Source organism: Carassius auratus, chromosome 9 (genome assembly GCF_003368295.1).
Source record: "Carassius auratus strain Wakin chromosome 9, ASM336829v1, whole genome shotgun sequence".
In the NCBI taxonomy this organism is placed as follows: domain Eukaryota; kingdom Metazoa; phylum Chordata; class Actinopteri; order Cypriniformes; family Cyprinidae; genus Carassius; species Carassius auratus.
Window position 1 is genome coordinate 4,992,171 of NC_039251.1, and position 144,179 is coordinate 5,136,349.

A 144,179-nucleotide genomic window follows, 5' to 3' on the forward strand; every position below is an offset into this window, starting at 1 on the left:
ACAAAAATAAACGCCCTTTAGTGGAAATATGAATGAGGAAGTCAAATGTAAAGCACCTGAGCAACATCACTAACCTTATTTACACAGATTCACATAATCCACCGCCTTTCTAGCAGCTACACGAAAATCATGATAAAGGTTCCTATGAAACACTTTGATGTTCCGTAAAGAATCGATTCTGGATGTTTAAATTTTTATAGTTTAAATAGAGAAACATTAACTCTGAACATTTACTTTCACTTTTTATTCGAGACAACAAACAAAGATCGGTCACTCCTCTCACCAGCATTGCTTAAGGGAGTGTCCTTAAACTCCACACACTGTGGGAAAACCTTTGCGATCAAATAAAGTACACGTTTTAGCCTACAAAATTATTTGTAAATATTTAGAATTTGTATAAAAAAAATCATAAAAAGGGAACAGAGTAAAATCAAGCAGCAACCTCCCCATCTCTCTCGAAACCAACATGAAAGTGACTTAAAATGCAATTCATTGACTGGCTGCTAGAGACTCGCTCCAAAAGGGAGTCAGGCCCATAGACCTCCCATGTTAAAATTTACAACTTTAAAGGGGTCATATGAAGCAATTTGTAACTTGTAACTCTCTTTGGAGTGTTACAAGCTCTTGGTGCATAAAGAAGATCTGTAAAGTTGCAAAGACTAAAGTCTCAAATCCAAAGAGATATTCTTTATCAAAGTTAAGACTCTGCCACGCCCCCCTAAAATGGCTCGTTTAAACACTCCCCCACATCTCTACGTCACTATGTTGAAATAATTGTGTAATGCCACCCGAATGTTCACGTAAAGACAGAGTGTGTGGTTTCGTTAACACAGTTAGTGTTGAATCAGTCATGTCAGAGAGATGCTGTTTGTATCTAGGCGAAAGCGAAAACAATTTATTTGGCCTTCCGAAAGTAGATACATTTAAAGTGTACAACTTTAAAGGAGTCATATGAAGCAATTTATTTTTTTCCATTCTCTTTTGAGTGTTACAAGCTCTTGGTGCATAAAAAAGATCTGTAAAGTTAAGTGTATCTACTTTCGGAAGGCCAAATAAAGTGTTTTCGCTTTCGCCTAGATACACACAGCATCTCTCTGACATGACTGATTCAACACTAACTGTGTTACCGAAACCACACACTCTGTCTTTATGTGATTCTCATAGATTCTTTCTGGGGTTCAGGTCTGGTGAGTTTGCTGGCCAGTCAAGCACACCAACACCATGGTCATTTAACCAACTTTTGGTGCTTTTGGCAGTGTGGGCAGGTGCCAAATCCTGCTGGAAAATGAAATCAGCATCTTCAAAAAGCTGGTCAGCAGAAGGAAGCATGGAGTGCTCCAAGATTTCTTGGTAAACGGGTGCAGTGACTTTGGTTTTCAAAAAACACAATGGACCAATACCAGCACATGACATTGCACCCCAAATCAACACAGAATATGGAAACTTAACATTGGACTTCAAGCAACTTGGGCTATGAGCTTCTCCACTCTTCCTCCAGACTCTAGGACCTAATGAAATACAAAACTTAGTCTCATCTGAAAAGAGGACTTTGGGCCACTGGGCAACAGTCCAGTTCTTCTTCTCCTTAGTCCAGGTAAGATGCCTCCGATGTTGTCTGTGGTTTAGGAGTGGCTTAACAAGAGGAATACAACAACTGTAGCCAAATTCATTGACACATCTGTGTGTGGTGGCTCTTGATGCCTTGACCCCAGCCTCAGTCCATTCCTTGTGAAGTTCTCTAAAATTATTAAATCCAGTTTGCTTGACAATCCTCATAAGATTGCGGTTGGGGAAGTCGTGGCCTAATGGTTTGAGGGTTGGACTCCCAATCGAAAGGTTGTGAGTTCTAGTCTTGGGCCGGACGGAATTGTGGGTGGGGGGAGTGCATGAGCTCTCTCTCCACCTTCAATACCACGACTTGCCCTTGCCCTTGAGCAAGGCATCGAACCCCCAACTGCTCCCCGGGCGCCGCAGCATAAATGGCTGCCTACTGCTCTGGGTGTGTGCTCACAGTGTGTGTGTGTTCACTGCTCTGTGTGTGTGCATTTCGGATGGGTTAAATGCAGAGCACAAATTCTGAGTATGGGTCACCATACTTGGCTGAATGTCACTTAACTTTAACTTTTGTTCTCTTGGTTGATCGTGCAACTTTTTCTTCCACACCTTTTCCTTCCACTCAACTTTCTGTTAACATGCTTGGATACAGCACTCTGTGAACAGCCAGCTTCTTTGGCAATGAATGTTTGTGGCTTACCCTCCTTGTGAAGGGTGTCAATTGCCGCGTTTCCACTGAAATTACCCGGAACATTTGTACCAGGAACTTTTTTCCCAGGAACTTTTTTCCCCCCAGACCTGTTGCTTTCTGAGTTTCCACCGTGGTCTAAAGTACTGGGAAGATTAGGCAAATAGACTGGTGACTTAGGTCTGCGCGCATTTCTCAATACAAAGCTGATTTTGGACATGCATCCTCGGTAGTTCAGACTTTGTTAATTCGACTCAGGAGTGTGATGTCCGCGACAATGCAAGTCCGGTAAATCTGCAATCACCAGCGTACTTGATAACTTCAGTCAGCTGACCATGGCTACTGCAATGTTCCTCTCTGTATATTTGCAATAAAACGAAATAGGATATCAAATACCACTGACTCCTTTCGTTTTCATTTAAACATAATAACAGCTGCAGAAATTTACTTAGTTCAGGCAGGAATATGTGTATATATACAGCCATTACAATGAAAATAAATATTATATAAATTTGCCTTTTTTATTTTCATTTTAACATATAGATAAATCAAATACAGACCAAAGATAACCTGTTAGATTTACCCAAAACTAATGATATTTTATGTTTAACCACTAAAGAGACATCAGAGCCAGTGGCACATATCAGAAGGTCTAGCCGAGGTGAGGCTGCTTCTCGGTGGATACATGATCACTGAGCTCCCAATGATCACGTGGAGCTCACCGTCACAGAGATCGGCGAAACACATTTTTAACTAGGCGCTGTCTTTATAAATAAACAACAGATTTGAGTTTTAAACAACTACATTCTCGCATGAAATACTTTCAAAATTACATTTCATGACAAAATAACAGTAATATTTTGAAAATGATCCGAATAAATTGTGGTTGAACTCAACTAGTGATGGGAAGTTCGATTCTTTTCCGCGAACCGGTTCTTTCGGACGGTTCGATTCAATAAACCGGTTGAAAAAACGGGTTCATCGGTTCTTTCACGCTCGACGTAATGACGTCATTGGCGATGACGAAATGGCGTCACGTCTATCAAACATTCAAATATATAAAGTCAGTAATCATAACTTTAGTCAGTTAAAACCTCATAATCATGAAAAGTTTACATTTGAGTTTTGCAACAACAGCTAAATACAGTAACAGCAATAATGTGCATATGAGGATTTAAGTCTTGAAGATATAAAGTAAATAAATTAGGTGTCATCAGCGCCGAAACCATGATCCACTTACTAAACATAATCCATTGCGATGTATTTGTTATTAAATGAACTTACATTTCGCCAGATTGCCCTTCATCCAAGCCCTCGAAATACCCGCGCTCATAACATTACTAGTACAGAATCAGAATCAATCACCAAAAGAATCCCTTCGGTTCAGACATGCTGTGAGTCAGTTGGCTTCACGCTGAATCGCGCATGCGCAGTATCATCAGTTCATCGGTTCTCAATTCGGACGCGTCCGAAAGAAACGATTCTCGGTTGAGTGTACTGATGATCCGAAAACCAATGCAACCGGTTCTTGACTCGAGAACGAGAATCGCTCTAACCGGCATGTGCTGCAGTTCAGTGTCATCACCTGTTCTACTCGTGTTCATGTTCTGTTTACTACAAACTCAATTTGTGAATGTGTCATCATTAACTATAAATACAGTACAGATATCTCATAAATCATCCCTTATTCCTATTAAACATAAGAGTCTTTAGAGTCTTAATTATTGTCCAACTTCCCTGAAAACCCATTTGGCCTATACATTATATACAATATACAGATTGGAAACATCAATCTAAAAAAATAATAATAAAAAAATCAAAATAAAATATAGTTATTTTATCACACTTTCCTATGTTTAACAAAATACTTACAAAATTACACGCATGCGCAATATCATCAGTTCATCGGTTCTCAATTCGGACGCGTCCGACAGAAACGATTCTCGGTTGAGTGTACTGGTGATCCGAAAACTGAAGCAACCGGTTCTTGACTCGAGAACGAGAATCAGCTCATCGGTTCTCAAATCGGACGCGTCCGACAGAAACGATTCTCGGTTGAGTGTACTGGTGATCCGAAAACCGAAGCAACCGGTTCTTGACTCGAGAACGAGAACTGCTCCAGCAGTGGGCGTGTTCGTTCATTATCTGGCTCGGCTCAGTGTTCATCTTCAGTTCGGTCTTCACAGCATTTCATTCAGTGTACTGTTTGAGTAAATGGATTACCCCGGGATATTGGTTTATTCTGACTCAGAGGGAGTGTCAGTCACGTTAAAAAAGTTAACAGCTTAAGTAATTTGTGGATTTATGCTTATTGGAGACGTGAACCGTTTCAAACGATTCAGTTCGATTTGGTGAACTGGTTCAACCGGTTCACTAAGAAGAACCGGTTAAATTGAACGATTCGTTCACGAATCGGCCATCACTAAACTCCACCAGTGCTGCGTGAACTCAACCAATCAGGATGTTTAGCGCCCAAGTCCCGCCCCCGAAAGTTCCGGAACTCTGAAAAAGTACTACCTCGCCAGCAGGGACTTTCTGAGGGGCATTTTTATTCCCTGAACTTTATTTAGTTCCTGGTTCCTGCGGTGGAAACACACCAAGTACCAGGCCAAAGTCCCTAGTTCCTGGGTAAAGTTCCTGCGGTGGAAACGCGGCAAATGATTGTCTTATGGACAACTGTCAGATCAGCAGTCTTCCACATGATTGTGTAGCCTAGTGAACCAAACTGAGAGACCATTTTGAAGGCTCAGGAAACCTTTGCAGGTGTTTTGAGTTGATTAATTGATTGGCATGTCACCATATTCTAATTTGTTGAGATTGTGAATTGGTGGGTTTTTGTTAAATGTGAGCCAAAATCATCACAGTTAAAAGAACCAAAGACTTTACTACTTCAGTCTGTGTGCACTGAATGTTTTTAATACACGTGTATCACAATTTGAGCTGAACTACTGAAATACTTTTCCACGACATTCTAATTTATTGAGATGCACCTGTATACTTACTGCAAGTGGATTTTGCAGCATGTAAGCAGGACTGGACTGGGGTCCAAATTCGGCCCCAACAATATCCAGCCCACGAGTTCCCCCATGAATGTTCTGCTGGGTTATAGGGCCTTCAAGTGGAGTAAATAAATGAATAAATAAACCAGGACAGAAACAAATAATGATAGATATTACTGAAATTCAAAGCAAATGCATTTTTGTGAGAAATGCACTTGAAAGTAAAGCAATGATTTTGAGCTAGAATGTCCCCCAAAATTAAGCCTACTTCTAATGGATTCTGTCATCCTTTCCTCAACCTCAAGTGATTGCAAACCTGTATGACTTACTTTCTTCTGTGGAACACAAAAGACGATATTTTGTAGAATTTGACCAAACCATTTTGCTTATACCTTTGATTTCTTCTGCATGGACAAACATAAATTCATACAGGTTTGGAATGGCATGATATTGAGTAAATGGTTATTTAAATTTTTGGGGGAACTATCCCTTTAAAAAACAACTTTATAATAGACACTGATTTTTATATTTAATCAGGCTCCAACATAAATAACATGTTAATCCTATTAAAATCAATTAAAACTAAACATCTAAAGATAGAAGTTCTTGCTAATAATTAGTATGCTGTACCGTAACAGCCGCACTCATTTGAGAGCTATTAAGTAGGAAAATAGATCAATAGACGTAGCCTATAAAGTGATTAGTCTGATTAACATTACACACACACAGAGAGAGAGAGAGAGAGAGAGAGATGAATACTCAAATTGAAGAATTATGTTGTTTCAGGTTTCTAGATTCTATGTTTATCATTGTCATATACACTTTGCATTCTGCTCTTTTTGTGTATGTATGTATTTCACTAGTTCACGCTTACATATAATTAGCTGAGGTATGGTATGCGTATTTGGCGTGCTGTCCGGGGAAGGGCTCCGAGCTCGGGAATTGCCCGAAACTAGAGTACCCCCCCTTCCCCGTATATTGTAAAGTGAACTTGAAGTGAGGAGATGGGGTGGAGGAGGGATGCTGATAAACCGTCAATGGATAGAGGTAAGTCAGCGATATTTATACTGTGGGATTGATTACTTGATTGTGGTCCACCTGTGATGATTAGGCTAAGTATCTGACGCGCTCCTCCCGAATCTTCATTGATAATTACATTTCACTAGTTCACGCTTACATATAATTAGCTGAGGTATGGTATGCGTATTTGGCGTGCTGTCCGGGGAAGGGCTCCGAGCTCGGGAATTGCCCGAAACTAGAGTACCCCCCAAAAAGGCAAATGTACAAGAGGACAGCCGCCAGTTTAAAGAATGCCCCCCCATAAAAGCAGAGTACTGGCGGGGGCTGATTTGGTTTCTGAGAAGTCATCTCGTTGGCAGGCTGGAAGGGCCTACGTACTCCGGAGGGAGCGACATGGGAGTTGGGAGAGTAGGCCCTACCGGCTGCAGCTAGTGAACTACGTGGTTGTTGGCGCCCGGTCGGTAGGGCTCGGGCCGATGCTCAACTGGAGCTTTTTGGCGTTGGAACGGTGAGCCCTACCGGCCGATGAGGAGGAGCAGCGTGGTTGTGGTGCCCGACCGGGAGGACCCGAGTTGCCTCGACCGGAATAGGTCACGGTGTCGGCGTACGGGCCCTACTGGCTGATAGCCCCTGCTATTCAGTGGGTGAAGGGCCTAACGCTGACCGAGAGGGCCCATGAAGCCTCCGACAGGAGATTGAGACTCAGGATGACGGACGTCTGGGTCCTCTCGGTTTGGCAGATAAAAAGCTTTTGGGCTAGCCGACAAGGAGGACTCTGGCAACATCCGAAGGGAGATCCCGACTCACGGCATCGGATGGATGAGACTCGCTTGCGGCTGGCAAGCATAGGCCCGTCCGGGAGACTCTCGCCAGACGTCTGAAGGGAGCACACGCGACAGACGGGTAAGCCTCGGCGGACGGGGAGGGTTGGAAAGGAAAACCCGACTGGGAGGACTCTCGCAGCATCCGATGGGGCCTCTAACTCAGAACATCGAACGGGTAAGCCTCGCCAGACGGGGTTAAAAGATGTGAGAGTAGCTGAGGGTAGCTTTTTTTTTTTTTTTTTTTTTTTTTGCAGGATTTGGCGAGAGGACGAGACTCGTAGCGTCGGACGGTTAAGCCTCGCCTACCGTCAAATGGAAAGGTAAGTTGCGTGGCCGAGAGACTGTTACCGACGTCCGAAGGGAGCACACACATCGAACGGGTAAGCCTCGCCGACCGTAGAGTGGAAACGTAAAGCAAGTCTGTCCAGGAGGCTCTCGCCAGCGTCTGAAGGGAGCACACACATCGAACGGGTAAGCCTCGCTGACCATAGAAAAGGAAAAGGTAAGGTTGTCTAACCGGGAGGCTCTCGCCGGCGTCCGAAGGGAGCACACGCATCGAACGGGTAAGCCTCTCCGGATGGCGGACAGAAAAGGTAACGATAGGTGGCCAGGAGGCTCTTGCCAGCGTCCGGCGGGGACAAAACTGGGTGAGCCTCGCAGGCCGTAGGATGGAAAAGGTAAGTTTTTGTGGTCGTTAGGCTGTCGTCGGCGTTTTAAGGGAGTTTGCTACTCCCGGCAAGAGACGGGTTAGCCTTGGCGACCATAGGAAGGAAGGAGAGTTTATTGTGTGTTTGGTACTTGCAGCATTTGAACAGCTTGCTTGTAGGTTTGTAACCTAAACCACGCGGTAAGGTCGTGGTTGGCTGGCCAGGAGGCTGTCGCCAGCGTCCGATGGGAGCACTCGCATCGGACGGGTAAGCCTCACTGGCCGAGGGTGGAAAAGGTCAGGTTGTCTAGCCGGGAGGCTCGGACCGACGTCCGATAGGAGCTTAGCTCCGGGAATCGAACGGGTAAACCTCTCTGGCTGAAAGACGGAAAAGGTTGTCCGGCCGGGAGGCTCTTACCTTCGTCCGACAGGAGCTTAGCTCCCGGATAGAACGGTTAAGCCTCGCTGGCCAAAGGACGGAAAAGGTAAGGTTGTCTAGCCGGGAAGCTCTCACCTACATTCAATGGGAGCCCTGACTCCATGCATTGGATGGGTAAACCTCTCCGTACGTAAGACAGAATGGCAAAGCAGGTAGCCGGGGGCTTTCACCTACGTCCGAAGGGAGTGTGAGCTCCTGGCAACGAACGGGTAAGCCTTGCTGGCCGCAGAATGGAAAAGGTGAGGTTGTCTGGCCGGGAGGCTCTCGTCAGCATCCGATGGGAGCTCAAGCTCTTGGCATCGAAGAGAGAAGCCTTGCCGGCCATAGGATTGAAAAAGGTAAGGTTATCTGGTCGGGAGGCTATGGCCAGCATCCGGTGTCTTTTCATTTATTAATTTATTTATTTTCTATATTTATTTTTATTTATTATATTTATTAAAATTTGCGACACCAGATGGGTAGTCTCTCCAGCCATCGGAGGGAAAATTTAGATTGTTTTATCTGTGAAGAGCCCGTTAGTGTTTGGCGAAACGTAACTTGCGGTATTGGATGGGTACATCTTGCCATCGGAGGGAAAATTTGTTTGGGCTGCAATGTACTCATTGGTGTTCGATAGGTAAATGTCTTTTTATTTTTATTTTTTTTTAATTTTTTTTTGGTTAATCGGCCTATTTTAATCGGGTAAGCTTCGCTGGTGGTCGGATGGAAAGTCCAAGATTGCTTAAGTGGGAAAGCATCTGGCAGGATTTTAATACTTGCGATGTCAAACGAGAAAGCTTTGCTGATAGTTGAATGGAGAAGGCAAAGGTTGGTTCAACCGGGAGCCCTCTTGCAGGGCCTGGCAGGGAGTTCGATACTAAAGATGATTTATTTGTCTACGAGGGTAGACGCTGTGAGGCTTACTTGAATAATTGTTTAGCAAATCCAATGAGCTGCTTCCGATAATGAGTCAGAAAAAATCTTGGTGCAGTCATAGTATCCGAAATTAAGCTTGCAAAAATAAATTGGATTTCCTGTGCCAGTGTACCCCAAATAGGTGCCATGTATCGGCGATGTGGTCATTGTCAGCACGTGAGATCGATGGTACATATCGACGATGTAATCGTGCATGGGTGGAGTAAGAGAAAGATTCTTTATACTGTCTGAGCTTACTATTTACCATTTTGACCATGCAGGTGCATGAAAAGAGCCTATGGAATCACCAATAGTCAAAAAATCTACTTTCGGACGTACTGATACGCTGGTATTAAGTATAAATACTATATTTAAATACTGCTAGTTCATGTAGTCGGCACTACGGTCATCTCGCTTGTACAGTGAATTTTTTTTTTTTTTTTTTTTTTTTAAACCTACGGGCTCACATCATCCTTTGAGAGCACGGGCGAGCGGGAAATGCAGTGCTGAGATGGGATAACGGAGCGGTTTGATAGCCGATTTAAGGTAGGCCACCTAATGATTATTATAAAAAAACGTTGGTTGGAAAATGGGCCTAATATCGTCTTGGCTATTGTCGATACATGATGCTATCACCGCAACCTCGGATGCATGGCATGCCTTTAGGCGGAGGTGATGTGTGGTTTTTTTTTTTTTTTTTTTTTTTTTATATATATATTTAGGTGTAGGAAAGGCTCCTGCGGGAGCAGACGCTGCTACGGCAGTGTGGAGGTATAGGAAAGGCTCCTGCGGGAGCAGACACTGCGCGGCAGTGAGGAGGTGTAGGAAGGCTCCTGCGGGAGCAGACACTGCGTGGCAGTGAGGAGGTGTAGGAAGGCTCCTGCGGGAGCAGACACTGCGCGGCAGTGAGGAGGTATAGGAAAGGCTCCTGCGGGAGCAGACACTGCGCGGCAGTGAGGAGGTGTAGGAAGGCTCCTGCGGGAGCAGACACTGCGCGGCAGTGAGGAGGTGTAGGAAGGCTCCTGCGGGAGCAGACACTGCGCGGCAGTGAGGAGGTGTAGGAAGGCTCCTGCGAGAGCAGACACTGCGCGGCAGTGAGGAGGTATAGGAAAGGCTCCTGCGGGAGCAGACACTGCTGTGGCAGTGGGGAGAATGGGAAAGGCTCCTGCGGGAGCAGATACTGTTGCGGCAGTGGGGAGATACAGGAAGGCTCCTGCGGGAGCAGACACTGCAGCGGCAGTGGGGAGATACAGGAAGGCTCCTGCGGGAGCAGACACTGCAGCGGCAGTGGGGAGATAAAGGAAAGGCTCCTGCGGGAGCAGACACTGCAGTGGCGGTGGGGAGGTACAGGAAAGGCTCCTGCGGGAGCAGACACCGCTGCGGCAGTGAGGAGGTACATAAAAGGCTACTTGCTTCGGCTGCTGTAGATGTTGGCTGTGGGAAGAGTAAAAAGTGTTAGTAATATTTGATGGGGCAAGCTAAAAATGGATGGGTAGCCTACTGTGTTACCAGCTTAGCAATTTGTCGCCTGATTTGACAATTCCTCAGGCCTTGTCCACCTTATTATGTTCCTGTTGGAAAAGCATCTTTCCTCTCATTTGGCCTCCGGGCTCTTTAGACGGACTCCCGAGCGGATACGTTTGGAACGCTGTTTTCACGTTGTATTATGGACTGTGGAAACAGAGGCCTTTGGAAACGATTGAGCATGTTTTTTAGTCTTGTAAGGCGTTGTACCGAAAGACATGATTATAGCAGTAACGTTAACCCCTTACCAGACGGGGGTGTTTTTTTTGGCATGGAGGCAGAAATTATATACCCAAAATAAAGATGTTTCTGTTCATGATTCTTTCTGACTAGATCCATGATCAACATTTGTCCACGAGCTAACACTTTGACGTTTACCGTTCAGGAATAGGAATAGTTTTCCTGACATGATGGAAAATTAATCACTGGAATTATGTTTTAGCGAAATATTGGTCAAATATAAAAGCCAAAGGCTTTGGTCTTCAATTGATGCGCGGTTTATCCAGATCAAGTAAGAGAGTGATGTTTAACGTGCTGTGAAAATGAAACGTAGACTGGGGCCATTGGCGATGCTTGCAGCAAATGGGTTAACAGCAGTTATGTGCTATTCGCTTCCAAGTGGTTTCTAAAGAGATTTACTTTCCGGTTTTTTCGGATTACGGTCCTTAAAAGGCGATGGTAATTTAACTCACGCTTGCTATCCTGCATCTAAACACAAGGGCAGATGCGTTTTAGATTAATTTTGAGTGATCACGCCAGTGAATGGTAAAATAGGTCCCTAAATGATTTGGTCCTACCAGAAGACTTGCATGGAAATTAAAATTTTAAATTAAATTAAGCATTTAGCAGGCACTTTTATCCAGAGACTTTTTTTTTTTTTTTTTTTTTTTTTTTTTTTTTTAAACTTATGTCTGTATCATTTCGGCGAGGTTTAAACGTGCGCGGTAAGGCGAATGTAACAATAATAATAATAATAATAATAATAATAATAATGCATTTTATTTGTAGAAACAAACGCCAAAAGCAATACAACCATTCATTAAAGACAGACAGTCTTGGATAAATGTGACTTAATCAACTTTTTAAAATCGCCCAACATAGGTGCATATCTGACGTGTAGAAGAAGTACATTCCATAGCTTAGGGGCTTTATATGAAAAGGCTCTTTCCTCCATGGTCTTTAGCTCAAATTATGGCTGGTGAAGTGAAAGAGAGAGCGAAGAGAGCGTGATGGAATATAAGGACTGATGAGTTCACAAAGATACTCAGGTGCAGTCCCATGAAGTGCCTAGTATGTTAAGATAGAAATTTTAAAATCAATTCTCACGTTTACGGGAAGCCCGTGTAATTGTGAAAGAACCGGTGTAATGTGTTCGCGAGGAGAAGTACAAGCGTGCGGCAGAATACTGAAGCTTGCTCATTTAGCTGGAAGGCCTGAGAACGAGGCATTACAATAATCTAACCTAATGCCTTTGGCTTCGTGGTTAAAAAGTGGCATCATCATCCGACGGAACGGTGTATCTGTAGTCCAAATCTATGCGGGATCAACACCCCGGATCAGCGGGTGGCGGTAATGCACCTTTACGTTGGTTTGCCAAAACCGCCATAAAACGCTACTAGAAGAAGACGGAACTACGTCAAGACCATAGACAGTAAAAGAAAGGGACACAGCGACCCCATTGGAACTCAATTGAGACAAATGAAGCCCAGTTTTAGCGTTTTTTAGCACTTCCGTTTCTGACGCGCAGACTCAAACGAAGCTTGACGACGTCAGCAACCTGTCTGCCAGATGTAAATCTTCTAAGTGGCTGTGCGTGCAAACTGCCATCGTTAATCTTGCAGAGACGGCGAGCTTAAGCGGGGAGTTCTTTGGCGTGAGTGAGCAGGAGTAAGTATTCTGATTAATTATTTTGTATAGTATTTTAAAATGTAACGCCAGTACGCCATATTAAGTTAATTGCCTGCGAGCTTCTCCACCTGTCTGTACGGTAATGCGACAGAAAGCCGAGAGGTTATGACGCAATCGTTAGCCTATTTTTTACAAAAACTGTTTATACGGGGCCATAATGTAACATAGAAGGTATTGGAGCCCTTTATACATTGTCGTGTATCTTTAGAAATAAATAATGGACAAACAGAGTCTTTAAACGCCTCAGATGTAAAGTTATTCGCTGTCAAAGTGACGCCAAAATGAATGGGAGTCAATGGTAATGCTAACGCAAGTGAAGTTCTGCTAAAAGATGGCAGCCCCCACCCGACTTCAACTTCCGGTCGAGTTCCTTGCCCCTTGGTCAAGACGTAGTTTAACAAAACTTTAGCCGCAAAACTGCTTTTAGATGCAACACTTTGAATGCAAACTGCCGTAAAGATCCAATGAAGAAAAAGAAGAACCTGTTTTTTAGTGTCTTCGCCTGGAAATGTATTAGTCTGCGCCGCTAGAGGAAGCGGCCTCAAACTGCCACTCGGCCGGAACGCCGTGGTGAAAGACTGAGCCGTGGTTGGATTCTTTCTGCTGCAATCCAGCGCTCGACGAGAGCTCGGTCTCGGGCGGCACGATCGTATATCGAGCAAGACGAGCTCGGAGTTGCACGGTCTATTGGCCACGATGTGTGGCTTGGCGAGGATAGCAGCTGTCGCGATGACGCTTAATGCTGCTCGACGGCCGTGTTTGGCTGGGTAGAAATGATCTCGGGTCCGGCAAAAGCAGCAGGTCTTATAAATCCCCTGTTTAGCGCTCTTCGTTGGTACGAAAATTGGGTCTGTGATAAGGTGACTGACGAAGCGAACCAGCATGCTGATAAACCGTCAATGGATAGAGGTAAGTCAGCGATATTTATACTGTGGGATTGATTACTTGATTGTGGTCCACCTGTGATGATTAGGCTAAGTATCTGACGCGCTCCTCCCGAATCTTCATTGATAATTACATGTAATAGATATGTATATCTATTTCAAGTTTTTTAGTTCATACAATAATACATTTATTTTAAATAATTTTATTTGCTTTATGCACTTGTTTTCATTGTTTCAGAGTTAATATACTCAAAAGTTGTCACTAAACTTCCTTTCTGAAACAGTTCTCTGCAATGTACTAAATATTTAGGCCTACCTTTAAACAGTGAATGTGTTAAACACTGCACATGGACTTCTGGGAACACTTTGAACTAATTGGTTACATTGTTTTTATTTAACCAGCTCATTGCCTGAAGAGATATAATAAAATGAATCAGACTTCAAGAAAGCTCTACAAAGCATCAGAAGTGTCACTAACTCCTCTCGATCACTGGAGGTCAGTGTTTGTGTGTCTAATACACTGCAGCCTCTAAAACACCAACACCAGAGATTCAGACTGAGAGCATGTTCATTTACTGTAAAGAAACAGCTTGTTTTCTGACAAAACACTAAATAGCCCAAAGTAACTTTAATTTGCTGACAGTAAACACCAAAGTTTGTAGAAATTATAGAGTACAAAAATAACAAACAAGACATTATTATATATATTATATTTTATGTCTTTTTATGTCTGTGTCTTTTCAGGATAACCATTTAAAAAACAAGATATTTCAGCTGAAGTTTAATGACAATTTAATGACATAAGAGAAACAGTTGAGATATTAGTGTTTTGTTGTTGTTGTTGTTGTTTTATGATGTGAACATTTTAGTTTGTATTCTATATCCAGCATATGTAAAGCAAATTAAACCATCATTATCAAAGCATAAGTTAATCATGCAGGTTTTGGTAATTAATAGTTTATATAGTAGGATCAATAGTCATAAAATTCAGAATAAATAATAATACCAACTCCAGCACTGGCTTACTTCAGACAAGGAAGCAAGATGCCTCCTATGTTCCTGAAGACGAAATATGTTCTGGATGAAGCCTATCAGATTTCCTGGAGAGAGACTACTGGAATATTGCTATATTGAATTATCTGCAGGAGTCTGAGAAGGTGGCTAATAACATGGGCTTCTTCTTGACCTGGTGAAGCAGTTAATGTCACGCCAGTGAAACGCTGAGATGTTTGTCCAGTGTAGAGGGTGTGCTGAAGCTCAGCTGGTGATCCTGGAGCAACTCCATCACGGCTTTATCTAATTCCAGTAACTATCAAAACAGTTAGTTAAATGAGCTGGGTTTTTTTTTTTTTTTTTCTGAGCTACAACGGTGGAAATGTTTAAGAGTTGTTTTTGCAGTCAAGATGTTAAGGTTTATATCTCTGCACAAATTACTCAACTTTCTTGTCAAATGTGGCCATTTTGAATAGAAAATATAATTTAATTTTATTTAATTAATGGGATTAATGTTGTTCATAATTGAATGCAATGAAACAGGAATTGAGACTTTTTTATTTTAGTGTAGTACGTTTTACAAAAATATATATTTTAGTTAAATTTATTTGACATTTAATTCAATGTTCTACTTGCCGATTTATTGTATAGCCCTGATGTTTGTAAAGTTTACTAGCGATTTCTGGATAAAAAAAATCTAATAAAAATTCTGTCACGTTAGACCACCTTTATTTATATAGCACTTTTAACAATATAGATTGTAACAAAGAAACTGAACAGCATTAAAAAGGAAAATAGTGTGTCAAAAAAGCAAAGGAAAAAAAATAAAAAAAAAATAAGGCAAAATCTGTACATTACTAAATATTCTAGTTATTTTACCACTTTTCTTTATTCTGTTAAAAGCCTCTTTGGGTCTCCATCATTTTGGGATCATCACAGTTTTATTTTGACTTACAGATGTACAGAAGTTTTATTTTACTACACCATCGATTAAAACATGTTGTTCTTGTATCTAAGAAAATACATTGTGACAACTAGCTCTTCTCTATGTCTTGTTTCAAAGAGTAAATTATAATTATAAGCCCAACTTAAACACAGAAGATGAAATGCTCTGCCCATGTCACAAAAAGCACAGAACATTAACAGGACGATTAAGCTCAGAGATGGTTAGGCAGGTTATGGATCACACCTTTCAGATCGATTACATCTTTCCTCAACATCTTTATGCTAAATTCCGGTTTGTTCTACTCGAAAGGTCTAAACCAAACTTTAACTCAAATTGTAATTTTTCAATTGACTCTTTAGCTACTGTGGCGAGTGCTCTAGAAGTGCTCTTGATTGTCACATCCAGTTATTTAAATGGCCTTCTCGAGGCCAGGAGCTGGAATGGAACAATATCCTTTGGCTTTGCTTCCCTGGCTCCAGTGCTTCTCATTTATTTTTATGCGGAGCCGGGACAGAGCTTTGGCACCTTTCCACCGTGAAGGTAGTCCAGAGGAGCCCGACTCCTGAAGCCATGCGATGAATTAGTCCATTACAGTTCAATAAAAGTGCACAATTGCTTCTTTCTGCTCCACTTGGCTGCGATAGCACTCGGAGGGCCGGTGACGGGGGGTAAGTGAGACAATATAGTGAAATCATGAAATGCCTTACTTCCAATTACAGCACAAGAACTTTATTATAACCACAGGTATGTGTCCACATCTGTCCTTTAGTTCCTGAAGGGAAACTGTAAATGTCTTCACTCCTTTCGTCACACTTTAGTCCAGAAACTGCAAACAGCGTTCTGTGCAAGTTAAACATTTTCAGCAAAATGAGTCATTCATATAATACTTATTTTTGTCTGTTTTTACCATTGTCACATTTTTATTGTTTAATTCAGCTCATGTTTATTTGTATAGCACTTTCACAAAACATGGAGCTTTACAGAAAATGTAATTTCTAATATATTTAGCTTATCAGTGGTGACTGTCAGTTAATGTAGCTACATATGGCAGAAATGTACAGAAAAATCAATTAAACACGTAATCAAACAGATGATGAACACTATTAAAAGCAATTATTATATGATGCAATCAAACTTATAACAAATTTAGGTAGTTCTGTATGTTGTGTCAGGATTGGCATCATCTGAGGTCCTCTGAGGGGTCAGCATCATATCTTCTCAGGTGTTCTGGATCCAGACTTTATATTGTGTAAATCCTAGTTACATCCCATGGCGAAACAGAGAAACAAATACAGACATCATTAGCGTATCTGCTGTTCCATGCAAGCTAAAGAATAATAATGTGCATTTGATCAGATAAAACTGTAGTGCAAGATTATGAGGTGCATTATTTAAATGCTTGGTGAGAGAGATGCATTTTAATTTAATCTAGATTTAAACAGAGAGAGTGTAATTTGTAACTGATAAGGAACTTAATAGGTAGCCAGTGCAGAGACTGTAAAATTGGGGTAATATGATCATATTTTCTTGACCTGGTAAGGACTCTAGCTGCTGCATTCTGGACTACCTGTAGCTTGTTTATTGAAGAAGCAGGACAACCACCTAGAAGTGCATTACAATAGTCCAGTCTAGAGGTCATGAATGCATGAACTAGCTTTTCTGCATCAGAAACAGATAACATGTTTCGTAGCTTGGCAATGTTTCTAAGATGGAAGAATGCAGTTTTTGAAAAGCAGCAGTGATGGCGTGAATGGAAAGCTGGCAGTTTTAGTTTCTATTAAAGTTGTGGTGAGGTATGTCTGCTGGTTAAGATGATGTTCTGATAGCAGCTGCTGAGTTCAGTCCTCCTCAAGGTCAAGAATGAGGAGCTTTATACATCGACAGGACAGCTATAGCGGTTCTGGGCCAGAGCCAAACTGATAATGGAGCGACTGGCTACAGCACAGAACAAAACAAACTGAGCTCAGTGTGATTCTGACATCAGGCGATACAGTTCACAACATTTATCATCCTTTTGATGATATCCAGCATCCAGTACTCAACTGGGCTATTTTGAGACACCATGCATATGAACTAAAATGTGCATTTAATATACTATCTCTGTATTAAAAAAAGTATTTAGTTACCACTTGTAGTGCGCATGAATCCATCTTTCATACACTTTAAAATATACTCAGCATACATCGAAAATAGACTTACGAATTATTTAAAATATAAGAATAATATATAATAAGTATATAAAATGTATTTGTAATTCATTTCAGATTTAACTATGTTAACTCACTGTCCACTATCAGCGCTGACCTTCACTACATGTTAATAGTGTCTTTAAATGGTACAGTCAAGTACACTATTAGTATGTCATTATTAGCACTTTTTCACATTATAAAATATAGCACTTTAAGTACTTCATGCAAAAAATATAATTACTGTTAAATTGTGAATTTTATTAGACATTTAATCTGCATGTTTCCAGCAATAAGGTTTAACACAATCTAAAATTATACATATTGTGTATGTTTTGTGTAGTATACTTTATTTCAATGCACTAAAAATCCATTTAAGTATTAGTGGTGTGTAGTATACTTTTTCAAGTGCACTTGAGTAGACTACTACTTAAGCAGAGATATACTTTTAATTAATATATTTATGGTGCATAAATATTACCATTTTATTTAGCACAAAAATAAGAATGTTCTTAATATGTACTTGTATTTAAGTGTTTATTTATTTATTTATTTTATGTTTTATTTATGTCATTGTAATTATGTATCTGCACTGAAATGGCTTAAATGTCAGTCAGAGGGAAATTAATCATTGCCATTTTATCTACTTAAAAGTTAAACCCACTTTGAATGGGTTTTTATTTTAAAATTTTCCATTTAAAATTTAGTTGTTTTAGTCTTTTTTTTTCATCAGTTTTTTTTTTCTTTTTACGTGTGCTATATAGCTTTTATAAACATTTATTTTTAATTATTGTAATAATTAAAATTGAGCAAAATTAAAATGTGAAACATTGCATTAGAAACTAACTTTAATTTACTAAATTTTTACAAATATTTTATGCAATTTAACATTATTTTATTTCAAGCAACAAATGTATTTGTCATGGTTTTTATTTTTGTTAATTATAATAACCCTGATTTGCAACAATATAGCAATGCGCATGAATAAACATCAATTGTTACCTTAAGAGACATTTTAATAAGACATTTTAATATATTACAAATGGCAACAGCAACGTTTAAACCAGAGACATATAGATGTGTTTTGTGTTTACCGTTCCAGATGAATTTGAGGGATTTTGCAGCTGAATCAGTTCACCAGAGTGACCAGAGGCTGAACAAACAGATGGAGGAGAAGGAGCCAAGCAAGATCCTGATTTATCTCAGTCTATGAGCAGTTTGGTGAAGCTTACATGGACGTCTGTGACTCCTGGGTTTATGAACTTGGAGGTGAGAGCCGTGTGAGCTCAGCTGGATGGAGAAACACTGTATTGATGAGAACATATTTTATGAAAACAAATAGCTTATCACTTTCTAAAGTACTCATGTTTTGTGTTGACAAAACAAAATCACAAGTGTGTACTTTTAAAAAGAGAACATCATGTCACCATTATTTCTCAATAATATTATTTCTCAATCGTGTTATGCACTCAAAAACAACAGTTTTTCCATCTTCAGATTCTACATCTCAGAGCTAAAAGGTCAAGGTTCGTCTGGTTAGTACGACCTGGTTATGCGCTGCTGGTAGATTTTATAACTAAACCATTTTAATTCCAGAAAGCATCATACTGATTCTGTTAAACAATAAAGCTGTTCCAGTGACAAGCTCTTTCTGAGAAGATTTATAATGAAGCGGTTCAGAAAGAAACGATTCACTTACTCAGTCCTCCTCATTCCTGATAGCTTAATAAAGAGCATATTTAATGCACAGCTTATTAGCAGTATTTTAAACACACATAAGTCAAAAAAACAACAATATTGTAAATCATGCAAAAACATTTTTATAATAAACAAAAGCTTAATCCAGCATGTTTTCACATGAAAACACTACTTAGGTATTTTCTACCTCAAAAATGCATGTTTAATTCAATGTGTTATTTTCTTTGTAAGTACTTGCAACCTGCAAAAAAATTTTTTTTACTATGTATATTTTTTTATATATAATTTCTAAAATCTGCAAAAAAAATGGCCAAAACATTTTGGTAGAGAATATATTTAAATATATTTTGATGTAAATTTTGGTAAATATATAAATATTTTTGGCCATTTTTTTTATACGTTGAACAATCATCTATCTATCTATCAGGGAAAAAGCTTTGTGAGTTGAAGAAATATTGCTGTGATTATTACAGTATATATCTCACAGCACACTGGTTCGGTGTAGAAACCTAGAAATTGCAAGTAAATTTCACAGACAATTACAAATAAATGGCAATTAACACATTTAATTACTCATGAAATGTTGAAGTAGAAAAACGTTCTTCTAAATTGTAGCGTTTGCATATTTCTAATTTGAATTTCTTTTTTCCACTGAATGAATATACTTTTACAGTAAGAAAACCATTCTCAGTGGTCATTTCCATGTTTATTTGATTTAAACCCAAATTAGAAGATTATGAGTAACTGGCATAAAACATGAGCGCTTTATAATATTTCAGGTAAAAACGACATGTATCTGCAATCCTGTAATTGATCACATAATTATAAAGTTCAGCCAAGTGTGTGTTTGATTTCCTCACATTTCTTCACAGTGCTGTAAGTATTTCATTATTAATGTGAGAGATGTTTCTTATGAAAGCCTCATGGAAGCAATTACTGCATGACAACAAAAGAAATGACCTTGTTTTGTTCGGCTGTTGTCATGCGCTAAAAGCTCGTCCGAGACTCGTTTGGTCATTTTGATTTGAACAAGCTGCCATTCTCTCATGACTGACCTGAACACACAACGGAAAACACGTGTGTGTGTGTGTGTGTGTGTGTGTGTGTGTGTGTGTGTGTGTGTTTGTGTGTGTTATATTATTCTGATATTATGAGCAGAACATAGTCTGATCTCTCTAAAGGACAAAAATGCTTTGTTTCTCAGGATCTTCTGAGGACCTTGATTTCTTCAGCTCTCAATCTCTGTGTTATATGTGCGGATCATTTACATCTCATCTCACTGACACACATTACTGGAGATATAGAGCACTGACTCACATTCAGATCAGTTTATATCAATATCTGATCTGTTATAAACATCTCACTGATTTACATTACAAACAGCAGAATTTCATCATATAAATATTATCTGCAGCACATTCATGTTTTTGCTCAGTTTGAGTGATTCTCACTAGATCAGACTATATGAGCCATAAAAGCTTAAAGGGATAGTTCACCCAAAAATGAGTATTTGATGTTTATCTTTTTACCCCCAGGGCATACAAGATCCACAAACAGAGGTTTCTATCTCAAACCGTTGCAGTCTGTCAGTGTTATAATGTCAGTGGATGGAAATCGAGGCTTTGAGAGTAAAAAAAGCACACAAACAAAACCAAATTAAACTCTGCAGCTCGAGACGATACATTGATGTGTAAAGACACAAAACGATCGGTCTTAAACTGAACAGATATTTTCTCTTTGATGAACCAACACAGATTGGTCGACAGGTAATGGCCTGAATCATCTGTAAACAGGAGCAGAAAAATCATAAACACATAAAGATAGTGTTTAGTCACAAATGTGTGTCTCTCACAGTTAGATCCATGTTTTTCTCCTTAGCTGAGTAACTTTCCTTCCCTTTACCAGAAGAACAACACTTCGTCACCTTCAGCTGACGTTAAAACACAACATGATAATGAGTGAAAAACATTAGCTGACAGTGAATCTGGAGCTCTCTAATGAATCTCATTCATGATCACAGCCTTCACATATTCATGATCGCTGCCCTGCGCCTGAATACAAGAAGAAGAAGAAGAAGAAAGAGCTTTATTGCCAAGTATGCTTACTCATACAAGGAATTTGTTTTAGTGACATAAACTTCCAGTACACAGAGACAACAACACACAGAAAAAAAAAAATAAATAAAAAAAGAGATTTACAAATTGACAAATAAATAAGTGTATAAACAATTGTGCTGTAAATGATAATGGAATAGGATTGAGTGAGATGCAGGAATGTTCTAGGATGGAGGGTTAACAAATAAATATAAGGATATTGCACGTTTATAAGCATAAGTAGGGAACATTTAACAATACATACAACTGCAGAAAATCACAACGGACAGCTCTTTCTGTCTCAATAGGTACCCTCAAATATGAAATATATAAATAAATAATATTTTTGTCTCAACTGTTTTAAAAAAAGATTAAATTCTTTGTCAACTGTTTCACTCAAACAGCAAAAAAATAAAAATAAAATTATATATATATAACAAAAAAATGGATTAAATAAAATAATTGATGAAATCATTGCCTGAAATGTTTCTCTTAAACAGTGAAAAATTATTATTATTAATATTATTAATTTATTTAATTATTTTGCCGTGTACTCATTCTGGATCTTCAGTTTAGAGAGAATCTCATTATCAGGAGACCTGACACTCGATCTGCGGCGTGACCTTGTTCTGCTCAGAGGTCGACCGAACGCTGCTAAAATCACTGCTCTGAACTAAATCTGAATCAGAGTTTCCATTAATAACAGAGGAAGTCTCCACTGACCGGCCCATCTGACCCCGAAACTCACTCAGAGCTTCATCTCTACTGTTTCATGAGCGGCAGAATCAATCAGTACATGACACGAGAGTCACTCGAATCATCAGAGAGACTCGGATTCACTGAAGATCAGCTAATTACAGAGAGAACACAGAACAGATGAACGTCTGTCTTTCAGTCAGTTCACACAGCATGTTTCATCCTAAACCATACTGTTATTTTAGATTGTTTTGTTTTATTGCTGTATTGTTTTTTATTTTAGAATTTTATTTTTAATTTTACACCATATACTATATTTTATAATTTTATTTCATTTTAGAATTTCAGGGTCATCAGCACATTTAATTTGACACCACAAAAATTTTGTTTAGTTTAGAATTCAAGGTTATCAGCATATTAAATGTTGCGCTGTAATATTTTATCTTATTAATGATTTTTTATTTATATTATTTTAGAATTCAAGGTTTGTCAGAATATTTGATCTTATTTTTATTTTATTTTTAATTTTTATTTATTTTTTGAGCATATGTAATTTTACAACATATACTAATTTTATTTATTTTAGAATTTCAGGGTCAGAAGCATTTTTAATTTTCATGTACTGATTTATTTTGTTGCTTATTCTGTTTTCTAAACATTTAAATATTTCTAAGATAAAAGCAATAAACTGATTAAAAATTTTTTTATTTCATAAAATCTGATCATTTTTATTCATCTGTCGCGTGCAGTTCTTTTTGACGGCTCATCATCAGTCACATGACCTCTTCTCCTCTTACGGTCACATGACCTCTGATCTTCCATTGGTCACATGACCTCTGAACGCTGCAGGTGTCTCTCATGTGTTTCTGTCCTTCACAGCACTTAAAGAAATGCGTCTCTGTTGAGAAATCTCAAGGTTTCTCCTTCATTCCTGCAGACAGCGTGCAGCGGCTCGGCTGTTAGTGCATCCAGATGTGCAGCTCGTCAGCCCATCATTTCTGCTCGTTTATCCCAAACAAATGGCTTGCACATGGGCTAGCATTCAAACACTTGACACGGCGTTTCAACGTGAAGCAGAGCAGATGTCTGATTGATTTATGGCCATTCCTCTGTGATGAGCACAGAGCAGACATCAGACGATCACTTACTAACCAGCCAAACCCTCACAGAGACGAATGATGAGCTCACATTCACACCGTCTTCTTTAAACCTGATCTCTGTGCTGCTACCTGACAGATTCATCAGTGGAATGAGATCAGAAGATCATCAGTACACACACACGCACAAAAACAAAAAAACACACAATTACTAAAACTTAAATGAAAATTTAAGCTATTAATTAAAACTTTTTTAAAAATCATGAAAAATACATAGAAATAAAAAAAAATATGTAAAACACAATACAATTATTAAAACTGTACCCATAAAATTAATACAAATTTGATAAAAATGAAAACTCAAAAAATGTCAGTAAAACATACAAACACTATTTACAGAAATGATGAAAATAACAAAATTAGTAAAACTTTAACTAAATTTATAGCAAAAAAAAACTAATTTATACTATTAATTAAATATTTAATAAAAATCATAGAAAAATAGATTAATATAGAAAAATATAGAAATTAAAATGGCAAAAAAACATAACAAATTCACTAAAAGTTGACCTAAAATTAAAATGAATATTGTAAAGAATAAAACCTAATTTAAACTGTTAATAAAAACTCAAATGACAATTCATAAGACCTGTATAGAAAATATAAGAAAAAATGCCCGCCCCTAAAAAAAAAAAAAAAAAAACTTTACCTAAAATTAAAATACTAAATGACCAAATAACTAGTTCAAATTATTAATAAAAACTGAAATAAAGAATTAAATATGAAATAGCAAAAAATGAAAAATGAAAAAATAATGAAAAAATATATGAAAAATTTCACATAATTAAAACTATTAATAGAAAAAAATATGACACTATATTTAGAAATTATAAAAGTAATGGCAAAAAAACTGAGAAATTGCTTCAAATTTACTTATAATTATGATGAACATTATAAAAATAAAAATGAATTAAAACTAATAAAAAGTAAATTACAAAGTCATTAGAAACACTGAGTTTAGAAATTGTGAATAAAATGTAAAAAAAAAGGGGGGGGGGGAGGGGTGCAAAAAACAGAATTTCATGATAAAATCACATGTAACTAGACTCCATCCTGTGAAAGCCTGTTTCCTCCAGAGGATAAAAAAATATACTCTGCGTGTCTCAGAGTTCAAGATGAGTCATGAATATTTGCTGCATATTTGTGAAAGTGATTTAAAGTGTAGAGATGAGCTCAGCGCTGAAGATGCGGATTAAACGTTGCTCTCATTTCATGGCATCTTTAACTCATAACTGACCTGCACCAGTCACGCTTTCTCTGATTGTATCCTGAATTAATATATTTCCTCCATATAAACAAGAAACCGAAGCACTGAACTCTCGTATAAACGTTTCCCATGAGGCCTTGCGGCTGGCAGGCCGCTCCACGGGACCTGTTCGGGGTTTTTGTGAAGTTCAGTGGATCTTACAGATGTTAAAATCATTACAGCGTCCACAGCTGTTGTAAATGTCAAAGCGTGACGTGTGATCGGGACAGAAATCCACATAAACATGAGCGTCCAGTCCCTGAGCTTCATCTGAGTCAACACTTGAGGGTGATTTAAACACTCCTGATCGGGACGTTTCATTGTGCTCTCAGTAATTAGTGAGTGATTATCTGTCTCACTAGTGCTCATGATGGTGATTCGAACAGACCCAAACCCTAAGAGCTATGATTCATGCATCAATGATTCTTCAATGGAGTAAAACTCCTGAATAAGTGGAGGAACCAGGTTAGGATTATTACAATTAACTAAAAACAAAAGTAAAATAATAATTAAAAAAAATACATTATTACATTTCCATTTAGTTTAACTTGATAAGTTAAGTTAATGTGTATAAAATTAAAAGTATATGTATAAAAAAGATAATTATTAAAATAAAAAATAATTAAAAGTTTAGATAAAAACAAAATAACTTTATACAGTATATAAAAATGGCAATACAAACACAAAAAATACTAAATTTCAATGATTCTACAAATAAATGCAAACTATTAATAAAAAACTGGAAATAAAAATCCTAAGCACTATAAAATAATTACTAAAATACTAAAACCTCGCCTAAAATTAAAATGAATTCAAACTACTATTAAAAATCGTATATATATATATATTTTTTTTTTTTTAATCAATATATTAAACTATATATTTAAAAAAAACTACTGTTTATATATGAAATGAAAGTCATAAGAACTACATCTGATGAACAATAAATAAAAAAATTATTTACAAATAATTAATAAATAAAGAAACTATTATATATATATATATATATATAATGATACAAAAAGAGCACTGAACTAGACTAAGCTGTTGAACAATAAATGTGTTAGAAAGACAAAAGTAAAATCATGAATTTAGTTGTAAAGCTGATTAACTTGAGTTGATTAAAATCAATCATAAGCAGCAGGAGCTGTGGAGCAACAGCTTGTTTTTAAATCATAAAGCTTCCCATAAATGAAGAAAATAACAATGTGTTAAGAAAATGGCCAAATCTCTAAATGTTCACAAAAATAATTTCGTTTTACGAGCACTTCCGAGTCTGGTTCCAGGAAAACTTTTTATTAGATTTTTCCCCATGTCAGTTTTCCTCCAGAAACTCATTTAATATTTCACAAAGCGTAGTGATATCAGCAGTCACTGGCAGCAGCAGAAACCCGTTCGTCTCTTAAAGCTCTTGGAGCAGATCATCTGGACTGAGGGATCCCTTCCAGGACTCTTTACAAGTTCAGCGGGAAACATAAAAACCTACGCTTTACTGCACAATCTCCATCAGCGAGATTATGATTAACATTCGGACGATAATAACCAACCTCCTTCTGTCCAGAGAAGACAATAATCGATCACCTGGAGCACAAATCTGTCCAGAAAACACAGAAAAGCAGAGCGAAGCTGGAAAGAGTTGCTGTGAATCAGTTCCCTGTGGATCTGCTTTGAATGACAACATTAAATACGCTCTAAAGTTCAGATCCTGGACATCTGACTGTGTCTCACACTTATAAAACACCTCATAATTAAACAAATCAATCCGGTTTATCAAATTACAGTCTTTATTTTTCACTCTTTGACTTGCAAACCATTTATGATTGCATGCAGTCATTTATTTGACTGATTTGATTGTTTGAAGTGTTTCATAATGTGAAGCTGTTTTTACACTGACTTCATTTATTTAATATTAGTTTTCTGCAAATTGCCATTTGACATTTTATGTGCTTTACTTTACTTTTTTAGCATTTAATAATCAATTTGTAATTTAAATGCAGGTGAAAAATTATTTCACACTTTTTGCTTTATATGACACTTGATACGAAAATTACACAATGAAATGGAATTATAACATAATTATACAAATAAATTTAATTATAAAAAGATTACATAAAATATGGAGTCAATAATTTGACCATTTTAAGTCTTTTTAAACTTATGTGAAGCTGCATTTATACTAATTTCATTCAATGTTAGAAATCTTAAATTTATTATATATTTTTTATACATTTATATCCATATAAAATGTAAATAATATTTAATGTAATGTTTAAATATTTGTTTTATTTAATATAACATTTTTAGCATTTAATTTTAATTTATATTTAAAAGCACAAACATTAATAATGTCCCTTTTTTATTTAATATGAAAATGACATAAAAAAATGGCATTATAAAATTACTTTAATATAATAAAAATAAAATTGGTCCTAAGCATAGTCATTAGAAAATTTTCTCACACTATTTTCATTAGTTTACTATTAGTAATCTTAAAATTTGTATTGCATATATTTAAATTCACACAAATAAATAATTTCATATCAATATCAAAATGATAATAAAATAAATAAATAAATAAATGGCATCCAAACATATGGCATTCATGTTAAAAAAATAAATACATTAAAAACATGATGATTTGAGTCTTTTAGTGCTTGAGTCATTTTAAACTCGATTGTTTCATAATTCATAAATTAATTTACTATGACTGATGCCAAAACTGTCAATTCCATGCATTATTTACATTTTAGTATGTTATGAGATATATTATTTCAACTACATTGCATAACATTTCATACATGCAAAATGCACAAAATTAAATGAATAAAAATAGATCAAATTAATTAATTGGAAATTACATAAAATAAAAATATTATTTTCAAAGCAAAATAAATGTCATGACAGAAAAAAATCATTTACTAGTGCAAACTGCTATCCCACAACAACAACAACAAAAAACACACTTAAAAAGCATTGATTTAATTTATATCTTCTTTATATCTGTTTGTTAAGATCCTTCTATTATCTATTGAAACACATAATAAAATTTAAAATATTAGTAAGTTTATGTACTTTCTATTGGGAGGTTGCTCTCCCGAACTCAACTCCGAATCATTTCAACTTGAAAATTATATTGAAATATTATTATTATTAAAAAGAAATTTCATGACACTACCGAAACAGTGTGTTCTAGTCCATTGGCTGAAACTGATTTGAACTAAACCCATAATATTCCTGATGTGTCACTGTCTATGTGTCACGTATCGGTTTCTATTTAGTTCTTGTCTGTCCTTATTTGGTTAATTTCCTGTTTTCATTAGTCATCATGGTGCATTCAGTTCACCTGTGTGGTGTTAATCATCTCGTTTGCATGAGAAGTGTTTAATAACATACAGTATATATCAAAAATCTAGATGTAAGCAAGATCTTAATAGGTCAATATAACCCTTCTTATTAAATTGTTATTAAGGGTTTAGGTAGTGACAAATTTGGGGAGAGGACAAATATTCCAAAACCTTCTGAAAATACAACATGAGAATTTACTGCACAATTACTAGATATGTGACTCTATATTATATTATACTTTAAATATTGCATACATACAAATCTTTTGGAAAAATGATTTTTTTTTCAAGACTTTTTCAAGACTATTTCTTCTGTAGAATGACCCATATACACTCAAAGCCTCTATAGAAAAATCTAAGTGTAAAAGGAATGATGAATGAAAGCCCATGTTAGCTCTTTTGAGCTCTGCGTTGTGTTTAGATATGAGACTGAGCGTCTGTCATGAACGCTGCGGTGAGGGACTGATTACAGACGTGAGTGTGAGTGTTTCCATCCATTCCTCTGCTTTATGTGTGTCTCTATTACACTAGGAAGGGCATTTATCATGTTTAGAGGAGCTGTGTATCAGATCTCAGACAAACGTGCAGTGCTCAATACATCATACAGCAAACGGCCACAGCAGCTCTGGACAATATCAGCCTCATTCACACAATCCCACAGAGCAAGAGAGAGGAACATTAGAGGAGAACATCAGTGCACTGACCGTCTCTGAGCAGAAACCAGTCCTGCTTTAAACCTTCAGAATCAGTGCTGACCTCTTCTGATTGGTTCACACGCTCCTGTCAATCAAACCAGCAGCCAGTGATTGAAGCTTCTGTATCCAAGACACGCCCACAGCGGTCAACTCTCCTGTGGGACATCCATTAAAATCATGAATAATATAAATGATTTGAGTATTTCTGCTATACAAAAAGTTTACAGTAAATAATGGAACAAGTTTTTTATTCTTTCTTTTTTAAATTTTAAATAAAATTAATGATAAAAATACTTAATGTTCTATATAATATATCAAATGTATTTTTGCTGTGCAGAATGTTTACTGAAAATAAGAGAAATAAATATTTTATTCATTACTTTTCTGATGTTTAAAATTAAATTAATAATTAAAATAAAACATTTTTTTGTTTGTTTTTAGTATTTTTTCTAGACAAAACATTTACAGAAAATGACATTAAAATATTGTTTTACTCCATTTTTCAACATTTTAAATGATTTGAATTAATAAATAAATGCATTTTTGCTTATATGGAACATTTAATGAAAATAAGAGAATATTTCATAAAATATGAATGATTTCATAAATTCATATTTCTTGTTTGATTTTCTCATATTGGAGTTAAAGGTTTTTCCAGAAGGAATTTGGATTTCTCTTTTTATTACTTTAAATTACAAAACACTTTCACCACACATGTACATTTATGTATTTAGCAGACACTTTTATCCAAAGCAACTTAAAGTGCATTTAGGCTATACATTTTTTTTAACCTAACATGTTCCCTGGAGATCAAACAATCTTTTGTGCTGCTAATGCAATGCTCTTCCACTGAGCCACAGGAACTGGATCTGGGGTGAGGACCACACAGAGAACAAACTCATTTTCAACATGTGTTTAGGAGTTAAATGTTCCTCAAGTGAATGATATATGAACAAATCCTAAACAGGGGTCCTATTATACTCTTTATCAAAGTCTTGATTTTGTTTTGGGGGTGCACTAGGACGGGCTCTCATCAAAAAAAAAGAGGTGCAGGCACATTGTTCGTGTGTTGCTATTTTGAGGAACTGAAATAGACTGGGCCATAGACCAACTCAAAACTGGACTAAAGTCTGATGCAATATTTATATTTAATATTCGTTATTTGAAGAGCATGTTAGTAATATGCACCTAAAGGCGGGTAGAGAATGCACGTACAGTTTGCTTATTACACAGGGACACACAGCAGCACACAAACATTTTTAAAAATGAAAAATTACATTCTGCCATTCGTTAATAGCGAACCAGCCTTGGCAAGAGCACAACTGGCTTTAAAGGGGATGGGAGATGAGACTCTGATTGGTTTATTGCAAATTACACCCAAAAAACACCCATTTCACATTAAGAGAATAGGGACTACCCATTTAGACCATGTGTGTGAGTGCGCTGACTGTTTTCCCGTCATTAAACTTGCAAAAGTGGATTTGGACACGCCCTGAGTTCACCTTATATCGTTAAAATATGCCCTCAGTGTAAATATTGCATCAAAATCAAATCAGTTTGAGCACAGATGTTAAGTTTGTCTAAGTTCATCTGCCTTGGGAAGTGTCTCTGACACAGTGATAACACTTGATGTCTTCTCTAGTGCAGCTCAACCAGGTCTCGTCCCATTCGTTGGGATTTGTGATGTCACAAATCCCGGAAAATATCTGTTGTAGTCCAAATGAGTCGTTCATTGTAGTTTTTGTAAAGTGATTTCTGTTAAAGAAAATATTTCCTTTTGAATTGGACTATGAGCTTTGTAATTATTTTTTATGCTCAAACAACATTACGGATTGAAAAAAGTGAAAAAGCATAATAGGACCCCTTTAAAAGCCTTCAGAATATAGATATAAATAAAACTGTAAGGTTTAGTGTATGTAAGAAAAAAACCCTCTTTAAAGATATGGATTGAATTCATGTGCAGATGCAAATAGATCAAATAAACTCTTAAATGCATATTTTGCATGCTTTTTTAACCATTTTGAACATCTTAGATAAGTTATGGGAGCAAAACACCTCAAAATTGTTCAGTGCACAAAAAAACGTAGAAGTCAAAACTCACATGAAGTCTGCGCAGCAGCTATTTGTGGATCTGGATATGAACCCTTCATATTCTTCATGACTGTAATGACAACAGAAATGTGAGCAGTGACTTCAGTGGTTTCTGATGCTGAACAGAGTTTCAGAGTTTCTTACATCAGACGTGTTTACATGAGTCTGAAATTACTCTGCAGTACAGCAATGAATCAACATGAAATATTAAACCTCAGCATCAGGAACATGGTTAAAATGACACGCCATTTGTAAAACAGGCCATTCGTTTTCTATTTATACCTACAAATGTTTGGAGTAATTACAGTTTTTGAGAAAGATGTCTCTTCAGGCTGTTTTTACTTTTTTAAAAATTGTGAAACATTATTACAGTTTAAAACAGCTGTTTTCTGTGTGAATCTGTGTTAAAGTGTAATTTATTTCTGTGATGCTCCGCTGTATTTTCAGCATCATTCCTCCAGTCTTCAGTGTCACATCATGAAAATAAAATGAAAATAATGAAAATATGATGATTTACTGCTCAAGAAACATTTCTGATTATTATCAGTGATGAACACAGTTCTGCTGCTCAATATTTCTGTGGAAACTGTGATAGATTTTATTTTTCAGGATTCACAGATGAACAGAAAGTTTAAAAGAACAGCATTGATTTGAAATTCAACAATTTTGAACTAGTGTCCTGGATTAATAATAGTATCTATTTAGCTTTGATGCTTGTTTCTTGAATGATTTCTGAAGGATCATGTGACACATTTAAATAAGCCTCATGTTTAATATCTTGTTAATAATAAATGTTATTGTTATGTTATTTTCTCAGACTGCCTGAAATCACGTTTCAGTCCCAGATCACTTCATTCACAAATGTCAAAGGGTTATGAATTTTACTCGTTATGTACATAAATATTTTAAGCAGCTGGTGATGTTTGTGGCTCGCTGCTAGAAATCATCTTTGTTTTCTAACCATATGTATGTACACATAACAGTCTTATTATTGTAACCTGTGTAAAGACAGCCTGGTAATACCAAACTACTTCACTTTGCTTTATAGACAGAACAAAACCCAGTGTTTGCATCAGTGTTTGGAAATGAAGTTGTGAATCATGAGTGTTTCGGGGAGGATTGTGATTGGCTGCAGTTTCTCCAGCTACAATAACTGATGTGAGTTTCTGAAAGAGCTTAAAACAACAAACTCCATCCGTTCTCAAAGTCTCTGAGAACAAACGCTGTCTGTTTTATTTGAGCTTGTTTCTCCGACACATGTTAAGACTCTCGCAGGTGATGAATTATCATTCTTTCATTTTATAATCGGTGTTATTTTATAATCAGTAGAGTTTCTGAATTGCACAACACCAGATCTTTTGTGTTTTTCCACTAACAACAGAGAAGGAGAGATGAGGGTCTGGAGCGGAGAGCAAAGCTGACATCTGTGTGGATTGTAAGAGCTGCCAAACATCTGACGCTGGCAATGAAGAAACATCAGAAAGCACAGATCTTCATTTCCAACACAAGATGAGGAGAAGGGAGAGACAGACCCAGATACCTGAACGTGACAATATATCGTTCTGACAAAAAGACTTTTACTGTCAGAAAGACACACCTGATTCAGAGCAAGTCCAGGTCTTTAGGATCACCAGAATCCAGATCAGACCCACTGAAATCAGCTTGAGTCTCCATCAGACCTCTGACAGCAACAGGAAAACAAATACAGGAACAAATAAAACTGGAAAACATTCATGGACAAAGGAAAAATAAATAATGTAATTAGTACATGTATAAATGAAGACATAAATACAGAAATATATAGAAAGGAAAGGAAGCAAATCATATAAAGTAATACAAATTAAGCAATAAAAAAAGTAAGTATTTAAATACAAGAAAATATAAAAATAAATAAAGGATTAAGCGAATATGTAAAATAAATGGATAAATGCATAAGTACTTAAAAAGGTATTCATTAATATATAAAGGAATAAAAGCAAACCAAGAGAAAAAGGAAAGAAATAAATTAATACACAAAAAAGTAATAAATACTTAATAATTAAATATACAATTAATAGAATACATAAATGAGTAAATAAATAAAAAATATATATACATGCACATATTGTAAACATGTATATAAACAAATAAACAAACTAATAAATTAATGAATATATTAATAAATCAGGAAGGAAGGAATGAATACACAATATTTATAGGAACAAATATATAAAAATTAATTCAATTAATTAAATGAATATATAAATAAAGGAGTAAATTAATGGATGGATAGGGAAATGAAGGAAGGAAAGAATGAAACATTTATTAATAAACAAATGGATGGATGGATGAATAAATATTATATAAATAAATGAATGAATTAATGTATAAAACCAAATAAATAAATATATTAATAATGGAATATATACATAAATATATAACTACATTAAAATAAATCACTAAAATAATTAAAATACTATATATAAATAAATGAATAAAATAATGAATGAATGATGGAATAAACACATAAATGTATAAATACATAAAACAAATAAATATTTTAATGAATAAATTAAATATAGAAATAGAGGGATAAATAAAATAATTAATAAGAAATAAACAGGCCTTGTATTTTCTGCTGACTAGTTGTGAACTGAAAGAGTTTGATTTGTGTTCCTCTGACCCATCTCATTTTATTAAGCTTTACACAGTTCAGTTAGTTTTACACAACTCAGCAGATTTGTGTTTATATGGTCGATTCATGTCAAGAAAACTCATTTTTAACCTGTGAAACGGACCGTCCTCATCTTAATGAAGATGTATTAAATGAGTTCAGATCCGGATGCTTTTGACCATGATTCATCTAGAGCCGGATCAAACTCTGGAAATAATGCATGTGAAGAAAATGAACTCATGAACAGACCTAATAGAGAACATGGATGTGTTATTAATATGAAATCATCCTCAGAGAGAAAGACTGGATCTGTGTGCGTCTGACAGGACTTGGCTCTTATGGGAGTCTCCTGCAGGCTCTTACATGCATGAATATTTCAGAGAGGAAGAGGAACTTCCTTTAAACATCAATTAAGCTGCCGTCTCCTCAATTACCGGATTCAGATCCGAGATGTCTGACGTACAGCCATGTTTGGCCCTGGGCATGTGAAATTAATATTCCAGCCATGTGCACTCATGAGGGAAACGTTGTTAATAACATTAGACACGGATATGAAACTCAGTAGCATGAGAGTAAAGGTCATGCTCCGCGGCTCGCACATTTACAGCCATTAACTACTGCAAACTCATTCATATTCACATTAGAGCAACGGGAAACAGTTTGTGTAAAAACACCAGTGTTACGAGTAATCACAGCAACTGAAACTAAAAGAAATTGCTAGTCAAATTCATTTTAAAAATGACAAATAAAGAGCAAGTAACATTTAATTAAACAATTTTTGAAGGGGAGAGACTGAAATAGTTTTATAACAAAATCTTTAAGTTTTAATTTTGAATTATTTTTTATAGTGTACTACTATCTTGATTGTTTTATTCTTTCTAATTGTAATTCAGTGGTTTTTTTGTTTGTCTGTTTTTTTGCACTAATTAATTATTTTGTATTTTCTAGTGTAGTAACTTAATTTGAAATTATGTTTTTAAAGTGGACTAACTTAGTTTTATTTTTATTTTAGTTTACTAACTAAATTTTTATTTAATTGTTTATTTTAACTTAATTTTGTTTCTACAGTCTAGTAACCTAATTTTAATTTAATGTTTTTTTTTGTTGTTGTTGTTTTTGTTTTTTACAGTGTACTGTAAAACTGCGTATAGTGTGTTTTGTTTTATTTTCACTTTTAAAGTGTACTAACTTAATTTTGAATGTACGAACTTAATTTAATTAGTGTATTAACCAATTTAAATTTGTCTGTTGGAAAAATACTTTTGTTTTTCTTTTCTTTTCTTTTTTCCCACAAAATGAATGTACTTCAGGCATGTTTGTTTAATTGACTGGTATGAAGTAGGCTGTTGTTAGTTAACACGACACACTGGTGACCAGCTGCTGGTTTCTGCTGAATCTGATGAAAAGCGTGTGTTTTTTCTCCGTTTGTTAAAGCATGTGTCACATTATCCTGCAGTTACAGTTAAACTCAGCGGAGGCTGATAAATGACGCTAACGATCACTTCAGTCACTTTCACAACACAAGCAGCCTCTGCTGAAGACTAGTAATCACATGGAATAGAAATTATAAGAAAGATGGGAGTCGTGCTTTCATTTGCACCAGTGACCTTTCACATTACACACCGTGAGCTGTCTGTACTGACAGGACTTTCAGGCCTTATATAAATAAATAAAATAAATGTATGCATTTAGCAGATGCTTTTATCCAAAGTGACTTACAGTGCATTCAGGCTAACAGTTTTTACCTGACATGTGTTCCCTGGGAATCGAACCAACAACCTTGTGCTGCTAACGCAATGCTCTAAACTTGAGCCACAGGAACATATAAGGGATATTAATGCAATGCATTTTTCATGTGTTTTCATGTGCTAGCTAAATAATCATGAATGAATAAATAAATAAATTTAAAAAGTAGTGATAATACTGATAATTGAATAATAAAAAATATATAAACAAATAAAATAATACGTAAATTAATATTGAAATAAAATAATGAAATAATTAAAAGAAAGAAGAAATTCACACACACACACACACACACACACACGCACACACACATGCACACATAGATTATTCACTCAAGCTCAGGTCGTTCCATATGTATTTCTTAGGTAAATAAAAACACAAGTTAGGCATGCTTCTTCTGTTTTCATCATTGTATAAATCAACATCTGTTTTCACTGAATGGAAAAGAACACAAAGCATAATCATGTTAATTATTATGAGTACACTGCAGTTTTGTAATCTGCTGCTTTAAATGTGTGAGCTCTTTAAACAGATGCTTTCTTACTGACTGTAAGTGCTTTCATTTCATTCATCAACTGGAAAAGAAAAATCTATTTTAGTTGCAATCTGGAATTCTTGAGAAAATAATATTGAACTGGAATATGTTCAGATGAAAACAACTCTGAATTGCAATACACTGTATGAATTCAGAATTGTGTTACCTAGATTTACAAAATATAAACTCAGACTTTCGCAATGTGAGCTAATTTGTGAGAAGAAAAAAGTCAGAACTGCCAGATATAAACTCAGAATTCAGATTTTTTTCTAAAGTCAGAATTACAAGATATAAACTAAAAATTGATACAAATTAAGAATTGCAATATATAAACTGAGAATTTAAAAGAAAAGAACTTAGAATTGCAAGAAAGAAGTTGGAATTGAGAGATAAAAACATTATTGCATGGGGAAAAAACTCTGAGCTGAGAATTTGTGAGAGAAACATCAGATTTCTGAAATGTAAATTGCATTTTCAATTGCAAGATATAAACTTTAAATTATGAGAAAAACTGGCAGAACTGTGAAAAAAACTGAAAATTACCTTTTTTTATTTCGTGGCAGAAACAGACATCTAGTAAATGATGAAGAATGTTACTTTTAGGGTGTACTGTCCCTTTAAGACGAGTATGTTGCTGTGGCTCAGCCTCACTGAAGGATCTGAAGGATCTGACATGTTCTCCAGCTCTGGTGCTGTGTGGGGGGTCCTCCACCAGTCTGAGACCATCCAGCATCTGTGACACGTTAGCACAGAGTAATTCAGAAATGACATTATCATGTTCAGCTGTGAAAGAAAGCATCCCGTCTCATCATATCTCATCATATCTGTGTGAACGCAGCACATCTGAAATCTAATCTTCAGAGTGAAGAGCGACTGGAGGTCAAACCACACCATCACTTCAGCAGCAGGGTCCCCGACACAAACAGAGCACAGCGAGAACATCAGCCGCGTTCATGACACAGTCTATGGTTAGAAAAACTTCATCTGGTTGGAATGTGACTCGTCTGATCAGGATTTGAACCAAGTCATGGTCAAGTTTTCTTGCATGAAAAAGGAAAACGTCATTTTGTTCAGAGTTTCCAATGTCATGCATTAAATGCATTGTAAAAAACATGATGCTTATTTCTATATTCTCAGTGATAGTTTTCATATCATAGATCAACTCATTATCAAACTTGTCAAACCCTTAAATAAAATAGATAAAATAAGTGCGAAAATAATAAAATAAGAATAGAATAATAAAATGAAAATAATACAAAATAACTCAAAATAATAATAATAATCAGTATATATATTTCTCTCCTTTATATCTCCTATATATCTCTCCTTTTGTATTTCATGGAAGAAAGGGAATTGAGAAGAGTTGGGAACGGCGTGAGGATGAGGAAATGATGACAGAACGTTTTCTGGGTGACCTGTCTCTTCCTCAGACCTTCTGAGTCTCTTCACACTTACGTCTGGATCAACGAGCCGCTGCGTTATTTGACGTTTAATTGTTTGTGCATCACAGAGCAGAGAGAGAGCTGGAGAACAGTCATTCCTGTAAGATCCTTAACATCTGAACTCAGAAACATCCAGCTGTGTGTGTTCTGTAGTAAATAAATAGTACTATAAAAGACTTGAACAGACATTTAGAAGTACAGAGACATTTCAACTTTAGGTTTTAAGCATCTTTTTGTAATATTACTGATATATTACCAAACATGTGAATGGTTTCAAGCACCTAACAGCACAAAACATTCATAAAGTCATCAAATCCACTAATACTTACTGGTGTTTGAGCTCCGGTCATGATGTCACTTCCTGTGGGATGATGTCATCCAGGAAATGGCTCTTATTGGTTGAAGTGCTTCTGAAAAACCGGATGCAAAGCGGTATGTCAATAATCATTTACAACAATATTCACAATAAAACATGTTGTGTTTAAAGCATTTCAGTCTGAGAGAGAAAGAAACATGAATATCCAGTCAAACTGAAGAAGACAAATGATTACACTTATGTTCAATTCACTGCCATATTTTAATTAAACAAGATCATATGATGAACATCTTCAGAAATAGTACGTTTAGTGCAATGAATTTCTATATTGCACAGTTTGACTGGAAGCAGTTGTTTTAGTTTTTATTTCTGTTTTCTTTTTAATAAAAAAGTTAAAAGTTAATAAATAAAATATTAAAAAAGGACAATAAAATAATAAAAAGTAAATAAAAATTAAATAAAAAAGAACAATAAAATATCAAATATAATTAAATTAAATAAAAGTTTAAATAAAAAATAGAATAATACATACAATAAATAATTAAATTAAATTATCATTCAGTTGTAGTGTTGTTGATATAATAGCCCTGGGAAACAAGACCTTTGACCTCTTATTTTGCTATACTACAATATTTCCAATTTGAATATATTTCCAAGAAGAAAATGTACTCAACTCATTAAAATAGAAATAAAGCAGTGTTATTTTAATATTTTTGAAATGCTATTATAGTTTTTGCTAATATTTTGAATTAGATTTCATTTTTATATTTTCTGCTTTTATGTTAATTTAGTTAACGTTTTGTGCTTGACATTGTTTTGGTTTATTTTTACTTATTTTAACAAATAAAGTAAAACTAAATTAAAATAATTAATAAAATATTTTATTTTACTTTAAGTAAGGAAAATGCTTTGTCATGGTAATAAGTTTTAGTTAACTATAACAACCCTGAATAAAAGGACTCTAACAAATATGATTTCCTTGTATTTTGTCCTATGTATTTAAGACACATGATGGATGTGATAATGTAGAGTATAACAGGAACATCTCATCTCATGTGAACAGTGAAGACTCTGCTCTCGTACATTATAACACACGCTGATAAACACACTGTTGTTTTCTCTTCTGCAGTCTGCTGTAAACCAGCTTTGACAAATTCTGTCCATTATGATCTGCACATGTCCAAACATTCAGCAGGCCATGAGCCCTGCACTCGTCTGCTAATCATTAAACTATGACTGGCATTTTTATATGAGAGCGGCTGGGATCTGCGGTTCATCTTGGCCTGAATATGACGGAGCGGAGCGAATGGGGAAACAGAGCTGCTCTTGATGTTGCGTCATCTTTGTTCTGAGATGTCAAGCGTTTCACTGAAACATTCACAGGGAAGTATTAGTTCATAAACCAACATGCACTGCCTGGAAATAATCTGACCTGCTAATTAAAACATCTGAAACCCACATCTCCAGCCCTACATTCTTCTGATTAAATAGTTCACAGTTGATGTGAAACACGCACCTGTGATTAGACTTAGACCAGACAAACTCCCGACTCAAACTCAGAAATTAGCTATTATAAAATGGCAAAACTAATTACGTCCAAATGGATCCAAGCACTTCAAACGTTTCCAGATTCTCAGATCTTGATGCAAAATTAATAACTACTACATAAATTAACCTATATTATATTGCAAAATTATCTCTATTATCTCTATTATAGCAACAACAAAAAATTATTATTATATTATTATTATTATTATTATTATATTATTATTATTATTATTATTATTATTATTATTATTATTATTATTTTTATTTATTTTTTATGATTCCCCTCATCCCCTGAGGAAACAACAACTATTTTGAAGGGCTTTTATATACAGTAGTCAACAGGCAACCTTAATAATTAATCCTTTTATTAGTTTGTGGATTTGCTTGAGCTAGAAAGAACAACTGAACATAAATAAAATGTGCAAAAGGATTTTGAAAAAATACCCTTAGAAAGAGCTACTGCATTACTGCATTCAAACTTCCAAACTGACTCAAATGATTCGCGAACCAGCTCCGAACTCCCGAACTGATTCAAATAATTTGAGATCCCCAAACTGATTCGCGAACCCGCTTTGAACTCCCAAACTGACTCAAATGATTCACGAAACCTGCTACAAACTCCCGAACTGATTCAGATGATTCGCGTTCCCCAAACTGACTCAAATGATTCGCGAATCCACTTTGAATTCTCGAATTGATTCAAATGATCCGCGTAGCCGCTCCGAACTCCCGAATTGATTCAAATGATTTGCGATCCCCAAACATACTCAATGATTCGCGAACCCGATCCGAACTCCCAAACTGACTCAAATGATTCGCGAACCCACTCCGAACTCTCGAATTGATTCAAATGATTCGCGAAGCAGCTCCGAACTCCTGAACTGATTCAAATGATTTGTGATCCCCAAACTGACTCAAATGATTCGCGAACCCGCTACGAACTCCCAAACTGACTCAAATGATTCGCGAACCCGCTCCGAACTCTCGAATTGATTCAAATGATCCGCGAAGCAGCTCCGAACACCCGAACTGATTCAAGTGATTTGCGATCCCCAAACTGACTCAAATGATTCGCGAACCCGCTACGAACTCCGAAACTGACACAAATGATTTGCGAACCCGCTCCGAACTCTCGAATTGATTCAAATGATCCGCGAAGCAGCTCCGAACTCCCGAACTGACTCAAATGATTCGCGATCACGATCCGAACTCCCAAACTGGTTCAAATGATTCACACTCCATACTCCGAACTAGGAAGAATTAGGAACTTAAGGGTGCTCTGAAAAGTGGCACTGAAGGCAAAGGATTAAAACCTCTATTAAAACAGATGTCCAAATGAACGTACCTGTACGCTAAAAGCACATTCTGGGCGCACGGAGAGGTGGTGGTACCCTCAAGAGCTATATTTGGAAGTGGCGTATACTGAGTAATGGTGCCTACCGGCCCACTTAAAGCACTGACACACACATACCTATAAATATATAGTTTAAATTACACTATATTATATTATGATATAAATTAAATCATATATTTATACAATATAAAATACACGTTATTGTATAAATATGATTTTATATATATATATATATATATATATATATATATATATATATATGTACACACATGTTTTATTATATAAAGAATGTTAGCCTAAATGCACTGTAAGTCACTTTGGATAAAAGCATCTGCTAAATGCATAAATATAGTATTTAATTTAAAATTGATTATGTATTTTTTTATTAATTTATATGCACAATTATTGTGGCCAAAAAAATCACGATAATGATATATCACGATATATCTAAAAATATTGAAAAAAGAGAAAATAAATAATGCTATCAGTCATAACCAAAATCGTGTGATTTCAGTAAACTAAATATCTGTGGGTTTTTACCTAAACCTGGATCAGTTTTATAAAGTTGTAGACATGTTTAATGAGACATTTGTGTAACCTAATCCTAAAAGGAAGAATAATAATTAATATTCTTTAATTGGTTTCTTATTTCAGAATGAGGCAGAAAGTATTTGACAGTATTCTATTCAGTGATTCAGGCTATGTTGATTAGAATTGCATTAAAACATACATTATCCTTATGAAAAATATCTGAGATGGCTTAAAATAGAAAGATACAATACACCATTAAATTCTGTTTAGATTAAAAGAGCAGCATTTTCTTTAGCAACTGGTGAGTAGAGAGTAGTTAGCTGGCAGATATTTATACTTCAGCACTGTAGAACATTATAAAACAGTATGCAATTACATATTATAGATTTTATAACGTGTGGTTCATTCAGAAGACTTCACATGCTGAAACATTCAGAGATTTCAAAGAGGCGCAGGTCAGGAGCGTTTCTCCAGCTTGTCTTATTTAAGCAGTTCTCCGTCTAATTCAAGGAACGGATGGAGAAAAGCCTCCATGACAGAGTTGATTAGATCTGAGCGGCTCCTGGTAGCAGAAGCAGGACTCGGGCTCCCCTCGGAGGGAAGACGACCTTTGACCCGCGCTGAAGAGCGTCCAGATCCGTGATTGCAACTCGATACGCACCATTGTTCCTAACATCTCTACTTCCATTTGGACGTAACGCACCTGAAGATCATAACCCAGAAATCACGCAATGCGCTGCAACACAATCATGTTCTTCCGCAGCGTATTTATCTTGTTTTCCAGAACAAATATTTAAACGTTGTTAAATTAAGACACGTTCATTAAAATCACATGAGTTATTAAGTCTTATTAAGTTAAGTTATCTTAAAAAAAATAAGTCGGTTTTTGCAAGAAACAATATACAGTATGCCAAAACCTTTTTTTTTTTTTTCTTCTTTTTTTAATTCTTGTTTTGACACCATTTGTCTGGTTTTAAGCAAATCTCACTTACTCTTGATATAAACGAACAAGTGATAAATGGATTGGGTTTTTACGAATGTTTAGATATTTGTACTGGAAAACAATACAAAAATTCAGTTTAATATATATATATATATATATATATATATATATATATATATATATATATATATATATATATATATACAGTTATTTTTGCAATAACTGGATCCTTAGCCCTTACTTTTATTGTATGGACAACAGAAACTTGGATATTCTGCCAAAGACAATAATACAAAAAAATAATACTTGATACAACATGAAGGTAAATAAATCATGAATAATTTGTAACTTTTCTTTAAAATACGACCCTTATTAACATTCTCAATTTCCCCTTAAAAGCAGATTTTAGAGCAGATGACCTCTAATAAGCGTGAAAAGTTTACATATCCGCACTATTTCTAAATAAATAGAGTGGAGATTCAGATGATGGCGTCTCAGGGGACGCTCTTCAAACACAAGCAGCCCTTCTTGACCTCTGACCTTTGCCCTGGAGGGTTCATCAAATATAAGCTGTTTTGATTTGCCACTAATGACCCCAAAGAGCCGGAGTCACCATCTACAAGAGCCTTTCTAGGAATGTGTAGAATGACAGAGTAAGAAAACACATCACGCAGAAAGAACAAAGTGCTTATTAAAGCAATAAACCACTCGAGGCTGTGATTCATCCACATTATGAGTGTGAAACTGTCTTTACCGCGGTAAAATCACTGTAACTGAAGGCCTCGAGGAAAAAAAAGTTTAAAACAGTATAGAAAACCAATGTTCAATACAATTAAATTTAGGTTATAGAATTGTTTCTGTCATAGAATTAAAAAGATAATTGCAACTTTTTATCTCACAATTCAGGCTATTTTCCCCCATAACAACTGTGAGTACATATTTCATTTTTTTTTTTTTTTTTTTTTGCCGCAGAATAAAACAATGAAAATGGTAATTGTGACATTTTAACTCACAATTGTGACATTTTTTTTATCACAATTGTTTTGTTTCTCTCACAGGTTACATCTCACAATTTTGTCTTTTTATCTTTTACTCAGAAGTCTGAGTTTAAATATTGAAATAATTTGTTTGTTTTTTGTTTGTTTTGTTGCTGTTTCTTCCACAGAATAAAAAATAACTGCAACTTTTATCTCACAATTGTGACTTTTTTTCTTATCACAATTTTGAAATTGCAAGAAAAGGGTTATATAAATTAAGTTATTATAAACTCGGAGTTGTGAAGAAATTTTTTTTTAAGATTTTTTATATTAAATGGTGGAAATAAGCCAGATGTCTACTTAAAATTTTAAGATATAAACTAACATTTCCAAGAATAAAAGTCAGAATTGTGAAATAGATTGTAATTACCTTTTTTATTGTAAAAAAAAAAAGAAAAAGAAAAAGGCCAATGTAAACATAATTATGAGGGAAAAAAAAGATTTGTGGGATGATTATTATTTTAGTTTATTTTTTTAATTCTGTGGCAGAAATAAGCTTCCATATTTGGTAATATTAATAATAATAATAATAATAATAATAAAATTTCTGGACACTGGATATTTCACAGCTACAGGTCACTACATTAAATCCCAGAATATGATGAAATATGTCAGTTAGCAGATTACAAAATAAAATAAAAAACGAATGCCTTTAAATGCATTTGTGAAATATGTGTGGTTCTCTGCTGAGAGTCCTGGTTAATCTCTGAGCGACTCTCACTGTCAGCGAGGCTGATTTGTTTCACAAACCCTTCATGCTCTGACTAACAGCTCAGTGGAGTCTGTCTCCGGCTTGGGTGCTGCCAGGAAGGTATTTTTCAGGAGTAAATAATTAGGGATCATTCATAACTTGATGGGGACGCATCAGGGAGAAGTGTCAGTGACAGATGTGTGGATGACATTATGAGTGATGCTGCTAAAGTCATTAGAAGACTTTCAGCACTGACTCAGAGACTGTATATCTTTCATAGTTCTCAAACCATACTTCAGAGAATATGGCCAAACACACACACACACACACAGCGCTGAGAGGAACTCTGTCATTAGTCAGTGTATCTGTGTGTGTGTGTGTGTGTGTGTGGCTTTACTCAAACACCTGCAGTCCCACAGCAGTTTAAGATGAATGCACAACATATGAACAAGAAAAACTGAGTCATTCATGTTGGGATGATCATTCTTTTCATTTGTTTTCATAGAGTCAGTTGCTGATATTCTTATTTACTTTCACACTGCTGATTCACCTGTTTGTTTTAAGGCAAAATATATATTTATTTCTTTATTTATTTTGCACCGTCCACTGGTTAAGTTTGAGGTTTTGTGTGAACCCTTGGTATTTCTAACTGACTCGATCCTAATGATCTGAGTGCTCTGTTAGGTTTATATTCAGTGAGCATATCTGAAATATATTTGGGTCCTAGGTCATTTAGTTACTTATATACGAGTAAAAGTACTTTAAAATCAATCCTAAATGTAACTGGAAGCCAGTGTAAGGACCTGAGGACTGGTGTGATATGCTCAGATTTTCTGGCAGCAGCGTTCTGGATGAGCTGCAGCTGTCTAATGGTCTTTTTGGGAAGGCCGGTGAGGAGCCCATTACAATAGTCCACCCTGCTGGTGATAAAGGTATGAACAAGTTTCTCCAAGTCTTGACTGGAAACAAAACATCTAATTCTTGCAATGTTTTTTAAATGATAGTATGCTGATTTAGTTACTGCTTTGACATGACTACTGAAACTAAGGTCTGTCTCCAGAATCACACCAAGATTCCTGACTTGATTTTTAGTTGTTTGACCCCTAGAGTCAAGGTATGCATTCACCTTGAACACTTCATCTTTGTTTCCAAATGCAATGACTTCAGTTTTTTCCTTGTTTAACTGAAGAAAGTTCTGGCACATCGAACTATTAATTTCATAAATGCATTGGCAGAGGGAGTCAATGGAGCTGTAGTCATTTGGAGACAAGGCTAGGTAAATCTGGGTATCATCAGCATAGCTGTGATAGGCAATTTGGTTCTTTCGCATTATTTGACTTAGTGGGAGCATATACAGGCTAAACAAGAGCGGTGTTAGAATCGAGCCTTGTGGGACTCCGCATGTCATGGACATCCACTTAGACTTATGCTCTCCTAGACTGACATAATAGCCTCTCCCTTCTAAGTATGACCTGAACCATACGAGTACCATCCCAGAAAGCCCGACCCAGTTTTCCAGTCTCTCTAGTAGTATGTTATGATCAACAGTGTCAAACGCAGCACTGAGATCTAGCAATACCAGCACTTACAAGTACGAAAATGTACAGATTTGCTCTCGTCCACATTCTGAAGATATTTACTAAGGGGTTTGTTCATATTTAATTTGCCTGGTTTTATTGTTGCCCTTTATTTGCGTCTGTAGATTTCAATTGCTATGCATTTTTTCTCAAAATCAGTTTGTTTCTCCACTTCTGCAGAACCTAGATACACCAGATTTTACAGGTTCATTCTTCTCTGTCTTCTGAAGGTTTTTACTTAGGGTTCTGTTCATATTCCATTCACACTGATTTATATAAGATTTTAGTCCTAAAAACATGGTGCAAATTGATTAATTACTGGCTATTGACAATATTTTCTGATTTATGCAGTGATAAAAAGAGTAATCCAATATCCCTCAGTAAAAACCTTTAACTCTAATAAGTTATGCATCACCAAACACTAATTTGCACATTTAAACAGAAAACGTATACAGAAAACTAAAAAAATATTGCAATTTTAAATGTAGTCAGCTGGGAAAGTCTGACGATATCTATGACATGTTTTACTCTAATCACTTGTCTTGTGTTAATTGGTGTTGGTGTATCTACCTCCACATCAGTGCTTGAGCTCTGAAACGCAGTGGGCTTCTTGCATGGCACATGTGCTCTCTGTTCTTCATTACACAGAGACGAAACATCCTAGCGGCTTGGCAGAATCAGTCTTTCATGTGCGTTAGTCGAGTTTCCCTCTGTAGAGTCTAACCAGAAACACCCCAGAGCCCTGAGCAAGGTCACGGGGTCTCCTGCCAGAACCAGATATCTAATAAAAGAGAAAAGGGACAAGATGGAAAACGGTCCGATTTGGCAACAGACTTCTACACATGCCACAGAAGAGTCATTCTTGGTTTCCCAAAGAACCTTTCTGTGAACAGTTAAAAAAAATGTTTAGTAAGTGTGACTAACATTTTAATAGTCAGAAGAAACTTTTTTTCTGATATAAAGAACATTTTGTTCAATGAGAAGTTTTGATGGATGATAAGATCATTGTTCCGCCTGACGAACGTCAACCGATCATTTACTGTTTGACTTTTGAAGAAGTTCCAATATAGAAAATGAAAACATTTTAAGTTGGTTTATATGGTTCCAAATTATTAAAAAGGGATGCAGAAGTACTGAAATGATTGGGTCACAAACAAAACAAGACAAAAGAAAACTAAATTCTAAATTCAAAACACTAAATATTTAAATATTCCCAAATAAATAAAGCAGAACAAAACATGCAACAAAACCTTTATTTTTAAGATTGTAGGCACATCAACACCCATGTAAACATTTCAAAGGTTAAACTTGATTTAGATGGTTTAAAATGATTAAAAAGGAACATTGTAAAATCAAGAAGTATTGGGAAGATGGGATCAAAAACAAGAGACCAAAATTCAAATGAGCCAATTTAAAGTGCATGTGTGAACATTCAAATTGTAAATATTTGTTTGAAAATATCAGAAAGGGACACTGTGGGATGCATAAAGTATTTGAAGGATAGAATAAAAAACACAACAACATGAAAGCACAAACAAAACAAAACAAAAACTCAGAAATAAATCAAATAGAACAAAATATCAAAACAAAACCACCATCAAAATGCAAAACACTACAAATGTAAATAAAACAAACTAAAACCAAACTGAAACACAGATTAATAATCTTTATGTAAGCAAGAATTAACCAGCACAGCACAGAATATAAATAAACATGTCTGGAGATGAAAAGTGCAGTGAAGGTTGCATGAGAGCAGCTGAGTACTGCGTTAATCTCCAGAACCACTTCAGAGGAGAAAAACGAGACACGTGAGACACTGTCAGTCCTCAAAACCTCCAAGATCAAAAAACACAAGAGGAATCTCAACCGGTGCATCACAACATGCTTGCATTTAAATTAGAATCCACAGAACACTGTTGATTGTCACTGTCCTTTGTTGCTTTTTAGACATTTCGAAGGTTTCAGACGAGCAGCATGGCATTTGTTGGAAAGCAGCACTGAATAGAAGGTTCTGGTTTAGACTCTGAGAGAAAGAAACCAGAGCTGAGCTCAAGAGGATTAACTCACATCGACAGTCAGGAACTAATCAATTGTGACATAATAGACCTGTACATAAACATAGTGAAAGAACATCACTGATGGATGAAGAGAGCAGGGACAGAGGGTCACTGGATAATGGACTGAAATAACTGGACTTCAGGCTTGTTTCTAATGTAAAAAGAGCTGCCAGCATTTACAGAAAGGAAAAACACAACACTGGTGTTCAAGACTCCCACAGCCTTCAGACTGTCACAATGAAGCACTGCCTTGTAAAGCACTGCCTGAAAACACTGCATTGGAAAGCTTTGAAACCTCTGCGAATTATTTATTTTCAAACTAGTGATGGGGCTTTAGAAGCACTGCTTCGTGTAGCTTTTAATATATTAATCTTTAAGTTTTTAAAAGCAGTTTTCATGCATGCTTTGGCCTGAGTCTTGGTTTGCATTTACACAGCGTCCTACAAGCCATGGAGCTCTCACGTGAAAAATACATCTGAACTGATCATCTCTTCCTCTTTACTAGTTATAGCATGAAATAAACATGAATGAGCATCAGAAGTATGTTGTTTCAACTACGAAAATTCAATACACACCATTTTTCAAGTTTAAGTCCACCCTCTTTTCTGATTCGTGGACAAAATATCAGATTCGGCTATAATTGGTCAGATCGCCTGTCAATCAAACCCTGTGAAAGATCAATTGATTCAAAGCTTTGAAAACGTTAGTTGCTCAAGTCACATTTCCAAACTAGTAACATAGAGTACATCAGACAAGATTTCATGTATATTTTTGTTATGTCATAACAGTTTTGAAATGTCTGTTTTGTACATTGGTAAACATATTTATTGACATTTGTATAGTAAGGTTTGGGCTTATTATTACCAGTTATCACCAGTGAACACTTATCAACAATAAATCATTATGTCAAGCATTTGGTTCAAATGATTCAAAGCTTTGAAAAGATTTGTTTCTCTTATCGCTACTTGAATCTTGACAAGGAAGTAAATCAAACTTACCTGAATAATAACATCCAATGAAGTGTCTCACTCAGAGAAGTTAATATTTCAATAATTTCTCAACATGTTCATGTTTTATAATGGGTTAACAGTCAAATTACATGCAAGTATTTCATATACTTTTGAAATGATGTTGATTGATTGCTTTTATAGTGTTCAACAGAACAATTTTCTTTCTTTCTCACAGATGTGAGGTTCATCACCGCAGATGTTTTCCATAAACACAGGACTACAGATGAAGGAGTAGAGGGATTACTTTATTATTTAAAAGTATGTACAGGTTCTATCCAGGAAATAACGGAACATATGACTATATGTACAATTCACTTTTTTACATTATGTCTTTACAAGAAGTTGTCTTTAAAAAACAATGCCTTTCTAATACATGGGGAAACACAAAAACACACACGCACACACACACATACGAATGAAGCGTTGCAATACACACATAAATAAATATCAACATCAACATTCACTGACTGCCACAACAATTATCTCTACAGCCAAGAACATAAACAGTTTAACCTTTTCACTTCATCATAAAACGCGTATGTAGTCATTAATAAACAAAACACTCTGTTAATCTTTAATGAAATATTGCTAACATATTAATAAGATGCAACAATTGGACGGATCGTTTACGACCAATCAAAGGAAGAGTTCAACCAAAAATGAAATTATTTAATCACACTCATGTTGTTTAGAGTTATGAGCTAAGCATTTCCCAAAAGCATCATAAGACTTAGTTGATCGTCAAAAAACATTGGCACCAATGATTTCTGCAATCTAGTTAGGCTTATGATGCTTTTGGGAAATGCTAAATGGAAAAGAGCCGCATTAAGATTCTTCACAAATAAACAGCACATGATTTTGCGATGACATGAAAGCGAGCAAATAATGACTGAATAAGTGAAGGTTTGACATGCATCATCGGCTCAGCCTTTGCTCTGTTAATGCTGAATGTTCTTTGATATCAAACTGATACACTGTAGTTTCTCCACAATCTCCCATTCTTCCATTAAAATGTACCTAGATTTCATATACGGTTGAGGTCAACAGTTTACATTCCCCATTCAGAATCTGCTAAATGTTAGTTATTTTACCAAAATGCATGTCATTGTTTATTTAGTACTGCCTTGAATACGATATCTCACATAAAAGATGTTTACATATAGTCCACTGAAGAGACAAAAAAAGACCCGTTCAAAAGTTTTCACCCCCTTGATTCTTAATACTGAGTCCCTTGTTTAATCTGAACTGTTAAACTGTCTGCTGTTCTTCAGAAAAACCCTATGAACCCTTTCCATCAATGACTGTATGATCTTAAGAGGAAAAACCATGCATTAAGAGCTGGGGGGTGAAAACTTTTTGAATTTAAAGATCAAGATTCAACAATTATTTTCTGTGGAGGACTACATGTAAACAGTGTTAATTTCGTTGACTAAATATTTTCGTCATTATTTTCGTCACGAATATATTTTTGCGGACGAAAACGAAACGAAAACTAAAAAAGAAGGCACTGATGGAGACTAAAACTATGACTAAATTGATTTACATTATCGTCAACGAATAAAGGACGAGACGAAAATAGACTGTGACAAAAATCAAATCAGCAGACGGGAGAGATGCGAGGAATGAACAAAAGAACCGGCAAAACAGAACAGACTGCATGAGAGAAGAGAACCAATCAGAGCCTGACTTATTGAGACGTGAAGCGAAGGTTTTCAGTTTTTAAATGAGCTCCCGGGAAGTCGGCATTCGAAGAGGTGATGTCTAAAAGAGCGACAAAATGTCCACAGCTCACTTCACGTTTGACGATGAACAAAACAAAACGAAGTGTAAAGCACGCGGAGCGCTCATTCGTGGCAAGAACACCACCAATTTGAAAAGACATTTACAGACGAGCCACCCGGACATTTTCTCAAATGTAATTTCACAACGATGTTCTTTTGTTTATTGAGCTAAGCAAAACTGGAAAACCGCAGTGCATAGATGTTGTAGCATTAAATATTACGAACTGAAAAGTACTGTAAAATAGCCCCTTCTTCAAATTAGATGAGAGCACAATACTAATACGTAATATCATGATAAATACATTTGATTAATACTAATGTTTAGTATATTTTATAATGTTCTACTTGTTGACAATATCACAAATATTTCTATATTAGTCATGTGAAACATGAATGTTCACATCCTATCATTATACATACAAATCTAGCAATATTGTAGTATTTAAAACATACAATATTGCTAGACAAATGAATACCTTATAAAATCTTGTTACTTTTTTTATCCACCTAGCTGCCAACTTATTAAATATTTACTTTAAATGTATGCACTTATTGTTCAGCTCAGCTGTAAGCTTTAAGGTCCTGGACCTAACTTTATTTTTCTTTTATTGATGGTCAATTGGCAGCTAGTTATTGTTTACATTATCATGACAGTGTTTGTTGCTGCATAAAAGCTTTTGAATCGAAATAAAGACACAGTTGTGTTGAAATAAAGTTGAATTTGTGTTTTATATATTTTGGTTAAGTTTTTTTCCTATACCAGCTGTAAAAAATTGTCTAGTAAATCTGTTATTGATTTTAGTCTTATTTTAGTCGACTAAAATACCAAGCAATTTTAGTCGACTAAAATACCAAGCAATTTTAGTCGACTAAAATAAGACTAAAATTAAAACAAATCAGATGACTAAAACTCGACTAAAACTAAAAAGAATTATAGTCAAAAGACTAAGACTAAAACTAAATTAAAATTTCGTGTCAAAATTAACACTGCATGTAAACATCTTTTATGTGAAATATCTTATTCAGGGCAGTAATAAATAAACAATAACATGCGTTTTGTATGATCCCTCTAATTTTGGTAAAGCAATTAACATTTTGCAGATTCTGAAAGTGGGGTGTAAACTTATGACTGTAGTATGACTAAATTGCCAAGATTTACTTCAGCCGTTGACATTAACTTTCTGAAATGGTGTAAATTCACACATAAAACACTGCTGTTGCTCGAGAGTTCCAGGTTGTTGCAATGAAACCCGCAGAGCGTGAGTAGAGAACGAGGGTGAGGCGTTGAATATCTGTGGTTTCGCGTCTGTCGAAAGCTGCGATTAGCTGCACGCTGTGTTGCGTCTTCTGATCATTTCAGTGTTTCTCAGCTGAAGACTTCTGATGCTGCTGCTGATGATGATGATGAAGAAGATGAGCTTCTGTAAAGAACAATAACAAATGTAAACATCACTGTGAAGAATCCATACGAAACGTGTTATTTTATTGAGAAATAAAACAGCATAGAGCGCCCTCTCTTGGCTGTAGATGGTAATGTTTTCTCTTGGTTCATTTCTTTTGGTTCATGTCAAATTAATTTTGATAAATAATTCACACCTGACTATAAGTCACAGGACCAGCCAAACTATGAAAAAAAGTGCAACTTATAGTCCGGAAAATACGGTAATAAAAATAGGTGGTTTGGTTTAAAATGTTTAAAATGTTATAAAAGACACAGTTATAAAAAAAAATTCATAACAATGGAATAGAAAAAACATTTTGCCAAAGCAAATAAAAAATAAAAAAACAGTTCCAATTATTTTCTTAGTGTGAAGGAAATTGTAATGGTCAGAATGGGTTTTAAAGGTTCTTCATAGAACCAAACGCCAATGAAGAAGCTTTATTTTTAAGAGCATAAGAAAGTCAACAACTGGTCTTTTCTGATTTTCTGGTCAAAATAACCAGTTCCACAGGAGAAAAACTGTGTTCCACTCATGGTTTCACGTCATCACTTTAAAGGGATACTCGACCCCAAAATGAATATGTTGTCATTAATCACTTAGTTCATCTTCGGAACACAATTTAAGATATTTGGGATGAAAACCGGGAGGCTTGTGACTGTCAATGAAAATACACTGTCCAGAAGTCCAGAAAAGTATGAAAAGCATCATCAGAATAGTCCATCTGCCATCAGTGCTTCAACCGTAACGTTATGAAGAAACAACAATACTTTTTGTACACGGATAAAACAAAAATAAGGACTTTATTCAACAATTTGTCTCCTCTCTGTCTCTACACATCACTGTAGCAACATTTTGGAGAATATCCACCCTATTCTGACAATGCTTTCCTGGACCTTTACAGTGTTAATTACTATGGGACAGTCTCAAGCCTCCTGGCTTTCATCCGAAATATCTTAAATAATGTTCAGAAGACGAACAAAGCTTTCACGGGTTTGGAACAACATGGGGGTAAATGATTAATGACAACATTTTCATTTTGGGATGGAGTATCCCTTTAATCTCCAGAATCGTGTTTTCTTACTTTGCTGTAGCGGCGTCTGGAAGATCTTCTTTGTCACAGGTCCTTCTCCCGCCGAGGTTATCACCTGAACCTCTAACCTGTAGAAAGTGGCCGGCCGGAGGTTGTGCACCACCAGAAAGTTACGATCCTGAAAAACAAAGCACAATACACACAGCTTTTAGACCGAATCGTCATCAGATCCTTCATAATACAGCCACTTTTCATGCAACAGAAATGATTTATATATGAAATGACTATGTTGTAATTTCTGTATAATCCACTGGATTTTCTCCTTTGAGATCATTCAGATCAGATTATTCCTGATTATGCTTTTCCAACATGTTTTGGCATGAAGCGACGTCCAGCGCCTTGGTGTTTGTCATGAGCTCATTGGAAATCCTTCAGATTTCCTCGTTATGAAGAATGAAATCATCCATAAACATCACATATTCCACATCATTCACACACGAGTCCAATCTGATAATGATGGCGTGCCTCGAACCGGCCTTCACAAAAGATCTGAGGAATCATGCGGATGAGAGCTGGATGCGATTGGATTTGATGTATTTCAATCTGATTGAGTCGATTAAAGCTGAACTGTTTGTTCTTGCAGGAGAGCAGCCAGTGTTATTGATGGAGACGGCGCTGATGTCAGATGAAGAACGAGCTCAAAACGCCTCTCAATCACTCCGAACATACTAATAACTACCATATGAACACTAATAAATCATTTACTTCCACATAAACCTCCCCATTAGGATCGGCTGATGTAGCTGGAAATGATATCTCAATATTTTTCACATATATATCGACTGTAATATTTAAAGCTTAAATATGAAATGCTTTTAAATTATTATAACTGTATTATATATTAAATGTTATGTTCTTATTGTTTCATATATAATGTCATTTATATACATATTCATTCCATTTAAATATAAATAATTGTAACAATATAAATAATTATTATTACATATTAACGTCAATTATTTTTTAAATTAATGTATATTATAATATATTAATTAATTAATATAAATAATATGAATTGTATAAATATATAAGTGATAATAAAATGTATTGATTTTTTTTATTTAATATATAATATACTATATATATTCAGATTATTGAGAAATTCCATTTAAATATTTTATTGATATAACTGTAATACCATGTAAATTATTGTATATATATAAAAATAAACAAATATTATACTATATTAATGAATAAATATATATAAATAATTCTATATAAATTATAGGTTTCTATGTTGTATTTTAATTTATGTAGTATATAGATTTTTATTGTAATTTTTTATATGAATTAATATAAATAATTACATATAATATTTATATGTATATTTTTTTATTATATAGTAGTTACATATATATATTAAGTTATGATAAAATGCATAAATAAAATATATATTTTTTTATTTCTGTGTATATATATATATATATATATATATATATATATATATATACAGAAATAAAAAAAATCTTATTTTATTTATGCATTTTATCATTACTTAATATCATGTTAAGTTATATTTTTATTGGCAACCAAACCATACTAAAACATTGTGAAGATTTGATATCTCTCTCAACATGACTTCATCCAGAAAGCATGCAGATGGTGACTGAAGGAGCAGTCTCTGTGCCTCATGCAGCGCTCCATTCATCAGCCAGCGCTGGCGTTATGCACACAAGATGATTGTGTATCATATTTTACACTCTTGGACTGGAATATGTTACTGAGTTTCCATGAGAGGTGCTCCACTGAGAAAGCGTGGCCAAGAGCACGTAATGTAAGTGTAATTTATGCAGCTTTCATGAGAGAAGAGCGTGTGTGGAGACGACTCACAGGTGGCAGGATCTGAGACTGGGAGATGATGCTGTTGGGAAGACTGTTGGGGCGGCTCGCGCTGGAGACCTCCGCCCATGTGACCTGGAAGCCCGTGACGGGGCGAAGCGGCTGCGCTCGTGACACGCTCCAGAAGAAACGAGCCGTCACATTACCGTCGCCGAAGCTGAAGGACGCCGTCAGATTCTCAGGCTTCACTAAAACCTTCGGCGGCGCTGAGAGAAAAACATCAGATATATATCAGGAGAGCACACAAACTACACACTAACACTTCAGGAGCCCATCAGACTGAAGGAATGAGGTGTCATGTCATTTTAATAAATATACTGCATAATGACAAAAACATATAAATATTATGAAAAATACGGGAACTAATCACTGAATTAAATGGTTTCATTTTAAGCACTTATTACCAGGGTTGTTATTGATAACTGAGACTAAACACATTTTGAAAACTTTTGCAGGCTTGAAATAAAATATAAACAACTTAGTTTGCTTCAGTCAGCTGCCATAGCAACATTTCCCAATTTCATTTGATTTAAGTTGAGTGTACTTAAAACAACTAGATTCAAGTTTAAATAAAAACGAAAAATAGGTATATTAACAAAAAACTAAAAAACTAACAATGGTGAAAATATGCAACAAAATTAATTATTTTTTTCTTATTATTAAAAGGGAAATTAAATATATAAAAAAGTTCATTAAAAAAATTTTAATGAAGAAAAAACATAATAATAATTAGATTTTAAAAGGTGAAAACAAAAACTTTAAACTAATGGAATTAGTCTATTAATCTTATCAGAAATTATCTAATTAATTTACATTTTTATATAAAAACCCATCAGTCATATTATCAATAAATATTTTAGTTAGTTGCTAATGCAACATTTCTAAGTTTAGTTGAAATACTAAAACTACTAAATCTAAAACTGAAATAAAAATTAACATTAAACAAAAAACATTAAAAATATATTTAAAAAAATATTACAAAAACACACACACACAAAAAAATGCAATAAACTATTAGACATTTTTTTTAAAATCTAATGAAAAACAACAAAATTATTAAATCACCAATTAAAATAAAATGAAATAATTTATAAAATACAAAACAGATTTTTGGGTGTACAGCAATAAAGTGCTATATAAATTCATCATTTATTCATTATAATACAGTAACAAAAATAAAAATAAAAAAACTTATTTATTTCCCTCACTTTAATCCTTCAAATGTCATATTCCAAGCTGAATGAAGGCAGATCCTAAAGAGTGATGAGTGTGTGTGTGCTCACGTGTGTCTCCGGGACAGGCGATGGGTTTGGTGCTCTTGCTCTGGAGAGTCGCGCAGGACGGGGTCAGGAAGCTGACGCTCTCGTCTTTAGAGCGACGTTTAGCGCTGAGCGTGTGAACGGTGACCCTGTACTTACAGGAGAACAGCAGACCGGGGAGATTGATGAAGTTCTCCTGCAAAAGAGAAACACGTTCATCAGAGTGACCTCTGGAAGAAGACAAGTACGACTGTACTCTTCTGAAGAAAACAGTGTTTGTTCATGCAAACGTCTCATGTATGATGCTAACGTGTTCTAGTTAGCAATCACATCAAAACACAGCAACTTCTAATAATATGGAAGGTGGATAGGGCCAAAATTCTTCATATAAAATGTGACTGTGTTTGTGTACATTAATGTGAAAACACACACAGCAGCCAATCAAAACTCTGTATTTGAGACCATATTTGCATAAGTGACATGATATGCACACTGGTATGATCGTATGCAAACATCATATGTTATATGAAGGATGATGCATCAGTACATAGTGTGTGATGTCAGTCTTGTGTCATCATTTGTAATGTTCTTTGTAGTGGTTTAGCTTTAAAAAAATATGAATTTACTTTGTGACATTAATTTACTCTTGCATAACAGATATAAGTGAAAGCCCCAACACTCATCACTGACATTTAACAAGCAAACAATGACCCCTCTATCTCAGGAGAAGGTAAAAATGTAGTTTTTCAGTCATGGATCAGAAAGCGAATGCGTGTTTCCTAGCAGCTAGCAGCTAGCGGTTAGCGCGCGGCTCGGGGCCGCAGGTTAAGGCTCCGCTGGGGCCGCTCTGGGGGCTTGATGAATTCACTCCCGCTTCCTGGAAATGTGATTTTAATGCCTGTGTTTTCTTAGGCACTGGAGCACATTCTGAGCACATCATCTGAAACAACACACGCTAATCAGCTGCAGTAATGAAGAGAAATGAACACTAGCACACAAACCTGAGTCAGAGATTTCTGCGGCGCTCCGCTTCGGTTGTGACTGCAGTACTCCGGCGTCCACTGAACGTGATAGCGGTTCACTGCCGCATCTGCACCACAAACACCAACACTACTTTAACATCTTTTACTGTACAACAACTATTTTACAGTAGATTACTTTCAACTTTTGATCCCAAATTACAAGACAAAAACTGTAGTCAGTAGCGCACCAATACATTACACAGTTTAGGTAACATATTTAGACTACTTTATGATTACTTTTAGATTACTTTTGACATAACTTATTTTTCATATTGTTTTAAACAGTTTCATTTTGTATGATATTGATATAAAATACTATATATATATATATATATATATATATATATATATATATATATATATATATATATAAAGGGTTAAGATATTTGTAAAATTTTATTAAAAAAAAATATATATATATATATATATATATATATATATATATATAATAAGAAATAATTTTCTTGTTAGTGCTATAAAAATCTCAAGATATTCTGTCATCGTGCATCTCACTATTTTATCCATTATTATTATTTTTTTTTCTAAATAACACCACTTCATAAATTAGAAAATTAATGAAATATCAAATAAAATCAATCCAAAATTTTGGAATGTTCAAAATTATTTTTCATATATATATATATATACAAAGCGTATGCTAAAAAATGATTCAATGTATATATATATATATATGAATTATTCTTATTTTTCTAAATTAGACTAGAGATTACAATACATTAAATTATAAATAATAATAATAATTTATCTATAAATAATAAATATAATGTAGTTTTTAGATATTGTTATCATCCTGCACCTCGTTTTATCAACGAATAATTTCCTAAATTAGACTAAATATAATTGCTTACAATACAAAAAGTTCAAGATATTTGTCTATTTGTCATCCTGCTTCTTACTTTTTTATCAACTAGTCATTTTTCTAAATTAGACGAAATTAAATATATGGAAAATGTGCATGAAAAAAGTGCATTCAAATCATTTCAACATTCGAGCTGCATGAAATTTTAATTTCTGTCTGAATTATTCCTCTGGCTCTATCCCGTGTTTATTATCATGAAGTACCTGTGCGTCTCTTGGAAAAATACATTAAAGTGAACGGTTTCCTCCTGCGCTGAGATTACAGAACAGTAGAGGCTCGCTGCGCTAATCAGCAGTGTTTATGCAACGCCTCCCGTTTATTATTCATCAAACTGAGCCGTTTGGATGTCAAACGATACATTTCAGATTAATAATAGAGTATGCTCCGGCCCTTCAGAGGGACTCGACTGCGGTCGGCCAGATAAAAGAGCCTTTGAAGGAGAAGACCTGAAACATTTCTGGAAGCAGAAAAAAGGAATCGCTGCTGGAGATGAAGAAAACTACAGAGTAAAATAAACAAGAATGCTGAAAAATGCTCCTGTGCATGCTGTATTCAGAGCAAACATCCACTGAGTTACTCAACATTTTCTAGTTGTGATATAAAACTAAAGACATTTTTGTTATCCTGCATCTTAACATTTTATCTAATAATTTTCTAGACTAAATTAAAAGTAAGAAAAACAAAGAACTTACATTTAATTTTGTAGTAAAAAAAAAAAAAAAGTTTCATCAACTAGTAATTAAAAAATGTGGTTTTTTTTCTAAAAAAATACATACAAATATTATAATAAATACTTTTCTTGTTAGTGCTATAAAAATCTGAAGATATTCTGTCACCATGCATCTCACTATTTTATCCATATTTTTTCCTAAATAACACCATATGAGAAAATTAACAAAATATTAAATAAAATCATCCAAAAAAAATTGGAATGTTATAAATAATTTTTCTCCCTGCATCTCACTGCTTTATCAACTAGTCATCTTTCTAAATTAAACTAAATTAATAAAAATGCAAAATTAAATGAATTAATAATACATTAAGTTATTCTAATTTTGTGCTTCAATATTTCAAGTTTTTTTTTCTAGTCAAGATAGTTTGCACTATGAAATGTTCAAGATATTCGTGATTGTGCATCTTGCTGTTTTATCAGCTAGTTTTTTTTTTTCAAAATTAGACTTAATTACATTTTAAAGATACATTTAATAAAGCAATTAAAATACATATTTTTTTAATTTGTTCAATAAAATGTATTTTTTGTCATCCTGCATCTTGCTGATCATAAAGTATTTTTTAAAAACCAATTACAAATTTGAAATAAATACAATTATTGTAGTTCAATTATTCTAAAAATGTTGTCATGTCCTGGCTGTAACTAATTAATCAACCAGTTTCTAAAAAAAAATTAAAAAAAGAAATCCACCAACAAGCTGATTAATATCTCTAGCTGGGATATCTTGAGTGTGAGTGTGTGATTTCTGGCTGAAGCAGAAGTGAAAGTGCTGAGCAGGATCTGAGTCACATGAACAGCTCAGACTGTGACAGAGAATCACTATCAGCAGCTCCAGACTCATTTAAAGGCTCAATTTTCTTCTTGTTTTCTCTAAGATTGAATGAAATTACAGAATTTTAAGAAAAACACAACCAACAATTTGGTGTTTTTTACTGTGTACTCAAAAAGAAACTCCTAAAGTTTGGATATTTTTCTTTTGAAAGTTGTATCTGGGTGTTATACACTTCCAAATAAAATATTGTTTACATATACCAATCCCCAAGCAAGTTATACACAAAATGAGTGCGTAATATTCAGAGTGCAACAGAACTAAGCATCAACAATCGTTTCTGTTTGGCTCAGAGGAACGAAATGCATTGGTTTCTTCTGACGAATCAGTGTTGTCAGAATGTGATGATGTAATCACGTACACTACGGTACCTCTGAATATCCAAATGAGAAAATATAGGTTATCTCCGAAACGAGGAGAATCTCATTTTAACATTTTAAATCATTCAGATTCGGTCTTTGAGGGTTAAAGGCTGTTAACTAATGAAGGTATTGAACTTACACTGATATACATCTACAGTATGTATTATAAAAATCAGAAAATAATCAGTCAGCATAATTACTCTGAAACTAAAAGTGATTCTGAAAGACTGAGTTGCTCAGTCACTCACTCAGAGTTGCTCTGTCCACTGAGTGAGTGACTGACATGTTTGGACTGATTTCACAGAAAAGAATGAATCACAGGAAGTGTGTGTGTGTGTGTGTGTGTGTGTGGTACCTCCTCTCTTCTTCCAGTAGATGCGGACCTGTAGCTGTGTGTCCTGGTAATACGGTGTGCCGACCTCCAGAGCTCCAGCGGCTCTCTTCATCGACACCAAACCCAGATCAGTGTCCAGTCTCCTCGGCTTAGATACAGCCTCTGAACACACACACACACACACACACATCAGAAACGCCCAGAGACACAACGCTGGGTCACACTCCTAGTGTTTAGTCCAGTTCTAAATGATGTGTTCCCGCCTCAGTTTTTTTCAAAAGTCTCTTCCACTCAACCAAGGCTGCATTTATTTGATCAAAAATACTGTAAAATTGTGAAATATTATTATAGCTTTAAATATATATTTAAGTATAGCTTTCACACAGAAGATAGTTATTTTACATTATAAAAATATTCCATTTTTATCACATAAATGCCTTTATGAGCAGAATAAAAATATTTAAAAATCATGTTTTCAAACTTCCAAGCAAGTACTGTACACTGAAACACTATTCACTCAGAATGCACTAGTGATTTCCTCAGTAATTAGAAAGTAACAGTGGATGGAGTCTGTTGTAAGAGAGGCGGGCCGCACTTGTCTGGTTGTGCAGGTGTGTGCTGAACTGGACGGAGGCTTTGCTGCTCTTCAGTCGGATCTGACCCCAGTAAGAGACGGCCTGGACCTGCACGCTGTAGCTGCTGTTGACCTGAAGACCGTCCAGATCCACCCAGCTTCTGGCCTGAAACCACAGAAGAGACCAGACACTAGACTACATCACTACATCACTGTCTCACACTCAACAGATCGCTCTCCTTCTGTGCAAATACCAGTTTATTCCCAAAGATCATGTGCATTTAATACATGGGAATTTACTGCTATGAATTTGATTTATTACATTACATATACATACATTCAGAAAATTGTGAATTTGTTGTGATCTCATTAGATTGCTTTGGTTTTCTCGGTCTGAGTCTGCTGTGAGAGGCTGGTGATGTGCTGCTGGTTCTGGACTCAGACTGACCGCTGAACTCAAACAAACACGGGCCGTATATGAGGAACACATGTGGACACGACGAGTGCTTCTCAGCTGATCATTCGTCCCGCAGCGTGAGCTGGGTTAGTTTGGGCATTCCTGCAGCAGCGGGTCACTAACCGAACCCTGAGGAGCTGCGTGTCAACAGAGCGATCGAGTGTCGGCGTTATGAACACAGTCACTGCGGGGTTTGCATCGGTCTACAGGAGCTTCAGGAGCAGCAGCACTTCAGCATGTCATCAGATCTGGAGCCCACCGCCGGCCTTCGACACATCACACCCAAACATGCTGCTTTTCATTTCTTTACATTTCATACTTTAGTGAAACTTGGTGACTTTCTTGACACTTGCTATATGAACTCGCTAAATTGTGGACATGATTAGAAAAGGTCTGAAAAACACTTGTGGTCTCTGCGGTTAAAATAACCACCATTAATAAGAAATGTGAAAATGCACAGCCATTTTTGGAGCAAACAATCATCAAATCAGCCATAATAAAGTAGTGTTTGATAACTTCTAAATATATGTGCAAATGCAAAACTTAATAAAAGTAAGTATGTCCGAAAATGCTCTTATAAATGTGACACTGGACGTCTTAGGTCTCTGGGGTATATTTGTAGCAATAGACAACAATACATAGTATGGGTCAAAATTATACATTTTTCTTTTATGCCAAAAATCATTAGGATATTAAGTAAAGATCATGTTCCATAATTTTCAACCGTAAATATATCAAAACTTAATTTTTGATTAGTAATATGCATTGCTAAGAACTTCATTTGAACAACTTTAAAGATGATTTTCTCAAAATTCAGATTTTGTTTTATATATATATTTATATATATTATGTATAATATATGCATGTATTTAATGTAAAGTAGCCCCTAGATATAAATAACATATACAAAAATGATTTAAATTGCACACTAGTGTGATACTTGGTAGCTATAAATGAAATTAATTGGAAATATAACATTTACAAAAAAATAAAATAAAATGAATACTAAAAATATTGTTATATTATTTCAATGAATGTAGTGTGAGATGTAACTATTATATACACAGTGGCTAAAAATTTTAATTAATTAATAACAACTTGTAGTATTTTTTTTTATATCTTTTGCAGCATTTGCCATGTAGCCACTAGATATAAATATTAAATTTGGTTCCAGGAACAGTAAAGGGTTAATCGTTGACGTCTGAGTGCTCGTGTGAATGCATGATCTTGTAAATAAACTCTAATGAAAGAACCTAATGAAAGGTCTGCAGTGTGATGATGTTTCTCTCAGTGTTTGGTGGAAGCAGCTCTCACCCCGTCGCTGGTCTTCCTCCTCTTCCTCCGGGACGGGGCGAGAGATTTCCCCGGGATGGTCCAGCTCCAGTAGATCTTGTAGTGATGGACGGGGAGGTCAGGCTCTGTGAGGAGAGTCCAGCTGATCCGGGCCGTCAGCAGACCGTCAGGTCCCTCTGTGATGTTAGACACACTCAGTCCAGACGGAGCTGGAGGAGGAGACGGGTCTGAACACAGAGAACAACACACGAGTCTGACACAGCTGATCTCTAGATTCACATTCATTAAACAGAAAACAGTGGTCAGATATTCATTCAAATGTACAGAAATATAAAGTAACACAGGTTTACAAAAACCTTTTTATGTCAACAAACATAGAATACAACAATAATAATGATAGTCAAACCCAGAAGTGCACTCTTACAATATTTATGTCAACAATAACAACAGTGTCGTGGACAAATGCGGAAGTAGCTTCGCAACAAACTTCAACTAGAAAGAGATGCCGATCTCTTGTGTTTTACTCGACAGGTGAGTTGTTTTGATTCGTATCTTTACAGAAAACGTATGCTATTATAACGATCAACAAGATTAGTATTATGGGGCATACACGCCAAACGTGGGGACCCACGGGAGGATGTGTCTGATCCATAGTCTGATCGCGTCTTTGCATTGACTTTGTACATAATCTACTCGCGCAAATCTTTGAACTTGCGTTAAATCCATGATTTATCGTTCCATCTGATTGATGCCATCAGCGGTTGGGTAGAAGACAACAAATCCCATCATTCCAGCTCCTCCTTAGCGTCATCAAACCACGCGATTGTTATTGTTTTGGTAGTGCACTCTAGTGGCAGCTCCTACAACCTGTACCTTTAATTATATAATATTAAATAACAGAGTATTATTTATATTCTATAGTATTAGCTTTCATATTACATTTATATTTTCAGTTATAATTTTTATTAATAATTTTCTATTATTTTAGTAATTTTCAAAGCTATCGTTGTTAACTTAAATTAGAAGCATAAATAATATTTTTGTTGCACGGAAAGTAAAATAAAATAAACCTTTATAATTTATTTCATTTCAGCTAGTTGCCAAAGCAACATTTCTTATTTTCATTTAGATTAAATATGCACTGAAATAACTCAAACTAAAATAAAAATTTAAAGGAAAAATAGAAACTATATAAACATACAGATATTTATAAAAAGGCAAAAAAAAAATCGACAACAATTTTACTAAAACTATAAAATATATAAAATCAAATACATAATATATACAGAAATTATAAAAATATATTAATATAATATACTATAATATTATAAAAATACTATAATATCTCAATGATACTAAGTGCTTTAGTTATTTTATTAGCTTTTGTTTTAATTAAATGAATTAAATTTAGTTTAAATTTAATTAGCTTTATTTGTTATTTCAGTTTTTGTTTGGGTAATATGTATAATTAAAAAAATGTATGTTTAAGTTTTTTTATCTAATAATTCTATTTTATTTATCTATTTCAGCTTAATTTCAATTAACAATAATGATGTGTAGTTATTTTAATGGACAAAAACAACAACACTACACAAGAATTGAAACAATTTAACAGTGATTAAATTGTTAAATTGTATAATTAAAATAATTAAAAATAGTTAAAAACAATTGTTTTAATTATTATTTTTTTTATTATTATATATTTTTCTCTTTGTGATAATGAAATTTTTTGACTATTTTATATTTTATTTTATTTAAATTTTACAGGTTTTTTTCAGTACATTTGAAGCAGTCACCTGCTGGATCAGGCTCAGTATAAACTAAAGTTACAAATAAATAAAAACACATGATGTAGTGAGTTTTCTTGCGATCCCTGAGCACATGTGAATGTGACGGTGGCGCTGTCCACATCTAAGGGAAATGATGTCATCTGTGTAGAGGAAGTGGAGTTAAGAAAATGGGACTTTAATGGGAAAATGGGCCAATCTAGAGGCAGTCGGTTCCTGTTATTGAGGCCCGTCTGAAGACCAGATGCTCACGCAGGACATAAATAATCAAAGAAATTCTCTGCAAATCAGGTGATCTGACCAAATGTGATATGAATAACTGCACTGACATACTCATTAATTCTATAGAGCTTGCTGACTGAATAAAAACGAGCAAATACATCATAAAAGATCACTAACTATAGACGTTACACAGCTGCTCGTATGAGTTTAAGTCATAATTACGGTCCTGAAGTGATTTTGGTTGGAATAAACAAGACTGGATTTTGATCCTGTGAATAAGCAGCCTCTCATGACAGTCCAAATAACAAGAAATTACACTGACATATGAGAAATAAAGCCACAATTAGTGGGCGGAAAGTCACAAAACTGCAATTTACAAACAAAACATTTACAAGAATGAACTTAAGATGTATTATACACGGCACAAGAGAGGAGAGAACTAATCTTGAGTTCATCTTTAATGCTATTTAGTGTTTAAATTTTTCCACTTTTCCATTACTTTGTAGACTGTGTTATAGATTATGAAACAAACAAAAAAAACTATTTACATTTAACTGCTTTTTTATGCATGCATTAAAGCGGTGACATTTCTATACATTTCTACATTTTGCAGCACCACTTCAAAGCCAACATGACCATGGCCAATTGTTCAACGCACCAAATGGTGCACCCAATTCGTTCCAAACGTGGATTAAGAAATGAAATACTGCTGTGGGTTGCTCAGAGATGAACAGTTATGCTTTGTCGTTATATTTTGTTGGCAAAATTGAGCAAAACAGTCAACATTGTGTCTAAAATATCAAAATATTAACTTCTTACTAAACTGTATAAGAGGAGTTTCACATTTGCACTCATGTGATATTGAACATGTATATATAGTAGTATTTTATATGAGATAGATTGTCTGGTCTCTGATATTTAGCAGCTGGTGCTGAGACTCGTTTCATGACACATATAAAGCTGATGTAAACATATTTTCCTGGAACAGCACAGATAGCAGATATCAGAGAAACGAGTGTGATGAGAAAGCACATCTGTTTCTGTAACACAACTGAACTCCCAGCATGTGGGAGAACTTTGCAGAAAATAGTCTACAGCACATTTAACAAGTTAAAATTAGATATAAAAAGAAAACAATGTGAGTCAGTTTAGATATAGACTTTTCTTTGACCCAGATGAAGGTTTCATTTCTCTTAGGCATATCTAGTTTTCGTTAAAGACGTAGGCGTAGGTTCACCCCAAAACAGAAATTCTTTCATTATTTACTCAACCTCAAGTCGTTCCAACCCTTTCTTTCTTTCTTCTGTTGAACACAAAACAAGATATTTTTTATGAATGTGGATATCCAAACTATGGCAGTCAATGGCTACCAGCTAATCGATTATGATTAATCTAATGATTATTAGAATGATTCATTGACTAATCATCCGTAGACTTTGATTATTCAGCTTTTACAATTAGTTAAAATATTAAGTTATACATGTTATAACAAATAAATAAAAGCTTTTGAAAATAATTTTATGTAATTACAATAAATGTATACAAATAAATATAATGAGTTGCATGTTGCTAGCATGATTTTAACACGAATAGCATGTTGCTAGCATGTTTTAGCATGAATAATATATTGCTAGCGTGATTAGCATGTTGTTGGGATGTTTTAGCTTTATTAGCACCTTGCTAACATGTTGTCCTATGATAGTCTTTAAGCTTTGCCGGTTTAAACCATCTGTAAGTCTTACAGTACAAAAGTTTTGATACCCTCAATGAAAGTCTATGGGACTTTTCGTAAATTTGAGCTTGCGTTTAAGGAAAACCGTTAGTCTGATCAGTCAGAAAATACATAGCAACCCGAGTCAGACCAGTCTGAAGGTCTGTGCCATATTTGGTGTCTGTAGCGTGAAAACTCTGGGAGGAGGTACAGTCCAAAATTAGTCTCAGAAGAAGAAGCATCTTAAATGGCAGGGATGCACGATATTATCATACCTAATGGTCTGGTAAGGCTTTTTATTTGCATAGGGGGCGCTGTTGGCCCACGTGTATCACTTAGAAAGTTGTGTTCTGAAATAAAGCCGTATCAATGTCATAAAATCATGAGTATGTTTTGATGTAAAGATCAGAAACTATAGATTACATGAATAAAAAAAAAAATCACGACCATGACACACAAACACATTTATACAGTACAGACCAAAAGTTTGGACACACCTTCTCGTTCAAAGAGTTTTCTTTATTTTCGTGACTATGAAAATTGTAGAGTCACACTAAAGGCATCAAAACTATGAATTAACACATGTGGAATTATATACGTTACAAAAAAGTGTGAAACAACTGAAAATGTCATATTGTAGGTTCTTCAACGTAGCCACCTTTTGCTTTGAAAAACAAGTGGCCATCATTACTTTAAGAAATGAAGGTCAGTCAGTCCGAAAACTTGGGAAAACTTTGAAAGTGTCCCCAAGTGTAGTCACAAAAACCATCAAGCACTACAAAGAAACTGGCTCACATGCGGACCGCCCCAGGAAAGAAGACCAAGAGTCACCTCTGCTGCGGAGGATAAGTTCATCCGAGTCACCAGCCTCAGAAATCACAGGTTAACATCAGCTCAGATTAGAGACCAGGTCAATGGCACACAGAGTTCTAGCAGCAGACACATCTCTAGAACAACTGCTAAGAGGAGACTGTGTGAATCAGGCCTTCATGGTAGAATATCTGCTAGGAAACCACTGCTAAAGAAAGGCAACAAGCAGAAGAGACTTGTTTGGGCTAAAGAACACAAGGAATGGACATTAGACCAGTGGAAATCTGTGCTTGGTCTGATGAGTCCAAATTTGAGATCTTTGGTTCCAACCACCGTGTCTTTGTGCGACGCAGAAAAGGTGAATGGATGGACCCTACATGCCTGGTTCCCACCGTGAAGCATGGAGGAGGAGGTGTGATGGTGTGGGGGTGCTTTGCTGGTGACACTGTAGGGATTTATTCAAAATTGAAGGCATACTGAACCAACATGGCTACCACAGCATCTTGCAGCGGCATGCTATTCCATCCGGTTTGCGTTTAGTTGGACCATTTATTAATTTTTCAACAGGACAATGACCCCAAACACACCTCCAGGCTGTGTAAGGGCTATTTGACCAAGAAGGAGAGTGATGGGGTGCTGCGCCAGATGACCTGGCCTCCACAGTCACCGGACCTGAACCCAATCCAGATGGTTTAGGGGTGAGCTGGACCTCAGACAGAAGGCAAAAGGGCCAACAAGTGCTAAACATCTCTCGGGGAACTCCTTCAAGACTGTTGAAGACCATTTCAGGTGACTACCTCTTGAAGCTCATCAAGAGAATGCCAAGAGTGTGCAAAGCAGTAATCAAAGCAAAAGGTGGCTACTTTGAAGAACCTAGAATATTACATTTTCAGTTGTTTCACACTTTTTTGTTATGTATATAATTCCACATATAATTAATTCACATGTGTTAATTCATAGTTTTGATGCCTTCAGTGTGAATCTACAATTTTCATAGTCATGAAAATAAAGAAAGATCTTTGAATGAGAAGGTGTGTCCAAACTTTTGGTCTGTACTGTATGTATATATATATTTAAAAAAAAATCGGATTTTTTAAGATTTAAGATGTGTTTCTAATTTCCACACAGGAGAGACTTGGTGTTGTTTTCAAACAAAATAAAATATATCGTTATCGGCTATCGGCAGGAATGAGTTGAAAAATATCGGCATATCGGATATCGGCAAAAATTCAGTATCGTGCATCCCTATTAGATAGTAGACAAAAGTGATAGAGGGAGTAAATCAGGCTGCATGTTGTGTGTGGTGAAGCTCTGGACTCACCTCTGGAGGAGCGGAAGTGTTTGCTGGGAGCCGTGAAGCCACGCGTGCCGTGAACGTTCACCGCTGCCACACGGAACTGATACCACCTGCTCGGCCGCACATCGCTCAGCAGCGCACGCTCTACAGCAACCTGGGGGGCAGAGGGGGCAGAGGTCAAGGGGTCACAGGGTCACGTACAGGGGGCTTTGAATATGAGCCTGGAATTTGGTCTATTTTAAAACATGAAGGACTGGAGAGACATCTGAGCATCTATTTATTTTAACTTGCTTCAACAGCAAAAAATTATTTTCTAACTCAGTATTTGTGACTCGGAGTCCTAAGTAGCACAGGTATATTTGTAGCAATAGCCAACAATACAATTAAAAAAATTATAAATTTTTCTTTAAAACTGATTTTAATTAAAATTGAATTTAATTATTTATTATTAATTATTTGAATTATTTAAAATATACAAATTGATGCATATGAACTTAATTATGAACTCAAATGAGTCTGAATATCTTAAGGCATTTTGCCAAAACTAAATTACTAAGTAAGAAAAATATTTTTGCAGTAAAGTTTTCAAAAAAAAAAAAAAAGTTTTCTGACTTAACTATTGTAACGTGATTAACTGTTGAGGGAAAAACAGCTACTGAATAAGAACATAAATTGACAGGACTTGATTTTATTTGTGTATTTGATGTTAATTGCCTTTTAACTCCCAGCTGGATTACTAAATCACTAAATAATACGATCTTAAATTAACCCAAATATTAGTTTCTATTGTTTTCTTCAGCAAGAGTGTCATGATTTCCGCTAACCTGTGCGATGTCCTGCCACGGCGTAGCGTCGTCTTCGCTGGGATGGATGCCCAGGTTCCAGCGGCGCTGCAGCACGTAAAGCACCGGCTCCACAGAGACGTTAAATCGGGAAGACCAGCGAATCTCCAGCAGTCCTGACGCATGCTCCACAAACAACAGCTCCTTCCGTGGCTTCAGAGGAGATCCTGAGACGACAGAGGGGCTTTAATTACACGAAACATCACCTCAAAATACCCAACACTAGCACTGAAATCTGCACAATAAATAGACTTTAAACGTGTTTCTTGTTCTTTAAAAATGTACTCAAATTTCAATAAAAACAACTTTTTTTATTTGTATTTTAGTTTTTAGTTTTTTATTTGTGTTTCGTTGGAATAGCTAATATAGGGTTATTATCGTTAACTAAAACTAAAATCATAAGAAACATGTTCATTACTTGAAATAAAAGAAACATTAACTGAAATAAAAATACAGTAACTAACACACAAAAAAAGTTCAATTTAATAAAAATTTACAGAAAACAGAAAAAAAAAATTAAAACATTTAACTAAATTTAAAATGGAAAATACGGCTAATTAAAACTTTAAATAAAATAAAACACAACAAAATTACAAAAATTTTAAATTTGAAAATAGAACCAAATTACCAAAACTTTCATGAAAATTTAAATAAAATATTAATATAAAAATTAAATAAAAATTAAATAATTCAAAATATTAATAAAAACTATATTAATGATAACACTGATCGAATAAATAAGATATTCTGTGAAGAAAAAAATAATTACAAAATGATAAAATTTTTATAATAAAAAAAGAAAGAAAATCCAATCTTTAATTTGTATGTTCTTTTAATTTGCTGGTTAAGACTAAAAAATACATTTTCACATTGTTTGAATGAATGTGCAATAGTTAAAAAAATAACTATGTTAAGTAACTCCTGTGATGCTCTCACTGAAGCTACAGCAAACCTCCATCTGCTCCACATGGCAGTGACTTCCATTTAACCCTCAAAGACATCTCAAATTCTTCCATATGCAATAAATTAAAGATTTATTAAGTACAAAGCTTCGGGGGGGAGGAAGGGAGAAAATGTTCTGCTCCGTGTCTTTCCTCGATTCGTTACAGCTGTGATGGAGCACCGCTGATTGAGGAGCGACGTGAAGGACCCAAAGATGTCCAATGCTTTCCACACAATGGTCTCCGGAAATCAGAGCGACCTCACTGCTGACCGATGCACTTCCATCGGAGAACAGCGCTCAAGATGTGGGGCTTTTATTTATATCATATTACTTCAGATGTCATTTTTTTGTCTGTTTTTGCTCAATTTCACAAACAAAAAGAGTTGAAAACAAATAAACCCACAGTTGTTGTATGATACAAACACATTTGAATGAATCAAGTCAGTAAATGAGTAAGTGGCTTGTTCATAAGACAGTCAGTTGCTTAATTTCAGAATAAATCAGCCATTTGAACACATTAAGAGAGCCAATGATTCAGAGACTCGTTCATAAAGAATGCAACTTGCTTTGTTTCTGAGTGAATCAGCTGTTTAGAACAATCAAGTAAGCCAATGATTCAGTGATTCATTCATAAAGACAAACACTTGCTTTGTCTCTGAACAAATTAGCTATTTAAACAAATCAAGTGTGCCAACAATTCAGAGACTCGTTCATAAAGACAGTAACTAGCTTTGTTTCTGAATGAATCAGCTGTTCGAATAAATCAAGTGAGCTAATGATTCAGAGACTCGTTCATAAAGACAATCACTTGCTTTGTTTCTGAACAATCCAGCTGTTTGAATGAATCAAGTGAGCCAAAGATTCAGTGATTCATTCATAAAGACAATCATTTGCTTTGTTTCTGAACAATCCAGCTGTTTGAATGAATCAAGTGAGCCAAAGATTCAGTGATTCATTCATAAAGACAATCACTTGCTTTGTTTCTGAACAATCCAGCTGTTCGAATAAATCAAGTGAGCTAATGATTCAGAGACTCGTTCATAAAGACAATCACTTGCTTTGTTTCTGAACAATCCAGCTGTTTGAATGAATCAAGTGAGCCAAAGATTCAGTGATTCATTCATAAAGACAATCACTTGCTTTGTTTCTGAACAATCCAGCTGTTTGAATGAATCAAGTGAGCCAAAGATTCAGTGATTCATTCATAAAGACAATCACTTGCTTTGTTTCTGAACAATCCAGCTGTTTGAATGAATCAAGTGAGCCAAAGCTTCAGTGATTCATTCATAAAGACAATCACTTGCTTTGTTTCTGAACAATCCAGCTGTTTGAATGAATCAAGTGAGCCAATGATTCAGTTATTCATTCATAAAGACAATCACTTGCTTTATTTCTGAACAAATCAGCCGTTTGAATGAATTGGTTAAATTGATGATTCAATGACTCATTCATTAAAACATGATCTGTGTGATTTGCTGAATCAAAATATTTCTTTATAAAACTCCTTTTTGTAATGTCTATTCAAAGTTTTTCTCATTTAACACAATATTGATTTTAAATTATATTTCAGGACTCATTTCTCAACCCAAATTGATGTGCGATCAGTTACTAAACATTTCAATCACTTGACATAGTAAACTGAAAAGCATCAGTGATTCCCAGCATGGAGAAAGGCAGCAGCAGTGGGATGTGGATGCAGACGCTGGAGGACTGAGATGGGCTTGTGTTAAACGATCAGTGACGGTGGGATCTGACGACAGGAGCACAGCTGTGGTGGATTGTGCTGCGGTTTCACAGCTCCAGCACGTGTGTGTCGTCTGTTCCAGTAAAATCCCACAGCGTTCCTGAACTCACACACTCGCTCCAGAGCAGGAGCTGGAGATCCAGAAACCACACATAGCTCCACGCAGCTCCAGAGTCCTCCAAAACACAGCGGCTTTACTGCAGGACAGTATCTCTGGAGCTCAGGTCATGGGTTCGATTCCAGGGAATGCATTGACATATGAAATCTATAGATTTAATGCAATGTAGACTGCTTTGGACAAAAGAATCTGCCAAATGCATGAATGCAAATGTAAATGCAATGTGAAGATCAAGATATTTAGTGAGTTTGTGGTGCAGTAACACTAAAAATATTTAAATACAATAAATTCAACCTAATTAGTAATTACATATTACAAATCTAAATTAAAATGTAAATGAAAATATATAATTTTTATATTTTCAAGTTTTATTAAAATTTATTCATAATTATTTTATGGTGTTAGAGTCATTTTTAAATATTACTAATTAGATTTAATTTGTTTTTATTTCAGTTTTTAGTTTAGTTTTTTTTTCTTCAGAAAAGCTAGCAGAAAAGCAGAACAGAAATCCTGTGCTTCTCAAACGTCCCACTCTCGCTGCTGAATTTCAATGAGCTCAAGAATGAAATCAAAAGAAACAAACTCTGAAACACTGCTCTGGCTTCATACTCTAAACAGCATTATTACTGAGACATTGCACATGTGGGTTGTTTTGACATTACAGTAACACTTTACTCAAAGCCTTCATACTTAATGCATTCCAAAAGTATTTTAATGCATTGAATAAACATGATTATAACCTCAGTTGTAATACATAACAATCCTCATCTATTCATTGTTACACCTTACACCTTACACCATATAATGCATCTTAATGCATGGTAACAGTTAGTTGTGACAAGATATAATGCATTACACTGTACATGATGAATACTTCGTAATGCATTATAAATAAAGGCTTTGAGTTGAATCGGGCTTGGTCTCTGGGTCAAGGAGAGAGACGGGGAGGTTGCAGGAACATCTGACAGCCATCGACAGAGCAGTGCTAATGGTTTCCAGCATGGCTGATCATCATCTTCTAACAGAGAGAAACGATTACGCTCCTGACACCAGCGACGCTCTCTGATTGCCTTTGGATTTCAATAAAAGGCTTTACGGCTCTCTGCAAGCCAGGGGGAAGCAGTAAATCAGTACAGACGAACCGTGAAGCGCACGCTTTCAGACGCCACGCTTCTGTGTGACTGTAGCATTCCTCACATACTCCAACAGACTTACTTTCATTCACTGATTTCCTGTTTCACTTTAACCTAATCACATTTAAAGAACTTGTGTTGTGTTTTTGTCATTTATATTTTATTTATTGATAGATTTCAAATGCTACTATATACTTGTTTTTAGTCTTTTTAGTTATTTTAGTACTTAGATTTTGTTCAAAATTTGGATTTGATTATACTTATTTATTTTTAGTTTTAAGACTTAAGTCTTAGTTGTGTTTTTTGTCAGATATATTTATATTTTTTCAGATTTTTTTATATATATATATATTTGTATTGATTTTGTGTTTATTCCTTTTAGTTATTTTAGTAGTTCAAATTAAAATACAAACTTTTTTTTTCAATGTAATTTTAGTAATTAATACAAAATTAAAGTTATTGTTTATGTTTTGAATTACATTACATTTCTACAGTTGTCACATGCTTTTATACAAAGTGACTCTTTCGCATTTAAGTATCATTTATATACTATTAAAATTTTTTATTAATATTGAATAAGCAGTTATTTTTCATTTTCAGTTTTCATTTCAATTTATTGCATTTTTTATTTTTTATTTTTAGTTATTTCAATTTAGTACACTCAAAAAAAGGCTGGGATTTTTATTTATTATTATTATTATTTCGTTTACTTGTTTTGCATTTTTTATGTATTTTTCAAATGTATTTTTATTATAATACTATATATATATAAGTGAATAAAAATATTTTATATATATATATATATATATATATATATATATATATATATATATATATATATATATATATATATATATATATATATATATATATATATATATATATATATATATTTATTTAGGTTTAATTCATTAATAAAAAAAAATTCTTTTCTTTTTATCTTTATTTCCAGTTAGTAGTTTTATTGTTTTCAATGAATAGTAGTCTTTAATTGTTTTAGTTAATGATAATAATTATATATATATATATATATATATATATATATATATATATATATATATATATATATATATATATATATATATATATATATATATATATATATATAATTATTATTATAATTATCCAATCAATGGAAGTCAATGGAGTCCAAAAGCATAACATTAGACTGTGATTGAGTGGACACAGAAATCTTCTCATGGAATTGATGAAGTCACTCAGGTCTGAAGGATGATGGTTACTGTGTGTACCTTTATAAGGGTTCTTGGGGGTCTGGCAGGTGTGTCCGCATCCGTTGGGACAGCACTTCTTCAGAGCCGTGCACTCGGCGTCTGCTTCACAGCTCTCCACACACGCAGCGGCGAATCCGCTCGCTCGCTCCGGAGCGGGACAGTCCCCCGGCTTCAGCGTCTGGACGGAGCGCAGGAACTCACAGCTCGTCAAACACTCGTAGTGCTTCTTCGGGAACTGAGTCTGAAATCACCAGATGCTGATCTCAGATCCGACAGCTCACATGTGCTGTCTGTGTCTCAGAGTTAACTTACCTCACACAAGTCCTGACACTGGTTCTCCTTCAGGTCCCATGATGCCCTGCATGGCTCCAGACACTGAACGGAAAAAACAGAGAAGAGAGAAGGACGTCAGCTCGTCCAAAAACACAGAGATGACAGCCTGAGCTCCACAAACACTCCTCTAGAGCATGAAAAATCTTCAGGGTTTTCCAAACTTGGATAAATGCTAAAAACAAAATAAACCACTTACTAATGAGGAATTAAATCATAAAACAAATTCAAATTAAACAATAAATAAAAGGTGTTCAGGGTTTTCCAAACTTGGAACTGCAGGTTTATAACAACGAACTAAATAATCATATTTTTTTTAAATAAATAGACCACTTACTAATGATGAGTTAAATCATAAAAATGTAAAATTAAACAAATAATTAAAAAGATAAAAGCAATCAAAATAAAACAACTCATAATAATTACTTATATTATAAAAAGGTCAAATAATTGTTAAAATAAGACAATATAAACACTTACTATCATTTTAATGATAAAAATTTACAGTAAAACAATACTTTTTAACAGTAAAAACTTGCTATTAATTAATTTCATCATAAAAATATTAAACAAATAATTTTAAAATAAAAGCAATCAAAATAAAAAAAACTCATAAGAATGTTAAATAAATAATTGTTAAAAAAGAACAAATGTCAAATTAAAATAAGCAATTAATAAAAAATGATTAGCCAATACAAGTGTTTAATTTAAAAAATATATTTTTTAATTAAAATAACAAAAACTTAAACACTTACTGGTTAATTACTTTAGAAATTTTTTTAATCAAAAAAATAATTTTCAAATAAAAGCTGTCAAAATAAAGCACTTACTAAGGATTAAATATTGTATTTGTTTACCCACATCATAAGACCTTTAACCAACATGTGAATGTGCTGTTCAATTATTGAGTAAATATTGCATACAAAAAAAATAAATAAATAAATGAAAATGACAGATGTAGCTTGTACTTCTGAGGATCTTTCTCCACATGATTCAGTCTCATTATCTGGTTATTAAACACGAGGTACACAGATCAAGAGCTGATGAAAAGCTCCTCATCATCCACTCTTCAGAAATATAATGCTTGATCATAAAGGCTATTGTGATGCTGCTTTTTATGATGTTTGACAGCAGAAATAACTCTCTTTGTGTCTAAACCACAGAAGTGTGAGTGAATGATCCTGAAACCCAATATATTCATCAGTAGACTGTGTGTAAGAGAGAAATCACTCCTCACACACACGCTTGAGAAACTGAGAGAGACGTCCATCAGTGAACCGCTGATCTCCACCCAAACCACACCAGCAGAGCCAAACCAGAGACACCCAGAGCACTTTAGCTCCAATCCACTCATGCATCAGTCACACACACGCAGGAGCAAATACATTCATCATATCATACACATCTCAAAACAAACAAAGAATTATATCATACAGATGTATCAAGTAAAACCAATCAAATAAATAATACAATGCATCATTTTCAAATAAAACCATTAAAAACAGTTACTATTAATTAAATGGTTAAAAACTTAATATTAAAATAATGTTAAAATAAAACAAATGAAAATAAAACACTTACTGATAATTAATTAATAAAGCTTAAATTAAAAAAAAATCATTTTAAAACAAAAGCAATCAAAATTACTAACTAATAATCAATTAAATAATTTTTTTTATAAAATAATTTTCGAATAAAAAATAACACTTACTATATACTATATATACTATAAAATATACATTTTGTAACAATAAAACGATTAAATAAAAAAACTATTCTTATTAATGAAATATAAAATTGAAAAATAAAATGTAACAAATGAAAATAAAAGAAAAACTACATTACCCATGATGCTGTACACAAACTTCCACCAATCAGAGAGTCATGGCGTTCTTTAGCTCCGCCCGCTCCACAATCGAGTCTCCCTACACTCTTTATATAGATTAAAACTTACTTTAAATCAATAGTTTTAGATTTCTCCATTATTTTTATTTTGATTCATGTAACTCACAATGCTGTTCATAATCTGGTATCTTTGTCATTCTATGATTTGTTTTGCTTCCAAATCAAAGTTTCTACTGTTGTGATTCTGCTCGGAGCGGTTTAGTTTGGTTCATGGCTAATAATGCTTTAATGAATACTTTATTACAACCCCTATGGGAAAAATAACTTAACACGCCCCTTTGGGAAAGTGGGTGGGGCTAATTCACTTAGAATGTTCGTCAACCAATCAGAATGAAGCATTCTACAGCCAACACAGTATTCTGAGTGTCTCGGATCCATCATCAGTGAGAAGAGCTGAGTAAGCGAACAGAGCTGTTTATGGGCTTTTAATGAGCTCGTTAGCAGCGCTGTCATTATTCTGAAGGTTTATGTGCTGTTTAATGGAGTGTGAGACACAAACACACATCTGTATGTAGAATTTTACATTAAAAATATGAAATATTGTATCAGTGTGATAAATCCTGTTTCACTAATCTCCATGTTAAACTTCAAGAAGTCTTTTATTGGCTGATTTCTGTTTGCGGTTCCTCGTGTGAATTACTGTAAAGTGTTGGCGTAAATCACTAGGTTTTAACACTCTTAAGAGCGATAGTCAAGAAGTGTAATGACCAAATTAAGCCTGTGTTTCTTCATTACACACTGGCAGAAACATAAATATCATGTGAATATTGGACTGGGCTCCACTGGGCAGGAGTTGTGTGAGGAATGAAGCGGTTTGTGTGTGTGTGTGTGTGAGACAGAGAGAGAGAGAGAGAGAGAGAGAGAGAGAGAGTATGTGTGTGTGTGTCTCTGTTGCTATGTGTCTTCTGTTGGACTTCTTCTGCTCAGCTAAACAGAAACAGACTGAAGGCATTTCATTTACCTTCATTAAATGAAAAAAAGTGTCTGAGCAACAACACGTTTTCCCAAAAACACAGAGACTGAAGCTGCTCACACTGAACGACAAGATGGCACAAGAGCAGCATGGAAAAATAAACACGACACAGATGACAGATGAAGAAATAAACTACAGAGAAGAGCGGCTGGAAAATATTGCTGTTCTAATGGAGCGTGAAACACACACTACAGCAGAGAAGAGACGAGAGGAGACGAGACGAGACGAGAAGAGAAGAGTGAAAAAACTCTACATTCAAAAGTTGTGATTTCATTCATCACACTACTGTAAGAACAACACCAGACGGCTTTATTCGACAAGTTATTCTGACTGACTTCAGAAGATGAACAAACTGATTCGACTAATGCAACTACACGAAAAGTGTTTTATACACACACACACACACACATCTATGATGAGTGTGAAGTTCTGATCCGAGTCGTCAGTAAAGCTGAGCGTGTGAGTGTGTAATGTTTACATCAAACTGAACTCCAGCAGATCTGCTCTTTACAGTCAGAGAAACACCAGAGCGCTGGATGATGTTCAGCAGTCCATCTGTGTGACGCCCAGAGCCTCACCAGAACACTCTGATGCTCAATATAGCTGCATTTATTTGATCAAACATATAGGGGGGAAATTATTACTGTCTAAAACAGCTGTTTTCTGTGTGAATATCTGTGTAATTTATTTCTGTGAGGCACAGCTGTATTTTCAGCATCATTCCTCCAGTCTTCAGTGTCACATGATCTTCAGAAATCATGAAAATATGATGATTTACTGCTCAAGAAACATTTCTGATTATTATCAATGTTGACAAATATTTTTTGTGGAAACCATTATACATTTAATTTTTCAGAATTCACAGATGAAAAGAAAGTTCAAAAGAACAGCATTTATTTGAAATAGAAACCTTTGAAACATTATAAATGTCTCTTCTGTCACTTTTCATCAATTTAATGCATCCTTGATGAATAAATGTTTAAATTTCTTTCAGAAATGTATATAAAAATGTATATATACATCAAAGTCTTTACCAATTAAAAAATACTTTTTCTTCTTTCTTTCCCTTCCATTTATTAATTTAGCAGACGCTTTTATCCAAAGTGACTTTCAAATGAGGACAATGGAAGCAATCAAAAACAACAAAAGAGTAATGATATGCAAGTGCTAGAACAAGTCTCAGTTAGGTTAAACACAGTACGCATAGCACAGGCTTTTAAATATAATAAATGAAAAAAAAAACAGAATAAAAAAAGAACAGAGCAACCTAGTGTTAGAGGTCTTTTTTTTTTTTTTGCTTTTGTTAATTGTATAATAAATGAAAAGAAAACAGATAGAATACAAAAAGATTAGAAAGCTAGTTAGATTTTTTAAGAATAGAATCAGAATAGAGAGCATTTAAGTTAGAGGGTCGAATAAAGATGGAAGAGATGTGTTTTAAGTCGATTCTTGAAGATGGCTAAGGACTCAGCTGCTCGGATTGAGTTGGGGAGTTCATTCCACCAGGAGGGAACATTTAATTTAAAAGTCCGTAAAAGTGACTTTGTACTTCTTTGGGATGAACAATAAAGTGACGTTCACCTGCAGAACGCAAGCTTCTATAGAGGGCACATAAGTCTGAAGTAACGAAATTAGGTAAAAGGGAGCAGAGCCAGTGGTGGTTGTGAATCTGATGCGAGCAGCTATTGGAAACCAGTGCAGATTGATAAACAGAGGTGTGACGTGTATTCTTTTTGGCTCATTAAAAATTAATCTTGCTGCCGCGTTCTGAATTAATTGTAAAGGTTTGATAGAACTGACTGGAAGACCTGCCATGAGAGCATTGCAATAGTCCAGCCACAGAACAAGAGCTTGAACAAGGAGTTGTGCAGCATGTTCCCAAAGAAAGGGCCTGGTCTTCTTGATGTTGAATAAAGCAAATCTGCAGGATCGGACAGTTTTAGCAATGTGGTCTGAGAAAGTCAGCTGATCATCAATCATAACTCCAAGGCTTCTGGCTGTTTTTGAAGGAGTTATGGTTGATGTACCTAACTTGATGGTGAAATTGTGATGAAACGATGGGTTTGCTGGAATCACACGCAGTTCTGTCTTGGCAAGATCGAATTGAAGGTGATGGTCCATCATCCAGCAAGAAATGTCTGTTAAACAAGCTGAGATGCGAGTAGCTACCGTCGGATCATCAGGATGGAATGAGAGGTAGAGTTGAGTTCATCAGCATAGCAGTGGTATGAAAAGCCATGTTTCTGAATGACAGAACCTAATGATGCCATGTAGACAGAGAAGAGAAGTGGTCCAAGAACTGAGCCCTGAGGCACCCCAGTAGCTAAATGTTGCGATTTGGACACCTCACCTCTCCAAGATACTTTGAAGGACCTTTCTGATAGGTAAGACTCAAACCACTGGAGTGTGGTTCCTGAGATGCCTTTCGCCAGTAGGGTTGACAGGAGGATCTGGTGGTTAACCGTGTCAAAAGCAGCGGACAGAACAAGCAAGATAGGTACTAAAAGATTTGGATTCCGCTCTTGCCAGTCTTAGAGCTTCAACCTATAAGTATTACTTATATAAAAATATTTCTATGTTCTAGAAAAACTAGCTAAAAAATAATCCCAAAACCCCAACAGTTTAAACTCCTCAGTGTTTTACAGCATTTACAGCAAGTTAATCTGATAAACATTACAAAACAAACATAACATTGACGCTCCACAAACACACAACACAACACCCGTATCAAACACACACTCTGTGAAATATGATTTCAATTATTGATCTGAAGGCAGCGAGAGAAGCGACAACAGAAGAGTGGAGAGTGAGCATGAATTATTCATGCATCTGTGTTATTAATGAGCGCTTTGTCTGCGCTGGAACGTAAGAGCACTCTGCTTTAATACTGCATGAACCTAAACTGATCCTCTTCAACATCACATGCGTCTGGAAGAACTAGCCAAACAACACTGGCTTCATCAGAAAACAAACACATTCAGTTCTTTCTAGTGAATTTCTAGACTTGGTGAGCAGAAGAGACTACTTTAAGAAAACAAAAAAATGGAACTGTTCGAAAACTTCTGATTAGTGTATTTAGGCTTACATATATAAACTATTAAATGCAGAGACTTAATAGCGTCTGATTCATTTCAGTGTAGTTTGTTCATCAGGAGACTTGATGAATGATGAATACTCTCCAGAGTCTCTACTCCAGAGTGGACAGAGGCTCGTCTGATGTGTGAGGAACACACAACACTTCCAGGCCAAATAAATGAGGACAGAGTCAAGGAGACACTGAGCGTTATTAATGACGGCTGATAAGAGAACAGACCCTGGGCTGTTTATCACCACCAGAGGATTGAGAAAATCCCTCAAGACTGAGAGGAAATTAAAAACGCAAGCTGCTATCATGACAGCTGTGAAGAACAACATCAGTGCCAAACCGCTGTTTATCTGCACCGACGCCGGCGAAGAAACACACGCAGAGAGAGAGAGAGAGAGAGTTAGGATCATGGCACAATAAGACGAAGAACGAGCACAGATCAAATGAAAATGCAAAAAATAAAATGCAGTTCAAATTGTGAAACATGCCTATAATTTGAAATGTATGTTGTCTATGTAAATCTCTGTTGAAGTGTGATTTATTTCTGTGATGCACAGCTGTATTTTCAGCATCATTCCTCCAGTCTTCAGTGTCACATGATCTTCAGAAATCATGAAAATATGATGATTTACTGCTCAACAAACATTTTGAAAACAGTTGTGCTTCACAATATTTTTGTGGAAACTGTGATGCAATTAATTTTTTCAGGATTCACAGATGAACAGAAAGTTCAGAAGAACAGCATTTATTTGAAACAGATACCTTTTGTAACAAATGTCTTCACTCTCATTTTTATTTGGTTTAACAGAGCCTTGATGATTCAAAGTATTAAATAAAATGAACTGTGTACATTATTAATAATAAAACTTTACATTATTTCATTATATTTTCATTTTTGCACCACTATCGCAATCAAACAGAATTGCAACATGCCATTCTCCAGTAAATGTATCTTGATTTAAGGATGTTGTTGTTGTTTTTTGAAGTATATTCAACATTTAATCCCATGACGATTTTTAGCCTGAATCTGTGGAAGGGCAAGGTAAGACTTTTCAAAATCCTAAAGCATCTCAGTTTTAAAAGCAGAGAATCCCAGAAGCGCTCTCACTTAACTAACACGTCTAAAGAAGTTATTAAACTGATAAAAACACAGCTGTCCTCTCAGTGATGTGCAAGCGTGTGAACGTCTGGATCCGTGTGTGTGTGTGTTTGTGTGTGTGTGCCTGCCACAGACTCTCTCCTCCGCTCTGCCACCCACCATGAAGAGTAACGAGCAGAGAGCAGACACACAGCCATCAAACTTAACAGCCGCGTCCCATCAGAGAGACCCCCGCAGAGTCTGACCGGACCGGCCCTGCGCCACACACACACACACACACACATGCGCACACACACACACTAGCTTCCTGCATTTTTACACTCTCAAAAAAAAAGAAATAATAATAAATCTGTATTATATTATAAGCTTGTTTCCCCATGAGAACCTCAGTTGAGGTCCCCACAGTGACACACACACACACACACACACACTCACAGCGGGAGACTGCTATCATCAGGAAGCTAATAAAGCCACTCATTTGGCCGTTTATGTACACTGAGGCAGCAGAAGAATATTTGTGTGGTTTACAGAGAGAAACAGAAAAAAGAGTGATGTATTCACACAGACTTCACTGCTGAAGTCAAATTAAACTGCTGCGTTGAAGTCTAAAATCTCAGAGTCAGACCAACAGCTGGTGTTTCTGCTGGGTGAGAATCACCTCACAAGACCGAGATCATGTGAACTGCCAGGTTTAATAATGCTAAGAGCAACTCAAGCACACTTATTATTCATATAGGGACAGAAATCATAACAAATGAATCTGGTTCTGGTTAATTAATGATTCTGTAAACTATTCCTTCAAGCTTCACTGCCAATGATTGGTCATACATCTTATAAACAAATAAATAATGTGAAGAAATACAAATAAACAAACCTAAAAAAAAACTAAGAAATATAAGAAGTGATTCTCTGAATGATTCAGTGATTCAGTCTTAGACTGATTCAAACCAATACAGTTCAGGATCATTACTGATTCATGATTCTTTTGAGCTGATTCATTAAAAGAATCAACTCATAGGAGTAATTAATTTGTAATTTGGACTACACAGGTTTTGCTTTTTTGTTTCTTAGGACAACGCAATAGAAATGTGCTTGACATCTCTTGAAATAAACATTAACTGAAATAAAATAAAATATTTAAAAAATTAAATCTGCCTTTAATAAAATTCGAAATTTTATTTTGCTAACTAGCTGACATAAAATAAATGTAATAATAAAATAACTAAAAACTAAAATATAATAAAAGCTATATACAAAAACACAACAAAAAAACTAAATTTTACAATGAAAACTGTATACAATATAAGAAAATATAAATAAAATACAAAAATAAAATCTGATTTGCAAAATAGAATCTGATGTTAATAGTTTATTTACATCAACTATTAACTGCTCTGAATCTTCTCGATTCCCAAGCTTGGACGTGAAAATGCAGATCATTTGAAAACACAATCAAAACTGAACTGCTATTGAAGCAACTGACCTGGAAAAGCACTTCATTGAAAAGCCACAAAAGTCAGACTAATTTCTACCCTGTGAAAAGAAGCTGCTGGTGACGGAGGGGGGCTCAGAAATGCCTCGTCTTTTCCCCTTGATTCTTGAGAGACACAAAAACTTAATCTCAGATCTTTAGAAGAAAACACAGACATGCAAATCAAACAAACCAACACACACACACAAACGTCAGTCATCGCAACAGCAAAACAGCTTTTCTTGAAAAGCAATGCAACCAAAAGTAAACATGTTTTTAGAGATCTTCAAAAGGAATAGTTGGCCCAAAAATGAACATTTGCTGAAAATGTGTTCACCCTCAGGTCATTTGAGATCAGGATGAGTTTGTTTCTTCATCAGATTCTGGGAAATGTAGCATTGCATCAGTGTCTCATCAATGGATGCTCTGCAGTGAATGGGTGCCGTCAGAATGAGAGTCCAAACAGCTGATAAAAACATCACAATAATCCAAATAATACTCCATAATCCATAATAACACTTCCTCCAGTGAAAAAGTGCATCTCCTGTTGTGTTTCACATCAAAATCAAGCCACATATTTGTTTAGAGCTGATTTCTCTCCTGATTCAGACCAGAACACTTTTTCACTGGAGGAGTGTTATTATGTATTGTAAACTATGTATTTTAGTTAAAAACATCTTAATGCTGGATATGTTTCATCTTTTGTCTTCTCCAGATGTGAACTGCTGGACTGGAGTGATGTGGATTATTGTGATGTTTTTATCAGCTGTTTGGACTCTCATTCTGATGGCACCCATTCACTGCAAGCAATGTTCAATTTCTAAATTTCTGATGAAGAAAAACTCTAAATTTTTGCACGAACTATTCCAGCAAAGACCAGCCGAATTATAAACTGTGGCAAGTCTATTTCTGAGAGCGACTCTTATTTGCAAAGCAAATCAATTCAAGCCTTGGGGGTCTTTGGAAGCCCGACCCTTACAAGCAACTCAAACAGCTTTTCAGCTCCTTGTTTTTTCCCCTTTCGCTTGAACAAGCATCCAGAAGTTGTCAAACTCTCCGAGCTTTCCCTCACTCCAGAAGAAGTGCTCACACGAAAGATAAAGAAAGGGGACACAAAAGGCGGAGGCGGGAGTGAATGGAGGGTGATGGTGGTGCTGTGGCATGCTAATGAAGCTCTAATACTCACAAATGCCCTCTCCCTCCGCTCCAGCAACAGGGCAGCGGGGTTAATTATCATAACAACGGGGCGCTGGACATTTCGCAGGAGACGCCAACACTGTCCTTCTCCGAAGCGCTGACGGATCTCAGAGGTCACTTTATCTTTGTTTAAATAATTAACCTACCTTTGCTTCACTTGTGTTGGAAGAGCGACACCACGATGAGCCTTTCTCGTGGACAGAAACCGTGACGGGTGGCTGTCGGAGACTTCTTTGCTTTTGTTTGTCGTCTACGGTGGCTCAGGCTAAACAGAGCTTTTCACTAGCATAAAACACACACACACTGTACGGGACAATATAGCAGGATACCCCATATAAGCAGCCCAGCGTGGGTCTGGCTTTGTGTTGTGAGGACTTTACAAACAGATCACTTCATTAAGAGGTGTGTGAGCACACAAACTCCACAAACCTGCTGCAACAATCCACCTCATTAACATCTCTGAGTGGAAAAGCCTCGCCACATACTGGGACGACTCTGGTTTCACAGCATCGCTCAAATATGTTCAAGAAAATCTGGCCAAACAACGGATAAATGAAAAGGACCTGTGTCTCTTTAGTTGGACGTGGTTAAATATTTCAGCTAGTGTTGATGTAAAATCAATGTTGACGATTAAATATTTGCTCAACGTTCACTTTGAGCTTTACATTAGCAGAAGAGATGTCACAAGAAAGCTCTTGTGCAACGGTCAAGGGTTTAATCCTTTATCTATCTATCCATCCAACTATTGATCCATCAATGCATCCATCCAACCAACTATCTATACATCTATATTTTCAACAATCCATCCATCTATCCATCCATTCATCCATCTGTTCCTCCATCCATCCATACGTTTATCCATACAACCATCTATGCATCAATCCATCTATGCATCAATCCATCCATTTATCCCACTGTTCATGTATCCACCTGTTCATCCATCCAACCCATGCAACCTATCCATCTATCCATCCATTTTTACATCTAACCAACTATCCATCCATCCATTTATTCATCATCCATCCATATGTTCATCCATCAAACCATCAGTTTATCCATCCACCCGTTCATCCATCCAACCATCTATGCATGGATCATCCAACCATTTATCCATCCATTTATCCATCTATCAAACCTATCTATCTATCTATCCATCCATTTTTTTATTTAACCGACTATCCATCGATCCATTATCCATCATCTATCCATCCATCCATCCATCCATCCATCCATCCATCCATACGTTCATCCATCAAACCATCTACCCGTTCATCCATCCATTCATTTCTCCATCTATCCAACCAATCTATCCATCCATCCATCAATGACCATTATGTTCCTTGAATTTCAATTAATTCTATTTATTTTCTTACACTGCCAAAATTGGAACTATAATTCTGCATCCCTACATCAGTTCAAATTCAGGAACTGAACTGGAATTTGAGACGTTCTCAATTTAATTCCAAAATGCAAGCAACTTCATTTCTTGCATTCAGAAACATCTAGATGATTGATTATAATGGCACAGAACACTTTTAAAAAAAATAGTCAACTATACTTCTGAAGACATGAAACATGACGCAACAGGCAAAGCCGTCCATCTGACGCATGTGTACACATAAAATTAGCACAGACTGAACTCGTTCCACAGGCCCCGTCCCACCCAGAGAACGACAACATATGCATTACTAATTACCATTACAAAAAACATGATTCTGAAGCAGACCTGACAGATCACTAGCAACAGAAACACACCGAGTCCAAGCATGGCATGATCTCCTCACAGGCGTCAAGAGTTCTCAGACTCTCAGAGATGAAGAGGGCCAGTTGTAATGGGAACGCCCAACACTGAGACACACAAACAGCCAAATCCTTCTTTAACACAGCAGCTCTTGATGAATGACTGGGGACAACACGGTTGCCAGGATCCAACACTGGCCAAGTCCATGGAAAGGAAAAGAGCAGGTCTTTTGTTGCATTCGAGCACAAAAACAAAGTGGCTTTGCTTTTAAAGCACAGTGTATCTCCTCTGTGAAGCCCTCTGACATCCTCATTAACTCAGGGAAAAAACTTGTGAAGCAAAATGAATTTTTGTTTTGCCTTGTTAATGTTGTTCTTCTTGGCTGAACTTCACTCGCCTCATTCTAAAACACCAGCATGACGCGTTTTCACAACAATGTCATAGAAAGCCTCAAATACATGGCAACTGGTGAGGAATTAGACATTGGCTATTAATAAAATAACTGTTGAAATTCAGCAAAAATGTCAAATGCATGAGAGACTCAAAATGAACTTCAATGGAGTCCGCTATCGGTAAACTATTAATGCAACACAAAAATATGATCAAACTCAGATTTGTATCAAGCAATTAAAGTAAATAAATTATCACTTTTTTTCTTGCATTGCAGAAATTTGATGTATTAATACTTCAACCTTACTTCTTTAAATTTGTAAACTTTACAAATATTCTAATAAAACATTACTTTTTCTTACATTGCAATAATGAGATATATTGATACTTTAACCTTTCTTTAAGCTTGTAGACTTTACAAATATTTAAATAAAATATGACTTTTTACTTGCATTGTAGTAATGAGATGTATTAATACTTCAACCTTACTTCTATAAACTTTACAAATATTTTTATAAAAATATTTTTTGCAATATGAATACTTTTTAAACCTTCTAAATATTACCAATATTGAAATAAAATACCACAATTGTCTTGCATTTAAACATTTTATAAATACTTCACTTTTTAAACTTGTAATCTTTACGAATATTTAAATAAAATCCCACTATTTTTCTAGCATTGAAATAATGAGTTTTTTTCCACTTTATAAATACTTAAATTAACATTCATATAAATAAAATACCTGTGTCTTACCTTATTTAAAAATTCTGCAAACAAGTAAAACGCACAAGAGACTCAAAATGAACTTTGATAGAGTTTGTTGTTGCTAAACTATCAATGCAGCACACAAACTTGGATTCGTAACAAGCAAATCAAACCCTTAAAACAGTCTTAAAGTGAAAAACTGAGCCCTTTCTTTCTCTCTTTTCAACTGTTGCTCATCGTTTGCTCTGCCTTCATCGTTTCATACCTTTAAAATGAATCTGTCTGTCAGAGTCTCAGTTAAACACTGTTGTGTGAATGTGCGTCATGCATCAGCTCATCCTGTGAGTGTGCAATGATTCAACACAGAACATGTCTATACCATCAGACCCCAACAGAGACTCAATATTACTGTTACCATAGAAAACTGGAGAGTATGCATCACATTTACACATGATACTGCTGCAACCGCATACATCAAATATTAACAACATGTTGAGTGAGCATTGGGTTTAACAAAACATGTCCAGCTCACATTTCACTTCTAAATGTTGAGTCCTGATCCTGCAATACAGTGTTTTTAGTGAACATAATTTACACACGAATCTGAAATAAGGTTAGTCCAAAGACTACCATGATGCATAAATACTATAACCTTATCTTTCAAAAACTGTAAACTTTACGAAGGTTAAAACACAAATTCAGTTGAATTGTAGCAATGAGATGTACAAATACTTAAAGCACTTCTTTACTTGTAAACTTTATGAATATTTAAATAAAATAGCACTTTTTTAATTGGAGTAGTGACATGTATAGTATAAATACTTTAACCGTACTTTTTAAAACTTGTAAACTTTACAAATATTAAAACTAGTGGTGGGTTGAGACTCTTATCGGGCGATAAAAAAAATATCGCCGTTAATCTATTCTCAAAGTTGGGTTGGGAGCTGGGTCTATACTAAGCAAGCTCTGATGACTTTCACCTTGATATTTTATATAACCGACTGGTTGAAGCCAGCCTAACGGACAGCGACACTGAACCGAGCTGTCTTCTGCGAAGTTCTCCTCTAAGTCACTCCTGCACCGGAACGAACAAATACAAATCGCAGTTTCAAAAAAACAACAAGCGGTGTTCTGGTGTTCAGGGCTCACGCAGAGAAAGGCGTCTCGAGACGCTAAAAATAAGCGTTTTCAAGTGTTTTGATCAAAACACTTGAACATCGAATTTGCTTATTTTTGCTCTTGTGCCGACAAATACATACGAAATATATCAAAATATCCACCTTGGAAATTATGCTCAAAAAAACAGTCAGTCAGTTCTTAAGTGAAAGTAAACAGTTGAGGAAAAATGGGATGTGTGTTACATTGGATGCGTTCATCGTCTCTTAAAGTGACCGCGCCTAATTTAGCTACTGGCTGCTGTAATGTTAATCCTAGAAAATGAAAGAAAATCACTCACTGCTCTTGAATGAATTACTTTGTTGTTTTAACAGTCAAACCAAAAATTATTCAGACACCAGATATATTTTTGATATATACAGCAAAACTGTAATAATGTGAGAAATGTTGAAGGTGTCTGAATAATCGTAGGTATTTTTACATTGAAGACTATCCAGTGCTATTTTACATTTAATTATTTAGTTTCTGTACCTTGACACCTACAAACTTGAAAAAACCTTAAACATTGTGTAAATAGCAAAAATAAATAAAAATAAACGAACATACAAATTAAACAATTTCAAACAGGGCCCACTGGTACAACCTTCACCGGGTCCCCGCTTGTGCAATGTGGAATTAGTTTACAGCTTTTTCAAGCACTTTGTGATGCAGTTTGGAAACAGGAGATGAGCCCCTTTTCTAATGCACCATCTAGCTTGATAAACCCCTTCTCAAATACTTACTGTTTGTCAATTTTATTTGGGTAACACACATATTCTGAATGCCTTCGGCAGAATTCGAATGAGCCATTTTAATCTAGATTAATCTATATTAATTTCAAGATCACAGTGAGATTAATCTAGATTAAAAAAAATTAATCTATGCCCACCTCTAATTAAAACAAAATAATATGTCCTTAAGTAGTACTCGTTTTGCGTCTCTTGTATCTCATATCTCTCGTATTCCATTCTGTTCTCTCTTTCTTTTTCTTCTGGTGATTTAAAGTGAACTATGACCTGGACATGTTTTTGACGAGTTTCACAGTCTTACCTTTGAACACTGCTTGTGATTCTGACACCAAACCAATGACCCATTGCTCTGAAAAGAGAGAAAACACATCATAAAACACTGGGAATCACATCAGATATGAAACATTCACTCAAACAGGTAAATGATAAGAAGCAGTAAAAACAGATAAGTTTGAATGATTTAGTGAAAATCAAACCACTGATTCAAAGATTCATTTGCACCATCATTTAAAAAATGGTGCTTGACTAAAAATGTTCCAGTAAACTATTTGTTCCAATGTATCGATTCACAACACTGATTCAAAGACTCATTTGCACAATCACTCAGAAAAATGGTGCTTGACTAAAATAAATTTAATTAAACTCTTTGTTTCAGTGAATCGATTTAAAAATTTGATTCAAAGATTCATTTGCACAATCACTCAAAACAAATGATGCCTTACTAAAAATCTTCAATAAAACTGTTTGTTTCAGTGAATTGGTTTAAAACACTGATTCAAAGATGGTTTTGAATCATCACTCAGATGGTGCCAGACTAAAAATATTGTGATCGGACACCTTTTTTTTTCTTCAGTAAAATCAAATCTAATATATTTTTGTTCAATAATATTTTTTCTTTTGTATTTTGAAAGAATTGCTTGGTACGTATTAACATTTATGCAATAATTATGATAATATTTTCCCATTGGAAATAGTTTTTTTTTATTTTATTAATGCAGTATTTCAGATTAAAATAGAGACTAGGTCTGAAGGCAGAATAGCACCTCCTAGAGAGATTTAAAAAAAAAAATCCTGTAATTTAATGGTGGAGCCACTAGATTCCTGTACAGGGCTCTATAGAGAGGCTGGTGACTTCCCTAGTCGTTTTTAAACATAATTGTTTACTTTTATTAGGTCATGGATTTAAATGTATATTAAGGCATTCTCAAAGATTATTTTTGTCAAAGTTTATATCTTGTTGTTAAATGTTGATTTGAAGTGTAGGTTTTTGCATTATTATTACTACATTCAAACCTAAACACAGAAAGCAGATTGTTACACAAAACATAAAGATTCTATAAAAATGTAACAAAAACTGGATCTGAACAGACCTCTTATTTCAGTCTTATTTATGGTTATAGCCATCCCAATTCATTTGAGTATGTGTAATTCTGTATGTGTGTGTGTCTGGGAGTGTGTGTACTGTAAGTAAGTGTGTGTGAGTGAGTGGATGTATACGTTATACACTCAAGACGTTTTAGAGTGTAACCCCTTCCTTGCGGTCCAATTTTTTAGATTCAGAACACAGATTCCAAAACTTGTTTACACAGAACACAGACTAAAAATGTAGCATTAACTACAGTCTGAAATGAATCGTGGCTTTCTTCCTTTCTCCACAAGTCTCTGAAGAGGCAAACTTCACGGGTCTGTACACCAAAAGTCTGCTTAAGTTCAATGTCAAGTTCAAAGGAATCTAGAACAATGTAATCCAGTGGAAATTCCCCGTGAAACCTTGGAAAAGAACTTATCATTAAAGGAGTTAATTTGCCCTCCAGTCCCGCAGGGTGTTGTGCACTCGATGTCAAGGATAACGGTCAGCGGCTTCAAAGCCAGGAAGAGCCTTGAATGCAGAACATGTGCGTCGTTCAAGATGTTTACGATGCTTTAATGGAACGAAAATGTGTGTCTTCAATCAGAGATATAAAACCAGTTTCAGCTGCTCTACAGGACCAGATATGATAATTGGATCATCTTTATGTGAGTGTAAATCAAACATTATTAGATGCACCTCAAAACATAATGAGCTGCCTAATGCCTACACGATAGAGCAATTCATCGAAATAAAAGCTAAATTGTGATAAGGTTGTGATTTAATTTAATAAATATGTGCACTTTGTGTTTCAGAGTGAACTCAACATGCGGCAAACATTTTCCCGTTCTTGTAATGAGAAGCATTTATCAACAAGAGAGCGGCTTTTAAGAGACTCGCTGTGGATTTCTGTCAAAATAAAAGTTTGATGCTTTATCACATTAAGATGAATATAATAATAAAGATTAGTATTGCAATTCACAATTGTAATGTAAAATTAAACAATTATTAATCATTACTATTATTTTTTTAAATACTCATTATTACAATATCAATAATTCTTATTTTTATTTTATATTTTTTATTTGTATTTAGTAGTAGTAGTTATAATAATAATAATAATAATTATTATTATTAGTATTATTATTATTATTATTATATAGCCATATCATATATTAATCACAAAATGTTGGTTAAATTGTGCAGCCCTACAAACAAACACTGCAAACCTGTATTTTATTTTAATATATTTTTATTTTACTATTATTATTATTATTTTATTTATTTATTAGCACAATCACAATTAGATTTTTCCCCAATTTGTGCAGCTCTTCTACAATCTTCTAAGGCAATGAAAAAAGTGCACAGACAAACTTTTTGCAGAATGGATTTAGGAATGTGTTAAATTCAATGAAACATGCTGATTGATGGAGGCATAACCAAATATGATATATAAATAATCAGTAAGCGTTAGGTAGCACTGTTGAATTTCTGCCAAAATCTATGGAGATTTATTTTTATAAAAGCTTTAAGGCATCTGAGATCAACCTGACCTCCCTCCTGGACTCTGACACCTCTCCAGACCCATCAGAGGAGGACTGTGAGGCGTGACAGCAGTCCTTGGACACTCGGCGGGATGTTGACCCAGCTGTCGCTGACCTCGCGCTGATAATTATAGGTCAGCAGTGTGACCCGGCTCTGTGGAGAGTCAAGGGTATTCCTGGAGCATTTAAAGCTCACAGATTTACAATCAGTCACTGAGGGATTTGTGTGTCAGATCAACTCTAATCCATCGAGGAACTAAACACAACATCATCCTGAGAGATAAACTGTGCCTTTACATGTGTGTGTTCAGCAGACGCTCATATCTGAAGAGACTAACAATAGAGGAATAGAAACGGTTCTTCACAGAGCCAACAGTGTTCACAGTGTACACACACGGGTTAAAGGTGGAAGAGGAACATCTGAGAAACACTGGAGAAAAACACTGTGATCCTGCACTGAACTTAAATCTGTTACATTTATCCAAATTTACATCTAAAGAACAGGAACGGTTTTGAAAGCCTAAAGGTTTATAATCTTAACGGACAGACGGACAGATGTATGAATGGATGGAAGGATAAATAGATGGATGGACAGACAGCAGAACAACAGATGGATATATAGAAAAATGGAGAGATAGAAACATGGATTGACAAATGATAGATGAATGGATAGATATGGATGGATGAGAGATGGAGCTATAGATGATGAATAGACAACAAATGGATGGATGGATGGATGGATGGCAGAACAAAAAATGGATGGATAGAATAATAGATGGATGGACAAATAATAAATGGATGGATGGATGGCTGGACGGATGGATGGATGGATGGATATGATGATAAGATTGATAGATGTCAATTTAAAGGATATATGGATGGATGATGATGGATGGATGGATGGCAGAACAATAAATGGATGGATAGAATAATAGATGGATGGACAAATGATACATGGATGGATGGATGGATAGATGAATGGATATGATAAGATTGACAGATGTCAATTTAATGGATACATGGATTGATGGATGTAGCAACAGATGGATGGATAGGTGTTGGATGGATGGATGGATAATGGCGCAACAGTTGAATGGATGGATGGATAGATGCATGATGGATGGATGGAACATAAATAGATAGATAGATATTGCATAACATTGATAAAACATATGATAGTGATGTAAATCTCTACACAGTGACATCATTAAAGGTGATGTACATACAGTACATGAATTACTCTTGATCGTACGTCATTTTCTCGTACAAATCTTGTGTTTATGCGTTAGAACATCTGTTCATGAAATAATGCGTGTAGACACATTTTATCGTCTGTACACGCTATGTGTAAAGACATATGTGATATAATGGCACGTGTCACATGTTAAGTGCTCTAGTTAGTGTGTAACAGTCAGCGGCAGGTGCTTTGAGCTCTTCTCGCTCACATTGTTCAGAGTTGAGCGGTTCTTCTGGCTTTTATTGACATTGTTGAGATGCTTTAATCAGAGCGCTGCTTTAACATGACACAGCTCACAGCCTTCTGCTTAAATCATTCCATACGGCTCTCATTTCACTCAGCAGACGTCTCGGAGTAAAACAAACCAGTGTCATCCATCATTTTGTCATACCTTTACAGTCCAAAGCTGTTATCCTGAAGGCTTTCAATGTTTTAGACCAAATTATTCTGTGAAGATTAGTATTATGAATACTAATTTTAATTTATTTATTTCGTTTTAGTTCATTTAATTTTTCTACTCATAATAGCACTGCACTGTTAGATGTATTATTTAACTACAAATTTAATTTATGCATTTTTTATTTTACTCAAACATTTCTCATATTAATCCAAAAGCTGTTGTTGTTGTTTTTCTAGGAAATATTATTATAGATATATCTACATTTTCCCCCCTAAATTCTAGCTTCTTAAAATGTTTAGTCATATAACATAATATTAAGAGTATCCGTATTATTCAAATTGCAAAAGATAACCAAAACCATGAGAGACTAGACATTTTTGGATTGGGCAACATGCTGGTAAACCAGCAAACTGACGTTCTTATCAGCATTTCATAAGGTGCAAAACATCTACAGATGCCACATTCCGGAGATAAACGGGCTGTAAAGTGGAAATAATGCACTCTTGGGCTGTTTAAAGAGCCATTATTACTTAGATAAGTTCAGCCGTAACACACCCCGCAGTCAGACGGGCCAAAGAGCAGATCTCATCAACACCAGTTATATTCAGAGCCAATCAAGCGCTGAATCTGAAGGGTTGTGGATGTTTCTGAGCACATGAATCGGCACAACACTCCATTCATGTCTCTGCTAATGAAACCCTCACACATAGGAGTTGCTGTGGTTTGATTCCCTTCCAAAGTTGTTTCATATCAAAGGCCCTTGACAAGCGACACGGCACCACTTCTTTCCAATGTTTTCCTTTCCTTTGGATCAGAACGTGCGTCCCTCGAGACGAACGGAGGGAACTAATGGCTTAATTTAAAACGCAATAATTTTTACGACGCCAGGCGCACTCGCAGGACTCTCTGACACACCTTTGGCTTCATACGTCCACACATAAATAATTCCACACGCAGCAGATGCTTTCCCGAACAGAGCCGGCCTTTCAGCTCGCAAACGCTGGATTTACAGCCGGGTGTTTCCCTCTGTCCGTTACACAATCACCGATACATAAATACTCTCCAATAAGACAATAAAAACTCCAGAAAGCTTCATTTCACTGTTTTGATGACCTGCACTGACACACTTATTTGGGACTTAAACTTTCCAAGTTTTAAAAAGTGGCTTGGATAAATAAAAGAGACTGATTCTAAAAAACTGATTCTTACTAATTATTTGAGCGACAAACCTGATGATGAACACATTCTCCAGCACTAGATGAGATGAGAGCTTCTTGTTCGAATGGATGGATGGATGGATGGATGGATGGATAAAACAATAGATGGATGTATGGATGGATGGACAGAAGGATGATGGATGGATGGATGGATAAATGGATGGATGGATGGATAAACCAATAGATGGATGTATGGATGGATGGACAGACGGATGATGGATGGATGGATGGATAAATGGATGCATGGATGGATAAACCAATAGATGGATGGATGGATGGATAAAACAATAGATGGATGGATGGATGGATAAAACAATAGATGATGGATGGATAAAACAATAGATGGATGGATGGATGGATAAATGGATGGATGGATGGATAAAACAATAGATGGATGGATGGATGGATGGATGGATGGATAAAACAATAGATGGATGGATGGATGGATGGATAAAACAATAGATGGATGGATGGATAAAACAATAGATGGATGGATGGACGGATGGATGGATAAAACAATAGATGGATGGATGGATGGATGGACAAAACAATAGATGGATGGATGGATGGATGGATGGATGGACAAAACAATAGATGATGGATGGATAAAACAATAGATGGATGGATGGATGGATGGATGGATGGATGGACATATGATGGATGGATGAATAGATAAAATGATAGATAGATGGATGGATGAATGGATGGATAAACAATAGATGGATGGATGGATGGATAAAACAATAGATGGATGGATAAAACAATAGATGGATGGATGGATGGATGGATGGACATATGATGGATGGATGAATAGATTAAATGATAGATAGATAGATGGATGGATGGATGGATGGATAAACAATAGATGGATGATGGATGGATGGATGGACAGACGGTTGATGGATGGACGGATGGATGGACGGATGGATAAAACAATAAATGGATGGATGGATGGATGGATAAAACAATAGATGGATGGAGGGATGGATGGATGGATGTATAAAACAATAGATGGATGGATGGGTGGATGGATGGATGGATGGATGGATAAAACCATAGATGATGGATGGATGGATGGATGGATGGGCGGAAGGAATGATGGACATATGATGGATGGATCAATAGATAAAATGACAGATGGATGGATGGATGAATGGATGGATGGATCTATAAAACAATAGATGGATGATGGATGGATGGATAAAATAATGGATGGATGGAATGATGTATGAGAGAGAGAGAGAGATGATGATGATATATATACAGAACAACAGATGATAGACAGATGGATGATAGAACGAATGAAGGATGAATGGATGGACAGAGAGATAGTTGGACAAATGGATGGATGGACGGATGGATGATCGAACGAAAGAAAGGATGGATGAATGGAATGACAGAGAGATAGATGGACGGATGGATGATGGAGGGATGGATGGAAAAAACAATTGATGGATGAATGAGAAAGAGATGGATAGATGGATAAATGGATAGATGATGGATATACAGAACAACAGGTTTTAGAACGATATCACTAGTTAATCAACTAAAAATAATACTTTTCTTTCTTTTCTATTTTTTGATCATTCCTAAAAAGGCGTTTATTCCCAAGTTTTGTTTCTGAGTGTTCCAGTGTTTCAGTCTCTCAGGCTCTCAGTGAAGGTTGATCTGAGCGATGCAGAGGAACTGAGGGCAGCAGCTCGGCGTGTGACGCTGGCATTTGGTCATCAGGAGAGTTCAGAGGGGGGTGCATGTTTTTGCAGCTGACCAGACCTCCCATTTTCACATGAAAGACCTGCGAACACACACACACACACACACACACACGGCCTCCGGACACTCTTTATGGAGCACCAACAACAATCGCTTTCTATTCCTGGAGCTCCCAGCCAGTTCAACCAGCCCTTTATCAAGCTCAGCCTGTCACGGCACTTCCTGCGCAGACAAAAGACTTCGCCTGCTTTCTCCATACGTCCCTTTTGATGTTAAGAAAGATGTTCCCCTCAAATCATTAACGGCTAGCTGCCAAATGGCAACATCATAAACCGTCACGACTGCATTTATCCTCGGATGCATGTCAGCTTGTTTGGGTAGCATGGTAAGTTTCACGCTTTAGATGCATGCATTAACCTTGAACACACTTGTGTTCATTCAGATGCAAGCGGAGAGGAAACATTAGAAGAAGAAGAGCCTTTCGCTGAGCTCTGAGGAAACTAATACAGTGTAGACGCAGGACTTCTGATAAAACAAGAGCGTAAGAGCAACACAAACCATCACTTTCTAACAAGGAATCATGTGTTTCACTGCATGCTCTCATACGCTGGAGATTACAAGGATCAGCCAAAATGCAATAAAGTCCCAAAAAATGCCTTTTAAACACACATTAAACCAGTTTCAATATCTTACAAGGTACAACCAACAAACAAGAATGCAGCTTGAAAAAGACAAAAAAAAAAAAAAAAAGCTTATTTTTTTGCTTTTTCATTACAATCAAGCACTCTATACTAAATAAATTTAAAAAATACATTTTCAATTTACGTTTATAAGATTATGGGATGGAAATGTGTTTGAATTTAATTTAAGGGGGAAAGCATTTACATTTTTTGACAATTAAGCACTTTATCCTGCACAGATACCATTTTTTGATAGATAGATAAATAAATAAATAAATAATAATTATACAAATAAAACACACACACACACACACACACACACACACACACACATATATATATATATATATATATATATATATATATTTATATAATCTTTCTCCTCTGATTAGAACCATTCAATGTTGTTTTATTTGTAAAGAACCCAGAGTCACTTTACACATCAATCAAGTATGCAATCTGTTTTCTGTGAATATGAATCACTTCTTTAAACCAGATTAACCAGAACAGAACAGATGGACGTTCAGAGCTGAAAACTGATTTCAACACCTCATCAATAAATCACAGTACCAGCAGCCAACCGGATGACCCCGAAAAACATTTCATTAATGAAACTCTAAACATGAAACCTGAATAACCATAATAATAATTAAATGGACTAAATAATTCATCACTATTGACGGATTGAAAACTGACGATATTCCATGGGTCTGTTCCAATATGAACTCAATATTTAAATAAATATTATGTAAAATAAGTATCCCTTTCATATTCTGTCATGAAATAGTTTTATTTCTAGGCCTCTGTAATAATCATCATCAATGTGTCAGGTTCAAACAGTTTTGCCAACAGATAATGTGCACTTAGTTTTTAAACATTAAAATGAATTTAAATAGTGTAAAATAACAATAGGCTAATGTTGTTCATATATTATATAAATAAGAGATTAATCTGATTTCATTTCTGTACATTCCATTTGAACACATGCACTCTTTAAAATAAAGGTTCTTCATTGGCATCAAAGGTTCCACAAAGATCCTTTACATGGAACCTTTTCATTCCACTAAAGGTTAGGTTCTTTACAGTGGAACAAGTTTCCTTTAGATTATAAAACACTAAGAAAAACAAATACTGGTTTAAGAACTGTTCACTGAAAGTTTCATGAAAACAGGTTCTTCTGTGCATCTGTATGAAAACTGCTTTTGAACCTTTATTTTTATGAGCGCGTGGTATATATATCGGTCATTCAAAAGCGCTTATCGGTTGACCATTCAGGCAATAATCCTAATAATAGCCTATTAATAACCAAACATATGGATCTAAATGTCAAGACTGTGTATTCAAAGTCAAAGTTTTATAATGTTGCACTGAAGCTGATGTTGAAGAAGCGCGAGTCTGTGATAATGTCACATTCTGACATACCTGGAAATGTTTGAAAGCGGCAGAAATGCGCGTGATGTGCAGGCTGAGGCATCGCGACGCGCACCTCGCGCGGAACACGCTCGCGCTGAAGAACTCGTCGGCGGGTTTCCTCGCGTCAGCGCTCGCGGCGCTCCACAGCAGCCCTGTAATCCACATGAACGCGAGCATCGCGGAGCTGGTGTCTGCAGCTGAACAGAGAGAGAATGTGTCTGAAGAAGACTGAAGAGAGACTGAAGAAAGTTTCGCGCTGAAGCGGGGCGGAGTCAACGCGCGTCACTGCACGTAGCCCCGCCCCTCCAGACGCAGGTAGAGTATCTTCAGATGATGGACAAAGTTCTGCTTCTTCATGCCATGATCAGTTTTGTGGCATTTTGTTTACATAATATGTCTTCTTTAAGATTTGAAGGAAACAACTAAAATTCACATCAAATTGTTTATTTCATTGCACTTTATCTATTATCCTCCACTTCAGCAGCTTTTGCACATTTTATAGTCTTATTCTCTGTAATTTATAAATGTGAGCAAGGAGCACAAAAGCAGCACAAATATATTTGTAGACATAGACAACAATACATTGTATGGGTCACAATTATATATTTTTTATTTTATGCCAAAATGTTACATGAAGATATTGTGTCAATTCCATGCCATAAATATATCAAAACTTATTTTTTTATTAGTAATATGCATGGCTAAGAACTTCATTTGGACACCTTTAAAGGTGATTTTTCTTTTTTTCTATTTTGTTCCCTCAGATTCTAGATTTTCAAATAGTTGTATCTCAGTCAAGTATTGTCCTCATAACAAACCACACATCAATGGAAAGATTATTGATTCAGCTTTCAGTGAAGTTTTGACCCTTAATTGACCCTTATAACTGAGGTCCAGAGTCTCACACACACACACACAGACACACACACACATTTCACATATATGACAAAATCAAACAAGAATTATGAGCCTGGCTGTTCTGTAAATATATGCAAATTAGTGCATATTTAATTAGATAAACTAAAGTTTGGCATATGTTAGAGCTGCTGAAGTGTAGAAAGCCGGATTCAAGATATGTATTGAAATAGAAATAGATCAAGTGCAATATAATAAACACTTAAATATGTATTCTGCATGTCTTCTTTCCAGTGCATTCAAACACAATGGCTTGCAGTGATTCCAGTGGAAACTTCCCATGTGAGCTTCACACCGTTTTACAAGCATTGCAGACATGTCTAGCATTATTTCTGCTCGCCAGCCACGAGTAGAGTAGCGTGGAAAGAATGACTCCAGCGCTTATTAAAACAACACAAATGCTCCCGAATCCCGCCGGATAGAAATCGCCACGTTAAAAAGCCGCTGAAAAACTTCCCAGAAGGCTTCATAAAACATCATGACTTCACTCTCTCGAAGAAGCAGCAGCGTTTGGTTTGCATCTAATGAGTTTTTATGGGTATTCCTCCTGAACAGAGCAGGACAGAAACTGGGGCTCGTAATCGGTAGGTTTGGCCTGCGACTGCTGCGCCGCGGGCCAGCCGGAGCCCGGCCAAATACTGCAGCGTACTTCTCTAATGAAAGCAGTCAGGACTGGGTTCTCAAGATGCATTGGCCACACGCATCTGCTCAGGCTCCGGTCGCTTAACGTGGCTCAATGCATTCAAACACTGTTTTTAAAAGACAGCACTCAATAAACACATTATTAATTAAGCATATATGTACAGCCAAGCAGATGAATGCAATGCGTTTAATTACGCATTAAGCGATTTCCTCCCATAAGTAAAACACTTAAGGTGGCTTAATGCATTATAACTTTTTTAAATGTCCAAACTCAATAAACATAAATAATAAATCATACTGTGTACATACATACTTTGGTGCATTAAGAAGATCTGTAAAGTTGCAAAGACTAAAGACTCAAATCCAAAGAGATATTCTTAATAAAAATTCAGGCTTGTCCACAACCCTCTAAAATGGCTCGTTTTAACACGCCCACATCTCTACGTCACTATGTGTGAAGATTTGCATAACACCGGCCAAATGTTCACGCATAAAATGAAGGCGCAATATGCAATGTGTAAAAAGACAGTGTAAGTCATTATAATCAGTAATTATGTCCCCACTGGATGCAACAAATGCCTCATTTATTATGGGTTTTACTAGTTTTGTCTCATTGCTTCGGGAGACACCATCACAGTGTTAAGGGGCGTAACATTTCCGTCACATGCTTGAGGCATTCAGCCAATCACAGTGCACTGGATAGCTGACCAATCAGAGCACACCTCACTTTCAGAACGATGAGCTTTGTAAAAGTCGACGTGTTTCAGAAAGGCAGGGTATAGAGGAGAAACATGTACATTATGTGGAAAATAATGTGTTTTTTTTTTATCTTAAACCATGTAAACACATTGCATTACACCAAATACACAACATAATGTGCTTTTTAGCAACGTTGTATGACCCCTTTAAGTGTTTTCCTCCCATAAAAAAAAAAAACATTATTAGGAAAATGCTTAAGTCCAGAAGAATTCTTATTCTGGACTCATCTGCTTGTCTGTACATTATGCTTTATTAATAATGTGTTCACTGGGGTTGGTCCTCTTAAAACACTGTCTTAAGCCACATGAAGTGTTTTTCACATGAAGTGTTTCTGAACGTCTCCTGGTCGTGGGTGTTTTTCTCCATCAGCGGTGGATTGGTTGTGTACGGGAGATCCTCGTCCACTCCTGAACCCTTCAAAGGTGGATGTCTGCGCACCTTGAACGCTCCTGTAATGGTTTAATTAGTTGCTCATTGCAGTCATGTGTTGGCTCAGGTTATGGTGTGTGTTGCGAGCGCATGTGGACAGTGTGCGGTCTCAGGAATCAACTCAAGATTCATGCTTCTGAGATTTAACACAAACAAATAATAAAGTTAATGTGGTGTATATCTGCGAGTCATGAATAAACGCAACAGGTTAGATTTACACAGTAACCAGCTTTATATATTTATCATCAATAAATCCAGTGTTTCAATCTCATACATTTATATGATCGATTAAAGCTTGTTCCACAGCCATTCACAGCAATATCTTAAGTGTTCATACATTTTAAATTACATTTATCATTTTGATGGTGGATTATATCCAGAAAATGATTATGTATTCATGAAATTAAATCATATTCCAGTTTTAAATGTGTTTCTGATTACAGATAGCCTGTGATTACACAATATTAGTTTTTTGTTTTTTACAGTTTTTGAAGGGAGCATTGTTTGCTTTTTGGGTTGAAATAATTTCTTAATGTGATCATATGATGCTGCTTAAAAGAACATTATTTGGTGTATTTGGTGTAATGGAATGTGTTTATGCGGTTTAAGTTTAAAAAATAACATTATTTTCCACAATAAAATACATTATTGTTTCTCCTCTATGCCCCGCCTCCTGAAATGCGTTGATTTTTCACAAAGCTCATCGTTCCGAAGAGAGGTGTGCTCTGATTGGTCAGCTGTCTGGAGCGTTGTGATTGGCCGAATACCTGAAGTGTGTGACGGAAATGTTACGCCCCTCACCATAGGTGATGCCATCTGCTGACGTAATGAGACAAAACCAATAAAACCCATTAGAAACAAAGCATTTGCTACATCCAGTGGAGACATAAATACTGATTATAATAACTTCTACTGTCTTTTTATGCATTGCGTTCTGTATCCCGCTGTGTAAACATAAAACCATGTCTGGAGGAACGACAAAGAACAAGCGCTCGTCTACTCTATTATTTCAGAAGCTTTCGACACAATGCACATTAGCAGCATCTGGTGGTCTGACTTGTTTTCTCCACCGTATCTGACAAATCATCGTGGAGCAGAGGATGTTTTGAAGGAGCTTCATTAGTTTATGTTAAAATGATCTAATCCAAATGCATGGACATTTTTTAATGCATGAGCCTTTAATGTAGGCCTAAAGAGTCACGCATCTCTGCATCTGATGACGTGAGCCGGCGGTGCACAGCTGAAGTCAAAGGTGGGACTCTGGCTCTCCACATCAACACTGACCCTGAGTCTCGCCTGGAAACAGCTGTTTACATCTGTGTAAATATGAAACACTCTTTCCCTTCAACAACTGACGCTTATGAGCCAGTCAGAAACACTCACACATCTCAGACGCCAAGTGTCTGGCCTTGAAAACAGATGAGAGAAAACAGCGTCATGTTAGACGATCCGTGAGAGAAAATCAACACATTTAATTTTCTAATCTATTATTAGTTTCTGTTAAAGAGATTAAAATTCTGTTTAGAAATCAGAGAGTTTGAAATAATTAATTTTTTTAATGTTTTAAAAAAGAACGCCTCTTCTGCTCAGCATTTATTTGATCAGAAATATGGTCAAATAATCTGAAATATTATTATAATCTAAAACATCTGTTTTCTGTGTGAATCTGTGTTAAAGTGTAATTTATTCCTGTGATGCACAGCTGTATTTTCAGCATCATTCCTCCAGTCTTCAGTGTCACATGATCTTCAGAAATCATGAAAATATGATGATTTACTGCTCAAGAAACATTTCTGATTATTACCAATGTTGAACACAGTCGTGTTGATTAATATTTTTGTGGAAACTGTGATACAAAAGTTTGGGGTCTGTAAGATTTACAAAAAAAGATTTACAAAAAAAAACAAGGACACATTAAATTAATCAAATGTGATTTTAAAAACACTGATACACATTTATTTATACAAAAGATTTATAAAAAAAACAAAAAAACAAGTTCAAATAAATGTGAATCCTGAATAAAATGTATCACGCTTTCCACAAAAATATTTTCAACATTGATAATAATAAAATTATCTTAATATAATATAATGTATAATAAAATAATATATCAACAACATGAAACAAGAATGATTATTTGTGTAATATAATTATTTTAAATATTTTATACATAAATTATGAAAACATTAAGGAATACAAATTTATTCAATGCAATATATATATATATATATATATATATATATATATATATATATATATATATATATATATATATATATATATATATATATATACTGCAAATTATTCCAAAGCTAAATGAGTTTCATTTTTGTTTGAGTGAAGTATGTGTTGTGTGTTTAACTGTTCATTTGAGTATTTTGTTTAGTATTTAAGTCTAATTATTGAGGAGGGACTAGAATAATCATTATGAAAATTGCAGAGAACTGGAATTCAAATTGGAGACATAATTCCCCGCAATTTCCATTCCATCTTTTCATGTTTAGCTAAAGGAAGTCGAGGCAATCAAACACAATAACTTTCAACAATAACCTGCAAATGGTCAGCTGTTGAAATAACAGCCATCTGCAGATCAAGTGAAGAACAGAACGACTGAGAGCACAGATGTCCCTCTCCCTCACGCTCCTGGAGGACGCTTAACCTCTCGCCCCGCTCAGACGTCTGCAGCATCTGGAAGGACTTTTCATTCAGAACTCCAGCGTGTGCAAACGCTGCTACCATTAAAGAAGCCAAACGTCACGGATTGAAAGCATTTGAAAGCATCTCAGCACACCCAACCTGAGCAAACACAGCTCACAATGAGGAGCCGAGCAAGTCGCTTCACGTCCAGCCGACGAGAGAGTCTTCATTCTCCTCCATGAGCTCACGTCAGCTCAGATCAAACAGTGATCTTCAGCTAATGCATTGATTTTAAACTGTGCAACTGATGCATCATGACCAATGCTGCTTTTATCTGATCAGAAATACAGTCAAAATGTTGAAATATTATAGAGTATATAGTAAAATAATCAGAAATATTACTTATGAATGCAACATTAACACTAACTTTGCTGTTTATTGATGCAAAGCTGCTTCGAATGGAAGCTTGTTTCTGCCACAGGATGACAAAATGTGACTTTTTATCTTACAGTTCACACTAATTAATTAATTTTTTATAAACACTGAATTTCAAGGGGAGAAAAAAATATAAAAATTGTAAAATACAAACTCTGTATTATGAGAAAAAAGTCATAATTACACTAAGGCTTCCATAAACTATATATATATATATATATATATATATATATATATATATATATATATATATATATATATATATATATATATATATATATATTTAACAATTATTATGATCGACCAATGGAGTGAGGTTGGGGGCGGAGCTACCTGTTTGTTCGACCAATGGCAGATGGAGAAATTGTTTGAAACTTGCTTGGAAACAAACATTAATTTAGCAATCTTAGAATGATTTCTGACTGAAGTAATGATGCTGAAAATACAGCTTTGATCACAGGAATATATTCTATTTTAACATATACTCATACAGAAAACAGCTATTTGAAATTGCAATAATATTTCACATTTTCTCCATTTTTTTCATAATTTTCAGATCAGGATACTCAGCGATACTAATAAACAAACACTATAGTGGGACTTCAGGAAGTGAATGGATGATGTCACATCAAAGAAGGCCTGAGGATGTTGGACAGAAATAACAGTCGTTTATTCTATTCTGAATAGCAGAGAAAGAGCATAAAGCAGGCTGTTTGAATGACGTTCCCAGATGAATCGTTCCCAAACAGACAGGAACATGAATCACAGACACACAATGACACTGGCCCGTATTTGCTCAGCGGGCGTCTGGCCCTTATTTGCTGTGTTCAGGTGACGGGGTGCAGGTGTGCTCATTGTTCGGTCACCTGTGCTGGATCTCAGCGCTCTTCGGCTGAAACAACAAAGCTCTGCGTGTGAAGGAAGTGGAGTCAAGCCCGGGCACAGAAACCCTCTCAATATACTCCATCCCATCCATAAAACTAGATGAAACACTTCAGCAGAGAAGCAGGTCAGCAGCCAAACATCTTACCAGCAACATCTGCCAAAAGAGCTTTTTATGGCCAAGTTTTATTAAGAACACGAACACTACCAATCAATTATATATATATATATATATATATATATATATATATATATATATATAAATAACAAGTCTCTTCTGCTCCCCAAAGCTGCAATTATTTGGTTAAAAAATACAATAAAAATCTGAAATATTATTACAATTTATAACATCTGATTTCTATTTGAATAGATTTTAAAAATGTAGATTATTTACAGCATATTAGTTATATTAAATATTACTTATTTTATATATTTGTATTTATTTAAATCTAATTTGTATTCATTTATGTACTTATTTATTTACTTATTTTAATATATAATATAAAATAAAATGTGTTTAATTAGATCTAAAAATTTAATTTATTTACAGTATATTAATTAGATTAAATATTACTTATTTTATCTATTTTTATTTATTTTAATCTAATTTGTATTAATTTATGCACTTATGTATTACTCATTTATTTACTTATATTAGTATATAATATAATGTAATGTGTTTAATTATTATTTAAATGCATCTTTATTTTATTTAAATTTATTCATTTATTCATTTACTTGTTTATTTATATATTTTATTATATTTGTATTTATTTTAATCGTATTATTTATGTATTTGTTTGCTTTGATATTTATTTACTTATTTTCATACATAATATAATATAATACAATAATATAAAATGCGTTTAATTATTATTTAAATGAATTTTTATTTTATTTACATTTATCTGTTAATTTACCTATTTATTTACCTATTTTATTATATTTTAAATTATTTGAATCTGACTATTTATGTATTTGTTTGCTTGGATATTTATTTACTCATTTTACTTTGCAATTACATTTTAAATATATATTCAGGTAGAAATCAGCTTTTTTTAACTGTAATAATATTTCACAATTCTTACTGTATTTTTGAGCAAATAAATACAGTCTTGGGCAGTAAAACTGAAAATAAAAACTGATTTGAAATATGAACCAGATCTCTAATAGTATCTCAGAATAACTCTGTTCTGTAAATGTCATGAATATCTGAGCGGTCTTTGTTTCTGAAACTGATTTATTCTCGATCAGTATGTGTGCACTTTATAAATATTTCCTCTCTATAAAACAGAGGAGAAAGTCCTTCTATCAGAGTCTGTGTCTGAATGCAGCTCTGTGACGGAGCGAGAGCAAATATAAACTGAACTATTTCTGCTCATGAAGCGTCACATAAAGCATTTCAATACACAATATCTCTTCAGACGGTGGAAAATCCCCACAGAATTCCCAGCATTCCCTGTTCAGAGCTCCACATAAATATCCCAGCCGTCAAAACCGGACACTGAATTTATGATTCAGATCCTGTTGATCTAAAGGCTTACACGCTTAACATGATTTTTGTAGACTATAGCGTCTAAAATTTTTCCTACATTGAAAACATTGAATGAAAAGAAGAAAGGAGTTGACACGCATCATGTCCTCCCTCAATATTGCTGAAGAGAAGATTGCTTTATTTATTATTATTGTGTGAAAGAGTCATGATGAGGAACGAGCTTATTTATTCAAACACTTAATCATTTTCATATTCACCTTATTCTATTTCAGTATGAAAGAGCAACAAGTTAAAAACTTTAGTTTAAATATTAACCATTTATTTATTTATTCATTCATTTTACTATTTTTTTATTTAAATCTATTTTCCTTAAATTAAAATAGCTTAAAATTACTTATGTAATTCTATTTTTATTTATTTTAATCAAATATGTATTTACTCATCTCTATGTGTTTATTTAACTTTGTTTTTGTTTATTTTAATTCGTTGTTTAATTTTTAATTTGTTTATTTTAATTATTTAATTTTAATTTTATTTCAATGTGTTTACTTATTTATTTAATTATTAATTTATTATATTAATTTAGTCTATTTTCTGTTTATTTTATCCTATTTTTATTTTAATCAATTTTTTTAATTTACAAATATTTACATATTTTTCATTTTATTTTAATCTAATTTATTACTCATCTTTGAATCTATCTATTTATTTATTTAACTGGTTCTATTAATTTATTATTCATCCATTATTTACTTATTTTAATCTATTTCTATCTATCTTAATCTCATTCGTATTTGTTTTCTTGCTTACTTGTTTATTATAATCTATTACTTCAGAAACGTTTTAAACGCTATCTAATTGTGTGTTATGCTGTGATCAGTAGGTGGCGCTGTGTCCCATCATTTACAGCTTCATCTCCTCATAGACACACACACACACACACACACACACACACAAACCTCAGAATGAGATGACATGTATTACATTTCCAGCAGCATCTGATATTCAATTATTAACTATAAAACTACACACTACTGGGCTAAGTTTTGGAATAATTAAAGTTTTTTTTTTTAATGTTTTTAAAAATTATTTTAATTTAATTTTTCAAGATTCACAGATGAACAGAAAGCTCAAAAGAACAGCATTTATTTGAAATATATATATATTTTTTTTTTGTTGTTGTTGTTTCATTACTCACGTCTTTACGGTCAATTATGATCAGTTTAATGCAATATTTGTTTAATCTAATTTGTATTTATTAATTCATTTATTTACTTTAGCTTATTTTAATCTATTTATTTATTTGCTTATTCATAAAATAATGTAATATATATTTTATGTTGTACTGAATATCGTTTAATAGTTTAATATTTTAATAATAAATATTTATTAATATAATTTACTTGTTTTAATCTATTTTTAGTTAAATACAACACCCATTTATATAAACAACAATTTTATTAATTTTTATTATATTTAAATTTGTTTACATATTTATTTACTTTATTTAATTTTTATTTATTTTAATCTAGCATTTATTTATTTTTATTCATGTAATCGCTTTATTTTTATTTGAAATCTATATTTTATTTAAAATTGTTCATTTGTTATTTACTGGTTTTAATCTATTTTTAATTTGCTTATTTTATTTTTATTTTTATATTTTACCTTTTAACTATAACTATACACGAAGGTCAGAAATATTTCTAAACACAAACTGGATCTGTGCTAACAATCAAGCTGGTAAAAGAAAAGAGTAAAAAATAAACCCGGGACAATCTTCCTAAAACATACGTCTGCAGGAGCCTCGATGATTATAAATATGTTTTATATTTATCACAGTATAATTTCCTCAAGCCTCGTGTTTTCAACTCCATATTTATACTGAAAATAAAAGTAGCTGTGATCTTATTCTAGTTAGCGGCTCTGAAATCGAGTGACAGCTGAATGTCTTCACACACAAAGTGCTTCATATGCAAACACAGTTTAGATTAACACTCATATAACTGTATTGTCTGTGTGAGAGGAATCAAACAATCAAATCCTGCGATCGTTTACTCTTCCTCAGCCTGAAAAAGTTTTTTTTTTTTTTTTTTTGCCTGCAGGCCCCCTCTAGTTGTTATGCAGGTGAATCACTAAATTAAACTAATTAATGTTAATATATTTTAACTTCATCTTTGAGTAAGTTTTTTTTTTTTTGCACATTTAAGTATGTTACAGTTAAAGTACAGTACAGTTTTGTAACTTTTGTTACATAATTACATTTTAATTTAAACTTTTTTTTTCATTTACCTGTGTATGTAAGCACAGTTGTAGTGTTAATGTTCAAACTGTATTTACCATGGTAAAGTGTCTGACAACAATTAATATTCTTATTAGAATAAAACTGCCTCATTTTTTTAACTGTAGACCTGTAGCTGAATAGTTTGGTCTACTACGCTGCTGAAATGTAATGTTGGTCATTATGGTGCAACTTAATATTTAATAACAAATATTTTCTGAAGTGGTACTTGGTATAAAAAGTTTGAGAACCAGTGGTTTAAAGAAATGGTATAATATGAAATCCTGCTTTTTAAGAACTTTTCAGTAAACCATTTCTTCTTTCCCCTTGTAGAGTCATCGAGGATCCAGCTTGTTCTTTAAACATTGGTAAGAAATTGTTCATCTGCTTCATTGCACTGTCACTTCTGCTAGAGATGCTTTGACCTTTTGTGATAGGTTTTGGTTGTGCTTAGTTTAATAAAAATGTACTGAATTTGATTTGACTTGTTTTACTACACTGTAATGTTAGTGTTCTGATTAAAACAGTGTAACTGGGGGCTCTGAAAACACTGCTTGTGAATAATTTGTTAATATTGTACATTTTCATCTGAATACATTAAATAAGTGTTTAATGAATAGTGTTGTCCACTTTGTTTCCAACCTCACTGTTACTGAACTGTAAAGTGAAAATATTGTGTGATTTATTTTGCATTCAGTTTTCATTTAAATATATTTCACAATATCAAAGTTATTGTCAAACATTGTGAACATACCTAAACTCACTGGTTAAATCTTATGTGCCCTCCAGAAGTTTGCACTCTGCAAGTGAACGACGCTTTGTGGTGCCATCCCAAAGAGGTTCAAAATCACTCTCAAGGACCTTTTCCTGGACTGTGTCCAGCTGCTGGAATCACCTCCCAATCTCAATCCGAACTGAGTGTTTACTCATTTTCAAGAAACATCTTAAGACTCATCTTTTTCACCAGAACTTAACCAACTAATGCTAGCACTTTTCCTTCTTTTCTTGTCTTTTTTATATATATATATATATATATATATTAAAAAAAAAAAAACCTGGCTATGCGTTCTGTACTAGCCTAACTGAGACTTGTCATGGCACTTGTATACTGTTGTTGTTCGCTTGTACACCTGACTGCTTCTGTTGTTCTTATTTGTAAGTCACTTTGGATAAAATCGTCTGTTAAATGATTAAATGTAAATGTTTATACAGGACGGTACAGAAAGTGCACAAGTGGGAGAGAGTGGAGGGGACGGCGTCAGAATGGACCTAGCACTGGGACACTTTCAAGGATCACCCGAAGCACAACCACACTGTATACACTAAGGCTGCTGGTTCTAACCTTTTAGAGTGCCCTGCGGTAGAAATCTCATTCTGCATTCCCCACGGTAAAGAAGACACAGTCCAGGGGGGTTCCCATTAGAAATCAACTGGTTGAAGGTTCCCTTCTCGCACTGTTCAACACATTTTCACTGCACAAATGTACACAACTCTTGTAATGAGACACATTACTAAAACATGTTTTTGACAGAAACTGTAGTTTTCCACCAAAATAAAAGATCCACTGGTTTCAGTCATAAAGGTACAAGGGTTTGTCTTGTAAGTGCTGCAAAAAAATATGCATTTATGTGCCAAATTATTTCACAAAAACCTTTAAATATTATTGTACTTGGATTGTTCTACTACATGTTTTTAGCATTACCTCCATGCATACTCTGCATAATAAAGTGTGGCATTATTTTCATCTGTTTCCAAAATGTAACTGCTGTTTGACAATTTTGAGCATGTGGTAGTTTATTGAAGTTGTTTGTAAAGCCATTGCTGCCAGTCATTAGATTTTTAGACTTGCATGTACATTGTTGATCTAAATGCCAACTAGGATCGAGGTGTATTTACACACGGTGCAAGGTACGACGGGGACACAACGTCGTGTTATCAACGCTGATTAACTTTTCAAAATCAACACCTCATTCAGCTTTCATCCCAGGGCTGCTGCACGACCCTAATTCACCCATAATGCAGGTAAGACGGTGAAACAGCGTCGCGATTTCAACGGTGAATCCACGTCGTGATTTCAACGTTGATCCAATTTGCAAAATCGAAAGGTTTTTCAACGTGGATTCAACGTCGGGAGTTCAACAGTGAATCAGCGTTGTGATTTCAACCGTACATCAACGTCACGATTTCAACGGTGAATCAACGTCGTGATTTCAACGTTGATCCAATTTGCAAAATCGAAAGGTTTTTCAACGTTGATTCAACCATGGTACCTGACGTTGTTTCAACGTTGAATCAACGTTGAAATGCCGGCTGGGTCCGTTGATTCATATCGGCACTTTGGAGCCTGTTCGCGACTCGTTGATTCAGATCGGCACTTCGGAGCCTGTTCGCGACTCGGTTGATTCAGATCAGCACTTCGGAGCCTGTTCGCGACTCGGTTGATTCAGATCGGCACTTCGGAGCCTGTTCGCGACTCGGTTGATTCAGATCGGCACTTCGGAGCCTGTTCGCGACTCCGTTGATTCAGATCGGCACTTCGGAGCCTGTTCGCGACACTGTTGATTCAGATCGGCACTTCGGATCGGCACTTCGGAGCCTGTTCGCGACTCCGTTGATTCATATCGGCACTTCGGAGCCTGTTCGCGACTCCGTTGATTCAGATCGGCACTTCGGAGCCTGTTCGCGACTCGGTTGATTCAGATCGGCACTTCGGAGCCTGTTCGCGACTCCGTTGATTCATATCGGCACTTCGGAGCCTGTTCGCGACTCGGTTGATTCAGATCGGCACTTCGGAGCCTGTTCGCGACTCGGTTGATTCAGATCGGCACTTCGGAGCCTGTTCATGACTCGGTTGATTCAGATCGGCACTGTTGGACGCATATACAGCGTTACTTATTATAGATTTACTATTATTCTATATTCTTTATATTAAATAAAATTTTAGCATCCAGATACTTCGGGAACATGGAAACATTTGGATTCGTGCCGAATGAGAGAGGTAGGCGTCAGCTTCTGCTTACATTAATTTGTTTTTGGATTGTGGTTTTTATAGCCTAAACTTTAGAGGTTTTGATTTGATTTGAAAAAAATTATAAAATTAAATCGAGTTTAAATGTCAGGAGTTCCTGTCAGGACGAAAGTAACAGTTGTTACTTTTGTCCCGCTACAGTCACAAAAAGTATTTATTTTGTTCCAGTGCAAGCTATATTGTGAATTTCTGTGAAAACAAGAGGAAGAGCATCATTATCTGTGGTGAAGAAGAACACCATGACCTTCATCAAATTAAAATCTCTCGTGTTTGTGTCCGAGTCGAATGGTGGCAGGTAAAAGAAAAGAGTAAAAAATAAACCCTGGACAATCTTCCTAAAACATACGTCTGCAGGAGCCTCGATGATTATAAATATGTTTTATATTTATCACAGTATAATTTCATCAAGCCTCGTGTTTTCAACTCCATATTTATACTGAAAATAAAAGTAGCTGTGATCTTATTCTAGTTAGCGGCTCTGAAATCGAGTGACAGCTGATTGGTTGATTCACAAATGTCTTTACACACAAAGTGCTTCATATTCAAACACAGTTTAGATTAACACTCATATAACTGTATTGTCTGTGTGAGAGGAATCAAACAATCAAATCCTGCGATCGTTTACTCTTCCTCAGCCTGAAAAAGGTTTTTTTTTTTTTTTTTGCCTGCTGAGCACTAAAGAAGATGTTTTTTTGAGAGCAAACAGTTGACGGCACCCATTGACTTCTATGCTACAGGAAGAAATACTATGGAAGTGAATGGGTACCATCAACCGTTTGGTGTTAAAAGCATCATTTTTTTAGCATTCAGCAGAAGACAGAAACTCGTACAAAAAATATATATAATTTTTACATTTTATTTAAAAAAAAAAAATATGTACAATAAGCACACACAGCTGTGAACTCAGTCAAGTCTCAATGACAATGCACCGCCTTCAGAAGACATATATAGACTAATTTTCCTTTGAACATGAAATAAATCCAGGTTTATTATTATTAGGCCTATAATTAATTAGGCTATAGTACTATAGCCTAATAGGTATATTTTTTTTATTTACATTTTTACTTTATTTCTATGTTCTATGAGTTCCTTGTTCGTTCCTTTCATCCATTTAATTAAACGAATAAAACGAAACATTTGTTTCTTTTTAAAATTTATATTCAACAGGGGAGCAATTGAAAAAATAACAGAGTAGCAGGCAGAATATGCAATGCATTTCAAAAACAAAAAACAGTATAGGCTACTTTACCCGTGGGATTTTGCAGGCGGTAGCGGGACGAAACTTGATCGTTTGCGGGCAGGAGCTGGAGAAAATAACATATGTTTTTGCGGGAGCGGGATAAAATCTTGCGGGAGCGGGACGGAAAAATCCCGCGCAGGTCTCTACACTCAAGCGCCAGCATGCTTAGCCTTTACCTGCCCAACCGAGGACCGCAGCTCTCCTTTGATTATTTTGAACAATAATAAATTAAGTACCTGAAGCTGACAATGAAGTAAATGTATAATAATTAGCACAGATGATTAATTTAGCGATGTAAACGCGCGTGTGAGGGGCGGAGACGCGCCGCGGAGTGTCAGACGCGCGTGAGGACCAAACACAGCAGAATGGTAGGAAACTTCACTCCTCTTATTATTTCTCTTTTACTATAGCGATTTATTTTTAGATACGTGATCTGAGTCTTTCATAGAATTGTTTTATAAACGCAACCTGAAAGTTCCTGTCAGTGTTTAAAAACTAATTATGATTTAATAACGTGTTTAATAAATTTGGTAAGTAGTACGGTATTCAATGTTTCCTTACATAGAGGTCATTAATATAGGCTGAAATATAGTGGTTTTTTTAGGTGATCTTATGGTGCATTGCTCGTTAAAAGTTAGGCTGTTAATATAATATAGAGAAAGACCATTCTTAATTATTTTTACTAAAATGCATTTATTTTTTACATTCTTTGGTCGAAGTTTTCAGATCGGCACTTCGGAGCCTGTTCGCGACTCCATTGATTCAGATCGGCACTTCGGAGCCTGTTCGAGACTCGGTTGATTCAGATCGGCACTTCGGAGCCTGTTCGCGACTCGGTTGATTCAGATCGGCACTTCGGAGCCTGTTCACGACTTGGTTGATTCAGATCGGCACTTCGGAGCCTGTTCGCGACTCGGTTGATTCAGATCGGCACTTCGGAGCCTGTTCGAGACTCGGTTGATTCAGATCGGCACTTCGGAGCCTGTTCGAGACTCGGTTGATTCAGATCGGCACTTCGGAGCCTGTTCGCGACTCGGTTGATTCAGATCGGCACTTCGGAGCCTGTTCGCGACTCCGTTGATTCAGATCGGCACTTCGGAGCCTGTTCGCGACTCGGTTGATTCAGATCGGCACTTCGGAGCCTGTTCACGACTTGGTTGATTCAGATCGGCACTGTTGGACGCATATACAGCGTTACTTATTATAGATTTACTATTATTCTATATTCTTTATATTAAATAAAATTTTAGCATCCAGATACTTCGGGAACATGGAAACATTTGGATTCGTGCCGAATGAGAGAGGTAGGCGTCAGCTTCTGCTTACATTAATTTGTTTTTGGATTGTGGTTTTTATAGCCAAAACTTTGGAGGTTTTGATTTGAAGAGAAACTAATAACTAATAACATTTTTCTTTACACTACAGGCATTTTAGCCTTCATTATTTCGGAAAGTAATAGGGCTAATAAAATGCAATGTGAGCCGCAACTTACGTTTTTTTTTTTTTTTTTTTTTACTGTACTCTCAAAACGCAATCTTATACAAGTGTTTTTTTTAACAATGCAGCAAACATTTTTTAAATATCTTAAAAATACTTTTAAAGTGTTGATAGATTTAAAAAAAAGATCTGTATTTTTTTCCTTTTTTGAATAAGCAAAATGCTATACTTTATTATTATTATTAAATTATTATTATTAGGCAAATTATAGGCAAATAATATTGTTTTTTAAAAATAACGTTCTTCCTCCCGAACCGGTTTCGGAACGGTAATAATATCAGAGGAACGCAGAACAGAAACGTTAAAATATCGATTCTGCTCGAGGTGAACCGATAGATTTTTTTTTTTTTTTTCGTTTTCAAGCCCTGCACACAGTTAAACTTTTATTCCTAACTAGTAATTCCCAAAGCAACCAACTATGTGTCATTGTTGTTAACTAAGACTGAAACTACTAAAAACTGTTTTCTGTAATTGAAATAAAGCTAAAGTAAAATGAGATTAATTGTGTAAGCTACTAAATATTGTAGAAACTTAATTTCCTGTAAAGTTGTTTTGCAATGATTTGAAAAAGTAAAAAGCACTATAAATTAAATGAAAACAGTAAAGTAGTAACTTTTTACAAAAAAGTTGAAATGCTAAAATTATTAAAACTGACATAAACCTAAAGGCTAAAAAAAGAAAAGAAAAAAGAACTAATTCCTAAACCTCAAACTGCAACGATGAGGCTAAAAGCTATGCTATGTGTCACTCTGAGTAAGTGCTGTAACAGTTTATAAAGATCAATTGATGTTGCCAGAACCGTGTGTGTGTGTCCACCTGGATGTTCCCGTGTTTGGCTCCTGGGATGATCTGAATCCTCTCAAAGTCCCTCCCCAGGATGATGATGTCACAGTCAGAGTAGTACGCCTGTCCCACGAGCCCCGGACAAAACAACACACACAGTCTGACACTGATAATCACAGAGAGTTCGACAGATCATCTGAATGTAATGTTTTGCTACATTTCTATTTGTTTTTTAAAATCGATGAATCAGAGTTTTAAATGCTTTAATTTACCCTTAATAATCTCTGCTGCTGCTGTTACACTCACAGTCACGAACACCTTGAATCATCTGGACTTTTTGAGTCAAATATTTTGGCAAAATTATTTAGCATTTTTATTTTATATTATTTCTTAACATATCAGACAATATCTGCCTTCATTTTTCATGCATCTTGTTTATTCTCGCTTATAAACTTTTTGTTGCTCTTTTTGTTGTGTTGTTTTTTATCCTCATTTGTAAATCGCTTTGGATAAAAGCGTCTGCTAAATGAATAAATGTAAATGTAAACTTATCAAATTATAGCTTCGTTTCCTTACATGAATATCGAAATATTCAACTCAAACACTTGTATGATGCAGTATTAGAATTAGAATTTAATTTGGGGTCCTGAAATACCATGAACACTGCACAGCGGTTAAGATGACCATTGCTACAAAAAAAAAAAAAAAAAGAAGAAAACAAAATAGAAACTCATCCTATTTTGTTTTAATTTTCCCTCACTAAATTATTCAGTTACCGATGCTATGGACTGTGGGATTACTAACAGGCTATTAACAAAAATCTGTCTCTAAACCTCTTTTCTCTTTATTAAAAGTTGATCTAGACAAGTACATGAAAAATCAAAAGGCCGCTCGAAAGGCCTGGGCATGTTCAAGTTCAAAACGGTGCGCAACGTTTTGCTACGGTTTCCGTGTTGAACGTCTTGCATCATCTCTTACAAAGAGTTTTTCTGAAAAAATGGTACTTTCGCCCCTGCTCTCCCCTAACTTATATTAAAAGCTTCGGCAACTATAGACATTAATCAAATAAAGTATGTTTTATTTGTATTGTTAGATGTATCAAATATTATACATTATACATTTAATGTAGCACATGGTAGCAGTTATGCTAACAGTGGAGCAGGTTAGTGAAGCAGTGTTTTAACAATTTTTGCCATCTCGCTTTTATACTGCTCTCTTTCTGGCTTAGTCACACAAAATTAACAAAGGCATTTAAACTCATCCTATTCTGTTTCAAAAATTTGTCTCTAAACCTCTTTTCTCTTTAATAAAACTTGATCTAATAGCCTACATGATAGAATCAATTTTCGTTTTGCGAACTCTGAAACCCCGATCAAATGATTCGTGAAACGCACTTCGGAGTCCAGAGCTGAATCAAATGTTTAGCGAAATCGCTCTGAATCCAGATCTCAAGTTATTTTCCAGTGAAAGCTCTATAACGTTCATTCGCTTGCCGAAAAATGGGGAGACCAAAAGTATTCAGATGTGTATAGTATGCCTTTGTGTTCTAATAATAAAAAAAAAAAACTATTTATCATTTCATACAGTTTTCCCACAGACGAAAAAAAAAACGTTGAATTTTGACTATACGGCAAGAGGAGGAGGAGACAATTACTGTGAGGAAAGGTACTTTAGTGTGTGCTAAGCACTTCACGGAGGATGAGGTCCGTGTCCAACCGGAGTACGGTCGATCTCGCACCGTGGGCTGTGCCTTCCAGGTTTGCGTGGAAAAGTTGCCTAGACGTTAAATCACGCGTCAAAACGGGATGTTTGTGGTGCAGAGCAGTAAATGTGGAGATGGTGCAGGAGCACGATTACAACAGCCGTCCAGTCCCAGGTGAGTGCAATGTGTTAACTAAAACAATAGCTTATATTAAAAGCTTATCGGCAACTATAGACATTAATCAAATATAGTTTAATATATATAATATATGTTTTATTTGTATTGTTAGATGTAACGTTAAACATTTAATGTAGCACATGGTAGCAGTTATGCTAACAGTCGAGCAGGTTAGTGAAGCGCTGTTTTTATTCTTTTGCCATCACCCTTTTATACTGCTCTCTTTCTGGCTTAAGTCACACAGAATTTAAAAAGACATTTAAAGTTATCAATAAAATCCACAACAATGTAGGAAATACGAGCAGTTGAACAAACATCTGTTGTACAAGCAGAATTCAAATTATTTTATAATGGTTTGTAGGTTATTTAACTTTGAATTGATGACTTGATTGTAATTGATAATTTGATTGTAACTGGTATATTATTGCATAAATGTGATAGTAACTTTCCAAATTAATGAGTTGTTTTTATTAAAGTGTTATGTTTAACACAAAATAATGCATGTGTTGCATTGTTGTTTGCTTTATGTTAATTAAGTGCTCTTGCTGAGGCATGGGAAAAATAAAGGAGCTGGAAAAGACACCTAGTGACATCAGCATCATCTACACACCTGCTAGTGACATCATGCTCCTCCTCACCTTCTAGTGACATCTGCATCATCTACACACCTGCTAGTGACATCAGTAACATCTACACACATGCTAGTGACATCAGCCTCATCTACACACCTGCTAGTGGCATCAGCATCATCCACACACCTGCTAGTGACATCAGCATCATCTACACACCTGCTAGTGACATCAGCATCATCTACACACCTGCTAGTGACATCATGAACATCTACACACCTGCTAGTGACATCAGGAACATCTACACACCTGCTAGTGACATCAGCATCATCTACACACCTGAACATCTACACACCTGCTAGTGACATCAGCATCATCTACACACCTGCTAGTGACATCAGCATCATCTACACACATGCTAGTGACATCAGCATCATCTACACACCTGCTAGTGACATCAGCATCATCTACACACCTGCTAGTGACATCAGCATCATCTACACACATGCTAGTGACATCAGCATCATCTACACACATGCTAGTGACATCAGCATCATCTACACACCTGCTAGTGACATCAGCATCATCTACACACATGCTAGTGACATCAGCATCATCTACACACCTGCTAGTGGCATCAGCATCTTCCACACACCTGCTAGTGACATCATGCTCCTCCTCACCTTCTAGTGGCATCAGCAACATCTACACACATGCTAGTGACATCAGCATTTTTGCTGAATTAAATGCTTAGATTTTATGGGGAACATTTAAGTCAGGAATTGTTTTTATAAAAATCTAACTCTTTACTTTTACTTATGATCTGCAAGATCGTTTCAGATTCTGAACACATCAGAAATCACCAACCCCTCCTGACATATCTTTCCAGTTTGGGGTAGGTATGTTGCAACAATATATCATAAATAACAATAAAATATAATTAATTGAAGCATGACTTATTGGGGTAGCTGTTTTTTCTTGTAATAGAACACTATAGAACTACATTCACTATAGAACAGGAACATCATTTGTTGGTAAATTTTTCATGCCTATTTTCTTCCTAGCAAAAAATTTATGTACATGCCAAAGTAGAATTCAACAACTTTAGCTGTGATCTCTGTGATCAGCTCATCATCTCTCCATACCCTCTCCACATGGAAGTCACCTCTTGAACTTGTCACAAGATCACACCAGGTTAACTAAGCCAGTAACCATCAGCTGACTGAGGAATGCCAATTGTGTTTTTCTTTCTCAGTTTTGCATTATCCCCAATAAACTCAATGTGGGATGCCTCTCCGATTTCTTTCACATCAGGGCACTTAACCTCTACCAGGCCACAGAGAGGTTCTTCATTTGGGTCCACCACTTTGCCCTCTGCACCAAGGTGTGGAGCATCAGGGTGGATGATGAGACCAGATGGAAGAACGTTAACGTCAAAGGTCTCCTCATAGCGTTGAAGAATTTTTAAGTTCCGAGCAAGAATCGAAAATTTGAAATGGACATTAACCGGTTAATAACTTTATTTTATCGTTCCGTTTAATATTTGAAATTTGCTGTCAACCAATCACGAATTCCAGCAGTACAGCATACGCAAGTGTGACTCTGAAGCCAGCCGCTTAAGTGAAATGTCCGCTCAGCTGTGAACTCAGTCAAGTCTCAATGACAATGCACCGCCTTCAGGGCCGGATGACGCAGCGCAAAAAGGGCCTATTCTTTCTAGCCGTTGGTGGATGTGCATTCGACACTCAAGTAGAGACCAGCATTCCTGCGGGAGTACCGCGGGACCCAGCGCAACCGACTGCGTCGCGGGACAATATTTGATTGGTGAATGCAGACTCAGGCGGCAAGATATTATTGTATGCGGGTTGCGGGAAAATGAAGTTATTTGCGGGACTCCCGCAAAGTGGAAATATCTAGTAAAATAAAATTAGCCTACTAAAAGCAACACCATTGGAGAGGGCGCATAAGTAGGCAGAGACGGATTAATCTGAAGCACTCATCAATGAACGACATGCTACTCCTGCACGGACTACATTCAATTTTTTTTTTAAATTCCGTTTATTTTTAATTATTTATTTAGCTAAATATTTAAAATTGGTATATTTTGTTATTGAGGAAAATTATTTTTTTGTTGTTGTTGTTTAATGTTTAAAGAAAAGAAGGCATATATGCAGTATAGACTAATTTTCCTTTGAACATGAAATAAATCCAGGTTTATTATTATTAGGCCTATCATTAGGTATATTTTTTTTATTTTCATTTTTACTTTATTTCTATGTTCTACGAGTTCCTTTTTCGTTCCTTTCATCCATTTAATTAAACAAATAAAACGAAACATTTGTTTCTTTTTAAAATTTATATTCAACAGGGGAGCAATTGAAAAATTAACAGAGTAGCAGGCAGAATATGCAATGCATTTAAAAAACTAAAAACCGTATAGGCTACTTTACCCGTGGGATTTTGCAGGCGGTAGCGGGACGAAACTTGATCGTTTGCGGGCGGGAGCTGGAGAAAATAACATATATTTTTGCGGGAGCGGGACGGGAAAATCCATCCTGCGCAGGTCTCTACACTCAAGCGCCAGCATGCTTAGTCTTTACCTGCCCAACCGAGGACCGCAGCTCTCCTTTGATTATTTTGAACAATAATAAATGAAGTACCTGAAGCTGACAATGAAGTAAATGTATAATAATTAGCACAGATGATTAATTTAGCGATGTAAACGCGCGTGTGAGGGGCGGAGACGCGCCGCGGAGTGTCAGACGCGCGTGAGGACCTAACACAGCAGAACGGTAGGAAACTTCACTCCTCTTATTATTTCTCTTTTCCTATAGCGATTTATTTTTAGATACTTGATCTGAGTCTTTCATAGAATATTTTTATAAACGCAACCTGAAAGTTCCTGTCAGTGTTTAAAAACTAATTATGATTTAATAACGTGTTTTATGAATTTGGTAAGTATGGTAGGCTGTTCAATGTTTCCTTACATAGAGGTTATTAATATAGGCTGAAATATAGGGTTTTTTATAGTTTAAAGGTGATCTTATGGTTCATTGCTCGTTAAAAGTTAGGCTGTTAATATAATATAGAGAAAGACCATTCTTAATTATTTTTACTATATTAAAATGCATTTATTTTTTACATTCTTTGGTCGAAGTTTTCAGATCGGCACTTCGGAGCCTATTCGCGACTCCGTTGATTCAGATCGGCACTTCGTAGCCTGTTCGATTCAGATCGGCACTTCGGAGCCTGTTCGTGACTCCGTTGATTCAGATCGGCACTTCGGAGCCTGTTCGCGACTCCGTTGATTCAGATCGGCACTTCGGAGCCTGTTCGCGACTCGGTTGATTCAGATCGGCACTTCGGAGCCTGTTCGCGACTAGGTTGACTCAGATCGGCACTTCGGAGCCTGTTCGCAACTCGGTTGATTCAGATCGGCACTTCGGAGCCTGTTCGCGACTCCGTTAATTCAGATCGGCACTTCGGAGCCTGGTCGCGACTCGGTTGCTTCAGATCGGCACTTCGGAGCCTGTTCGCAACTCGGTTGATTCAGATCGGCACTTCGGAGCCTGTTCGCAACTCGGTTGATTCAGATCAAATGCATATATGCACATTGTACATTCTTGTACATCTTAATATTTAAGACTACAATTTACATTCATGCACATTATTTTGCGTTCTATATTTAATTCTACAATATACATCTTTTTATATTTTAGTCTTATATTTTTATTGTTTATTTTTATTTCATTCTTACATATTTATGTATATTTTCATCTGTGTTGTTTTCTTTAATAATTGCACTGTCCATGGAGTGGACCTGACTCACGTTTCACTCCTGGTTATACATGCTCTTGAATCACATGATCTTCAGAAATCATTCTAATATGATGATTTATTATCAGAGTTGTGCTGCTGAAACAGTGATACTTCTTTTGGGATTCTTTGATGAATGAAAAGTTAAAAAGAAGAGCATTTATTTAAAGTAGAAGACGTTTCTAACAATAAAAACTAGAGTTCAAAAGTTTGTGGTCAGTAAAATGTATTCTTTTTTTCTAAAAAATATAGAACTCTTTTAGGATGTAAAGAAAAATTTGTAAAATATTTGAAACGTTATTCTTTGAGTTAAAATACAACATGATTGAAATTTAACAACTAAATAGTAATTTACTAATTAAACAAGCTTAATTCATACACTACTGCTCAAAAATTTGGGGTCGATAAGATCATTAGATAAAGTCAGAAACTGTTCACCAAGGCTGCATTTATTTAATCAAAAATACAGTGAAATCAGCAATATTGTGAAATAGTATATTAGAATTTAAAATAGATGATTTCTATGTGAATATATGTTAAAATCTGATTTATTTCTGTGATTTCAGCCTCATTCCTCCAGTCTTCATTGTCACATGATCTTCAGAAATCAGTATAATTTTATGATTTGCTGCTCAAGAAACATTTCTGATTATTATCAATATTGAAAACAGCTGAACAATATTTTTGTGGAAACGGTTACATTACATTTTTTTCAGGATTCACAGATAAACAGAAACTTCAAACGGCAAAAGAAGCTCAGTGAGTTTCTGTAAAGCTGAGCTCACGTGCATTTGCGGAGGAATGTAAACACTCACCAGAATGAAAGAGTGAAACTTCAGCGGCGAATAGAACGGCTTGCAGTTGACAAACTGCATTTCTAGATCAGGACAGCACATCTTCTTTAACACAGTTACATCTGTACACCACCGTTCATTGATGTAAAAGCATGTCCCGCCACCACGCAATTTCCCCTTTGATTCTGCTTCATGGTCCGCTCTGAACAGCTGAAAAGCCCGGCAGATGGAGCGCGCTGTCTGGTTTCCGTGAAACACAGAGCAGCAGAGTGTGAGAAATCCTTATTTGTCCGAGAGAGTAGAAGCAGTTCGTCCATTTTGTTGGGTAGAAAGCAGAGATTTGCCAGATGGATGCTAGGCAACGGCGTTCAAAATCCAGCTCTTTTTCCCCTTCTATGCGTCCTCTTGAAGCGTGTGATCAGCGCAGCTGCTCCGCCGACAAGAATGTAATACATCAAAATAGTCGAAAACCGGTGATATATCGGGAGATGTGTGTTGCCGAATGGCCAGCAATTCGTCCCTGGTGAAACTGATTGCAGTAATATAACTAAAAGACAGGACAAACTAACAAAAACAACTGCAGAGCATGTCACGGAGGCAGCCATCCTGTATCGGCACCGATCGGCACTTCGGAGCCTGTTCGCGACTCCGTTGATTCAGATCGGCACTTCGGAGCCTGTTCGCGACTCCGTTGATTCAGATCTGCACTTCGGAGCCTGTTCGCGACTCGGTTGATTCAGATCGGCACTTGGGAGCCTGTTCGCGACTCGGTTGATTCAGATCGGCACTTCGGAGCCTGTCCGCGACTCCGTTGATTCAGATCGGGACTTCGGAGCCTGTTCGCGACTCGGTTGATTCAGATCGGCACTTCGGAGCCTGTCCGCGACTCGGTTGATTCAGATCGGCACTTCGGAGCCTGTCTGCGACTCCGTTGATTCAGATCGGCACTTCGGAGCCTGTTCGCGACTCGGTTGATTCAGATCGGCACTTCGGAGCCTGTTCGCGACTCCGTTGATTCAGATCGGCACTTCGGAGCCTGTTCGCGACTCCGTTGATTCAGATCTGCACTTCGGAGCCTGTTCGCGACTCGGTTGATTCAGATCGGCACTTGGGAGCCTGTTCGCGACTCGGTTGATTCAGATCGGCACTTCGGAGCCTGTCCGCGACTCCGTTGATTCAGATCGGGACTTCGGAGCCTGTTCGCGACTCGGTTGATTCAGATCGGCACTTCGGAGCCTGTCCGCGACTCGGTTGATTCAGATCGGCACTTCGGAGCCTGTTCGCGACTCGCTTGATTCAGATCGGCACTTCGGAGCCTGTCCGCGACTCGGTTGATTCAGATCGGCACTTCGGAGCCTGTCTGCGACTCCGTTGATTCAGATCGGGACTTCAAACAGTTCATTGAACAATAATAAATGAAGTAACCGAAGCTGACAATGAATTAAATGTATAATAATTAGCACAGATTATTGATTTAGTGCTGTATACGCACGTGTGAGGGGCGGATTCAGTTGTAGAGAGAGAAGCGATAGATGATGTACAAGAATTTGCTGTTGAACAAGATACAGGAGCCTCTGCAGGAGAGTTACCAGAAGGAGATGCAAGAGAAGAAAGCCAGTATGGAACTGCTAGTGAAGATCAAGGGAATGTGATGGAGACCGGTGCAGGGGAATTACCTCCAGACGAAACAAGAGAAGAAAGCCAGTATGGAATTCACCTTTTTCAGTTTCAGCACATGCCCCTCAAAAGGTCTGTGCACGGCCCTGATTATTCCCAGCTTTGAGAAGCTCCGCTCGCCAGAGTCATTGGACATCTTCATGCACAGATAGGTGCGCTAACCAATTTCGACATATGGAAACGTTTGAGAAAGATTTAACGATGACAAAAGCTCGTACACGCTCTGCTGATTTGTTCACAGTCACCGGTTTCTGAGTGCAGCAAACTCAGATCAGCTGATTTTGACCGATTAATAATCAGTTAAACGGTTTAAAAAGTCATTTATTTATTTTCAGTAAATTATCAAAATATTTAAAAAGGTTTTCCTGCATGGTTAATATATAGCCTATATATATATATATATATATATATATATATATATATATATATATATATATATATATATATATATATATATATATATATAGGTTCTTCATTTGGGTCCACCACTTTGCCATCTGCACCAAGGTGTGGAGCATCAGGGTGGATGATGTGACCAGATGGAAGAACGTTAACGTCAAAGGTCTCCTCATAGTTGAAGATTTTTAAGTTCCGAGCAGAATCGAAAATTTGAAATGGACATTAACCGGGTAATAACGTTATTTCATGGTTCCGTTTAATATTTGAAATTTGCTGTCAACCAATCACGAATTCCAGCAGTACAGCATACGCAAGTGTGACTCTGAAGCCAGCCGCTTAAGTGAAATGTCCGCTCAGCTGTGAACTCAGTCAAGTCTCAATGACAATGCACCGCCTTCAGGGCCGGATGAAGCAGCGCAAAAAGGACCTATTCTTTCTAGCCGTTGGTGGATGTGCATTCGACACTCAAGTAGAGACCAGCATTATTCCTGCGGGAGTACCGCGGGACCCAGCGCAACCGAGTGCGTCGCGGGACAATATTTTATTGGTGAATGCAGACTCAGTCGGTAAGATATTATTGTATGCGGGTTGCGGGAAAATGAAGTTATTTGCGGGACTCCCGCAAAGTGGAAATATCTAGCAAAATAAAATTAGCCTAAAAGTAATCACCATTGGAGAGGGCGCATAAGTAGGCAGAGACGGATTAATCTGAAGCCCTTATCAATGAACGGCATGCTATTCCTGCACGGACTACATTAAAAAAAAATTAAATTCTGTTTAGTTTTAATTATTTATTTTGCTAAATATTTAAAATTGGTCTATTTTGTTTTTGAGGAAATTTTTGTTGTTGTTGTTGTTGTTGTTGTTTAATGTTTGAAGAAAAGAATAGACTATTTCCTTTGAACATTAAATAAATCCAGGTTTATTATTATTAGGCCTATATAATTCATTAGGCTATACTATAGCCTAATAGGTATATTTTTTATTTACATTTTTACTTTATTTCTATGTTCTATGAGTTCCTTGTTCGTTCCTTTCATCCATTTAATTAAACAAATAAAATGAAACATTTGTTTCTTTTTAAAATTTATATTCAACAGGGGAGCAATTGAAAAAATAACAGAGTAGCAGGCAGAATATGCAATGCATTTAAAAAACAAAAAACCGTATAGGCTACTTTACCCGTGGGATTTTGCAGGCGGTAGCGGGACGAAATCGTTTGCGGGTGGGAGCTGGAGAAAATAACATATATTTTTGCGGGAGCGGGATAAAATCTTGCGGGAGCGGGACGGAAAAATCCCGCGCAGGTCTCTACACTCAAGCGCCAGCATTCTTAGCCTTTACCTGCCCAACCGAGGACCGCAGCTCTCCTTTGATTATTTTGAACAATAATAAATGAAGTACCTGAAGCTGACAATGAAGTAAATGTATAATAATTAGCACAGATGATTAATTTAGCGATGTAAATGCGCGTGTGAGGGGCGGAGACGCGCCGCGGAGTGTCAGACGCGCGTGAGGACCAAGCACAGCAGAACGGTAGGAAACTTCACTCCTCTTGTTATTTCTCTTTTACTATAGCGATTTATTTTTAGATACGTGATCTGAGTCTTTCACAACCAGAAAGTTCCTGTCAGTGTTTAAAAACTAATTATGATTTAATAATGTGTTTAATGAATTTGGTAAGTACGGTAGCCTATTCAATGTTTCCTTACATAGAGGTTATTAATATAGGCTGAAATATAGTGTTTTTTTATAGTTTAAAGATGATCTTATGGTGCATTTCTCATTAAAAGTTAGGCTGTTAATATAATGTAGAGAAAGACCATTCTTAATTATTTTTACTATATTAAAATGCATTTATTTTTTACATTCTTTGGTCAAAGTTTTCAGATCGGCTATTCCGAGCCTATTTGCCACTCCGTTGATTCAGATCGGCACTTCGGAGCCTGTTCGCGACTCGGTTGACTCAGATCGGCACTTCGGTGATTCAGATCGGCACTTCGGAGCCTGTTCGCGACTCGGTTGACTCAGATCGGCACTTCGGAGCCTGTTCGCGACTCCGTTGATTCAGATCGGCACTTCGGAGCCTGTTCGCGACTCGGTTGATTCAGATCGGCACTTCGGAGCCTGTTCGCGACTCGGTTGATTCAGATCGGCACTTCGGAGCCTGTTCGCGACTCGGTTGATTCAGATCGGCACTTCGTAGCCTGTTCGCGACTTGGTTGACTCAGATCGGCACTTCGGAGCCTGTTCGCGACTCCGTTGATTCAGATCGGCACTTCGGAGCCTGTTCGCGACTCGGTTGATTCAGATCGGCACTTCGTAGCCTGTTCGCGACTCGGTTGACTCAGATCGGCACTTCGGAGCCTGTTCGCGACTCGGTTGATTCAGATCGGCACTTCGGAGCCTGTTCGCGACTCGGTTGATTCAGATCGGCACTTCGGAGCCTGTTCGCGACTCGGTTGATTCAGATCGGCACTTCGTAGCCTGTTCGCGACTTGGTTGACTCAGATCGGCACTTCGGAGCCTGTTCGCGACTCCGTTGATTCAGATCGGCACTTCGGAGCCTGTTCGCGACTCGGTTGATTCAGATCGGCACTTCGGAGCCTGTTCGCGACTCGGTTGATTCAGATCAAATGCATATATGCACATTGTACATTCTTGTACATCTGAGTGCAGCAAACTCAGATCAGCTGATTTTGACCGATTAATAATCAGTTAAACGGTTTGAAAAGTCATTTATTTATTTTCAATAAATTATCAAAATATTTAAAAAGGTTTTCCTGCATGGTTAATATATAGCTTATATATATATATATATATATATATATATATATATATATATATATATATATATATATATATATATATATATATATATATATATATATATATATATAGGTTCTTCATTTGGGTCCACCACTTTGCCATCTGCACCAAGGTGTGGAGCATCAGGGTGGATGATGTGACCAGATGGAAGAACGTTAACGTCAAAGGTCTCCTCATAGCTGAAGATTTTTTAAGTTCCGAGCAAGAATCGAAAATTGAAATGGACATTAACCGGGTAATAACGTTATTTTATGGTTCCGTTTAATATTTGAAATTTGCTGTCAACCAATCACGAATTCCAGCAGTACAGCATACGCAAGTGTGACTCTGAAGCCAGCCGCTTAAGTGAAATGTCCGCTCAGCTGTGAACTCAGTCAAGTCTCAATGACAATGCACCGCCTTCAGGGCCGGATGACGCAGCGCAAAAAGGGCCTATTCTTTCTAGCCGTTGGTGGATGTGCATTCGACACTCAAGTAGAGACCAGCATTCCTGCGGGAGTACCGCGGGACCCAGCGCAACCGACTGCGTCGCGGGACAATATTTTATTGGTGAATGCAGACTCAGGCGGCAAGATATTATTGTATGCGGGTTGCGGGAAAATGAAGTTATTTGCGGGACTCTCGCAAAGTGGAAATATCTAGCAAAATAAAATTAGCCTAAAAGTAATCACCATTGGAGAGGATGCATAAGTAGGCAGAGACGGATTAATCTGAAGCACTCATCAATGAACGGCATGCTATTCCTGCACGGACTACATAAAAAAAAAAAATTAAATTCTGTTTAGTTTTAATTATTTATTTTGCTAAATATTTAAAATTGGTCTATTTTGTTATTGAGGACATTTTTGTTGTTGTTGTTGTTGTTGTTTAATGTTTGAAGAAAAGAATAGACTATTTCCTTTGAACATTAAATAAATCCAGGTTTATTATTATTAGGCCTATATAATTCATTAGGCTATACTATAGCCTAATAGGTATATTTTTTATTTACATTTTTACTTTATTTCTATGTTCTATTAATTCCTTGTTCGTTCCTTTCATCCATTTAATTAAACAAATAAAATGAAACATTTGTTTCTTTTTAAAATTTATATTCAACAGGGGAGCAATTGAAAAATTAACAGAGTAGCAGGCAGAATATGCAATGCATTTAAAAAACAAAAAACCGTATAGGCTACTTTACCCGTGGGATTTTGCAGGCGGTAGCGGGACGAAACTTGATCGTTTGCGGGTGGGAGCTGGAGAAAATAACATATATTTTTGCGGGGGCGGTATAAAATCTTGCGGGAGCGGGACGGAAAAATCCCGCGCAGGTCTCTACACTCAAGCGCCAGCATTCTTAGCCTTTACCTGCCCAACCGAGGACCACAGCTCTCCTTTGATTATTTTGAACAATAATAAATGAAGTACCTGAAGCTGACAATGAAGTAAATGTATAATAATTAGCACAGATGATTAATTTAGCGATGTAAATGCGCGTGTGAGGGGCGGAGACGCGCCGCGGAGTGTCAGACGCGCGTGAGGACCAAACACAGCAGAACGGTAGGAAACTTCACTCCTCTTGTTATTTCTCTTTTACTATAGCGATTTTTTTTTTTTAATACGTGATCTGAGTCTTTCACAACCAGAAAGTTCCTGTCAGTGTTTAAAAACTAATTATGATTTAATAACGTGTTTAATGAATTTGGTAAGTACGGTATTCAATGTTTCCTTACATAGAGGTTATTAATATAGGCTGAAATATAGTGTTTTTTTATAGTTTAAAGATGATCTTATGGTGCATTGCTCATTAAAAGTTAGGCTGTTAATATAATATAGAGAAAGACCATTCTTAATTATTTTTACTATATTAAAATGCATTTATTTTTTACATTCTTTGGTCAAAGTTTTCAGATCGGCACTTCCGAGCCTATTTGCGACTCCGTTGATTCAGATCGGCACTTCGTAGCCTGTTCGCGACTCGGTTGATTCAGATCGGCACTTCGGAGCCTGTTCGCGACTCGGTTGATTCAGATCGGCACTTCGGAGCCTGTTCGCGACTCGGTTGATTCAGATCGGCACTTCGGAGCCTGTTCGAGACTCGGTTGATTCAGATCGGCACTTCGGAGCCTGTTCGCGACTCGGTTGATTCAGATCGGCACTTCGGAGCCTGTTCGCGACTCGGTTGATTCAGATCGGCACTTCGGAGCCTGTTCGCGACTCGGTTGATTCAGATCGGCACTTCGGAGCCTGTTCGCGACTCGGTTGATTCAGATCGGCACTTCGGAGCCTGTTCGCGACTCTGTTGATTCAGATCGGCACTTCGGAGCCTGTTCGAGACTCGGTTGATTCAGCGACTCCGTTGATTCAGATCGGCACTTCGGAGCCTGTTCGCGACTCGGTTGATTCAGATCGGCACTTTGGAGCATGTTCGCGAATCGGTTGATTCAGATCGGCACTTTGGAGCATGTTCGCGGCTAGGTTGATTCAGATCGGCACTTCGGAGCCTGTTCGCGACTCGGTTGATTCAGATCGGCACTTTGGAGCCTGTTCGCGACTCTGTTGATTCAGATCGGCACTTCGGAGCCTGTTCGCGACTCGGTTGATTCAGATCGGCACTTTGGAGCATGTTCGCGACTAGGTTGATTCAGATCAAATGCACATTGTACATCCTTGTACATCTTAATATTCAAGACTACAATTTACATTCATGCACATTATTTTGCGTTCTATATTTAATTCTACTATATACATCTTTTTATATTTTATTCTTATATTTTTATTGTTTACTTTTATTTCATTTTTACATATTTATGTATATTTTCATCTGTGTTGTTTTCTTTAATAATTGCACTGTCCATGGAGTGGACCTGACTCACATTTCACTGCTGGTTATACATGCTATATATAATTTTGTAAGTGACGAATAAAAATCTTGAATCTTGAATCACATGATCTTCAGAAATCATTCTAATATGATGATTTATTATCAGAGTTTTGCTGCTGAAACTGTGATACTTCTTTCAGGATTCTTTGATGAATGAAAAGTTAAAAAGAAGAGCATTTATTTAAAATAGAAGACGTTTCTAACAATAAACACTAGAGTTCAAAAGTTTGTGGTCAGTAATATGTATTCTTTTTTCTAAAAAATATAGAACTCTTTTAGGATGTAAAGAAAAAATTGTAAAATATTTGAAACATTATGCTTTTCAGCTAAAATACAACGTGATTGAAATTTACAATTAAATAGTAATTTAATAAACAAGCTTAATTCATACACTAAAATTTGGGTCGATAAGATCATTAGATAAAGTCAGAAACTGTTCACCAAGGCTGCATTTATTTAATCAAAAATACAGTGAAATCAGCAATATTGTGAAATAGTATATTAGAATTTAAAATAGATGATTTATATGTGAATATATGTTAACATTTATTTATGTGATTTCATCCTCATCAACCTGGTCTCACAGAATTCCGTGAAATGTCCATCGGCCCTTAACTCAAAATCCATGAAGCCATCACGGAATTGCCCCAAATTCCGTGATGCCGCCACGGATATTTCTCCAACGCAAGTCAATGACACTGACCTTCCGTAGTCCACACACGGATACCCGTTTCAATAACGGAGGACAGAACTCGCTCAACGGACGTGCTTTCTCATTTGGAAAACGCAACATTTGAAGTATTTGTTTCTTTTCCAACATCAATGCCATAATGACGTTAACCAGACAGTTATTGTAGTTATTGCATTGTCCTGTCATCATAAAAATTCAGTTTGTTTCAGTTAGATAACCAAAGCTAGATGGCACCACGGACCTCAACAACCTGACCTCACTCATTTGTTTAGGAACTTATAAGCTTTTCGTCGACTCTGTTGCAATGGCATGTAATTAACTTGACATTTTTTCTCGTCCTGTCATCATAAAATCCAGTTTGATGGCGTTTTACACACATTTTGGCTATAGTCAGAAGAACTAAAATCTGTGATAAGAGCACGGAGTGAGTCTGTTCTGAGATCACGGATAACTCTAATGCAAGTCAATGGCACTCATCTTCAGTGGTCCACACACGCAAACCCAGTCTCACGGAAGTTCGTGATTTGGTCACGTAATTTAATCTATTTTTCCGTGGCAGGCACACGTTTATTTCGTTATTTTCGTGATTGCAGCAGGTTTTTTAAACTAATGCATTTCAATTGGAGGCATCTTTCCTGCATCAGCAAGATATTTTCTGATTAATTATTATTATTATTATTATTATTTCACAGGACAACAGAAGAAACAAAAAAATCGGAGCAGTAACAAAACTGAGCAACATACTGTATTGCTGGTGACAAAAACACATATTAAAACTTTTTTTTAGCTGTAAAATGCGGAATGGTTAATTTTTTTCCCTTCTATTGATTTTTGTTTTTCATAGGCCTAGATTTTTTTTAATTACAGAATTCAATATCAAGTCCTTGACACATAACTTTAACACATTTTCACATTAAGAAACAATATAGTTTAAATAAAAATAACAAAAAAATTAAAAAATAATTTATTTAGGCTATTTATTAGAGATAGGCCTACAGATTTTTTTTATTTTACTTTAGACTCTAAAGTTAAAAGTTTTTATTATTTCGGGAGTTCAGAGCATGAATCATTTTAGTCAGTTTGGGATTTCGGAGCGGGTTCGCGAATCATTTGCGTCAGTTTGGGGATCGCGAATCATTTGAATCAGTTCGGGAGTTCAGAGCGGGTTCGCGAATCATTTGAGTCAGTTTGGGGATCGCGAATCATTTGAGTCAGTTCGGGATTTCCGAGCGGGTTCGCGAATCATTTGAGTCAGTTTGGGGATCGCGAATCATTTGAATCAGTTCGGGAGTTCGGAGGGGGTTCGCGAATCATTTGACCTCATTTCAAACATATTTCATCTTTGAAGGTCAGTCATGTGCTGGCTGGGATTTCAGTCAGTACGGGACTTTCGGAGCGCGAATAATTTGAGTCCGTTAGGGAGTTCGGAGCGTGTTCGCGAATCATTTGAGTCAGTTTGGGGATCGCGAATCATTTGAGTCAGTTTGGGAGTTCGAAGCCTGAATCATTTTAATCAGTTTGGTTGCTCAGGAGCGGGTTCGCGAATCATTTGAGTCAGTTTGGGGATCGTGAATCATTTGAATAATTAGGGAGTTTAAAGCGGGTTCATGAATGGCGAATTTGAATCAGTTTGGGATCGGAGCGTGAATCATTTGAGTCAGTTCGAGAGTTCGTAGCTGGTTCGCGAATCATATGAATGTTTGAGTGTGAGTATGTGAGGTTTACCTTGCACAACAAAATCTCAAAGTATAATTATGTTTATCACAGACCAGAATATGAGATGGTCCCCTCAAAAATCTTTATATTAATCAAAATTAATAATCATTATAACAACATCACAATGAGTTTATCATGATATTGCAGCTGGACTCAGTGAGTTCCTGTGTTTTTCATTATTTACATCATGTAGTTTTTGTGTAAAGACACAGGCAGTACATTATCAGCCTTAAACAGCCTGTGCAATGCAGTCTATAGTATTAGAATATGAGCTGGGTCATTCTGGTTTAGTACAAACACAACATTAGTCTAGTCTTGTCTCTTGGAAATGCAGAGAACAGCTTTCCTCAGCTTCCCTTAAGGCTGTCCTTGTCCTGTTTACAAATGGCTCAAAGGGAAGAAAACAGAATACATAGAATCAATTCACAGTTTTATGAAAAACAATGAAATCCTCATAAACAAGTGATGAAAAACTTAATCGGTAACACTTTTGAATAACGGTCCATTAGTTAATATTAGTTAACTACTTTAGTTAACATGATCTAACCAAGAACAATCCTTCTACAGCATTTATTAATATTAGTTGATGTTCATTTCAACATTTACTAATGCATTATTTAAATCAAAAGTTGTGCTTGTTAACATTAGTTAATGCACTCTGAATTAGCATGAACTAACAATGAAAAACTGTACTTTCATTAACTAACATGAACAAAGATGAATAAACACAGTAATAAATGTATTGTTCATTGTTTGTTCATGTTCGTTAATGAATTAAAAAACGTTAACTAAAGGACTAGTATTTCTAAAGTGTTACCACTTCATCTTTGTAAATAAGTAACAGTAGTGAAATTAAAGAGAGAAGCTTTAGCTCCATCATTAATCTAGACAGTCAAAGGGCTCACTCTGTACATTGTGCTCATAACACCATTTAGTTTATTATATAAACGGCAATATAAGTTAAAACGTAATAAGAATTCATTTAAACTGAACATCACTTCAATGATTCAAACATTTACAATCATTGTGTCAGTTAGATTCAGAGTGTAATTACAAGGGATTTATTCTTGTAAAGAATATCCTTTTTATTCCATAAATAATATCTGTGTGGAGAAAAGTTGTGTTTGTATATTAAAGATCAGGCCAAGAGCATCTGCTTATGGAAATAAGAAAGTTTGATAGGGATTTTTAAAACATTATAATTACAAAGTAAAAGGAAATTTAGGCCAGCAACTTTAGAGAAAATATAATAAGAGATAATATTCCAAAGTGAGGAGAATTCCTTCAGCCAATTAATTTTAAAAGTATTATTTAAAGGGGGGGGGGGGGGTGAAATGCTCGTTTTCACTCAATATCCTGTTAATCTTGAGTACCTATAGAGTAGTACTGCATTCTTCATAACTCCAAAAAGTCTTTTAGTTTTATTATATTCATAAGAGAAAGATAGTCTGTACCGATTTTTTCCGGAAAAACACGACTGACTTGAGGCGTGATGTGTGGGCGGAGCTAAAGAATCACGAGCACGAGTAGGCTTTTGCGTTGAGAGCGTTTGGAAGCTGTGACATTAACGTGAGGGAAAAACCATCATCCAAAACAAACCATGGCTTTCAGTCAGATTCAGCGTTTATTTATGATCCAGAATCAGATCCCGAGGCTGAAACTGAACGAGAGCAGCAGCAGCAACGACTCGCTCCGAGCGGGGCTCGAACCCGGGTCTCCGGCATGGGAGGGGACGCACTAACAAGGAGGCAGAGATATTTGAAGCAGTTTTACTCACCGCCTGCGGTTCCAACACACGATCGTGACCCTTTTTCGTTGGGATTGCATCATCCTTAAGAAATAAACGATACGCAAATCCGTCGTCAAACTGGGCCTTGTTTGTAAAACAAGCATCTTCAAAATGTAGGGAACAAACAACTCTGTTGATGCTCAGTAAAAATAAACTCCATCCACTGGTCCTTTAATGCTGTTTTTTTTTTTTTTTGGTAATCTGTGCAGGGCTGTCTTGCCCTGGCAACCAAAAACACACTTCTTTTGTGACTTTTCGCGACGCTCTCGCTCTGATCAGTGAAGTCTGTTGTGCTCTCAGTGCTCTGCTATACGGGAGCGCGCGCTCTTCCGGGAGAAGTGCCTCAGGACCCATATAAGGAAATTCTGCTCCATCTAACGTCACACAGAGCCATACTCGAAAAAAACTTTCCGAAACTTGTGACAAACCGGAAGTAGTATTTTGGGAACAAAAATACTCCTTCAAACGTACAACTTAATTTTTGAAACTTTGTCCATGTTTAGCATGGGAATCCAACTCTTTAACAGTGTAAAAAACTCAGTATGCATGAAATAGCATTTCACCCCCCCTTTAAGGTAGTACATTCGACAAAATCCTCTTATTGATAAATCTCTCTGCAGCCATGAGTTGAGTTTTCTTTGGGTATTAAATAATCAAAATGTATTTTACATCTTGTTTTTTGGTCTTTATTAATTAAAATACCTAAGTATGTAACTTGATCTTTCACAGGAATGTTACAAATAAAGGAAGATCACAGTGTTTGATTGACATTAACTCACACTTGTTGATATTTAAGCAGAGACCTGAAGCTCTGGAAAAGGACTCGATCAATCTTAAAGCTAAAGGGATCCGGGAGACATCATTCAGAAATAGTAGTGTCATCAGCCAGCTGGCTAATAATAATTACAGACATGATCTCCAAACCTAGATTTGTCAAGAGCTTGAAATATGAACTTGTGCTCAAGCGAATTTGTAGAAGTCTGAGAAAAGCATGAGACTGTTATTAGGAATGAGATTCTCGTAGTCTAGAAGATCTAAGATGCATCTTATGTATATGATGTTTCTCCATAAAACCTGATTGTGATTCATCAATAGTAGAGTTAAGGATTTTAAAGGTCTCAAAAGAGCCATTCATGTTTGAATCATTTGATTCACATCAGGACTTCAGAGTAGAGGTGTAAAAGTACTTTTATAAAGCAGATAGTTCATTAGATAGTTCCATTGATTCTGATTGACATGCCCCTCTTTGTTTACTTCTGTGTGTTGCTCGGCAACAATATATTATTAATAGCATTTGTTTAATTTTGTGCAATTTTGCTCAGATATGGAATAACCGCTCTGTGTCATGCCTAATAACATCCATTAGTTGTTATAAATTCACTGTAATCAATCAAAACAATTGATGAGAATTTAACCAAATAAATATAGCTTCAAGAAATACAAGCAAATATAAAGTTACAAAGGGGAAAAATACCATTACAAGTGATAAACAAAATGTACTTTATGTGTATGAGAGTACTTTGGAGTCCGAAAGTTTACAGACAAACATAGCTATGTTTTTTTTATTATTTGCTATTATTTGCTTTTATTATTATTATTGTTCAGTATTGTGATGATGTCATAAATTATCTTTAATCTTTGGGCTATGCCCTGTGGTTTTTTTTCTTTTTGGTTCATAATAGTTTGGTTTACATTACTAATATGACTGTTTTCTATTGTTTGTTTATATACAACTTGGGGTTTATTTTTCTGGGTCAAGGAAAAGAGACACCGAAAAGGTTCATTTTGTATTTATTTATTCAAAGTCTATCAGTTTTATTTCCTTATATATTTTCCTTGGGCTCATGACAGCAGCATGGTTCTAAGAGGAAGTGTGGCCTTCCTGTTTCCTGTTTTATACCATCATATGGAATTCTGGGTAGTGTAGTCTACTGGCTCGTCAGAGCAGGGGGTCATTGTCTATTGTTTATTTTATTTTGTGTATATATGTAAACATGTTCACTTTTTGAATGTATTTTTGTAATGTTGAATGTTATTTTGAACTTCATCTTCTATTGAGTTTATGTAGATGCTTATGTGTGTATTTGGGATGGTTTGACCCTTGAGTGTAAAAGGGATGTACTTGGCCTCTCAGGGTTTAGTTCTGGTTGGGGCCTCTGCGTGGAGGGTTAAATTTAATGTCTTCAATGTTATTTGTGAGCTAATAAACTCTCTTTTTGACTTCTAGTGTCTCTCCGTCTTTGTTCTGTCCATGTCCCCACAAGCATACATTAAAAATAAAACTATCGGTTGATTAATTGTATCGGCCAGTGTGGTCCAACTTAGTTACCGGTAAAATCCAATATTGGTTGGCCTACATTTATTTATTTATTCACTTGTTTATTTATGTAGTATTTTTTACTAATTTATTCACTCAAGTATTCTAATATAGTCCTATGTTTATTTATTTAAATTTTTCTCAATAATATTAATCTATTTATTATTGATTTACTTATTTAATCTATATTTATTTTAAGAATCTTTTTTTTTTTTTTTCTCCAAACATTTCCACAGACCCCTCCAGCATTTTAGTTTTCAATATCCAATTTAAACACTATTGGTTGATTAATCTATATCTGCCAGTTATCGGTATCGATAAAATACAATATCGGTCAACCTATATTTATTTATTTATCCACTTTTTTATTTACTTACCTATTTTAAACTATTTTTACATATGCACTCAATAATTTACTTATTCTAATAAATGCATGTGTTTATTTATTTAATCTATTTTTAATTATATTAATCTATTTATTTGTTTATTTACTTATTGATTTCATTATTTAATCTATATTTATTTTAATAAATTTTTTTAATTTAAATCTTTTTTTTTTTTTTTTTTTTTACATTTTTCTTTATGCATTTCCACAGACCCCTCCAGCCCTCACTGGAAACCCTTGCTGTACTGATGTAAGATGATCATACAGTGTGTGTGTGTGTGTGTGTGTGTGTGTGTGTGTGTGTGTGTGTGTGTGTGTGTGCGCACTGTAGTGGGGGAGGGGAAGTGTCACAGTATCACAGACAACACAAACACAAGTCTGTCAGATTCTGTGTCTATAGGACACTTTTCTCGTCCAGCTCTCGCAGATGAACACACACACCAGACAGAGAGACAGATGTGTCTGACTGACTGCAGACGCCCTTCCCTCCTCGCCGGGGGTCACATGACCCTGTGGGGAGGCAGACTGAACCTGTTCTTTGTTAGGAGGTCAGTGCACTCCTGCCGTAAGCCTGCTAAAGGACACGCACCCGCTAAACAATCAACAGTTCAGCCTAGCGTTTACATCATTATCAGATGGAAGCTTACTTCTTCCTGCATGGAATAAAACCATAAAAAAGTTACTGTGACTTTTTATTTGAAAACTCTGAGTTTATAGAGATGTATACTCACTCAAAAATTCTAAAAAAAAAGGCTAAATTGCGAGATGCAAACTCTGAGTTCCAAAGTTATGACATATAGAAAAATTTATCATACTGAGAGTGTATCATAAAATGAGAGATACTATGTTGACAGGTTTTCTGTAACACAATGATGCAAGTTTGAACATGCAGAATGAAGATTATTAGTGAGTAATGATGTAAATTTCACATAAAGGATCATAGGACGTCAGGATAGAGGTAGAGCATGTGTGCAATTTTTTCTCGTATGGTATTTTTGCAGACATATAAAACGAACAACCACATATGAATTTGGAACAACAGCTTTCTAGATGTATTTCTGAGTGAACGGTCCTTTTAACAATGATGAGTGTTTGTCTGCGCACTGAATCTGAGACAGAAAGCCAAACTTAAACTCAGAAGCAGAGATCATAGTACACAGGTTTGTGCTCCGTGATGCAAGATATTGCAATCTTTGCACACTAGATAGAAAACAACAGCACAAACAACTATGAAATACATATTTAACAGTGCATGAGAACTGACACGAATACTAAATACAGGTCAATCCAGCACAACTGGCTTTGCTTTTGTACGTTAAACAGCAACACATTATTTTTTGCACAGATTTTTCAATGTTGTTTAAAAAAGAATGTCTCTTCCGCTCAGCAAGGATGCATTTATTTGATTAAAAATACTGTAATAATTCTGAAATATTATTATAATCGAAAACAGGCAGTTTCCTATGTGAATATCTGTTCAACTGTAATTTATTTCTGTGATCAAAGCTGAATTTTCAGCATCATTACTCCAGTCTTCCCATTTCAATTTATGTGTTATGCACATTTTAATCTATTTATTTATTAACTTTAAGGTTACTGTAAGTGGTTGCGTGGACACGTCAGACTTTACGGCTCTCAGAGGAATGTGTCACACTAATATAGGCCTGTAATGATGTTAACTCCTTATTTACTTTCCAAATGTGAATGACTGTGCAGAGCCAAAGGAGAATTAATCAGACGCTGTGTGACCTTCCATGCACAAAAAACAGCAGTGGGGGAGGGAGACCAGTCTGCGGTAACATTGCGTCATAACCACCAGACAAGTGTTTTCTACTGAAGATAACCATATTCAGCATTAGAAAATTAATTTTGAAAACATTATAAAAACACATTATTATATGAATAATCATTTAGGATTGATTCGGTTCGAAAATGACATTTTCTTTGTGTTGTTTGAAGAGGTCACATTAGTTTGCTCCTGGAATGTTCTAGGAACAGTAGTTTATGAAGGTATTGTATTATAAAATCATAAACCCTAAAAAGAAATCATTACACCATGTCCCAACAAGATAAAGCAACAAGCGATAAATCACGTATATATCGGGGCTTTATGACTGCATTTATTGGTCACATGGTTTCGATGTCTAAGATGTTGCACTTATAAGCTCCGCCCACCATGAAATCTGGTGACTCAAAAATGTAGCTAAATTATATAACCGTGTATTAAATATCAAATGTGATCTGATTGGTTGTGCATGTGTCACTGAATAGAATATAATGTTGCGTAACGGTGTGCATGCTTTGCAGTTGGCTGTCACGCAAAAAAAACTTGGCAATGTTCCTGTTACAAAATATTTAATGCAAAAAGGATACTCTTGGAATAACAGTAACTGACTCCTAAACAAGCAAGCGAATCATTAACTAACAGTGCAAAAAAACCTCCCTCAAATGGCATGAGAAGGTTAGTTTAAGGTTGCTAGCAATAACCAAACATGAAAAGAACCTACTATAAATTGCTTTCCAAAAACCTGAGCATGCTTCTGTTACTGTACACATATCTGCTAGAAGGTATTAATAAGCCAGTGGCACAAAATGGCGATGACTGTGTTATTTCACAGTGGACGTGTTCCGATTTCGTGCTATTGAATAAGCAGGTTTAAGGTCAGCTGCTCATTTTTCCATTGTGGGTCACAAAGTGCAAAACTCTCCCCTCCCCCCATTCTCTACGGTAGTGTTCCAATACCAAGAGAACACCCTTCATAGACAGCATGGAGTAGTCTTTATTCAAAAGACAAAACAGTGAGGAAAAACTCCATTTTGATTTGGTTCAAAATTGCTAAATCACTTTATAGTAATAAAACTGTATATTTTATGACTTCTTTTAATTATTTTTCAATTTGTGCATGGATTATACATGTATAAACTTGTGTGATGGTAGTTTACAAAATTGTCAGATGCATTATTTTCTCCAGCTGTGGAATAAAACAGGTGAAAAAAAATTATTTACTTTGTGGAGTAATATATATATATATATATTTATATATATATATTTAAAATATTTAAGATATTATTAATAATTTTAATTTACTTTTTTTTTTTACAAAAAGCCATACTATTTCAAATGTACAGTTTGCTTTTCAATTTTCATTTAATAGTGCTTAAAAATACTTATTCATATAAAATAAAAATATGTAATTTTTAAATATGCAATATAAAAAAGTAATAATTACATTTTTTATACAATTTTTGAAAAATCTTACTATTTACACATTTAAAATAAATATATATAAACATAATTGTGTTTAAAATGCTCTCGTCTAAGATTAAAATGTATACATTTTCAATTTTTAATATAATTTTCACTAAAATGTTTTGCTATTTAATGTGTGTACTAGTATAACATACTCCAGGAGTAGTAAGAGTAGTATGCTAGTAGCCTAGTTAGGGCGCGCACTAGTTTTGAGAACACGCCCGTCTCTCTGCTATAGTAAGTGCGTGCGCGCTGCTGCTGTCTTCCGACGCTCCATTTCTGTGAGAAACACAGGAAACTTGACTAAAAACACACAGGTCTCACACTTAAACGTTAACTGTGGCAGATGAAACCTCGCTTGTTGTTTCTCGTCGATCTTTTGCCGGACTACTGCCGATAAAGAGCCGAGCGCTGAGGGGAAATCCGACCGAGGATGGGCGCAGAGTCGCGGTTCGCACACTGAAGTTGGAGGATATTTTCCCGGTGCAAGTGAAAGAGAAGCGGCCGTTTGATTCTTGACGGTAAGAAGAAGCGATATCTCGCTCTTGTAAACTTTTCCCGTGTGGATTATTCTCCTGAAGTGTTTGGAAATCTTTGTGTGGAGAAACTCGTGTTTGAATGAACTTTTTAACGCCGCTAAAGTCTTATTTCCGCGGTGTTTTGTGTTAGTTAAGCCCATCAGAGAGTGTTATTCACTGATCTACCCTCGATAGTGCTCGTTTCTGCTTGTTTTAGTTATAAAACACGTTTAAAGAAGCCGTTAGCTCGAGCGGCGCGTGCTTAGGTGGGGGAGGGGCGACCCGCCCTCACTAGTGTACACTAGATAGTTCACTTCTCACACAACTTCTGTCACTTTACTAAGAAATACACATTCACTAAAACAGACGCTTAGTCGTCTTTTGAGTCGTGTTCTCAAATAAAGAAAGTACACAAAAAATGTTAAAAGTTGATTAACTGTAGTATAGTCATAATCTCTATACTGTATACTGATTTAACAGGATTAGTTTGTTTTGCATGCTAACATTTCCAAATTTGATGAACTGAATAATATTCATGCACACTTATAAATAACACACACACTATACTGTATATTGATTTAACATGGTTAGTTTGTTTTGCATACTAACATACTTTTCCAAATTTGATGAACTGAATAATATTAATGCACACTTATAAATAACACACACATATACATACATACATACATACATACATTTTTTCTACTTGAGTACAGTTTAAAGTACTTTTTCACTTAAGTATTTTTTGGCGGGATACTTTGATTTCTAATTGATAATTTTCGCTGAGTATCTGTACTTTTACTTGACTATAATTTTTGAGTCCTTTTTACACCTCTGCTTAAAACCAAAACAAAACCCTGTTCTTTTCTAATGACAACTTTGATGAACTTCTGATCCACTTCAAATGTTGACTACTGTAGACAAACTAACTCTAAACAACTAATAGTCTACTATCAGGAAATTAAAATGTTTTTTAGTGGGGGGAAATTGTGCTCAGAATTTGTCATGAAACTAATGACAAAATGAAATTGAAAACGGAAACCCTGGAAATATTTACCTGACAATTTTAGTCTTTTTTTCTGTAAAAATGGCTTAGTTTGTATTTTAAAGCAAATTATTGTTTCTCTTTTTGCCTCGTAATTTTTATTTTTTTATTTTATTTTTTTTTACAGGGTGAAATATGTTCTTGAATTGCTCTGAACTTAGAGTGTTAGTTTACTCAAAATATAGATTTTTTTTATTTTTTATCATTTACTCATTTTATTTGATTCCGCACCTACTTCTGTTTTCCAGACGATGAATTACAATAGAAATGTATTATAATAATTCTTCTTTCTTATAATAATTCTTCTTTCGTCTTGACTAGTTTTGACTAATGCTAATATCTGGATAGTTGAGTGGCTGATTAAATACTTCTCCGTATTCATCCATCATTTTATTCGACTGAGCTCATCGCAGTGCATTATGGGATTGCATTGTCTGCAAAAGACACATGCAGTTCTGCCCTATGTAGAGCCGTATGATTTCTGCAGTGCACAAAACGTGGACGCAATCGTGGAATCTGGAAATAAAAAATAATTTTTAGAATAACGCAGCATTTTGTTTCCCCCAAAAAAAAAAGAAATTGTAACTTTTAAAAAAAAATTATATATTAAATATTAAATGAATTGTTAATGAGTTATGCCATCATTTAATTAGCTCCGTTTTTAAAATTAGATGTAATTAGTTTTAATTAGAATAAGTATTTTTTAAAACCCATAAATCTAGAAAAATTAAAATGGATAATGTATAGAATTGCTTTAAAAAATAAAACATTTCATAGGGCCGTTTATTGTAAATTGTTAAAAAGGTGTTTAAATTGTACAAGTTTAATGAATTGAATTGATTAGACATGCTTTTTGATTATTCATATTAAGTTAAATCATTAAAACTAAATTTTTTGGGAAAAAATGAAACATAATTTTGAAAAATTATTATTAAATATTATTTTATGAAATTTTATGAACCTAAACATTTAAATTTTTAAAATTGTATTAAATAGTTTCTAAATTGTATGATTTCAATTAATTAGACATGCTTTTTTTATTACTATAATTTAATTAAACCCTTTAAAAATGGTAAATAAATAAAAAAAACGAAAACTGGAAAAATCAGAATTGGAGAAAATAAAAATATAAACACAAAATGTGCTGAGAGAGTAAGATTCCAATATTGTTACAAGTAAATAGCTAAGCTAATAGTGTCCACCTCAGGAATCATTAATGAAGGAATCGTTCTGATCCTAATGTCTGATCTCCATTCATCCTCATACAGAAAGCACATCCACTCCCACGCTACAGCTTCTCTCACTCTTATAAATAGCTTCAGATCTGCAGAGTTGTAAATCATTACGAGTCAACTGAGTTAATGGGTAATAGGATTGAAGAGAGAGAGTTTTCTCCAGGATTCGAGCAAAGCCTTCGCTGTTCACTGCTAATCCAGATCCGTCTGAAAGAGAGAGATGACCTACTTCTGAGACTGAGACTTGCCTCATTTCTGATCAAACTCATGAAGATGCAATAATTGTGCTGTTCTGTGTCTGTGTGATCTATTGATGTGATCGCTGTGCTGGTGATATACAGTCAAAACCTAAATCCATTCTTCACTTTGACTTTTTTTTTTTTAATCCACTTCAAATGTTAACTGCTGTGAACAGGTGCACTGATGATTTTTTAAAATATAAATAAACACTTTAATTCAGCAATAACACCTTAAATTACTTATAAGTTGCAGTGAAGACATTTATAATGTTACAAAAGATATCTATATTTAAATAAATGCTGTTATTTTGATTTTTCTATGCATCTGTGAATCCTGAAAAATAAAATGCATCACGTTTTCCACAAAAAATATTGTGCAGCACAACTGTTTTCAACATTGATGATCTTTCTTGAGCAGTAAATCATATTTTCATGATTTCTGAAGATCATGTGACACTGAAGACTGGAGGAATGATGCTGAAAATACAGCTGTGCATCACAAATAAATTACACTTTCAACACAGATTCACACAGAAAACAGCTGATTTAAATGATAAAATATATATATTTTTTATAAATACAGCCCCTGTGAGCAGAAGAGACTTATTTTTGCTTGTACTGTAATACCCAAAATAAGGGAAATTTAAGCACCTAAATTTGCACTTGTAAAGTGTGCATAAAAAAACAAGAATCACTATTTAGGGCCCGAGCACCGAGGTGCGAGGACCCTCTTGTATCTGCTTTGTTTTTTATTATTATTATTCTTCTTCTTCTTCTTCTTCTCCCGAATGAATCGCATTTTTGAGGGCTTTAACATGCTCAAAAAGTCATGAAACTTTGCACACTCATCAAACCTGGTGAAAATTTTCGTCTGATATAGGATTCAGAAGAGGGTGTGGCAAAATGGCTCGACAGCGCCACCTATACCAAGAAAATCAACAGCCTTCCAGCTATGTTTCACGTACATGCACGAAAATTGGCACACATATGTAACACACCAATACCTACAAAAAAGACTCTTGGAGCGAAATTCTAAACCCAACAGGAAGTCGGTTATTTTTAATATTATGAGCATATTTTGTGTAATT

The 144,179-nt window shown here is 35.6% G+C and overlaps 2 protein-coding genes and 1 long non-coding RNA gene across 3 annotated transcripts in view; 1 reads left to right on the forward strand and 2 right to left on the reverse strand.

Annotated features, from left to right (window-relative positions):
- Positions 1 to 28,155: 28,155 nt before the first annotated feature.
- Positions 28,156 to 32,226, reverse strand: LOC113109297 (uncharacterized). Its single transcript, XR_003292926.1, has 3 exons — positions 32,123 to 32,226; positions 30,536 to 30,595; positions 28,156 to 28,589 (listed from the first exon to the last, which is right to left on the reverse strand). It is a non-coding gene; the product is annotated as an uncharacterized LOC113109297 (long non-coding RNA).
- An 18,513-nt stretch (positions 32,227 to 50,739) lies between these two features.
- anos1 (anosmin 1) lies at positions 50,740 to 98,286 on the reverse strand. Its single transcript, XM_026271058.1, has 14 exons — positions 98,064 to 98,286; positions 88,804 to 88,851; positions 74,012 to 74,074; positions 73,718 to 73,940; positions 68,512 to 68,696; positions 67,712 to 67,841; positions 61,882 to 62,087; positions 60,132 to 60,276; positions 59,558 to 59,698; positions 56,378 to 56,466; positions 55,401 to 55,572; positions 54,109 to 54,323; positions 52,270 to 52,396; positions 50,740 to 51,167 (listed from the first exon to the last, which is right to left on the reverse strand). Exons 1-14 carry the CDS (start codon positions 98,229 to 98,231, stop codon positions 51,103 to 51,105), a joined length of 1,977 nt encoding a protein of 658 aa, XP_026126843.1. The 5' UTR covers positions 98,232 to 98,286; the 3' UTR covers positions 50,740 to 51,102.
- A 41,961-nt stretch (positions 98,287 to 140,247) lies between these two features.
- The window catches only part of tbl1x (transducin beta like 1 X-linked), a 19,891-nt gene continuing 15,959 nt past the window's right edge, over positions 140,248 to 144,179 (forward strand). Inside the window, exon 1 of the mRNA XM_026271060.1 lies at positions 140,248 to 140,575. The gene's annotated coding sequence lies outside the window, so the exon portion shown is untranslated. The remainder of the gene's footprint in view (positions 140,576 to 144,179) is intronic.

Coding starts and splice junctions, on each gene's coding strand:
- anos1 (XM_026271058.1), bottom strand. CDS start 98,231: ATGCTCGCGTTCATGTGGATTACAGGGCTGCTGTGGAGCGCCGCGAGC. Junction 74,075..88,803: donor ATCACAAGCAGTGTTCAAAG/GTAAGACTGTGA, acceptor TTTTCCGTTCAG/TGTCTGGAGCCATGCAGGGC. Junction 59,699..60,131: donor ACACCTGCACAACCAGACAA/GTGCGGCCCGCC, acceptor GTGTGTGTTCAG/AGGCTGTATCTAAGCCGAGG.